Genomic DNA, 144179 nt, shown 5'->3' on the forward strand with positions numbered 1-144179 from the left:
AACCCAGAATAGCTAACAGGGAACCCTATAGTTCCCACCCACCCAGATAGTCGTAGGGGCCCACCCCGCTTCAACAACTATTCAAACCAAGGAACAACTATCTCCAGGTGGTGCATAGGCCCCGCCCTATTCTAGCTTATTCTAGCTCAATTCTAGAACTATCTAGCAACTATCGAGTGCCCCTACTATTCTATGGGGAGGAATGCCCTACAATTCCCCTAAAATTATATGGGGGGCTTTCCCTACAATTATATGGGACTGATGTGTGTGGGACAACATATAGCCTCCCACCCACCTCGGGGGGATAAAGGGGGTGCCTTGAATGAACTAATTTGAGCTCTACAATTCTACCGAGGTAGATGTCATTGCCCTACTATTCTAAGGGGGTGGGAGGGAATTCTAGTTCTGCTTTGGGCAACTATGTAAGGCATACAAATTATATGGTTAGGAAAGAAGTATTGGTTCAACAAGAGTAAGCTGCCATCTATCGTGCTAAGTCATGCATGTGGTGAATTTTCCTTAGTTAAACCGAGTCTTTGTTGCATATTCCCTTCAAGATATACTGCACGATTCACCCATAGTCTTCTATTGTAGTTACACCCATGCATGCATGCTTCCTAGAATCAAAGATGAGCTTACTCACCGAACCACAGCTAGTAGATTGGAACTATAGGTTTTTCCCGCTCCTAAAATTCTCTCTTAATTCATTAGTGGCCTACAATTCTATGGATGTGTTCATTAATAAACCTGCTAGCCCTTCCCCCTTAAAATAGTAGGGGCTTGATTGGGGCTAGCCCAGCTATCGAATTATAGAGGACTCTCCAGCCATAAAATTGTAGGGGGGGCCATATAATAGTAGGGGCCCATAGAATTTCTTCATGCCTACAATGTGGTATTTTTCTTGTCTATCTTGTTTATCTATTTCTTGAGAGATAAATGTTCTTAAATCGAGCTTCTAAATTTGTTTTTGATTTGTGCATGCAATATAGTAATTGGAAGTGAATGAATAAATGTTTGTGATTTTATAGAGTCCCTTTGAATCTAGCACCACAAATATATGAAATTATGTTGTAAAAACTCTTAATGTCAATGGTTTAATTAATCTTTTTTGTGACTAAAAACTAAAAGTGATAATATTAGTATTTCACTACCTTCTTTTGTATTCCTTGATCCATCCTTTTTTATTTATTTGCGCCTCTTTTAGGGTATGTTTAATTTAAGTAATAATCTAGTTTGAGCTAATCACCAACAGGCCTCTTGAACCAACAAACCATATTGACTAACTTAGCTTAATAACAATATTATAATAGAATCACCAAGAACTTGGAAGGTAATTTATTGAAATATTGAGAATATTTTTTAAGAGAAGGTAATTTCTACCCTACTTGTGTTGTATGTGTCAATTTGGTCATCAAAAGTAGAAAACCAAGGTTTAAGAGGGAATGTTTTCCCCACATCTAAACCCCATCATTTAGCACTCACATCCTAGCATCACTTGATTGGAAGGATGTCACAAAAAAACCATATCATAGAGATAGATTGCAATCCTATCATCAGTGAGGGGCGTCCAAGTCTCCAAAGCTTTTGGTTTAGTTACCTCCTTTATAGATCTCACTTTAGAGATTTAATTTTTATATGACAATGGTGTCACAACCCTCAATTTATGAATATTTATTTTATCTAAGTAGAATACTAAATAAAATGAAATGAAATAATCATAATTTTGATTATATTGTGATTACAAATTGCAATGCTTTTTATTAAAAAGCAACGTTGACTAGGGCGTCGACCCTTTTACATAGTCAGACACTATCAACAACACATTTAAAACAACAAACATAGTTAGAGACTATCAACAACACATTTAGAATAACAAAAACCTTAGAAACCATCAACAACCCAGACCCAACTCAAGGTGGGGTAGGGACACCCAAGCCTTGACAAGGAGGGGTCTAGGGGGCATGGAAAACTTCACCTTTGGCCTGCAACAAACAACAAACCAGACGATATTGTCATGGGACCGTCAAGAGAGTGGTCAAGCAGTAAGGTTCCCACTTGGGTACCATCAGTAGCTTCAGGAGAGTGTAATTGCAAGGTGGCAACCAACTACTGTTGAACAATAGGGGTTTGATGTAGTACAATAGCAGGCTACTGCAGAGGAGTGACATCATGAGCAAAAGTAGTAGGTGTAGAGCGGAGCTGCAAGTCAGAGGCGACAGGAGTAGAATCCAAATCAGGAGCCACATAAGTTGAATCCTCACGGATATTAGAAGAATCAACAACAACAACATCAATGGAGGGAGGCTCATCAGTCAAATCAATAGCATAAATAGTCAAGTGATCCAAGGTGGTATCCTTCCACCAAGTAGCCACCCCCTTGTAACGCGGGAGAGAGAAGTCTGACGGGTGAAACATTTTTGCAGCAAAAGGGGAGGCCCTCAAAATCGAATGGTTGGGTCCAAGGCCTATCCCCAACCATAAGGACCACATCACCGAGGAGGGGTGAGGAAACGTCAATATCCGCCAAGATGTGAGAAAAGGTGGAGTGACCCATAGAAATCGTGGCATCATCAACTATCAAGAAACGACCAATAGAGTTGTATATGGCCTCATAGCAAGATTGTTCCCAAAAGTGGAGAGGAAGGTTTGAAAGTCAAACCCAAACTGGACGCACATTGAGTAGTTTAATAAGGGGATTGAAAGAGGTAGTCCAAGGCTTAATAGAGAGGGAATGAACTCCCCAGGCCCACATCTTGCCCAAAATCTGGTCATAATCAGAAGACGCAAAAGAAGCAATGTAAAAACCTTTAGCACAGGGAAAGAGTTCAATATTTTGAGCAACTAGAAGCTTCCATGAGTTACTCACCCAAGAATGAAGATCTAGTAAAGAAGGCCAAAGCCCAGAGAATCTGCACACCAAAGCACAGCTTTGGTAAACCCAATATTGTCCAAAACACCATGTCCATAGACCACCACAAAGGAAGACATGACACAAGGAAAGAGGACGAACCCCTTTGAAAGGTTGGGCAGTAGATCTAGCCACATGAGCAAGACTACACTTCCCAGCAAAGGAAGGTCGAGGTAGAGAATTAGCATCCGCAATAGGGTTGCCATCAACATCACCCAGCCGAGAGGAATCTCCACGAGGAACATGGGGAGCGGCACCACCATCCACCTGGGGAGCATGGCACTCGGACCCAGCAGCAATGGAAACACCAGATGCAACGACCACACCATGGTCCATGGGAGGGAAAAGACCAGCGGCGCCAGGCGTAGAGATGATGCTAGAGTCCATGGTAGGAGCAGTTACAACAGAGGGTAACCTGTGTGCGGGAGAGCAGTTGCAGACGGCAACTACAGGGGAGTTTTTTGAAATTGCCTATTGAGTGGGAGCAGCAGACATGTTTCTTTTTTAATTGTGATTAAGTGTTATTAACATTACAAATTGCTAAACAAATATGGAGAGTTTATGACATTAAGAAATATTGGAACCAGATTTGGTTTGACAAATATATTCAAAATTAGCCTCTCCAGGATCTCCTCAACTCTGAAGACATCCCTATTGGGTCCTTCATTTGGAATAGTATTATCAAATCCATAAAAGCGGCCAAAGCTGGAGATGGATGGGTCCTTGGAAAAGGTGAAAAAATAAAGTTTTGGGAGGATCCTTGGATGAACAATGAACCTCTCTTTGATCAAGGCAGCAGTCAATTTATTGAGGAATGTAAAAAGATGTTTGGGCCTATGGTGTGTAACTACTGGAAGGAGAACAAATGGGTTAGGTTTGATATTGTATATGTTGGATTTTCCATGCTCCAGCAGGAGCTATTGTCCTTTTCTATTAACAAAGATTATGATGATGTTTTCCTCTAGAAAAGTAATCCAAGAGGTGACTTTACGGTTGCTTCTGCCTACAAAAACACTTTCACTCAGATCAATAACCCTATATGGGGCAAAGTTTGGAACATAATTCTTATCTCTAAAGTCAATATGTTCCTTTGGCTTGCTACTCACAATAGGATCCTTACTATTGACAACTTGGTCCGAAGAGGTTTTATGTTCCCTAACAGGTGTGAGCTATGCCAGAAAGAGGAAGAATCAGTTGATCATATGTTTTTCCATTGCTCCTTCACTTGGGAAATCTGGAGTAAATTTTGGGTGAATTGGAAAGTCGATTGGGTCATGCACAAGAGTCTCAAGGAAATTATTTGGCAATGGACCTTCAATGGACCTTCCCCACCAAATTTCCTCTTATCAAGAACCTTTGGTCCCTGATCCTCCCCATGACTTGCTGGGGAATTCGGAAAGAGAGAAATAACAGAATATTTAGGGAAGCTAAGTGCACCTCTCAGGTGGTCTTTGAAAAAGTTTGCAGGGCTATAAAAGAAAACATAAATATTCCTCACAGGAACAATAAATAATGGTTTTTTACTGATATGAATGAAATTGAAAAAGGCATCCTTACTGAATGGAATTTAATCCACAAAGTTTGTAGAACTGACAATAAGAATAGGAGAGATAATATTGTTTGGTGATTTCCTGATCATGAATGGATAAAGGTGAATTTTGATGGGGTGGCTAAAGGCAACCCTAGGAAGTCCGGTGGTGGAGGAGTCATCAAAAATGCTCAAGGTGTTTGTATTGCTGCTATTGCTTCTCCTTTTGGGGTCCAAAATAATCATGTGGCTGAAGCTCAGGCTATACTAAAAAGCCTCCAGCCTGCTTAGGGATTCAAATTTAAAAAAATTTGGCTGGAAGGGGACTCCCTCGACATCATCCAGGCTCTTAAAGGTACTAGTTCTGTATCTTGGAATATTACTAATTTAGTTGAAAGTGCTAAAAAGTTATTAAATGACTTTAGTATTCTCATAACTCACACTCTAAGAGAAGGCAATAAGGTTGTGGACCTCTTAGCTAATGAAGGGGTCAATTTAGAGGTGAAGGTTAAATATATCGGACAGACCCATTGTAAAAGGGATGTTAGAGAGCAATTACTATTTGATCGCATCAATGGGTCAATTTAAAATCATGATTATCTTTTGGGGTCCGGATATCAAAGACAAAGTTTTGGGGCAAATGAACTGTCAGTTAATGATTGCTTTTAGGCATCAATTTTATGATCATATGTGTGATGGGGATTATAATAATAAGTGTTGGTTTTGTGCGGCCATTATTATTATCTTTAAAACCACGGATGGGACTCTGTTATGTTATTCCAGAATTTTGCACGAGAACTTGTGGTTAAATCTGCAGATTGTGAGATACACCTTTGGGTACTTCGACTTGTTGTTCAATATGGGAGGTAACTTAAATAGGAATGAACCCTATGGTTGTGAAAACTGGAAGAGTGAGCGGAAAGTGTGGAGGAGGCTTCATAGATATGGATTCGCCAACTATATGGAAAAGCTGCATGGAAGCAAAAATTCGGTGTCTCGTGGCTTTGCTAGGGGCTGGAACAACAACAAAGTCACCTTGTTTGGGGAGACCTGGAATATTGATGAGGATCTGGTTGCGGAGGTCACGGGTCTTCAGAAGGAGGGCACTAAATTCTATAGAGACCGGAAGTATGTTGCTGAAGCGATTAAAAACTTCCCGAAATCTGAGGATGAGAAGGCTCGGCTTGCCAAGAAAGACAACATCTCCTACTACCTACCCCAGCAGGTAAAGTCTTTTTGGCAGAAAGTGTTAAGGGTTTTGATGGAATTCCTTACTATTTGGTAGATTTACTAAAATCTATAACTATCATTTTGCAATTCTTAATTATTTCCGCCATGGGGTTAAGATTTTCCTGCCCTTTTACTTAGCTTCTTCTCTAAATGAGAGTTTGGTTGACCACGCCAAAAAGCCCAATTCTTACCCCATAGCCCATCAAGGGCTTATTTTGCTCATTTATGAATACCTAAAGGAAAAAGCTAAGGCTAGCAAGGATGATTACCTGGTAACTAATGCACATGTTCCTGAGAGTTGTAATGATTCTGAGTTTGATGATGACCAGTCTAATGCCCCTACCCATAAAAAATGGAGAGCTGATATTGATAATGTGGAAATGGAGGTGCATTATGATTTGGAGGAGGAAAAGGGGAAGGATATTGAGACAAAAATGGAGAGTGAGAAGGAAGAGAATGCTGGAGAAGAGGAGGAAGGGAAAAAAGATTTTAATTCTGAAAACCCTCATTCTAACCCTATGGGTTTGGATAGCAGGAATGTCGCCCCGAACTCTATGGAGGAAGACAACCCTAAATCCGTGAGCACTGAGCAAGGTAGGGATTCGGTGAATACTATTTTGAATACTGCCCGAAATTGCACACTAGAGTCTTTCAATCTCCAAAAGTGGGTTATTGACAACATAACAAGCATTCAGAGCAAACAGAGGGACCTAGAAAATAAGACACAATTTGATTAAGGATACAAATTCGAGGAAAAAGAGTGAGGAGATGGAAACTAGTGAAGCTGAGGAGGAAATTGAGATGCAGGACTGGTCGGAAAAAGACCTGATAAAAGGGGATTTGAAACATCTAGAGGATGTTATCAGAATTGTAAAAGAAAAGGCTAAGGTGGATAAAGATAACATCATCACTTGGGTTGCTCAAACTGAGAAGGCTTTGAAAAGCTTCAAGAACCACAGTCTTGAGGTCTTAAGAGTTTCGTCACATAATATGAATGCCTTGGTGGATCACTTAGAGAGGAAAAATCAGGATAAGAACTTAGTAATCATTGAAGATGTACCGACCTCCAGCTCCACCCATCAAATCTCCAAGCAAAGGACTAGGCAGACCACCACTGATATGGAGACCAAAACAAAAGACATCCAACTGAAACAGGAGAGCAATGATCTAAGAGAAGCCGCTAAGGCCATGATGCTTTTGGTTCAGAACGCTGAGGAGTCTATAAAAGTTTTCATTTGAAATGCAATGCTAGGTTTTGGATGCCAATTTCTTGTTGGCTCCTTGTTGTCCTTTTGTCCTAGCTGCTGGTTTTTTTGCTGGTCTTTTGCAGCTATTTTTTCTTGGTCTTATCTTCTCTTGTTTCTTTCTTGCTCATCTTTCATGTTGTAAGCGGGTTTCGGGTCCCTTAAAACCTAATTTTCCTTAATCAAAACCATTACAAATTGCAATGCTAATAAAAACATTACAATTATGAATGAGACAACAACAATGATAATAATGAATTATTATCTTACTGGATGTGATTTAAGCCAATTTAACTACACAATATAAATTTAATAAAATAATTAATTTAATTTCATGCTATTACTGATTTTGACTCACTATGATTAATATATTTTCCTTTTTTTTCATTAATTTTTTTCATAGTTTAAACTCTATTGGAAGTAGATGAGTGGTGTCATATGGTGCACACCCATTTGTACCAAGAAGGAGAGAATGGTGTTTGTGACACTTGCATTACTTCCTTTGAATTTTTTGTCTAGATGTGAAATAGTTTTGTGAGTGAAAGACGTCAAGTTTTCACAATTCATGAATTGAGAACAACTATTTCTAGATTAGATTAGAATGTGTGCTAGTTTTTACATCAACACTTTAAATCATACTATGTGCTCCATCATCAAGATGAATGTGTTCTATCGACAAAAATCCAAACGATGAATCACAAAATGTAGTCCAAAATATTGATGTAAAAACTAACACACATTCTAATCCAAAAACAATTATTCCAATTTTATAAATTACCAATCCCTTCATCCGATTTAAACCATAGCTCATATCTCCCAATAAAAAAATCTCCAATATACAGTTGATCCTCATTTTTCTTTATCCATATCGTTCACCTTAATTGTTAACTATTTTCAATGTTGAGTGAAACCACCACTTTGTATTGCAATAAGTTAATGCCCTTGGAAACAAAACTTCTGGTCACCTTCATCTACATTGGTTTTTCTATTTCTGTGAGCTTATCATTATAGGGTGAATGAGAACTATTATCTTGCTTGATGAATCTCCATTGTTGCTGTCAAAATATGTAGATGTTTTCTCCTTGCGATTTGTCTGTCTTAACCATTTTGTGTATATACTTCAATCATTGTCGTCTATGAGAGCATATCTCTTTGAGGCATTATGTATAGCATGTGCAAAAGTTAATCAGATGTTACTTTCTACTACTAATTAGTAGTTAATTTGATAGTTATAAGTTTTACATGCAAAAATTAATGGTTTGATGTTCTTTTGTATTGATTTGATATTCAAAGGAATATAATAGTTATCTACATGATATCTATAAGTGTTGCGTATTTAATAAGTTATACATGTTATAGTGATTCAAATAACGAGCACATGAATTAATAATGAAGTATCCGAGGAAGGTAAAGATTAGAAGAATGAAATAGATTCATATTGGAAGTTTAGTTTTCAGTTTGTATATAAAGTCAAGAAAACTTCATTTGGTAATAGGTCTTTGATCTATTGGTGAAGTTGAATAATTCTAAATTAGTTCATTTATGATCAAGTCTTGTTAAATATAAGGCCCCAACATTGTAAAGGATGAGGCTGGGATCGTACCTCAAACAAATTTGACATAATAGATATCCCTTAATTATCATATTGCTAAAATATCTTTATGATCATATTCAATCCTCCATAAACAAATCATCTACCCATAATTATTAATCTATATATATGAAAAGTAATAACATCTCTTATCAAATATAATGTTAACTTGATTCCAAATGAAATGCTCATTTAAAGTGACTCTCAATGGGCTCTTGAATAATGTGATTAGAAGGTAGGATTTAAATTCTCAAAAGCCATTTAAATATTTTTATTTTTATTTTTTAAATTTAGGTTGGATAAAGTAATTTAGGTTTTGTCTTAATACAAAGATAGATTATAATCATAATTTGGTTATTATTTGCAATATAATTTAGTAAAAAGTCAATTAGGATAGTTTTGATTTATCACACTGTGTAGTAGTTATTATTTTGATATAGTAATTGTTAGGGGATTTTGTTTAGGATAATTTGGTTATTGTAGTAATCAAGTTATCATTTTAAATAATTTTGGTTATCAACTCATAAGTTGTTTTATTTTCAAAATCTTGGTTTTCATTTGTAGATATTTTCATTTTGATTTTTGTTAACATAATTATTCGTCAATAGCATTGTATGCTAATGATATCGGCTTATGTTCATAAGTAATGACTGGATATTCATGACTATCAAGTTGAAATTTCTTAATTAATGATGGACATTCAATTATGAGCTCTCATGTTGAATTTCAAATTAATCAAGAGTATGTAATTGTCGTATCTCTCACCTCATTTAATCAAAGACTTGTTGATCAAAGATGGCGTATAATCTATTTATTAAATACTTGTCAAGATACTGATTTAAATATTCTAGATATTAAAATATTGAAATTATGATAGTTAATTGTTCAACATAGCTATCAAGTTATTTTTGTATCATTTTGTATAGTTATCAAGTGTTATCATTTTGATAGTTATAGGTTTTGTTATGATTAGTTCTCAAGTTGTTATTGATAATCATGGTTATCGATTGCATAAAATTTATGGGGTCTCTTATTTTGAACTTGATCATAAGTAATCAAGATTTGTATAGATGGAATTAGCTTTGATTCTTTTTGTGAGCTAAGTAGCTGAAACAAAAAAAAATTGATGATATAATTTTGATGTAAAGAATAAAGAATATAAATTTATGGTTATAAGTTAGTATTTGAAGGATGGTTTAAGAAGTGGCATTTGATTTAACAAAATGTGTAGATTACTAATGAATATTAACTTCAAATCACTCTCAAACAATGAGAAGTTCACATAGCCTTGTCATAAAAATCTTAATTCCAATTAAATAACTAAAGTTATGAGCTATTGATTTGTCAATGTTGTAATTATCTTGATTAATTTAATTAATTATAATCAATCATGATAAAGACCAAATTCGTGTGAGTAAAATGATATTTGAACCGACTGTTTCATAGTAAACTTTGTAGGCATTGGGTATTACATCCAATATGCAAAACCAATAACCTTTTGGAATAAAAAAATTGGAAGATGTATTCTAGTTAGACAAAGAAATCTTCTCAAATTAAACTTCATCTCAAACACCCTTTAGGTGTTTGCAAGTAGATCCTTCTCTAAGTTTTCATCATTGCTTCACTTGAGTGGGTAGCAATCAACAAAAAATTGTCTTAAGAAATAGAACCTAAGAAAAGGTCATGTACCAACTTGTTTCATACACCTGATTTTCTAATATCATGATTCTACGGATACAAGATATAGAGACAATTTGAGAAATGAAGATGTTTCTAGTATTCAGATAAAAAAACATTGTTAGGTTTTTTTACCTTTCTTCCTAAAAGATAGAATTTTGAATCTAACTAGTGTAAGAACTAAAATGAGTCATCAATACTTGAAAGGATTGCTAGAGTGGATTCTTGTACTTCGTTAATTACCCAAAATTCAAGCAAACATACAAAGATCATTTTATGACCTACAAAAAAATCTAGTACAATATATTGGGAGTAGATATTTCTTTGACTCAAGCCTAGATTGGGCCCGATAAGTCAAATTCTCTAACCAAAGCTCCATTTTTAATGTTATTTGTCATTGCTTGTCCCATATTGGATAGAGAATTGGTCTGAATGGCTATGATTTATCATCGTCGCGTATGGACATGTGAACCCAATAGACAAAAAAGCCTAAATTGACTACTCATTTGTTGTCTTGTATTGAACAAGTTAACCCAGGTGGACTATGGTTAACTCATAAGTATTCAATTAAAAATATTGAATATTAAATAAGCCACAAATAATTAATCACAAAATAGAATCTTCAATGGGCCTCAATTATCGGCTTTTGATGTTCATATGACAGCATAGAATCTTATGGTTAGCTCATTGCAAGCTCTCTCTCTCTCTCTCTCTCTCTCTCTCTCTCTCTCTCTCTCTAAATGAAGTTGAATGGGCAAATTCTTAAATTGCCTCTTGTTTTCATTGCAAGCTTGTTATATTTTTTTAAGGGCTTAAGATAATAAACAATGTATGAACTACATAAACTTTAACTGAAAAAATACTCTAAATCCCACTAGTGAGACTCGTTGCATTAAGAGGATTTTTCCCATAATTTTCACACATTCAAAATCTTTGGCACCCTTTGTTTCATTGCTACTAATTCCTCAATTCTTCCCCACATTCTCTAACAGAATCACGACAAGTGCTATCAAAGAAGAAGAAAACACATCAAATTTCTAAGTGTCAGAAGAAATAGCAATTAAAATCAAATTGTTTTTGGAAGTATCAAAATTCAATCAATTATTGTGAAGTTTTATGGTTAACCCACGGGGGTTTAAATTTTTAACCCATTATTTTCTTCTTATTTTGAATAATTTTATCATCGCTTACACACTGATATAAACAATTTGCACATTCTAACTATTGGTTGATTCTTGAAGGTTGATGATTTCACGTATACCATGGGTCATTCTACCTTTGCCCGCATTTTAACCGACATTGACATCTCTAGCTCTCTCCCTAGGAATGTGGTTCTTATGGTTGGGGATAGGCCATGGACTCAATTGTTGGATTATGAGGGCCTCCCCTTCCGCTATCAGAGATGCTTTTCAATAGGTCATTTAGCTTTGGATTGTTCTCTCACGCCACAGAGGTGTTGCTACCTGGTGGAAAGACGCTACTATTGATCATTTCACTGTCAAGGCTTCTGATTCTGATGATTTTGATGACTCCTCAAAGTACGAGGATGACTCCTCTCAAGATGAGGTTGTGCCTCTTACTGTTGTTGAGGCCTCTAGTGACCCTCTCATTGCTACTAGTGTGGCCTCCTTTGGCCCCAAGGCTTCTACACTTGTTGCTCATGTTCTACAACATCAATCTGCTCTTAGTGAGTTTTCTCTTGATGTTGTTTTGCAGCAACAATTTGCTACTGTTGCAGATGGAAACTATGTGGGGATCTCCCCACATGAACATTCTTATGATGTTCCTAATAATAGTATTAGTGGACTATTGTTTGTCACAGCTGAAAAAGGTAAGTCTTCCCCCCACCCAAAACTCCTCCAAGTCAAGTTTTGGGTGTTTCTCCCCACTCTTGAGTCAGTTCATTGGGTTGTTGTTGGTTTGGCAAGCCTTTAACAGTGGCCTTCTAACTTCTTGTTAAAGACTTGCCCGACCTGAACCAATTAAATTTACAATGCATTGATTAAAAGTAAACTTTGTAAGCATTAACAAAGAATAACACTTAATATAAACAATATGCATGTTCTAACTATTGGCTGATTATTGAAGGTTGATGATTCCACGTCTACCATGGATCATTCTACCTTTGCTCGCATTTTAGCCGACATTGACATCTCTAGGCCTCTCCCTAGGGATGTGGTTCTTATGGTTGGGGATAGGCCATGGACTCAATTGTTGGATTATGAGGGCCTCCCCTTTCACTATTGAAAATGCTTCTCAACGGGTCATTTAACTTTAGATGTGATACGCTACTATTGATCATGTGACTGTCAAGGCTTCTGATTCTTATTTATTCTAATGACTCCTCAGAGGAGGAGGATGACTCCCGAGATGAGGTTGTGCCTATTACTACTATTGAGGCCTTTGTTGGCCCTCTCATTGCTACTGGTGTGGCCTCTAGCCCCGAGGCTTCTACTCTTGTTCTGCAACATCAATCTGCTTCTAGTGAGTCTGCTCTTGATGTTGTGTGAGGAGAATGACTCCTCCCAAGATGAGGTTGTTCTTCTAACTATTGTTGAGGCCTCTACTGGCCCTCTCGTTGCTACTAGTGTGGCCTCTCTAGCATCGCAGCTTCTACACCTATTGCTCTTGTTCTACAACATCGATCTGCTACTCGTGACTTTGCTCCTGATGCTATTCTACAGCAACAATTTGCTCCTTTTGTAGGCAAAAAATCTATGGGGATCTCCCCACTTGATCCTTCTTATGATGCTCCTAATAATAGCATTGCCAGCACTATTGTTTGTTGCAGGCGAAAAAGGTAAGTCTTCCCTGCCCCCTCAAACTCCTCCAAGTCAAGTTTTGGGTGTTTCTCTCCACTCTTTAGTCGGGTCTCTGGGTTGTTACTGGTATGGCAAGCCTTTAACAGTGAACTTCTGACTTCTTGTTAAAGACCTGCCCAACCTTTGTTCGTTATGGGTCAGCACCCTTGTTTTGTTGCCTTTCTTTTTTGCCGCCTACAGGTTGTTTGTATATAGGGCCAGCACCCTTGTTTTGCTGCTTATTTTAATCAAAAACAATCTGCACAAAAATTGCCTATCAACAAACGACTATCAGTAAGGTAACATCACTTTGTATTCACAAACTAGTTCGCCAAATCTAGTGAAGTGAGACATTCAAATAGACGCCCAAACCATCTTAACATTGTCTAAAATTTAACATAAACCAATGACAATTTATTAATTGCAAAACAACCAGTAATTGACATTTATCTATTTCAAGGAAAAAGTAACGTACTGTTATGAAACTTGGTAGAAGTCCCATGGAAGGGGCTCTTGCTACAATTTTTTCTTTGGGGTAGTGATCTGGTGTAATATCCCTTGGCTAATCTGACCCTGTTTTTGCTTATTTGAACACCAAGGAATATTGTCAAACATTTGGCATACAATGTTTGAAGCCGCTGTAGTGAATTCTTTCTTTGTCTTCTTTGGGTTTGTAGGCTGCAAATGAAGTTATGGAAAGCTTCTAACAATGCAAAGTTGTTATAGAAATGATATACTAGCTGTTTTAGACCTTTCCACACATATGTAATGACTGAAATTAACTAGTACAGCTAGTTGGCATTAAGACAAACACTTGTCATGCATCCCAAAGTACACCTACAGCCATTAGGCATTTAAGCAAACAATTGGCATGAAAGCTAAATGGCTGATCAATGTTGAATGTGGAATATGCAAATTATATCTCCATTAAACATATGCAACCTCCAAATATTTCATGATATAATCATAATAGAAAATGATGCAATGAAGTAATGATTTTCTAATACAATGACCATAGATAGAAAACCTGGTATTTCAATGGCTGCCTTGATATATTGGTTTGATTCTCCTCATATGCAAATCCCTTGTCACATATATATAGCTGTTCAACCTCTCTAAATCCCCTTCTATAGAACTCCAACTACTGTAGCGCACTGTTCATGCGCACTGTTCACGGCACTGTAGCGCACTATTCACGGCACTGTTCATGCGCACTGTTCACGGCACTGTATCGCACTGTTCACGGCACTGTTCATGCGCACTGTTCACGCGCACTGTTCATGCGCACTGTAGCAGCAAGAACAAACTTGCAATCTGCTCTTAAAACCTTGAATAATTTGTTGCCAAATAAGGATGATTCACAACCAACTATAAATGTTCTTCAACAATAAACTTCAAATCCTTGTAGAAAACTTCACCAATTTGCACAAATGAAAGAAAAAGAACTGAAGTATTCTTTCCCACAACTGCAATAATTCAGGTGTTATTTCACACCTTCAAAATTGCTATCAATAGGAAGTTTTCGTTTCCTATGATCAAAGAAGAAAATTGCGAAAGCCCTAGGCTCCACAATAAAAATCAATCAAAATACGATTCATCAACTGGATGCCGAGAATGAACTCCTGCCTTTCCTTTTATTCTTTCCTTAAGAGAGCTCAAACACCTTCCTGGCCAATGTGGGATAAAAGATTTATTCCCACATTAAATTATTCACTTAACGCACTTTATTATATTAAAGTGACTTTATTATTATAAAGTTACTTTAGAACTTTATAATAATATTAAAATATTAAATAAATCACTTAAGTCACTTAAACTTTAATATCTCTTGATGTACTTGTCTGATTGCTAAGCCGTCTGAGCCAGGAGTCGACTCTCCCTGTTCTCCATGTGATTGGATGCCTGTCTAAAAATAGAAACCCTGAATAGTGACTTACTATAAATAGTAAGTATGTGGAACTGAGTCTAGAAATAGCTGCAAAGGCCCAATCAAGGTTGACACTGCCAATAAGCTCTGCTCAGGTGTCTTTCTATTAATAGGAACCCTGACTCTCCCAAAATACTAACTTACTATAAATAGTCAGTGTGCCAATCTAAGTCAAAAAACCTGTGCAAAGGCCAAAACCTGAATCCAGCTGAAGAGTAATGTCTTTAATCACCAAGTAACTGCCACACGAGGCCCTCTATCAATAATTATTAGCCTACGAAGGTCAAATGATAGGCTAATTCTTACAAACTCTGATGCTTGCAAAATGGGGACATTACATCTGGATCCCAGGGGATATCCGGAGGACAAGACTCTAAACTCCAAGAATCTACATACGTTGTATGTGCAAAGCAATATTAACAATAAATTAGAGATGTTGAGCATTAATCAATGAATTGGAGAAATCAAAACTGGAACAAAGATTTTCATTTTTTAATTTTTTTGGTATGGAGGAGTCAACACTAGCTGGAAGCCTATTTTGCAAGGTCCTAATTACTCAGTCTCTACACCTCTGGCCACATGAGCTGCAGCAGTTCAAGCCAGGGATTTGAACCTGCAACCACTATCCTTGTCTGTGAACAGCTTAACTATCTGGTCTACACCTCATGGGCACTAGAAAAACAAGGTTTACTAATATGTGTTATGTACATTCCAAATCTCAAGGGAAATGTATGGTTATTTACTTTCCACTGGGTACATTTATGCTATGCCTTGAAATCTAAAGATATGGAGGTATGCATGATGTTAAAAAGCTATTAAGGCAAAAGAACCATTATGTAAATTAGAACAGTTAATCGTTCACGTGGTTTTACCTTCTGATGTCTGTGTCATTCATCAAAACGTGATAGTGAAATCTGACTTCTAAGGATCAAGGTGACAACATTGTCAATACATGGTAGTACTATGTGTTGACATTAACAAGTCAATTCTGTAGGCATCTGAAAACCTCCAAAAAACCAATTTGGGGCCGCATCTGATTTGCATGGACAGTCTCACACCAATGAAATGGTGCATGTAGAATCTATTGCAAACGGATTGCTGATCTTGGAGATCCTATGAATCTCAAAAAAATATGAGTCAATAGCACTCACCAGAGAATTATCTGAAAAAAGAACACCAGCTTGTTTTCTAATTCTAAAAATAGTTTAGCACAGGAAAACATACACTTTAAATGGGATATTTAAATCAAGATACACTAATGATTTCGTCAAATTTTGAACATATGCTGGGAATTGATTAAAAGGTGCCTGGCGTGAAAGCAAAAAGAACCAAGTGATTGCTTCAAGAAACCCGAGGCATTTATAGTTCAAAAATTACTTATTTCCAGTTTTCTAAGAGATATTTTACAATCATGCTTGACATCATATATGGATTTGAACATTAGAAAAATACCATATCCAAAATTGACATAATGAACTTGACAGAAACCAATCTGCACATAATCAACTGGCAAGACCATGTGTTATGTGACTCCCAAAATAGAAAGGTTGTCAGTGTCAACTGATCATATCAAAGATTCTGATGCCAGCTTTTTCAACTGCCATAAATTAACTTCTATTAACTGATATCTTGTGATCGAAAGTTACAGTACAATTCATGGGTTCACGCAAGTCTCACATTCAATTATCATTTCCGGATCACTTTGTTTAGAAGCATTGTTTTCAATCTTGTTTTTGAGTTTCCTGAACACAAAATGGTTAGAGTAGAATGTAGAACAAGAACGTCCAGAGCCTCAACCTTTGAAAACATTGTGTGACTTCTTTCATAATCCTGTTGGTGTCAATACACAAGAAATAATTAGATATGGGTCAAATACTTGGGAATATATACTTTAACTAGCCCCTCCCACAAATGGTTGAGCCCAACAAAAGTCTTGTTCCTCTTCTGAATTGTTTTAATGCTGTTTGTTTGTACTCAGAACATTTACAAATCTATAAAAGTTCTTGACATAAGACTCGAGAACATTTACTAGAAATCGTTATCTATAAAATCTCCTGTCCTGCAAGGAGATTTTCAACTTGTTTATTTCCAAAATGTAACCATACAAAACATCTAAAAGGCTTACATTTAATTTTTGGCTACCAATTACTGCTGGAAATTGCTGGACATAGCTATTCAAATGAAGCTTTCATTTATTATTCAATTTTCTCCTGATTTTTCACTGATTCATGTGGAACTAATAAAGCATTGGCAATTTAAATCAATCCATCATAATAGTGGACAGTTCCTAAGGGCAATTTAGTTGCAACCAGAGTATTGCACTCTCTTGTTGCGATATTAAATTTTGTAATATTCCCAGTGCATTATTGTGCTTCTTAACATGATAACAAATGTAGAAGGTTACCTTTTCTGTCAAAACAATAATAGCTTTATTTCCAAATTCGTCCTTCAAACATTGAAGCTTATTTTGTACTATATTCAAATCCTGAAATAATCCAACCAAAATAAGCTTTCAAAATAAATGAAATGCAAATGAAATGCAAATAAAATGGACAAATTATTGTAAAAATACATTTGTATACTCTCAAAGGATTTTCTTGTGACAACAGTCTGTAAGAAGACTAATTATCATTGAGTAAAACTACTTATCTACTTCCTATAAGGCTTGAATTATTAACATATTGACAAAATGAAACCATATAATGATCTATTTAGATTAACCAGAAGAAGTTTGAATCAAAGAATCCCACGTCACCTTATTTTGAAAGTTGTGGTGATCACAAAAGTCCACTCGGTCAACATGTGCTGCACCCAACTACAAAAAGTATTCAAGTCAAATTCATGACGCCCATTTTCTTGATGCAGTCATAAAGCTAAAGTATGCATTAGCTTTAACATCAAGAGGATTCAATTTTCAAGCCAATTTTTTGTTTCCGCTGTATTTAATTAGGAGATTTGCATTAACACTAACTGAATTGTGGTCCAGTAGTCCTGGTTTAGCGGTAGGGCAAAGCAATTTCTAATAATGACCCAGATCCAAAACACATGGTGCAGGCATTTTAAGGTGCAGACCACCACCATAAATGAAACGGGAAAAATCCAGGAAGAATTATATAAGGTGAATTTTAAAGCTTACCTATCAGAATGATTGCTCAACTGTAGCCAAAATTGGAAACATTGCTACCTTTTTTTAAAACTGAGTGCCTTAAGATTGAGCCATTTTTTCATACATAGATAATTTGCATCTAATTTTTAAACTAAGTCCTCTTAAGATTGAACTATTACTTGAACAATGAATAAATTGCAATTTTCGTTAATGTGCTTCATAAGAATATATATTTATAGAACCATTCAAATATTACAATATAATTTATTTGAAAACATAATAAATGATTTATTACAAAAGTAGTGGCATACAAATATTGTGAAACAAATTGAATAACAAAATTTCTTGATTGGTAATTGGTAACATATATATGATTGTATTAATGAACCACTAAAAAGTTAAAAAGGCTTATAAAATCTTCTTAAAATATTGTAAAAATAATAGTTTCAACCATTGCACCCAGGGTCCAGCAAATACCATAGCAACGGCTCACAATGTCATATGAACCTTACAAGTCTGTTTCCACTGGTGGAAGAAAATAATTTCAACTAAAGAACAGATAGGACGTATCTTGTATGTTGTGAGCTCGGTAAGATGATTGTTACCTCTTTGAAAATGTAGGATTCAACTTCTCCTATGCCTGTTTAAGTTCTAAATTTGGTTTTCTTTTTGTCCTCTTTTCACAATGTCTTAGTTTATGAACCAAACAAATGTGGGCTAGGAGGAGGGATAGCTGAATCATACTATATGTTTCAACCATTGTTTCATAAGTTCAACAAGGGGGTAAAGGTAGGTAAAGTTCAGAAATTCAAAATGGGTTTGATAGGGAAACAGGATTCCAATTTCTAGTGTCTGCTGTAATTTTAAATTTGACACTTCAGAGTTCAGACGCTATCACACAGTATTGGAAACTCACATTGGCTCTGAATTCTTCATTGTCTTGGCCTTAAAATGACAAATTAAACATGTTCAGAATCAAAAATTGCTATATGATCCAACTCATGGTTAGTAACTTAGTAACATAATTAAAGCCAACAACCTGACTGACTACCTTGACACTGCTACTACAACAACCATACATGTTATCATGATTTTCAACTATATGAGCCAACAATGAGATAGAAATTGGAAATAAGTAATAACATCCAAATACACCATGCTCATATGCATGATACATGAATATGATCTTAGTAGAAAAACTTTTCAGCATGACCAAGTCAGCTTTTGAAGGCTCCACTGGGCTGTTGCTCAATGTTTAAACATAAATCTATTATTCTTATGTTCTCGTGAAATTTAGACTACTGAAAATTAAGATTCAAATCTGATACCATTTCCATTTTATTTTCAGGAAAGCAATCATCTCATACTCGGCTACCATCAACTTAGTACTAATGCTCACTGTCAATTTGAAACCTGTAACCGAACTCCCATCAATACTGAGATATGTATCATCAAAAAAGAACAAAAGAACTCCTGATCCCTTGAGCAGCAGTGTCAGGAAAGATAAAAGACATTCCAATTTGTACTGCCTGCTGTAATTTAAAATTTGACAAATCAGACAGTATAGCGTTAGCTCTGAATTCTTCATAGTCATTGCCATAATATGACAATTTAAATATGTTTAGAATCAAAACTTGCTACAATCTAACTCAAGCTCATTAACATAATTAGAGCCAACAACTTGACCATCTCTACACTACCACTAAAATGGTCATACATGTTACCATGACAATTTAAATATGTTCAGAATCAAAACTTGCTATGATCTAACTCATGGTCATTAGCATAATTGGAACCAACAAGCTGACCATCTCCACACTACCACTACAATTGTCACACATGTTATCATGATTTTCAAACAGTATGAGCTAATGATGTGCTATGAAAAAAATTCAGAAACACTGTCCAAATCCATCATGCATATATGCACGATGCCTGAATATGATCTTAATAGAATAACTTTTCAGTATGACCTAGTCAGCTCTTGAAAGCTCCACTAGGCTGCCTCCCAATGTTTAAACATAAATCTATTATTCTTATGTTGTCATGAAATTTAGAGTGTTGAAACATGAGATTTAAATCCTTTTCTATTTCCATTTTACTTTTAGCAAAGCAATGAACCCATACTCAGCTACCATCAACTTACTACTAATGCTCACTGTCAGTTTGAAACCTGTAACCAAAACCTCATCTATACTTGAAAAAATAGAACAAATGAATTTTTGATCCCTTGAGCAGCAGATCAGGCAAAAAGACAAAAATCCTAGATCACACATCAAGGACTCTCGTCCAACAACAAAATCTCCAAAAGACTATGTCACAGTTAATTATTTTTACTTCCATAGAAATGCTCGAAAGGTTCATGTTTAGCAATATGCTAACCAAGTTTTTGGACTAAGATGTAGCAACTAAAATAGGCCATAGAAAAGAGGACATCAATTCAATAAATAAAAAAACCAACAACTTAGATGAAGAATAGAATCAGTACAATATCTATGATCAACTAACAAATTTGAGGACAATCAGCCAATGGACCAAAAGCAGATTATTAAGAGAAAAATGCCTTCATCGGTTGGGAGATGACAATCAAAGAAGGTGATCCAATCTAAATGTTGGGAAGCAAACAGAAAGTGGAGGAAACAATGTCAACAAAAAACATAGCTTAATGAAATGGTTAACTGTTGGTACATGGGCAGGACTTGTCCTCGCTGATAAGGTTAAACAGCACATCAAAATTTCAATGAAAAAAAGATGCTTTTTTTAATTTTCAATAGAAAATAAGGTCTGATATAAAACTCCAACTCGAAGAGATCTATATTACTATATAAATAAAAATACTAATTTGAGAACAAAAATAATTTCAGATATAAACCAGTAACCAAGTCAAAAGCCACTGCCTCAAGACTCATAGTATCTAAGTCTCTGTAATGATGACAGAGTTAGCAATGACATTTTTTACGGAGAAATTAATCAAATGTGACTTCATGGATTTAAAAATTACATCAGTATAACAACAGAGTAACAAGGAAATTATATCCCTAAATAGACCCAAAAAGATATCTGAGCCTGAGAAACAAGAGGCGATGACTCAACATCTTGGTGAAAAAATTTGAATTTAATCTTAACAAGTAAATCCAGCTCCTCTAAGTTGAGAGGTGAGAGGCCCTCATGAAATGTTACCTTGCATTTTGACTCCCATTAGAGTACCAAAATAATGCAGCTTTCCCTAACAACACAAGCAGAGGTTAAATTCAACTGTTGACCCTTCCTGTTAGGTAAATTTTTGTTACCCATTCAACATTGCATTAAAGAAAGAAACATCATAGACTAGATATATATAGTGACTATACAGCTATAATCCTCTAGAATTTTTATGTTCTGTCACAAATTTCCCTTTTCACATCATATGTTCTTCAGAAAATTTTGCTTGTATTTTACAGTAAACGTGCACCTCCTGCAGAGCCATCATATTAACCCCTCCACCCAAGTGTCCCCATGGAAAGGCACTTAACAAGAAGGCAGGTGAATAAGCTCATTAACCCCATTACTATTATGAAAATCTGCATATATTTCATTTTAGACATGGTAAAAGGATGCTTTCTCCGGTAACAATTTCAGGATCTCCCTTCCTCAGGCACTAGAGAAGTTTACCAATGAAAAAGTTTGTGCTTCCACCCAATAACTACAGAAATTCTAAATCCAAATTCTTCATAAGAAAATAAATTGATTTCTGCAAGGGTTTCCTGTGATAGCCATGCCTATGAAAGAATATTAAGATAGAGGAATGTAAATTTTAAATGGCAACATTTCTCTGCTGGTCCATCATATAAGAAGTTAAATAAGTTAATCTACTTTTCCAAAATGGAATTATTAGTTACTGTTTTGCTAATGATGACCGATTCACATTATTAACATTTTTTACAGGCTTTTGATGTGGAATCGATGTTCATAACAACTCAACAATAGATAACATGCCATACAAAAATAGACTAAGTGCAATTAACTTGTATTGTTCTGTATTTAATAAATGGCATACAATTTAAGCATAAAATGTATGATACTTTTGTATTCTCATCTCCTCCTCTACTGTCAAGCACAAAAGCAGAAATCAAAAACATGCTTTGGATATTTTTACCTTTTGCATGGCCAACGAAAGTGACTCAGGGCAACCAATGCCTGTAACACACAACACAACCTTATTCTGAACTGTATTCAAAGGAACCTTTGAAAATTGGCATTGCATTCTAAAAAAGTAGCATGGGACCATTTTGCTAAGAAAAATGGGGATCTTTTTCTTTAACACATCTTCCAACACAGCACTGATATATTGATGCTTTTCATTTGTAATCTGCAAAAAAAGAAAAAAATTAAGTACCATTGCAAGGAAGTCAAAATTGTTTCCATTTAGGTTCCTAATGACTTGACAAGCTACAACATAGGCAAAGGGCTACAAGAAATTGAACCTATGTGATAGGGGACCAATAGCATCACTACTCATACTCTATCTAATATAGCGAATCATGAAGCAATTGAAGTTGGATGGCATCCCCCTGTATTTTGTTTATAGAAAAGAAAAATATCAAAAGGCAGAAAACAAGAAAAAATCCACAACATAAATCCCACCCAGCAACAATATCAACAGATATCAAAGTTCAAAAATTCAGACTCCGCAAAAACTTGGGACAAAACTTAACTAGGCAAACTTTTCAAACATTAAAAATAATTTTAACTTGTAAAAGTATTCTTCAAAATTATGCATATTACTAAATTTTGAGAACATGTTATTGATTTCTTTCATATATAGATCAAAATTAGAGTTGAATACACCCATAAATCAAAAAATGAGTTTGATATCATCTTCAAGTTTCAATATAAATAAAAATTACAATGCATAATTTCAATGTGCATACTTCATATAAATAATCTAAAAATTCCTTCTATGACTAAAACTAACTAAAAGGCTATGTGGGTGTCCTCAAACTAGATGGCACTGCTACAGCTTTTTGTCAAGTAACAATATCATCCATCCTCAACAAGAGCCTCAAGCAAATAATCATGATGTGACTATGATGAACCCACCATTAAAGGCTCACATTTTGCCTCCTCATGTTGCTACACCCATTGCCCATTCCCGCTGCCTCCCTCTCCAAGTCAGCTATATCATCAACATTTAACATGGAATCCATATCCTCAACAACCCAATCTAAATATGGATCGATGTTATCAAGGTCAAGCATACTCCTAGTCCTATACCTTCTTTGCATGCAACTAAAGCTTGTACTGCACAAAGACAAGGTCATTCAAGTGTTTTTGAGTCAACATCTTGCACTTCTGTGTGTGTTTTTGAGTCACTGAATAGCCTCAAAACTCTCCAATTGTAGTCACAACTTTACGCACTACAAGGTTGGGACAAAATGTAGATGGCAAGCTTTTAAACATTAGGAGTTGCATCAAAATCTTCTCGCCACAAATTTGCAAGGACAATATTTATAACTTTGTAAGGATTTTGTTAAACTTAAAATAAACCAAAATTAAACATTGCTAAACTTTGTAAGGATTTGGAAGATGTTCATGCACAAAATGGTGCCTTCAACTTGGGTGGAAATTACACTTATGCGTGCACAAATCTGGTCTGATCTTATGTTTTGACTTGACTTAAATTCTTTCATCTTCCTTCTTGGGCGCACATAGTTCCTAGGGTTGCATGAACTTGAGATGATTATTGCACAATTTTGTAGGGCACACTATACATGAGTGCTTGCACAAGGTGATGAAGAAATCTTCTCTCCATACTTAGCCAAATTTTGCTTCTCTCCTCAGTAGGGTGTACTAAGGTGATGTTGTTGCACAACTATGTGTTGACCTCTATGCTTCATACTATATAATGCCCAAATGCAAGCCCAATGTGAGGGCGCATAATGCAAGGTAGATCGCATAGTCAAGGGCACATAGTGCATATGAGAATGCACAAATTCATACATGTTCAAGGGGGGTGAGGGGGGTGTTTGAATGTTACTAGTCAAAATTTCCATAATTTTCTCTACACCTAGGTCTCATGGTGCAAACATGAAATTCATGACCTTAAGCTTATGCTTGCAATTCCTGAAGGAACTACAAGCAAACTTACCACTTCTAGCTCGCATATCCATTCCAAACAATAAACCCTAATCAATGACAACTTTAGCAACCCTAGCAAGATTTTGCAATTTTGCAACATTGACAACTTTTCTTGCTCCATGTCAACATTAGCAACTTTGATCCTAATGCATCGTATCCCTAACAAACTAGACTAATCCCCCTCTCACTAAAAGGTTAAAGAATTAAGGAATTGATGCCAAGCTAAGACAACCCACTAGAAAACCCTAAGCTGGAAAGTGAAAAAGTGGGGGGTTCCCATTTGCAATGGGATGATGTGTAAAAATGTCACAACTGGAGACAAGGAGGATGATAACACTGAAGCACTTGTCAAGAGAACTGAAGAATTCCAAAATAGCATGATGGAATCTATGAGGGAGATGGTCCAACTCTTGAGGGAATTAAACCAGCAAAGGAGTACCAATAGGCATGCACAAGATAGGGCTGAAGAGAGTAGTTTTGATGGAGAGGATTTCATTTGGTGGTGAAAAAGCTTCAATTAACACTAGGTCTTTCAGGCCTAAATATTTGGAAAAGGAAGAGACGACTAACAAAGATGAAAAACTTGATCATGTAAATGAAATAGATAGGCTTCATAATGAATACGATGCCTTGAGAATTCCCATTCACAATGATATAACCCTCACAAAATTCTATGAGATGAAAACAACAGGTGGGCATAGGAGGTATGAAGAATGAAAAGATATTCAGCACCATTTGGGGAAGATTACTATCCCTAATTTGAATGGGACTGGTAGTGTCAAGGAGTTGTCGTATAGTGAGCTTGCAAGGAAGATGTCATACAAGGTGCAATATTGCTTGCCATATGGGGTAATTGCTTTCCACCCAAAGTGTTGTTCGTACTGTAAATGATTGTTCAATTTACAATTCAATATGCAAGATGTATTCTTAATGTATTCTCTATATCTATGAAATTTTCTATCTCTATTATGAATCTGACTATCTTCTTTATTTGACAGGTGAGAGGAGTATTTTCGATTTCAATTATCCTCTTCACAAATATCAAATGATATATATATGCAAGAGGGAGGATCAAGCGATGCCTTGACCGGTCATGTCTTATGGACATGACCGATCAAGACACTACTTGATCGCACCCCTTGGCATGTATTATCAATCGGTGTTTAACTTATTACCAGCCCGATACTAATCGGGGTTCACGTAACATTGTGTGTATGTTAAACGGTATTTACGATGGGGTTGGCATGGTATATTAACCGATGGGAATCGGTGTCTATGTTAATTGACACCAATCACTAACTAACGGTTATTCATCCCAAGCGGTGCATACTTTGCCACCCGAAAGCACTTGATAATCATTTGTCTATTTCAAGGAGCATATCCGATGTAAATTGGAATACATAGTTAACCCGAATAACCATTAGAGATCATCGATATTGATTTACTAAGTAGATTCAATATAGATAGGAATGATTATCAGATGAATAATAGCTTGATGTTTTTCTTGATGGTTTATCGATATGATAAATGATTGAATGAGAGACTTCATTTATCTCTCATTCAATCATTTATCTTACCGAAGCTATCATTCATTAACACTCCCTCTTAGCTAGGTAAGATAAATGAGAGTAGTATATCAAGCATCACAATTCAAATGATAGTTAGCATTCCTTCACACAATCTAACTTTCTAGGGAATCATATCACCTAATCACATGATATGAAGTATCACCTAAACACGTGATACAAGGTGTCAATCGCATTAATCTTGTGGTGACAGGATATCACCTTAGCATGTGATATTAGTATTGCCTAAGCACACAATACTTAAGGATAATCATATGAGAAAATATTCAATTCTCATCTTTATCCAAGTTGTGGTAGGTGCACTAACATCTCATATAAATGTTTTACCACAACACAATCATGGCTCATCCATGACACACCAGAGATCCGACATGATAACTGGTTTGGACATTATAAGATCGTCACCATATAATGTCTCCATACAAGTGTTCATTATCTTCAGAGATCGTCACCTCTTAGATATGAACTCAGGGGATAAAAATCCAAAGTGTCCTATCATGACAAAGAAGTTTACACATTAAACATCTTATTGATATGTAAATACAGATTACAAAGCAAATTACCTTTCTATCATACCTAAACCTTTTCTGAAGTGATCAACCTTCACCCTAGAAAGAGGTTTGGTCAGAATATCTGTCGTTTGATCTCTTGTACAAACATATTCTAATTGAATTACATTTCTGTCTACCATATCTCGCACATAGTGGTATGGGATCTCAATATGCTTGGATCTGTCATGGAACACTGGGTTAACTGAAAGTTTTATGCAGCTCTAATTGTCACAGTGTATAATAGTGGGTTTCATAGGTTCTCCAAACAACCCCACAATCAACTTTCTAAGCCACACTGCCTCTCGAGCAGCCATAGAAGCTGCAATGTATTCTGCCTCGGTGGAGCTTTGAGCTACAGAGGACTATTTCCTGCTGATCCAAGATATCATGGCTGAACCCAGACTGAAGCAACACCCTGAGGTGCTTTTCCTGTCAGTTACACTTCCAGCCCAATCTGAATCTGTAAATCCATGTAGGTTTATGTCAACTTTCTCATATTTGAGACCAAGGTTTAGAGTGTCTTGTAGGTATCTCATGATGTGCTTTACTGCAACTAGGTGTATCTCCTTAGGTTCACACATGAACTGGCTTAAGGCATTAACTGCATAACAAATATTTGGTCTTGTATTCACTAGGTACATCAGGGACCCAATCATCTATCTGCATTGAGTAGAGTCAGTGGGTTGTGACTCTGTTGTTGCTTCTTTAAGTTTATGTAAATTGGTTTCCATAGGAGAGGTCATGGGCCTACAGTTTAGCATTCTGAATCTCTTCAATATATCCAAGGTATACTTTCCTTGGTTTAGTATAATGTTGTCAGAATTCTACCATACTTCCAATCCTAGGAAGTAATGAAAGAGTCCTAAGTCCTTCATATCAAACTCTTTGGATAGATCTTTCTTGCATTGATCTATAAGATAATCATTTCCTGTGATTAATAACTCATCAACATTAGCATATTACCTTTATTTCTTTTGTAGTATAGATTAGGATCTGCATCATTTTTAGAGAAACCTAGTCTTGAGAGATAGTTGTCAATTCTTTCATACCAGGCCCTGGGAGCCTGTTTAAGCCCATAGAGAGCTTTCTTGAGTCTGCACACATAAGACTCTACATCATAAATTTCAAACCCTTCAGGTTGCTCTAGGTAGACTTCTTCTGAGATCTCACCATTTAGAAATGTCGTCTTAACATCCATCTGGTGTACTTTCCACCCCTTAGCTGCTGCAATGGATAGTACAACTCTTACTGATGTATATCTGGCAACAGGTGCAAAAGTTTCTTCGTAATCTATTCCTTCCCTTTGAGAGAAACCTCTAGCTACAAATCTAGCCTTGTGTTTTTCAATACTACCGTCTGCAGCATGTTTGATCTTAAAAAGCCATTTAGATGAAACAACAAATTTCTTAGTTGGCCTAGTAACAATCTCCCAAACATCATTTTTCATAATGGACTGATACTCTTCAGACATGGCATCCTTCCATACTTGATGTTCAAGAGCCTCTGATACATTGTTTGGTTCGGCTTTGGAGAGATCATTCATAAGGGCAACATAGCTAGTGAATTTGTTAGGCCTTTTGCTTTCCCTGAAGGTTCCTGAAGGAGCAACAAACTTCTGAGCTTCTGCTACAGTTTTGGTGGCCCATAGTGGTCTTTTCTTGAAATTTTCTCTAGGTGGACTTTGAGTTTCACTTATAGTTTCCTCAAGATTCTCCCTCTGAAGCTCAGGAGTAGGATCTCTATCTATGCTGGGGGTGGGGATATAGACTTCAGGGTCTAGAGAGCTTTGGGCTCTTTTGAAAGCTAAGTCTTCTTCAAAGATCACATCCCTGCTTAGTTCAATATTCTTTTGACCAGGTATATAGATCCTGTAAGCCTTGGAGGTTTCACTATATCATACAAAGATTCCCCTTTTTCCAAAAGGCTCTAATTTTAATCTTTTCTCCTTAGGTACATGAATATAAACAGGGCATCCAAATATCCTAAGGTGGCTAATATTAGGTTTTGATTTAGTAAAGACTTCCTCAGGGGTCTTATCTTCAAGATGAGAGTGGGGACATCTATTTTGAATATATACAGCAGTGCTAGTTGCTTCTGCCCAAAGATTGATATTTAGATTCTGATCAAGAATCATAGCTTTGGCAGCTTCAACAATTGTCCTATTTTTCCTTTCAGCTATCCCTTTTTGTTGAGGGTTATAAGGTATTGTTAACTCCCTCTTAATCCCTAAATTTTTACAAAATACTTTAAATAATTCTGATGTGTATTCCCCTCCATTGTCAGTTCTTAGGGTTTTCATTTTATTTCCTGAGTAGTTCTCTGTTAGTGATTTGAATTCTTTAAACCTATTAAGGATCTCTTCTGATTCTTTACATTTCAAAAAGTAGATCCAAGTTTTCCTAGAGTAGTCATCAACAAATATTACATAATACAGAAATCGCCCCAATGAAGGTACGGACATAGGTCCACATACATCAGAATGGACTAACTCTAAAATTTTACTTGTTTTCCTAGTACTATTCTCAAAAGCACCCTTAGTATTTTTACCTAGGGCACATCCTGTGCATGCCCCTGAATGATATTGCTTTAACTTAGGTAGACCTGTGACAAGGTCTCCCATTGATGATAAAGCTGTAAAATTTAGGTGGCCTAGTCTTCTATGCCAGATTTCGTTGGTATCTGTAGTCTCATGAATTAGGGCTAAGTTGGGCTCTGTACATAGCTCATACAAATAGCCTTGTCTTTGACCAATTGTTTTAGCTTTCTTGATGGATGAGTTCTTTGGCCAAGCCAATACTTTGTTGTCCATGAAGGTTACTCTATATCCATTGTCCTCCAGTGCTAATATTGAGACTAGATTTCTCTTGATGCCTGGAACATATAGCACTCCTCTAAGTTGTAATGATACACCCGACTTTAGTTTGATGGTGCAGGTTCCAACTCCTTTGACAAAGTGTGTAGAATCATCTCCGATAGTTACTTCCTCATCATTCTCCTCTTTCATGGAGTCTAGTACTTCTCTAAATCCTGTGATGTGTCTGGATGAGCCACTATCGATCACCCAGGAGTTTACTTTGTTTGATGCTTGATTTGTGAGTGTTGAATAGAGTACATACTTCTCAGAGTCCTCTTCCCTTTTGGATTTTCCTGTTTTGGCAAATGTGGCTTGTTTAGTTCTTTCTGGACATTTGGCAACATAGTGCCCAAATTTGTCACATCTGTAACACTGAATCTGAGAGAGGTACTTCTTGAAGAAGTTATTGCCGTGACGACTTTTTCTCTTCCTGAATTGCTTCTGCTTGCCTTTCTTGTTTAAGTTCGTATTTAGAACTTGAAGGTCTTCATCTATATTCTTCTGTTTGATCCCTTTCTTATTTTGCCTTGATTCCTCTTGGAGACAGTCAGCCTTTAGCCTATCGAATTTTGGGAAGTTATCCCTTGCATTGATGCCTTGGACGAATGTTTCCCATATGCTAGGCAACCCATCTAGAGGAATGAGGGTTAATTCTTTTCTTTGGATCTCATATCCAAGGGTTGCCAGTTCATCCCTTAGGGCAGATATTCGCATGAAGTAGGCATTGACTGATTCTCCTTTCATCATGGCTATGTGATTTATTTCTCTTTTTAGGGCCAAGGTTCTACTGGCATTAGATACCTCCAAAGCATCTTCAAGTGCTTTGAACATGTTGAAGGTTGTTTCATGTTTCCTTATAATGGGCATAATGTTGTTCCTTACCCCATCAACTATGACTTTGATAGCCTTATCATTTCCTTCTCTCCAAATTGCTTTGTCAAGTTCAGTCTCAGGTTCTTCAGTTTCAGTCTTTACAAATGATTCGACTTTATTTTCTTTTAGAATCATTTGAATTCTGAATTTCCATGCGGAGAAGTCATCACCTCCTCCTAGTCTGTCTTCAAATCTAATAGCGCTAGCCATTGATAGGATTGTGATGTTAAATATATGCTTGATTTGAATTTTACGTAAAATTGAATAGCCTCGGGTTCGATTTAACTTGGCTCTGATACCATGTAAATGATTGTTCAATTTACAATTCAATATGCAAGATGTATTCTTAACATATTCTCTATATCTATGAAATTTTCTATCTCTATTATGAATCTGACTATCTTCTTTATTTGACAAGTGAGAGGAGTATTTTCGATTTCAATTATCCTCTTCACAAATATCAAATGATATATATATGCAAGAGGGAGGATCAAGCAGTGCCTTGACCGGTCATGTCTTATGGACATGACCGATCAAGACACTACTTGATCGCACCCCTTGGCATGTATTATCAATCGGTGTTTAACTTATTACCAGCCCGATACTAATCGGGGTTCACGTAACATTGTGTATATGTTAAACGGTATTTACGATGGGGTTGGCGTGGTATATTAACCGATGGGAATCGGTGTCTATGTTAATTGACACCGATCACTAACTAACGGTTATACATCCCAAGCGGTGCCTACTTTGCCACCCGAAAGCACTTGATAATCATTTGTTTATTTCAAGGAACATATCCGATGTAAATCAGAATACATAGTTAACCCGAATAACCATTAGAGATCATCGATATTGATTTACTAAGTAGATTCGATATAGATAGGAATGATTATCAGATGAATAATAGCTTGATGTTTTTCTTGATGGTTTATCGATATGATAAATGATTGAATGAGAGACTTCATTTATCTCTCATTCAATCATTTATCTTACCGAAGCTATCATTCATTAACACGTACTAATGCTAGTTTATGCAATCTACGATGTCGTACGACAATATTTGACGAAGGAATCTATACGTGGTGAGATCTTAGTCATACATAGTGTGACAAGTTTTGATGTTGTATGTGGTTGCTTCCTTGCCATACGTGGGAGATGTCAAGAAAAAGCCGTACTGTTTGACAAGAATGTCGTACGTTGTTATGTTGCTATACACTGGGTTGGACACTTCAATGACATACAGAAGGGATAGGACTCATGTGTTGTACGGGTTGAGGACTCGGATGTCGTACATGGTGAATAGATTCTCGATGCCATACCAGAACCTTGCAAAGTAGTACTAAAACCACCTGTGCCAACTGCTTGCTAGGTCGTACAAGGAATAGCTAAGGGGTCCTTGCGCTTAAGTGTAAACGATGTACATGATGAAAGAACCACCATATGGGAGTAACAACCAAGTGTCATACGACTCTACTTTGTATAGGAGAAGAGAGTTGTTGTATGGGGTAATTGCTTTCCACCCAGAGTGTTGTTCGTACTAATGCTAGTTTATGCAATCTATGATGTCATACAACAATATTTGACCAAGGAATCTATACGTGGTGAGATCTTAGTCGTACATAGTGTAACAAGTTTTGATGTCGTATGTGGTTGCTTCCTTGCCATACGTGGGAGATGTCAAGAAAAAGCCATACTGTTTGACAAGAATGTCGTACGTGGTTATGTTGCTATACACTGGGTTGGACACTTCAATGACATACAGAAGGGATAGGACTCATGCGTTGTACGGGTTGAGGACTCAGATGTCATACATGGTGAATAGACTCTCGATGCCATACCAAAACCTTGCAAAGTAGTACCAAAACCACCCGTGCCAACTACTTGCCAAGTCGTACAAGGAATAGCTAAGGGGTCCTTGCGCTTAAGTGTAAATGATGTACGTGATGAAAGAACCACCATATGGGAGTAACAACCAAGTGTCATACGACTCTACTTTGTATGGGAGAAGAGAGTTGTCGTACGATGAGGGTCTGGAAATGTTGTACAATATGGTGTACCCCATAATGTAGTTGCCAAAACTTTAAAGTGTCGTACAAAGATTTTTGGATGGGCTCATGTTGCCGTACAAAATGAAGACTTGGATGCCATACTATAAAATCCTTGGAGGTCATTCCTTGAGTATTGAGTGTCATACCAATTTAATACCTCCATTTTTTATTTTGTTCTCATTAGCCAACTCCATATTTTGCCTTCTTAATTTTTCAATTTTCTTCGGTTCCCTTTTCTTTTTCCTTCCATTTTCCATCTGCATACTATCAGATGTGTCATCCATAACTTTACATGATTCCTTTTCCAAGAATTGTAGCTTCTACAAAACTACACGTTGACGGAAATACCTCATAGTCCTTCATTTGCTAATGGAATAGTCCATTCATGTAACTTGTCTCATCTTCAAAACAATCTTACAACTTGAGCACCCCTTCATCATTTGGTTCCATGCCTTTCCTTCCTTCATCCATACCTGACTCTTCGTCTTCCAAATCTGATTTGGAGGATGCCAATTCCTCACCGCTTGATTTCTCAAGTCAATGATGTACTTCCTCCCTTTACTCTCATTTGAGAGTGTGTTCTGCTTCCAATTGTGATCTGCCTTGGCAACAATCAACAATCCCCTCCCGAGTGCGTCATATGCCTTCTTTTGAAATGGGATGACTACAAAATCCAAAAGAGATTGTTGTGTCTCAATCATTACTCTTGGTGCCATCAATGTTCCCAACAACTTGATGTCATGCTAGTCAGCACCTACCAAGTCGAAGGTTGGCAGCCAAAGTGTTGGTCTCTCGAGGCATTTCCAAGTATCTTTTGGTAGAACATTTACTCCCGAGCCTCCATCGACAATGGTTTTTGTCAACCTCTTCCCCATTATTTCCATGTCAAAGATGGTCAACTTTGTCCCAATGCCCACCATCACCAACATGGGATTAATAGCCAGCTTACCTTCGAGTGGTGATTTCACTATCAAATCCTCTTGTGGCTTATATTCATTCTAGCCAACTATCTTATCACTAATAGTGTTGGTAATTGCTAGTCTCAGTTGCAGCGTAGTTTGAAGAAGGTTTGTATGACTGTCTATAGCACTTGTCGAACTATGTTCTTCTCTAATTCTAATAGCAATGGCATACTTGCAGTTCTGTTGGAGGTTATTCATTCTTTCACCATCACTTGTTCAATTTTTGCCCTGGCTTCTTGGAGTCATTCCTTCTCTGTACGAGGGTCCAGGTACACCACCTTCTTTGTCTATGCTCTCAAGATTGCCAAAACTGCCTCGTCTTGTTCCTCCAAGTCTAGCATATTAATACCCTTTTGCTTCGGGCAATTGGTGTCTTCATGGTCTCTTGGTCCACACCATTAGCACAATAATTGTATGTTATCTTTCTTATTCTGTAAGTATCTTGCAAAGTGTCCCCATTCGCTACATCATTGGCACTGTATGATAGGACATCCTCTAGAGTCATATAGTAATCGATTTCGCCCTACTTGTTGATTTCCATAACTGCCAAGTGATACATTATGTGGTTTCGATGGAGTAGACACTCCTTGCATGAAGAGTACTTGCATTGGACACTCCTTTATTGAATGACCCATCACCTGACAAATCTCACAAAACATCTTTCTAGGACAATTACCTTTTGTGTGCCCCTCAATTTTGCACTCAGTACACACTAGTTCATTAGTTTCTTTAATGCTTCCTTTCTCTACCTTCAATTCTTTCATCATTCTCATCATGTCTCATTGTAGGGCCTGAACCTTTTAGAATTCTTCATCGCTGCTCCGTCAATGCTCTCATTGACGTCAATCTTCCTTTTTCCCCGAGAAGATATTTAGGATCCACTCTCAATGTCCATCGTTTGATTATACGCATCAGTGTACAATGACGAAGGTACCACTTTCATTTTCAGCGAAGGGATCAATCCCTCAATGAACCACCTCTTCTTCAACCCGTTGGCTAGCTTGTTCTCCATCTTACTCAGCAACTCCTTGAGCCTATGATTGTAGGCCCATATGTCTCAGCAACTCTTTGGGCCTACAATTGTACGCTCATACATTCTCATGCTTCCCTTGTTTGGTATTATAGATTTCAGCAACAATTTCATTATCTCCTCATAGGAGTTTAAACTTTGCCTGGAACACCTTCATCTTTTACCAAGATTCAATGTGCTCATCTTCTAGTTCTGAGAACCACCCGATGGCTATTACCCATAATGTTGCAGGAAACGCCCTTAACCAGTAGTCTTATCTAGCTGACCGCTTGCCAACCAAATGGTTTTGCATGTCTTGCAATGCCTCATAGGATCCTCTGACCTGTTCCCTATGAACTTTGGAAGTTTCTCCCGATCCACATTCAGACTCACCGCAGGAGTCACTGTCTTTCTCGCCCACTTACTTCCTTGTGTGCCAGACCTAGGTGGACTATTTCAACTGCTACATTCTGATGATTTCCTTGCACACTAGGCCACATGCATGTCCTCTACACATCCGCCTGCAGTGTCCCCAACACTCCAAGTACTTCTAGTCTCTGACTCATTTTTGTGATCCCTCCATCCGAGGGTCTATGGTTCAAATCCTTCAATTCTCATTTCCCCTAAGATGGATAAGTGGTGGAATATGCCTTTGAGTTTAGGATTTTGCTCTTTGTACTCCTCATCTGACGTTGACTGCACAGGCAGATCGTCTAATTGTCCGACTGATTTCCCTCAAATGTTTCTCATAATCTTCTTCTTCGTTCTCTTTGTTCTACAATCCTTAAAAATCGTCTGATCACTTGGCCTTAACCACCCTATGGCCTCATCTCGCCTTTATTGGGATCTAAGGGCATGAATCACTCAAATTTGATTCAATTTTTTTTAAGGCAATGGCACCAAATGTTTGCTGTTGTATCTGATAAATTTAATACAAGAAGTAACAATAAAGATGACAATGCATACTAGATACAGGAGCAAAATATATCTTTATTCGCTTATGAAATTATTACAAAAAAGACCAGAGATCGTTAGCCAAGGATTACAATTGAGCCGACTCTATCATACTACCTTGACGGTACACAACAAAGGCCCTGATAGTTGCCAAGAGGAACACAACCATCAACCAACCGACACATATAACTACCCGAGAGTGACAACTTAATTTGGACTATTAATACATCACCGTGTTGTGACCTTTTCACACATCGCCCCATTACAAACAAGGACCCCCCTCTTTCCCACTTTTTGTGTCGTGTTAGTTTAGGGTTTTGGTAGTGTTGACGTGTATCTTGTACACCATCATACACAGAATAAAATACCAATAGGCACCTTATCCTCTCTTGAGAAAATAGTCTCTAACTGCTGAAGATTCGTGTAAAGGATCAGTTAGGTAGACTCCAAGGTTCTTTGATGTAGGGTCTCTACGTGTGGACAAGCTCCAGTGGTATGATGTGATTTGCTGGGATCACAAGGGGACTTACATGTGATGATTGAACTTCCGATATGCTTTGCTGGACACAGGCTCTTACTAACTTAGACTTGGAAAAAATGGAAAAAGGATAAGGGCGAAGAGAAGATCTAATCCTAATACTAAGAATGTAGGAGCAATGATTGATCTTTGACAAAACTCAACTAGATCTTGTTTTGACATCAATGGAACATCTACACAAGACTAGTGCGATCTTCTAAGGGAGCTTTATGATGTTCAAATCATCACCGCAGGCATAGATACCATCCAAGTTGATGCATATCAATGAAGAGGCAACAAATTGAAATTGAGCTTAAGTTGAACTATTCCAGTTGACTACACAAGGCAAGTCTGCAATCAACAAACTGCTAGTAGTATGGATATACGAATTCCACCATCAATCAATCACATTTCCTTCATTCATCTAATCATCTACCATCTAAGATTGAAGACTCAACAAGAAACCATGCAAATTGCAAGAAACGACACACTTCACCATTACTTCAATGAAAATAGAGTTTGTTTACAATCAATGGCAACAATTTCTTGCCTTGTCCTCCTATTCTACTCTAATTGCTATTCTATTTCTATCTTCTAACTATTCCAACTATCTTCTAACTCTCTAGCTATTGCTAATTAGCCTTTACAAATGAAATGCCTGGGCTTATATAGTGCCCACAATACAATTTGATGGCTTAGATCAATTCAAGATCAACGGCCAAGATTCAACAATGAAAACCCTAATTAGGGTTTGTTACAACCATTACATAACATTTAATGCTTGACCAATGATAAAATTGTATTGCTTGGACACATGTCCCCTCTAGAAAAATCGACCAATGGATAGCCGGGGTAGGTACATCGGAGTTTGTGCCACCTTCCATGAGTTAAGTACATTGAATCTGGACATGCTGAGGTGGACCACACTGACTGGAGGAGCGATGACTAGGATGCCACCTCATCTGACACTTGTAGCTTGCTAGATATTCAATTTGGATGTCGTTGAGAGGCTATCTTTAATTAACTCTTGTCCTAACTCCTTTTGTCCTTGATTTGCAAGATGATGATGTACCTCGCCTCGGAACGCTGGATTGAGAGAGGTCGCCCCTGTCCTGGCTTGATCGTCCCGGCGAAGACCGTCCTTGATCCGGCTTGATTTTCCTTGATGAGATCTCCATTTGATGCCTACACAACATTTCAAAATTAGTGACATGATTTTGCAATGAATAGCATAGATTAGATTAATTTTTAGGAAACTTCATAATAAATCCTTAAGTTATTATTTCCTAAAAAACGATTGAGCTTATTGAAATTCAAAATTTCAAAAATTCAAAATTTGAAGCTATGACGATCAAAAACTAAAACAATAAAACAAATATCGCCATACCTTAGTAGAGAGCTAACTCTAGAATGCAAAACAAGGAATTTGCCTAGGCAAAATCAAAATTAGATGGCTTCAACGTGATCTCCTTTAAATGAACGATCCCTTTATCAATTCATCACCCTTGAGGATATCTTTGACGTGGTCTTTGGCAAGTTCGCCCAACTTGAGACTAAGCTCGCACTCCTTTGATGATGTCTGCGCCCTCCTCTTGAATGACAATTTCGCACCTCCTTTGTATTCTCCAAATCGCATGCTAATGAAGGATGTTAAATGATGATTTGAAATGAATAAACCACCTTCCCTTTATAGGCGCTTACCTTCATATTGATCTTAGGCCGACTTTGGTAAATAAGACAAATTTAAAATAAACTTAAAAGGCCGACCCTTGTAAAATGAAACAAATTTTAAATCAAGCGCCCCATTTGATTTTTTATTAATTAATAATTAATTATTAAATGCCTTTATTATTTAAATTAATAAATTTCGATTTTTATAAAGGCAAAAATAATTAATAAATATCAAGCGCAAATTTTAAATGCCATTTTTAATTAAATTTGCAATCCATCGATTTTAGCATTTAAAATAAATTTAAAGAAATGTGTTTGAGCGCCAAATTTTTGAAAATGAAATAATACGTACCTCATCGCCCTGGTCCCTGACTGAGGGACAGGAGCGATCCATCAATTTGGTCTTGATCCTTGCATTTTTGACGTCCAAAATCTTGATCCTTACGTTCAAATCGGCATTTTAGCTGGGTCCTTCAAGTTTGATTGACTTGTTTGTGCGAAGGAATGTCTTTAAGATGTGATATCGCCCTGGTCCCTTGGAGAGGGACAGGAGCGATCAATGTGTTCTAGCTAGAATTTGCCACCTTTCAACCTTTATTCCTCGTTCATTATCTTTCAAATGGCGTCCTCGATCTTGCCCACCCTTGCATTGTCTTGATTTTGAAGGAGCATGAGTGTTTTAATAGAAATCGCTTTGGTCCTTGTCCAAAGGACAGGAGCGATATAAGTTCCTTAGCTCAATTGATAGCATTTGGACGTTCCAAACTTTGATATATCACCTTCAAAAGACACCTTGAACCCCTTACGACCTTGTGAAGTCTTGTCTTAACGTCATTTTTGCATAAGTTGATCAATATACCCAATATCGCTCTGGTCCCTTCCTGAGGGACAGGAGCGAAGTTCAACATTGTGAGCTTGTTCTTGTTTTCTTCAACTTGCAATTATCTTCAATGCGTGAAATGACGTCCTTTCGATTCTCTTGGTAGCTTGACACTTGCTTGTCTTTTGAAATTCATGCCTTTATGGAAATATCGCTCTGGTCCCTTCCTGAGGGACGGGAGCAATCTGGGTCTTAGAGTGTAAATCTCTTCATTGTGATGACCTTTGTAACTTTGTGCTTGATGGAGATGCTTCGAAAGGTCCTTGGCACCTTGTTCTTTGCCTTGGAGTGATTTGAATTTGAAGAAGAGGCAATATAATCATCATATCGCCCTGGTCCCTTGGAGAGGGACAGGAGCGATCTTGCTCTTGTAGGCTTCACTTGACTTCATATCCTTCAAAAATTATCTTCAACGGATTCGTGATGTACCTTTCCACTGATTCATGCCTTGAGATCGGTCGTAACTTAGCAAGAAAATCATCTACAACAAAAATCGCTCTGGTCCCTCCCTGAGGGACAGGAGCGAACTAGGACATTTGGGTCGCTTGTTGATGTTTGGCAATCTTCAATTTATCTTCAATACGTTCAACTTGCCCTCTTTCTTGCCTTCAAACATAAAACTTGCTTGATCTTTGCCGAGATCGTACCTTGTGAAGAATTTCGCTCTGGTCCTTCAGTGAGGGACAGGAGCGAATTTGACCCTCTAGGCAAAAACTTCATCATTTCATTGTTTTTGATCAAGTCTGGATGCTCTATCATGCTCATTTCGTCCTTCACCATGCCTATGATGTCTCGATTCGTCCAAACAAGGTCAGGAATGGCTCAACTAAGCATTTTCGCTCTGGTCCCTTGGTGAGGGACACGAGCGATTCGCCTTGGTCCCTTGGAGAGGGACAGGAGCGCTTTTCACTCTGGACCCTTGGAGAAGGACACGAGCGAAATTTGACTTTTCGCACTCTCTATCAGGATAATTTTTATGGAATATAACATTTAAGTATAAGTGATATACTTTAAGTTATATTCCATATATACTTTCAGGATGTTTGAGAGTGGTTTCAGACCTCCAGGAGTTATATTGCAAAATCTAGTTTTTGGAGGTTTTTTCAGTTTCCAGACTTAGTCAAATTCAGGATCAGGACATTCCAGACTTAGCCAAATTTCAGGATCAGGACCTTACTCAAGCCGAACTTGCTATCCTATGTGATCCCCTGGGCAACGTTCAAAATGCAAAGGCTAGCTAACAAAACCCTAAAAAACCTAAAGAACAAACCCTAAAAAGCAAAAAAAACATGGGTCCCCATTTGCAATGGGGCGATGTGTGAAAACGTCACAACAGGTAGTCAGGCGGCAATTTTTGAGCTTTCAATGCCCGAGTCTCAGTTTTGAAGTGATCATGCCCAATGTGCAATTAGGGTCTTGAGTTTTGAATAGGATCAAATGTTTCAAAAAATGTCAAAATTGTTAGTACGATCCTAAGTTTTGCCTAAGTCTAGGGGTTGCAACAGTTTTAAATTGAGCGTAATTATGTATGTGTTGCGAATTAGGGTTTTTTTTGTGCTAGAGCATCTAGAGACCCTTTAGGAGTTATTTTCTAGATCCTAGGAGGTAAAATTTGGTCAATTTGCACATCGTCTCGATGGACCCTTATTTTCCCCTAGTTAAAATGTTGAAAGTCTCGATGCAAAACGATGAAATTTGATAAGTTTGGGCATTTTTAGTGTGAAAATCATCATAGTCACAATGGAAAACGTTTTCCCCCTTTAAAATTAAGGCTTAAAAATGAGTTGTCCTGATGGAGGATGTTTTTCCACTGAGTTTTGAAGACATAAATGGACTTTGTCCCAATGGAGCATGATTTTCCACTACTTTTTTTGGGGGAAAAGGTTGATTTTAATGATAAAATGGTCTTTGTCCCGATGAGGTGCGTTTTTCCCCTCATGGACAAACTTTATGGGGAAAATCCTGATGGATCGGAATTCTTCACCACAGTTGTCCTGATGGACCATGTTTTTCCACCAAAGGTAAAAATGACTCAGTTAGGTGCTACAATTTGTCCAGATGAGGTTCGAATTTCCCCAGGGATGGAAAATGAAAGATGCGAAGTTAAGTGTGGACAAAATCACCTTGTCCCAATGAAGTGTGTTTTTCCCTTCGATGAATTTATGAAGTTTTAAAGTGATTTTTGTGTCCAAATGAAGTTCAAATTTCCCCTGGAGACTATTATGATGAATTTTGACAAGTTGTTTTTGAGTCCCAATGAGGTGTGTTTTTCTAGGAACTCAATTTATGGACAAGGTTGATAAAATGAATGAAAATATATTGTCTTGATGGGGGTCGTTTTTCCCCAAATGCCATATGTGATGAGTTAAGATAAAATTTAATGCAAATTTTTGACCCAATATGGATCAATTTTCCCCAGGTGGCCCAAATTTAATGCAAGTGAAAGGATTTAAATGACAAGTGTGCCTACATTTAATTATTTTTGCCTTGTTACAGTTATTTAATGATCAGCAACAATCATTTAATGACAAATATGTGATCCCAAGGCAAATCGATTTTCCACCAAGTTGTTATAAAGCAAGTTTTTTATCCCACATTGCTTGTGTAGTGAATTGTCAAGGTAAAAACATGAATAAGTATGCCCAGCCAGCATTATGATATTATTATATTGCCTTGATGTGACAGTTGGGTGTGTGATTGAAGGCAGATTGAAGACCATAGCTAGGCGATTTTGTCTAAGTGTCATTTTGATACCATTATTGGAGGGGAATTTCCAGACTTGTTGCAGATTGGGGGGCACCATTGGTGACTTTGGCGATTTTTGTGCTTGGCGCCACCATAACTGCAAACCACGATTTTGTGTGGCTGATTGCCTTAATTTTGGGGACAACTTGTGGATATTTTACTTGGCACCATTGTTGGGATTGATTGCGATTTTGTCCAGGTGTTTGTTGGGCGCTATTGTTTGAGAGTTTGGGCACCATTGTTGGGTGGGTGCCATTGCTGGTCCAGGACTGAGATATTAATTTCTAGATCTAAAGCTTCATTCCCAGCCATTGTTAGTAAAGGGCGATTCTGTTTGGGCGTCATTATTGAAGAGTTCAAGGGCATTTTTGTTGAACGCCATTGCTGGTTCAGTCTGAAGCATCATTTTCAGAACTGTTCTCAGACTGAAACTTCATTTCCAGCCACCTAGTTGTGCCCAGGCATGGCGATTTTGGAGCTTTGGAAGGCAAAATAATTCAAGAGTGAGTGTGTGCCATGGTTGTGATCATTTCCAGCCACTAATATTCAATCATTTTCTGGGTATCTTCAGACTTTTGGAGCCATTTTCAGACCTTGGAGGAGTGTATTCAGACAACCTGGGGTATATGTAATGACCCTTACTATAGAGGCCACTAATAAACCCCAAATCTGAACTGAGACAATTTGTCAAACACTTGGCATGCACTGAATTGTTTTGTTTGTGATGTAGTGTTTCAATATGATAGTTGTTTTGAGCATCAAGTACAATTGAGATAACAATACCAATATTGAAATGTAACACAATAAACAATAATGAAACTCTAAATATTTATGCAAGGACTTCAATGCTAATATATCATGAATTTCCCAAATTCTGATTGCATTGTTCAGTAGACTAATTTTCTAAAAATGTATGACTGTTACAAACTCTTACACATGAGCACTGAATTTATGACAAGAGAATGTATAAACTATCACACATGAACAATGACCTTGCAATGCACCTTCTCTACTATATCAATCCAACTACAAGATAGCAATGTCTGATTACAATGGACTGTTTTCTGAATACATATATGACTGTTACAACTGTGCACTTCTATCATAAAAATTGACAACAAAAACCATGCAATGGAACCTGGAAATCGCTCCTTGAACTCCGATTATGAAATGCTGATGAAAGGAGGACTGGACTGTCCCAAGAATGCCCTGCTGTCACTACCGTACTGTCCCTGCTGCAGGTCGTACTGTGCGGCTGCAGCACCAAATTTTGAGCTGGGATGAATTCAAAACCCTTATTTACCAAATACAAGCCCTCAAATCAACCTTCAATTGAAATCCAACATGAAATGACTGAGTACCATCTCCAATAACGCAACCCTTCAGAAGATATTTCACTTCCTCAGTTATGCTAATCTAAGGGAGTTATCGTTCCCAAATATCAATGATATTTGCAGACCTTCAAGCTCCACAAATGCTCAAGTAGATGCACTAGAGAAAATAGACTTCGATGCCAAATGAGAGACCCATGGGGTCTATTTATACACATAATAGAATCTTCTAGAAGCCTCTTAGTCTTTCTAGAAGTATCCATAACTTTCTAGAAGTACCCATAATAGAATCTTCTAGAAGCCTCTTAGTCTTTCTAGAAGTATCCATGACTTTCTAGAAGTATCCATAATAGAATCTTCTAGAAGCCTCATTGCACTTTTTAGATAAAAAGTTACTTCATAAAATAAAAAGTGCACCTCAATAACATTTTGGCCCCAAATAAAAAGTAATAATAAATATAATGTCTCCAAGAGCATAATGAGCCATCCAATCACCAAATAAACGCCAAAATGACTCTCTCATCACAACCATCTGCCTACGAGAGTCTGGAATAGGCAAATCCACGTAAAGTGTCATGTCATACTAAAGAGGGGACATGACAGTATACCTTTTGAGCCTCAAATTTATCATTTCTAAGTATACCAGGGTGTTTTCAGACTTATTCTTCATGATCAGACCTCAAATAAGTCTAAAATTCAACGTTTTAGGAGGGTTTTAGACCCCATTTTGATCAATATTTATATTGTTTTCAGAATTTATGTTGTAAATTGTTAAAATTTCTGATTTTAGACCCTTGAAATTGACAAAATCATTTGAAATCAGAACTTATGAAATTCTGAAAACAAACTATTCAAGTTATTTTCCATGTTATTGACTTCTAGATTCGTACAGGTACCATGCCTAAGTCGGGAATCACTCCAAGGAAAAATTGAGAATCATACAAGAGGGCTTCTATCCGGAGTTACTGCTGGCGTCCTGATGGAAGAAGATCACGAACACAAACATAAAATTCCTAGACATGAAGTAGATGCAACAAAGAATGTTTGGAGTGAAGAACTATCTTCCCTCAACCCTTTCGGCATCATGAAGAGTGGAATCTACCAAGCAGTTGGCTTTCCACCATCCGTACAATGCAATGAACTTGTTGTCGAGTGTGCGAAGCACTATGATCCAAGAACCAAAATGATCAAGTCACCCAAGGGGACAGTGCTTGCATACTTAGCCAAGGATGCAATCACAGAAGTGTTTGGAATCCCTAGGAGTGTGGACATGCAAGAGAGAACAAAGGATGAATACCAAGATAAGTTTTTTAGAAGGCGGATGCATGTATGACAGTTGTCAACAACAAGTGGGTCATTGAGCCAAGGCGTCACCACTCTAAGCTACCCAAGAGGCTCCGATAATCGGACTTCAAGGATGAATACAGTGATTTAGTGTTCTTGCTCAATAGACTAATGGGAACACCTCAAGGGGTGTTGTTTGAGAATTCGATGTTTTATTTTATTGAAGATATGTCAAGAGGAGTATTGATCAATTGAGCCAAAATAATAAGTGATAACCTTGACTTCCAGTTGAGAAGTTTGGAGAAAACAAAGACATTCAGCATGACGTCCTACCTTGTGTACTTGCTTGCCAGATTTGTCGTGTACAAAGGATTGATATGCGAGGGCTAAGTCGAGAATGGGCGAGGACTATATAGAGTTTATGAGTGTTACCCACAACTCCATCTGCACAAGATTGAACACTATAGAAGGGTGAACAATGCTTTCACCATGTAATGGTTGTCTAAGGAGACAACTCGGCTTATTGAGAAATATGGATCGTGGTATATACAGTTTCCTACCTTCACATACCTACGAATTCAGAGATTTAGATCCAAACCATACAAACTTCCTAGGTATCTGACAAAAAAATGATCATGCTTGAGGTAGTGAGACAGCTTTTGGAGTTTGACTTTATCCAAAAGGAGAAGCATAGAACAGGGATAACTCTCCCAATTGCACTTGGGAAGACTTTGGAGGTATGCCACACCACTGCCGCAATGAGTTCAGTTATTCAGGAACTTGAGATCTATTGCTTTGGAACTTATCAGAGCAAGGATTGATTTGATCCATTCAAAAATGTTGTGAAGATCAAAGGAGAAAAGTTTATACATAAGATTGACATTGAGGACTATTGGGCTAATCTCATGGATGAGCTCGCAATTAGGAAGAGAATGTGGTCTCGAATGTCAGTGGACTTCATGAGGAAGTGTAGTCTCTTCTCCATTCTTGATCAGGTGCATGATGATAGCAATCATACTCATCTGCAGTACAACAATGAGGTGAACAAACCTATCCCATTGCCCAATTGCACATAGCCTGAGGTGGTGGATTTGAATGTGCTTATGAGAGAAGTGAATGATTACTCCAAGGAATGGGTGGACAAGTATGTCAATAAGTTGAGAGAAATGAAGGTCACCTTTACCTATGAAAAGATGAAAGGCAAGGAGCCTTCCCTCAATGATGATGAATGGATAGTCAGTAATGTAAGGACACGTGATGAGGAGAGTCAAGCTCCCAAGAGAAGGAAGGGTATGCCCAAAGAGTCACTAGCAAAAGGCTAGGAGACTAATAGCCATCAATCAAAGAAGAAACATAAGTCTAGCACTCCTCAATCCACCATTAGTTCCTCATCAATAAAAGAGAATGATATGCCAGAGAAGGACAGAGAGTTAGAACAAGGTTCTGATACGGAAATCCTACCGGAAAATAATCAGGAGTTGCATGCTACAGCACAATCGGCACCACTGAATGAAGATGAAGAGCAGCCAGGATCTTCCACTATCTAGTTGGAGGTTAGCTTGGGCAACAATGTGGTCGATTTGACCAAGGACAAAGAGATGGATGATGATGTCATTTCAGCTTTGAGAGGGTTTGATCAAGATATGAGCCTCGAAGATGGGATGGAGATGTCTACTATTCTTGATTGGTTGCTGCAAAGCATGGAGAAGAAGAAGATGATAGAAGCACAACCTATAGAAGATATTGATGATTTCTTAGCCATGCCAGACAAAGAAAAGGAGCAGAAGAGGGCTAAGATATTTTCTAAAATTGCTAGAGATGATACAAGTGTGTATATTGCACAAGTGACTGCCCCGATGGGTGATAAGACCAAAGATGTTGTCACTCACATGGATTATCAAACCACTACGATTGACCTTGGACCTACTACGAACAAGCAGGAGTTCCAGAAACTTGATGATACGATCAAGGCAATCAGCGCATGACTGGATAGAACTATTGAGAAGAAGGAAATGCTTGAAAATGAAAACAGGAGACTCAAGGAGTACATTGAAGGGATGAATTCCCAAAGGCGTGAGGATCCTACTTTTGTCTCACCTATTGCTATTGATCGTGGGTTTCCCTTTGATTATGAGACAACGAGGAATACACATTTGGAGGTTAGAAAGTGGATTGAGGATGTTGTAAAACAAGCAAATGATTTCCTAGCTCAATTTGTCCAAGCATTTGACAAATCGTCAATGCTCATATTCAGGATACAGTATTTGGAAGGAGTTTGGGATGATTTCCAACTAGTGCAAGAGAAGACAATTCCTCGTCTCAGGGTGTTAAAGAAAATCCTGATGCCCACATTAATCCAGGAGAGAGTTGTACATGCAGGTGATGTCTATGATTTTCAGGGATGGTATTGTTCCTTGGCTATGAGGAAGTCCACTTATGATCATGCAAGACAAGATCGTGCAGAGATGGAAGGATCGATCCAAGAGATTCAATCTAGGATACTTACATCTATTGATGAGTTATTGGGGATGGATGTCCATGCTTCCAACACTTCTCACTTAGGAGAATTGAAAGAAAAGACGAAGTTTATTTACTTCAATCAGTTAGAATCTTTGAAGAAGAGTCAAATAGATGATTTGGTTTCTCTTGTGGTTCACATCAACAGTTTGCAGAAGCTTATGTCAGATTGGGAGAATGCCCTTGATTCTTTCTCAGATGTGTTGGGTGTGATTGATGCACAACCAAAGGCTTTACCCAACATTTCCATGGAGGAGCTCAACTGTCTTGGCCAGATTCTTGGAATATGCTACTAGAGAGAGGGATGCAAGCTGGAATCTTCTAGAAAATTCCCTACTTGATGACTAGGCATCATCCCATTGGGTCACCTTTTGGTGATTCCTTTTTTGATGTAAACCCTAATAAGGGCAAATTTAGGGTAGTGTTGGCATGATCTTGGCCCTTGATTCTAAATGAATCTTGGCCCTTCATTCTATTTGAAACTCTATATATACCTCATTGCCTCTCATTTGTAAGGGAGACATTTTTTAGAATTGTCATCTATATGCTGCAGATTTATATATAAATCATTGAAGTGTGGTGGTTTTGTTTAGATTTTGTATGCATTTGTGGTTCTCATTGCCTCCAAAATTTACATTACAATTTAGATTAGAATTTGTTTCAAGTATTTTAGATTGGATGAAAGAAGTGTGAATGAATTTGAATGAGACTCATATAATCCATACCACTAGCTTCTTGCTGATTGTAGGTTCGCCTTGTGTGGTCAACTAGAAATTAAAATTGAACTTAACTTCAATTATTGCACGTCCATTGGTATGCATTGCCTTGATGGTATTGATGTTGATGGTGATAATTTGAACATCTGTAACTCTACCTTAGATGATTGCACTAAGCATGTGTTGAATTGTTCTTTGATGGTGAAACCTTGCCTAATCGAATCTCATTAAGTCATTCACTACGTCTTACATTCTAGGTTTTAGATTAGAACTCCTAAACCCTTATTCCTTTTGCATTTTATTTGAAAATCCTTTGTTAGATTAGATCAAGAGCTATATTGCAAAATCCTAAGTCATTAGCAAAACCTATTCCAATCTATGATAAGATTGATAAATCTAGACAATTGTGTAAGTCCCTCTTATCATTTTATGACACCCTTGGTCCATTAGTGAGAACCGATCAGAGATATGTTTTATGGACCAGCACTGGCTTAATTGATCAAGGAGAAAACAAAGGAATCATGAAGTATGAAGTGTTGTCTTGCCGAAACTCCGGAACCCCCAGGTTCCCAAGTTCCTAAGTCCTCAACCCCGGAACTCCCAAGTTCCCAAGTTCCTAAGTCCTCCCGTCCTCAACCTCGGAACTCTGGAACTCCCAAGTTCCCAAGTTCCTAATTCCTCCCTTCCTCAACCCCGGAACCCCCAGGTTCCCAAGTTCCTAAGTCCTCAACCCCGAAACTCCGGAACTCCCAAGTTCCCAAGTTCCTAAGTCCTCCCTTACTCAACATTGGAACTCCGGAACCCCCAAGTTCCTAAGCCAGCTCCCCTCTTGACATTCAGAAAGTTCTAACCTCCATACGTGCATTGAGGTCATTCATGCAGCTGAAGTTTGTGCATCTCCTGGGTATTTCAATTGATTCTTTGTGCCATTTTGGGTGGGGAGAGAAACATCTCTTATCTTGGTGCATCACCTCCTTTCATTTTAAACATTTCTTTCTTCCTTTTTCCTCTACAAGCTGTTAGGATAGGTTTAGAAGTAAGATTTGGAGTGTTGAGTTGGTTCAACACCTGCACTTGGATTGAGAAGGAAGCCGGCCTTCTCCGGAGATTCAACCCCCTTGTGCAAGGTCCCACACTTCGGTGTTGTTTCCATGTTTCACAAGGTTGTTGAGTTGATAGCTCAGTAAGGGTGCAAACTTTTGAGATAACAGTCCCCAAGTGAAAACAGCAATTCACATCGACCAGTGAGCTACCCACATGTCAAGAACTGACCATAGAAACCTTGGAATCATCTTAGTTGATCAGATATTTAGCATCTGAGGTGATTTTGTTCAAGAGAGGGTAAAGTACTTTGGTATTTTATTCTATGTTTGACTGTGCCTAAAAAACACATCAACACACCAGATGACAAATATTATCAAACATAACAATAGGCATTGTACACAGACTACAAGTAGTTCATCAGCAAGGGCCTGGGTGCAAAAATTAGACACATTTTTCATTAAACCCAATGTTTCAAGAGGCGGCCATTAAATTTTCTACTTTACAACTTGAGAGGATAGCCCACGAATGGTGGTGTCATGGCATTATAACCCAAGGGCACAATTCTATAATTACCATGGAGGACTTTAGCTAGAGGTTGACTAAGAAATTTGATAGGAAGGATCCAAAAATTCACTTTAAGGATTTGGCACAGTTGAAGCAAGACAGCAAAGTGGAGGACTTTGTAGCAAAATTTCAAAGACTTGAAGTAATGTGTAATGTCCTCTTTTGTAAATGCCCTAGTTTTTGCCCTAAAATCACAAATTCCTTTCAAATAAGAGATGTAAGATGGTTTATAACTTTACCAATTAGATCCTGATTGAGACCCCTCAATTGTGTACGATATAAGATCAATCTTTCCTACCAAGGTTATGAACATTATCTTAATCATCATTGTAGTTTACATAATGTGCAAGTGGATTCCCTTCAAGCTTAAACCAATGACCCATCCACACTATGAAGACCACGAGAGATAATACAAGGCACCTTGAGCCTATCCATCAAGTTCAGGGACACAGAGATACATCCGTCATTCGGCCTTCCAACTTAACTTGAACGGACCACCAGGTTACTTGCTTTCCTTATATGCTCACATCTCCCCTCCATAGTGGAATGGCAGATTGGACGAAGCTTTAAAGGAAACATTATGAATTATGCATACATTCTTATTTTATTATTAATCATACTAGAAGCAATAGAATCTCTGCATACATTCCTACATCCTATCAAATGATAGCCCAATAACAAATCAGCCTATTCATATTGCTATGCATTCTACTTCATACCACAGCATTTGATAAATATGTAACTGCTGTTCAATATAAATATGCATCGTCTGAATCTGCAATGTTTATTAGATCCAATGCTTAACTTGTCTTTGATGATGATGACTTGATGGTTTTTTCAATCTAATTCGATCTCCTACTTTTATATTCTCCATGGTGGAGCAAATAGACATAACCTTTCATTTAGTTGTCCCTTGAAGGAGACACCACCCATACCTTTTTCAACAATCATGATTCTCCATAATGTAATTGCTGCTTAATATGAAATGGTAATCTATTAATAATTAATCACTTCTTTTGGTATAATAATGATCACTGCATCAATTTAATGAGTCCGATGCCTTAATATAATGATATCATTGTTGCCTTTAACTCTCTGGTCTGTACCAGTTATAGTATCCACTGTTCTTTTCCTTTGTGCCCACCTGTAGGTTCATAACAATGACTTCGATTTGGACTTAAGATCAATGTGGTAGCTTCAGACGCCCAAGATAGATGGCATCTGTGGCTAAGGAAATCGAACATTATGATAACTTTAAACCCACATTTATCTTCCATCCCAAAATTATGATTTCTTTCCAGTGTCTTGTCCCATTGAATATGGAAATGGTAGGTTTCAGATCAAGAAAATTGTGAAGTCTTACCAATAAGACAATTTTCTGAGAAACATTAATACTCAACCCTATTGGGAATAGCACAAACAGATTTGTTATTATTTTGTTTTCTTCTTGCTTAAGAATGATTGAGTCACTATTCCATATCGGGGGCATGACATAATTGTTCTTGGTGTAATTGATAGAAGACAAATGGTCCTATTTGTAGAAGGCTTAGCTGAACCTCTCAAAGAGTTAGTAAGGGCATTCAACCCAAATAAACTACAAGAAGCCATCACAAGAGCCATTAATTTGGAAGATTCAGTGGTTAAGCGCAGTTTCTATTCCAAGAAGACAGCACCTCCAATTGGTGCTACTATTATTGAATAAATTTTTGAGATCATATATTTGTGTTGTCTAAGTTGTTCATTTCTGTTTAAATAGCGTTACCAGTTGCGTGAGAAGAAGAAAGGAACCACCATGGGACACAAGGAGGATGACAACACTGAAGCATTTGTCAAGAGAACTGAAGAATTCCAAAATAGCATGATGGAGTCTATGAGGGAGATTGTCCAAATCTTGAGGGAATTAAAAAAGAAAAGGAGTACTAATAGGCCTACACAAAATAAGGCAGAAGGGAGCAGTTCTGATGGAGAGAGGATTTCATCTGGTGGTGAGAAAGCTTCAGCTAACACTAGGTCTTTCAGGCCTAAAATTTTGGAAAAGGAAGAGACAAATAACAAAGAAGATGAGAAGCTTGATCAAGTAAATGAAATGGATAGGCTTCATAATGAATACAATGGCTTAAGCATTCCAATTCGCAATGATATAACCCTCACAGAATTCTATGAGGTGAAAACAAGAGGTGGGCATAGGAGGAGGTATGAAGAACGAAAAGATATTCAGCAGCGTTTGGGGAAGATCACTATCCCCAAATTTAATGGGACTGGTAGTCATCAGCAAGGGCCTGGTTGCAAAAATTAGACACATTTTTCATTAAACCCAATGTTTGAAGAGGAAGCCATTAAATTTGCTACTTTACACCTTGAGTAGATAGCCCACAAATGGTGGTACCATGGCATGATAACCCAAGGGCATGATTTTATAATTACCATAGAGGACTTTAGCCTGAGGTTGACTGAAAGAATTGATTGGAAGGATCCAAAAATTAACTTCAGGGATTTGGCACACTTGAAGAAAGAAAGTAAAGTGGAAGATACAGCGGGTTAAGTATTGGCAAGATTTTCCCCAGAGACCATAGATGACTTGTTGGGTATTCCTGCCACTACGTCTATTGTCAAGGTTACCATGGTCAAGCATCAAGCACAATGGGACTCTAATTAGAAAACATCTTATTGATGGGTGTTTTGTGACACTCTCCAACACAAAATAAAATGCACTAGGTATTCTATCCTCTCTTGAATAAGGAAACCTCAAATGCTAAAGATATGATCAACTAAGGTAACCCCAAGGTTCCTATTGTCACGTCTTGATGCCATGGATAGTCTCAGCGAAATGATGTGATTTGTTGTTCTCACAAAGGGACTTACACTTCTACAAAGCTGGATCTTTGAACATCTGTTATGGCGGTCTAAGTGATGCTTTCCTCCTAAACTAACTCGAACTCTTCAAACAAAAGGACAAAATGATAAGGGTTAGAGAAACTAAGCTAAGAACCTAAGGGCAATGATGATAATAGATTATGTTGGAGATAAATGGATCCCATAAATCGAGCTTTGCTTCACCTTGAGGAAACAACTACACAAAACTAGTGCGATCTCCAACGGTAGTAAAAGATTTTCATATTGTAAACATCCATCCAAATACCCAATGTTGGCACAATCCAAATGAACATTCACAATTGAACTAAAATCATAACAAGTTCAAACTAACCATGCACTGCAACTTATAATCAGCAAATTAGAAATGGTATGAACCAAAAATCCATCAAATATCTTCACATTTCTCCATTAAAATCAATGAACTTTAACTAAATGTTGAGAAGTAAAAAACATACAAAATGTTGAAACTTCATACAAATGTTCATCATATCTTCAATGAGAATTATGTATTTATTCCAACATAGTCTTGACAACAATTTCTAATCTCCTCCTCTACTACTACTATTCCTGCCACTATTATGACTCTTAACCTTTACAAATGAGAAGGTGCAAGCCTTATATAGACTTCTCAATTACAAACCAAGGGCCCAAATTGATTCTAAATCAACGGCCTAGATTAAACAATAAAACCCTAAAGTGGGGTTAGTTATAACTAACACCCCATACATTTAATGCCATCCAATGAGAAAATTACAAGTCTTTGAATACACATCCTTTTAGAGAAAGGACCAATGAGAAAATAATTTGATAAATTTCATTTAATGTCTCCTACACATCCAACTCTCTCCTCTAAGGATGAGTTAGGTGTTGTGACCTAATCACACATCACCCCATTCCAAATGGGGACCCCCTACTTTTTAGGTCCTCTTGCTCTTTTGGTTTTAATTTGTTGGGTCTTTTCGCGGTAGTCTATTTGGTCTCCTTAGTTTGCAAGTGTTTTGGGGTGAATTTGATCAAGTTTGCAAGTTGTTTGAGCAAATTTGGCTAAGTCTAGAACATGTTTTGCCTATTTTAGGGTTTTGCCCTTCAAACTTAGATTTGAGGTCTTTTCCTTAGGGTTTTAGAAAAACTGAACATTGCATTGGACTCGGGACCCTTCAAAGAACCTACCAGTGGAATTCGAGCAAATTCTGAGCAACTTTCTATTTTTAGAAAGTTCCTATTTTTTAGGGATTTCACTGCCTCCCGAATTGTCTTTATTTTGCCAAAAAGTCAAAATTACTATTTTTAGCAATTTCTATTTTTAGTAAGTGTCATCATGCCCCAGTTTGCCCTAATTTTGACGTTTTGAAATACTTACTATTTTTGGTAAGCCTATTTTTGGCAGGTTCTTCATAGGCAAGGGTCCCGACACTAAAGACTGAGTATTCCTGAATATTTGTCTAAATCTGAAAAGTTTGAAAAGGCAAGTTGTTGATAAAAAATGATCAAGTGTGGAATTCCTTACTGAAGTGGAAAGCACTTAAAAAATCTCTTAAGGCATGAAAATCACTTCAATTCCAAATGTGGTGTCCAAAGTCTAGAAAAGGGCAAAATTGGCTAAGTCTACAAAAATCCAAGAGAAACCTCACCTTGGCAGTGAATGGCTCTGAAAAGTAGGTGGGCACCAAATTGGGGTCATGGAGGATTTTTCCTCCACCCCCAAAATTCCATGACTAGGTAGTTTTGGCACTCATGTCAAGGATTGGGTGCTAGATTGGGGTCATGGAGGAATTTTCCTCCATGACCAAATTTCCTTCTCCATGTCCTTTTAGCGCCCAAGCATCAAGGGGAGCACTAGAACTAGGTGGTGGAGGAATTTTCCTAACCACATTTTCCTGCACTATATGGATTCAACGCCCAGGTTAGGCAATTAGGCACCTAATTGAGGGTCAGAAGGAATTTTCCTCCTTGACCAATTTTCATTCATCATATGGTTACAACGCCCAAGTCAAGTAAGAGAATGCCAAAAAGGGGTCATTCAGGAAAAGCAACTAAAGGTGAAATTCCTCCAAAGCATGGAATTAGCACCCAAGCATCAAGGGGGGCGCTAGAACTAGGTGGTGGAGGAATTTTCCTCCGCACCCAAAATTCCTCCACTACATGCAATTAGCACCCAAATCAGAGGGGGGGCATTGGATAAGGGTAAGGAAGGAGTTTTCCTTTAGATAGATTTTCTTCCACAAGGTCAATTCCACGCCCAAGGAAGAAGTTGGAAAGAGGGGCATGGAAATTAAGTCAAGGATAAAGAGCAAAAGAAAATCCCCTCAGAGAAGAAAATCAAAAATCTTCCTCAAGCATGAAAATTCACCCAAAAGTTGGAGAAATTTCAAGCCAATGACAAAATTGGCCAAGAGAGAGTTTTCACATAACCTCACACTCTCCAAATGAGAGGAGGCAACCTTATATAGTAGTCAGGAAATTATGAACAGCCGAGATCGAACAATGATCAAGGGCTCAGATTAAAAGCTCAAAACCCTAATTAGGGTTTCCCAAAACTAACTACCCCTCAACCAATGAGAAAATTACATTTGGGACACTTGTCCTTCTTGCTAAATATGAACCAACAATGAAAATAGAAGGTTGTTGCATTGTGAAGTGTGCCCTTCTAGAAGCTTCTGGATAAGTCAGGTTCATTGAACTTGGACATGCTGACTTGGAACAATCTGATTGGTTGGAAGATGACGAGGCACCACCTCAGCGTATTGGATGTCTTCTCTGAATTCTCCAATTTGTGTGAAGAAATCGTCTAAGTATGGAAATTCGATTCTTCTTGTCACCATCTGATTCTAATTGGGAGCTTGATATTTTTTATTTCTTTAGGAGATGAAATCCTTCAAGAAGTTGTATGGATGAAATTCAAGTCTGAGGACTTTTCTTTCTTGGTGCCTTGAGATTCTTTCAGTTGCCTTGAACTTGGAGAAGAATTCCTCTATGCCTTTGCCATAATGGAGGAATTTGGAATTTCTTCCTATGAAATAGTTTTTTTCCATACTTAGCCAAATTTTGGCCATCTTTATGCTTGGACGAACCTCGCTTGTGGACTTATCTTCAATTCTAAATTTGGCTCGAAACTCCACTTGTGTTTTCTGCGATGATCCCGCCTTCAGCTGCCAATTTATGTTGCGCAGGAGGAGGGTAAAAAGCTCTAGATAACTCCTCGTGAGTATTAATTGATATGATCTGAAGTTAAGCTTTTCAAACATTCATCGCGTTCAGCCATCATCCAAAACCTGCAAAACCAAAAGAAAATTAAGTTAAAGTTCTATCTTTGAGTGTAAATTTTGAAGGTTTGATGGCAGAGTGTATATCATGACTTTCACTCTTTCTCCAATACTTAGACTTAAAATGGTGTTTCCTGACACTTGGATATTCTCGAAAAAATCAGGTTAGAAACCCAATATTCTGCTCACAAGACCCATTTTCACCTTCGAAAGAATGAGAAAGAAGGGGAAAGATGCTGCTTAAGCTAGAAAATCAGAGGTCTGTCTCAGAAAATCTGTGAATTTGTTCTTCAAACAGTCAAGAATCTTGTGTGTAAGCTTGTGAAAAATGTTAAAGATCTCAGACTTAAACTTAAAATCTCCTTCAAAATTACTTCAATCTGCGGAAAATTCTTCAAAACACTCTCAACCTGCACAAAACTTCTCAATTCGAACTTCATATGATGAAATGAGAGAATGAAAGGCATTTGTATGAAGTTCGAATTTCATAATTAGAAACACAAAGGATCTTCAAAATTTGTTTCTAATTCGCTCTTCATTCATCGAACTTGGACATGTCTTGTTTCTTTGTTGAGTTCAGTCTCTTAAGAAGGTTTCTAGTTTCATTTTCAGTTGAACTCAGTCACATGGGAAAGTCCTGATTTTGAATCAAGTCTGAGTTTACTTCCTTGAGAAAGTTTCTACTTTCAGTTTGAGTTCATGAATCAAACTCTATCTTTCTTTCTCCTTTCAAATTCGAAACTTTCTTAAAACTTTCTTCTTTCCTTTAGCAGATTTTCTTGACAGCAAGGTGAATTTTGTCAATCTTTTCCATATAAGGGCGGACTTTGTTAGATTTGTGCACCATTCTTGCTATTACTTCACACCCTAAGGCGGACTTTGACAGATTCAGGAACCAAGTAGAGGAAGGTGAGCTTTACTTGCAGCAGGGCGGACTTCTTTGACTTTAGGCACCATACTTATGTTCTTAGGCAAACTTTGTTCAACTTGGGAACCTTTCACATGGCATTTCTAAATCCCTTGGGCGGATTTCACTAACTCTTGACACCATGGCAAGGTCGAACTTCATCAACTTCATGCCACATTGATTGTTTGCTAGGTGGACTTGCTTTGAGTTAGGAACCTTTCTCATGCCATAGGACGGACTTTGTGATCATTAGGAACCTTTCATCTGCAGCATAAGGCGGACTTTGCTCTCTTCATGACTCATGGCAGACTTTACCTTGCATTGGATCCTTCAACTTTCTTCCTAAGGCAGACTTTGTTTGATGTGTGCACCTTAACCTTAACCAAATTTCTCTCTCCTCAAAGCGGATTTCCTTGGTTCTTTCCTTTCTAACGAGTCATTCTTCTTCATTTGAGCAGACTTCATTTCCAATGTGCACTTCATATGTCCTCCTCCTAGGGCGGACTTTGCTGATTTCATGCACCACTCAATGCATAGTGGGCAGACTTTACCAACTTTGTGCACCAGAACTCATTACCAACAAGGCGGACTTTGCACAACTTGTTCTCTTTGTAACCATTCCCTATGGTGGACTTGGAAAAAGTAGGAACCAAAACCATGCTACCTTCATACCCTTGGGCGGACTTCATCACTTCCTTGCTCCATGGTGAGGGCGGAGTTGGATCACCTTAGGCACCTTTCATTTGCAGCAGGGCGGACTTTATGAAGCACGTTTCTATTTACACTTAAGGTAGGGCGGACTTCAAAACCTTTCCAAACAGCTCCAAGGTGGACTTTGTTTCACCTTTCTTCATGATAGGGCGGACTTTCTCACTTCCTCACACCTCAACTCTCTACTCATGGCAGATTTTGCACAACTTGGGAACCTTATAGGGCGGACTTTGCTGAAGTTAGGCACCACAGACCTGCAGGTTAGACGGACTTTCTTGATCACTGTGAACTTTACTTGCAGCAGGGCGGGGGCGGACTTCATCCATCTCAGGCACCATCTTATACTCATCACCTTGGGCAGAGTTTGCTTATCTTATGCACCATAGATCAAGGTGGACTTCATCTCATTCAAGGCAAGGTAAGGGCGGACTTTGCTGAGGTTAGGTATCATTACTCATCACCTTGGGCAGACTTTGCTTCACCTTTCTTCATGATAGGGCGGACTTCAACCCTAGCTCGCACTTCAACTCATGATAGGGCAGACTTTTTGAAGGTCATGACTCACCTCACCTTTCCCAAGGCAGACTTGAAAAAACTTGTGTACCAACATCAAGGTGGACTTCATGAAGATCAAGAACCTCATGACCAAAACTTGAAATCTCCATAACTTGTGCAATTTTTATCAGATCGCCTTGAAATTTGAAAACCATGCCTCTCATTTATCCATCAAATTCCTCAGGATCCCTAAAATTTAGGAACTTAGCTTTTTAAAACAAAACTTGGATTTTGGAGGAATTTGTCAATCATTTCAGTGCATCTCAGCGTCAATAGTGCAAACCCTAGACCCACTTTCTAAAAATAGGAAAAAGAAAACAAGAAAAACTTTCCAAAAATAGAAAGTTGTCCAAATTAGCTCAAATCAATTGCAATCTTTGTCCTTTGGGCTTTCTAGGAACTTTGACGGTGTCTAGACTTTGTTCTACCCTTGGCTTGCACAAACTGACTCATGACTTCCAAAACTCAAACCATTCAAAACTAACAATATTGGCAATACTGATGCAAGAAGGTTGCAAGACTCTAACAAAAACCCTAGAAAGCAGGAAAAAGGGAGGGTCCCCATTTGCAATGGGGCAATGGGTGAAAAAGGTCACAACAAGACCCATGTCAGTTGCAGTACAATAACTCTCTAATTCATTATAGGAGAATAAATTTAAAATGATGCATTGGTAGAGAACTTGATTGTGAGCATGGATAGATCAAATGAAGAATGGCTATCACAAGTAGCCAAGACAGTCATCTATGAGTATCAGGATTGGTTCATCCATTTTCCAGCATTCACATATGTCAAGGTTGCAGGTTATAGTGAAAGGTCACTGATGTTGCAAAATTTATTTGAGTAACAAGAGCATTTTGATGGAAATGAAGAGGTAGTCAACCGTTATGTGCTCTATTTTCAGATCTTGACATAGAGGACGGTAATAGCCTATCGCAAATGGTCATTATTCTTGCAAATCACAGCAAGATGTAAGAAATGTTAACAAAGAGATTTCTAGTTACAATTTAAAGGAATCTAGCACTAGGTCATCATTTCACCCACGAGGCTTTACAGAAAGTATGCACTATACCTCATTTAGAGAACTTTTCTACAAATTGTGCTAATGAATCACACATTAGAGAAAGAAAATCCTGCAATTTAGCTCAATCAGATAAAAGTGTATCAATGCTCAAGTGCCTTGAGGAACTTATTAAGTGAGACAACTGACATATGACCAAAAAGATGTTGATTTTTCTGTAGCTCGAAAGGTGTGGAGTGTGTAAGTTGCTTAAGTGCAGCTCAAGTTGGATGTTCGGCATTAGCATGTTTTCTATTCTGTAAATAGAATGTTTCTTGGAGTTGTGAGGTTAACACCAAGAGCGGTTTTATGTGTGAGTTGGTCTAAGTTATGTAAGGTGGGTTTCTTTTCTCTTGTATCATGTAAGAAAAGTTCCAGTTTCTTTTCTCTTGCATCATGTGAGGAGAGTTTCTCTTCTCTTGCATGTTGATATTTCATCAAGAGGGCTATATATGTAAGATCGCTGTAGTACCTAGGATTGTATTCTTGAAGGAAAGTTTGCTCGAGGCTGAATAGAAGATTCAACATTTGCAGGTTTTTCCCCACATTGGGGTTTCCTAGGTATATTGGTGTTATTCTGTTATCGGTATTATTTTGTTCAAGTGTTTGGTTTCATGTGAATTTGCTTCCGCTGTTCATTTTGTTAATTAACCCAGAGTATTGGCTGTTACAAATCAGATAAGTAAACATTATTCTTGTTTCTGTTCTATGATATTTGTTGAGCAGTTAATCTGTAACTGAGTTATAGAAATTAACAAAAGAAATAGCAATAGCATCTCTTTCTTAATTAGAGATTGGACTAACTCATCCAACAAAGGAGCAAAAATGTAATATAGAGGAATCCAGAATACAAAAGGAAAACAATTACAATTGCTGCTTTCTTCAGCACTTCAAATCTGCCAAGTATCAAGTACCTAAGCGGCAGCTAGTGGTTCACACATAGCAGCAGCTGGGTGTAAAATATGTTCCACTCATGGCTCCACTTCCAACATACGTTTCAAATGGGTCAAAGAAAAGGCAAACAAGCAAGGTTGTTAGTGAAGCACAAGCTAACACACTACCTAAAAGGAGAATAAACATCTTGGTGAAGAAAGATATAAAATCCCCTTCACAAATGAAGTTAGCCACACCATCTGTAGGAACCCTTGAGTCAATCATTCCTAAATGTCTAGAAAATGGAAATCAAGGTCAAGTGCTACCGTTTCAGCTGGGAAAAGAACATCCCCTTCTCCTACATCTAGCCTTAGTCCCTCATCTCCCCTTCATATGGCATTTCACCCATTCCAATACCTTTTCCTCACCATTTGCTTCCATCTACATCCTCACAACCAACTACTTCCATTCCAACTACTCCCATTATTTGACCTCTATTATTGTCTTCGCCACAATATTCCCATAAAACTAAATCCATCATCATTCCCTCACGGAAGCCCACTACAGATCTATAGAAGGAGAAATGAAAGGAGAGCCAGCAACAAACTCCCCAGTGGTTATAACAAATGGTTACCAAAAAGAGGAAAATAGTGCAAACAATATCAATCAGCATTTAGCTCATTTCCTCTTTGCTCAAGGGATCTAACACCAAAAAGGCTATAGGGAAAATAATTCTGAACAAGGGTGAACAGGAAAATATCCTTGCACAAACAGCAATACCACCAACTGATAAGAATGCCCAAGAGGTGCAACCAGAAGATTACACTGTCAAAGAAACATCCTTGGGCAAAGGCACCAGCCAGTCAAATCTGAATCTTTTAGATGCCACAACAAATTCAATGAAGAATAGAATAAAAACGGACGGAAAGGACAAGGCAGAATTGAAATAACATATAAGAAAATTAGAAACTACCTACATTGAACATCTAGTCAATCCAATCTGAGGTTCATCTTCAATGCCTCCAGGCATAAAGGATTCCACATTGCCACAGCTGGACAAGATTACCACATATGGTAGAATGATGGATTCTTGGATAGGGAGGTTGCTACTAAAAGTGCTGAAGTTGATAGAAAATTCAGTGAAATGTATAATAAATTCAATACAATGAAAGAATTATTGAGCAATCAAAGAAGTAAATGGAAAGCGAATGCAACGAATGGGCAAAGATTCTTTCCTACCTAAGAGACATGGTGACTACAAGTGCATTTTGTAGGTATTATTATGTAGCCAGAATTACTCCAAATCTGTCATTTGTGATACTCTTATATGTTCTGTTTATTCAAATTCTGTGATCAAGAAGATGGAAGAGATGGAGATATAACCTGAAAGTTGTACTTGAACTGCTGTAATGTGAATTGAAGGATGCACAACACTTATTGATTTCAGTGTCATCATCCTCCTCATTGTATGCATGTTATATATGTGAATGAGGGGTTACCTAGTGAAGAGATATGTCTTCCCACGTGGGAAGACACATCTCTTCCCTATGTACCACTCACCACAGCACGTTTGACAAGCATTAAGGATCATTTACTTGACCGATTGTGAGGAGCGCGATTTATTAAGAATCGCTTAATCACAACCCGATAACATGAAATGGTGGCAAACACAATAATTCAGTTTTGATTTATTCATTATTTGTTAACGTATATAATAATAGTTAATCTACTATTATATATGTTAACTATTAGTATATACGTTAACATGTAATCAAATTTATGCATCGGAATCATGAAATTGCATGACCGATGTTACAAGAATTAACACTCCCTCTTAACTAGGAAGGGCGCATTTCATGTTAGAGAAAACATCACAATTCATCCATTGATTGTGAAGAGAAGAGATATCACACCATAGTGATATTCAAAGATATGGTTCAACAATGAATATCAAGTCTCATGATACTCACCATAACTCATAGTTATCAAGTAAGGTATGTGCATTGGCATCAAGTCACATGATGCCTACCATACTGATAATGATTCATGGCATGTCCACAAATATTATGTTCATAATATTCACCATGAAGATCTCTATCATAATTATGGTTTATTTAATGATATCTACCATAATGTCTCAGAGATATATATACTATCATGACATGTCCACAGATATCAAGTCACATGATATCCATCAAGATAGATAAATTGATAATTGTAAAATCGTCACCTTACAATATCAATTTGAAACAAGTGTTCATTATTGAAAAGTCGTCACCCTTCAATAATGTAAACAGGGGGGGGGCATGAAGTCATGGAGTCACACACATGACAAATAAAAGAGTTTACACATTAAACATCTTAAATATATTAGTATATCAGAATAAATGAGAGACTCTATCTCAAAATTAAATAACATTTTCAACCATACCAAGTTTATCTCTAAAGTGTTCAATCTTGATCCTGGAGAGAGGCTTGGTAAGAATGTCTGCAATCTGATCACCTGTACTAATATATTTCAGTCGGATCACATTCCTTTCCACCATATCTCGAACATAGTGATAAGGAATCTCAATGTGTTTAGACCTGTCATGAAATACTGGATTCATTGAAAGCTTGATGCAACTCTGATTGTCACAATAGATGACAGTAGGATTTAAGGGCTGACCAAACAATCCTACAAGCAATTTCCAGAGCCATACTGCTTCTCTTGCTCCCATGGAGGCTGCAATGTATTCAACTTCTGTAGAACTTTGAGCAACTGAAGACTGTTTTCTACATATCCATGAGATCATTCCTGATCCTAAACTGTAGCAACATCCTGATGTGCTTTTCCTGTCAACTATGCTTCCAGCCCAATCAAAGTCAGTGAATCCATGTAGGTCAAGGTCTACATGTTTATATTTCAAACCAAAACCAATAGTTCCTCGAAGATATCTCAGAATATGCTTTGCAGCAACAAAATGTATTTCCCGAGGTTCACACATGAATTGACTTAGTGCATTAACAGCATAACATATATCAGGTCTTGTGTTTACCAAATACATCAGAGATCCAATAATCTGTCTGTAGAGGGTAGGATCTACAAACTCTAATTCTGCAGCTACTTCCTTAGCTTGTGCAGATTTGTCTCCATAGGTGTGGTCATGGATCTACAATCCATCATTCCAAATCTCTTGAGTATATCAATGGTGTATTTTCCTTGATTAAGGATTATACCATCTGCCTGTTGCCAAATTTCCAATCCAAGGAAGTAGTGAAGAATTCCTAAATCTTTCATATCAAACTCAGAGGCTAATTCTTTCTTACATCGAGAAATACAATTATCCTCTCTTGTGATTAGTAGATCATCAACATAAAGAATAAGAATTAATAATTCACCATTGATTACCTTGTAGTAGAGATTTGGATCTGCTTCATTCTTGTAAAACCCTAATTCCAAGAGATAGTGATCAATTCTTTCATACCATGCTTTGGGGACCTGTTTTAGTCCATATAGAGCTTTCTTTAAGCTACAGACATGTGATTCAGCCTTATAAACCACAAAACCTTCAAGTTGCTCCAAATAAACTTCTTCTTCAATCTTACCATTCAGAAAAGCAATCTTAACATCCATTTGATGGACTTTCCATCCTTTAGATGCTGCAATAGCCAAAACTGCTCGGACAGAAGTGTATCTGGCAATAGGAGCAAATGTCTCTTCATAGTCAATACCTTCTTTCTGTGAGTTTTTTCTGGCAACGAACCTTTCTTTGTGCTTCTCAATGCTGCCATCTGCTGCATGTTTGATTTTGAAGAGCCATTTAGAAGATACCACAGATTTGCCTTTAGGCCTAGGCACAATATCTCAGACATCATTTTTCAGAATTGACTGATACTCTTCTGACATAGCATCTTTCCAAACTTGATGCTTGAGAGCATCTCCAACACAGGAAGGTTTTGCATCAATGATCTCACTCATCAAGGCAGTATAATTGGAAAATAGGTTAGGTCTCTTACTTTCTTTGAAGGTCCCCTTTGGAGCAGCATAATTTTCAGCTTCTTGAAGCATCTTTTTAGCCCAAAGTGGTCTCTTCCCAGTTTCAGGATAATGTTCTTCTAAAGGTAAGTCTTGAACTTCATGCTCAGTGTTTTCAGAGGTCTCCCTCTGAATCTCCAGGGTGGAATCCTCATCCATGCTTGTAGGAGGATCTTGGTGTTCTAATTCATTAGAGCTTTTGGACTTCCTAAATGATATGTCTTCTTCAAAGATGACATCTCTGCTTAGTTCAATTTGCCTTTGACCAAGTATGTATACTCTGTAAGCCTTAGAGGTTTCACTGTACCCAACAAATACCCCTTTCTTTCCAGAAGGTTCTAACTTTGATCTCTTTTCTTTGGGGACATGAATATAGACTGGACACCCAAAGATCCGGAGATGACTTATGTCAAGTTTGTTACCAGTAAAGGCTTCTTCAGGGGTTTTATTATCAAGAAGAGAATGAGGACATCTATTTTGAATGTACACAGCTGTCCTAGATGCTTCAGCCCAAAATGAGGTTTCTATATTTTGGTCAAACAACATAGCCCTTGCAGCTTCTACTATAGTCCTATTCTTTCTTTCAGCTACCCCATTTTGTTGTGGGTTATAAGGTACAGTTAACTCCCTCTTAATCCCAGCATTTATACAATAATTTTTAAATATATCAGAAGTGTATTCCCCCCATTGTCTGTTCTTAAGGTTATGATTTTCTTACCTGTCATGTTTTCTGCAAGAGCTTTGAATTCCTTGAATTTAGAAAGGATTTCTTCAGACTCTTTGTACCTCAGAAAATATATCCAAGTCTTCCTAGAATAATCATCTACAAATATTACATAATATAAAAATCCCCCTAAGGAGGGTATAGACATGGGTTCACATAAATCAGAATGAACTAATTCTAATACATTTTTGGATTTACTGTTGCTAGAATTGAAAGACCCTTTAGTATTCTTTCCCAAGGCACACCCCTTGCAGGCTCCTTCAAAATTTTGACTTAGCTTGGGTAAACCAATCACCATCTTCTCTATCTTAGGTAGGGCATGAAAATGAAGGTGCCCTAATCTTTTGTGCCAAAGTTCATTTGAATCTAGAGTCTCATGAGTCAAGGCTTGAGGTGGAGTGGTGCAAAGTCTGTAGAGGCTCCCTTGTCTTACTCCAATGGTGTGGGCTTTCTTGATGGTGGAGTTCTTTGGCCAAGCAAGTACCTTTCCTTTCATAAAGGTTAATCTGTAACCCTTATCTTCAAGTGCAAAAACTGAGACAAGGTTTCTCTTTATACCAGGTACAAATAGAACTCCACTCAGCTGTAGGGATATGCCTGACTTTAGGTTGATATTGCAAGTTCCTATTCCCATAACCAGATAATTTGAGTCATCACCGATTGTCACTTCTTCATTTGAATTTTCTACAAGTGTATCTAGGTGCTCACGAAATCCAATGATGTGTCGAGATGATCTGCTGTCAATCACCCATGTGTTGGAACTGGAGATGACTTGACTAGAGAGGGCTGAGTAGAAGACTAGTTTCTCAGAATCACTCCCTTTCTTAATTTCTACCATTGAAGCCTGTTGCTTGATCCTGTCTGGACACTTCATTGCATAGTGCCCATATTGGTCACATCTGAAACATTGTACTTCAGAAATGTCTCTCTTCTTCTTTCAAGACCTCTTTCCATTTGAGTCGTTGTCCCTCTTTCTCTTAAAGTTCTTCTTCTTTCCTTTCTTGTGGGAATTAGAGTTTAGAACTTGAATGTCTTCATTACCATTGTTTTGTTTTATTCCTCTTGTGACAAGCCGAGATTCCTCTTGAATGCAATCAGTTTTCAATCTATCAAACTTAGGAAATTTAGAACGAGCACTGATTCCTTGAATGAACGATTCCCATGAGGTAGGAAGTCCATTTAGGGCCATCATAGCAAGTTCTTTGTTGTCTATTAGATGTCCAATAGTGGATAGTTGATCCCTAAACTCAGTGATCCTCAAGAAATAGGATGTAATTGTCTCTCCTTTATTCATCTTTATATGGTGTAGTTGATTCTTTAAGGTGAGAGCCCTACTAGTGTTGTTGATTTCATAAATGTCAGCTAGGGCTTTGAACATCTGAAAAGCCGTCTCATATTTAGAAATAACTGGCACAATGTGGTCTCTCAATGGAATCCACAATTATCTTAAGAGCCTTCTCATTGTCCTTGCTCCACTGAATTTTCTCTGCATCATCAGAGGGTTCAGGAATTTCACTTTTGACATGGGAGTCAATTTTATTTTCTTTCAAAACAAGCATGATCTTGAATTTCCAAGATACAAAATTTGATGCTCCATCTAATCGATCTTCAAACCTAACTCCGGTTGCCATTAGGATTATAGGAATGTGATCTACTAAGGGCCGGGTGAAAGTCTATAAGATCGTTACAGAATTTAATTTGATCTTCCTTAACTTCGCTCTGATACCATGTTCTGTTTATTCAAATTTTGTGATCAAGAAGATAGAAGAGATGGAGATATAACCTGAAAGTTGTATTTGAATTGTTGTAGTGTGAATTGAAGGATGCACAACACCTATTGATTTCGGTGTCATCATCCTCCTCATTGTGTGCATGTTATATATGTGAATGAGGGGTTACGTAGTGAACAGATATGTCTTCCCACATGGGAAGACACATCTCTTCCCTATGTACCACTCACCACAGCATGTTTAACAAGCATTAAGGATCATTTACTTGACCGATCGTGAGGAGCGCGATTTATTAAGAATCGCTTAATCACAACCCGATAACATGAAACGGTGTAACCGGTGGCAAACACAATAATTCAATTTTGACTTATTCATTATTTGTTAACATATATACTAATAGTTAATCTATTATTATATATGTTAACATGTAATCAAATTTATGCATCGGAATCATGAAATTGCACGACCGACGTTACAAGAATTAACACTATAAAGACCTAAACTCTACAAGTATATTGTAACCATTGATTACTGGATAATACATTGAGATGCTTTGTAGCATGGGGATTTCCACATGTAAGTCGCTATGTTATGGTATATTGCTTTGGTGTTTATCTCCTTGTGATTGTTTGATTGATTTAATTTTTGCAAAAATCTCGTCATAGATTAGTGTAGGAAGCATATTATGCACCTCTGCTTCCTTTCAATTTTGGCACTAACCATAGACATTGTGATACCATAGAGATCATTCTAGAAATCGGAGAATTGACCAAGAAATACAACATTGAAGTAATGAAACCATGACTAGAAGAGAGAATCATAAAGAGGGTAAAGCCCAACCATATTATGCAAGTGTGAATACAAAAAACCATGCTAAGGGAGACCTCTTAAGGTTTGGGAAACAAGGAGCAGATAAACCTGAAGATGGAAATACAGAGCAGACACCAATGCTTGTTCAATCCACTATAAAGTATCATTCCAATATTTGTCAATCAATATTAATATGAGCATTCATCTAATAAACAATAAAATATATCATATAGCCAAACAAATTATTTTGGTAGTTCAATGTGTCAGAATTAGCCAAAATCAGATGCACAATATAACCTTCTACTTAGTGAAACACAAGAAACAAAAATTATATCTATCATATAATGAGAATGCGTAATGTACATAGTGATCTTGCTTATATAGGCAAGGATGAGAAGGTGAGAAGATAGTAGTAAATGGCTAGCTACCCCTCAAAATATGGAACACTTGTGAGCTCACTTGACAAGTGTGTGAGCAAGTAGCAAGCGTGTAAATAGGTGTCTCACAAAGTGAGGACACATGTCTCAACCACATGAGGTGAAACAAAACCCTAAAAGCCCCTAAGTGAAGTCTTCAACAATGTGAATAGGTCAACCTAGAAAGTGATATTAAATAAATAATTATGAAATGACTATTTACACTAACACGATGTTTTAAGGAGCCACCTTAGTATCATTGCCACACTTCTAAATGCTCCCTTTTTAAAAAGAGAAATAACATAGCCAAATCACATTGATTGAAATTAAAGTGGTTTCCCAATTTTGTAAGAATAGCAAACAATATTCAGGCACATTGAGTAAAGGCCTAGGATTGTAGATTATACATCATATTGCTCCAAAGGAACAAGGATGAGTAGGATCAAAAGTATGCTAATATTAAAACATAACAAAAAATTAAATTCTTGCTAACTTCAAATATGTACATACCAAATCTGCATGATGTAGGACTATCAAATCTGCCCACCTCAACTCTTTAAGAGATTCCCTCAAGGGGCCACGTGGAATCATGTGCCCATTGCCCCACAAGTTTATACAATTTAGCATTACAATATCCAAGTCCCTGGACAAACTCCAATGCTATCCTTCAAAAGATATAAGTCATAAGAATGTAGGTTAGAAGACCAATACATGAAAATGTACCATTTGTATTATTTAGTTTCAAATGCAAGCCTTTGAAAACACTGCAACTGTTGATTTTCATTGTAAAAACAAGCACAAGTTGGTTTGTAAGACATAGAAATAGGTTGAACCAGTCAATTTGTTGCATTATTGTTTTTGAATCATTCAATAATCAAACATAGAATGTTAGCATCATTCCAAAAATTAAAAACAAGATTAAAAAATAGGGAAAAAACCACCCAGATTTTACCCAGAAAACATTTTTGTATTCTTGAAAGAAAATATGCATGATTTTAGTGGCTCAAACTTTATAAATTTCAATATAGGTCTTATTAAGAAATAAAAAGGAAATTATATTAATGTCCACATCTGATTAAAAAATGGGTCAATCAACTCCAAGTCTCCAACATATAGCAATTTACATGGTTTATGAAAGAATAATGTAAACATTAAACATTTAGAGCTAAAGAAATCAAAAAATAATATGAGCAGGTAACCCTAAAGCAGTTAAATATAGAACCATAGAAATCAAGTACAAGAAGAAAGATCCCTAGGGCAAGAAGCACACTCAGTAAAGTAGAAAGCAAGTGAAGATCAAAGCAAAACAAAAATTCACAGCGCAGTATTATCACATATCTATGAAAAGGCTCCAGCTGGAAGAACCAACAACTCATCATCAATCAATTTAAAAGCTCCAAGGCAAGACCTGGAGATACTCTCATAGAAGAGTATCCAGCACTGAGGAGATCGTTTTAGACAACTAAACTAAGCACCCCCACTAGAACCTCTCCTAACACCCAAGGTAAATGAACCTATGGTGGTATGAAAAAAGTATTAATGTGCACTTGCCTCCATGGCCCAAAATGTATTCAAGAAAAAAACCTTTGACACTGAAACAAAGTAGACAGCCCTTTATCTAAAATGATACTGAGGTCATTGGGATGCTCTATTATCTATACATGATAAATGTTGTCTCACTTATCTATTATGTATATGCAATCCAAATTAAGTATGCATATATGATCTCTAATGCAAATAGAAAACTCGAAAGAAATAACTAGCCTAACAAATCTACGATTGTCTATAAGTATCTAAGTCTAATAACTTGAGAAATATTTACAATGTGCCCATACTATTAGGATCAAATGCAATTGAGTTTAACGCATTATCTTATAATATTGCACAATATATGCCACCCAAAGATTCTCATGGCTGCTTTCATTTATCATAGGTGACACTAAATTTTTCCAAACTTGGCTTTAAAAAAAATATTGGTTTCCCCTCAAACTGTCCCAAAGATACCTTTATATTTTAACTAAAACTTATCCCCATCTAGGGGAATGTTAGGATAACATTGGGCAAAAAGAGTTCGTTGCATTTCTTGAAGCTTTTGGCTTCAACAGAATATTCTCTTACACTTATCAAATACGCATAACTGCCTTTGTATTTAGTATCCCTGGATTAGTTGTCAAACCCTACAGTTGTTATATCTCCAGTTTCTACCATTCATTTATTTGATTTCACAACAAATGCATGTGTAAAAGAAACAATAGCATCAAAATGTAATACTATCGAATAATCTCCTTAAACAATTCAATGTTCAGCACACAACCTCAACTCAGATAAACAAGTTCAGAAGTCCTTGAATATTAACAGATTTAATGATATTCAATTAGAATTCAGTTTTCTGGCTCAACCTTAGACAAATATAAATGAAGTCTGCCTTACTGGAAAGTTAGGTGTGCACTGCCACTCACAGATTTCAAGAGAATTTGTTTAAAATTAAATTCTGTGGCAATACTTCAGGCAGTGGTGGCTAGGATAGATCCCTGTCCTTCATCTGCACTAGCACTAATACTAGGCACTTCACTGTTGTTTGCCTCATGAACTCAACTGCTCACTGAATTTACAATATAATCGTCTTAATCTTGATCCGGATCACAGGAGATTCTTGTTGTTTGGTTCTGGTCTGTTTTGTTAACCCTTGAAATGCAACCGCAATCCCAGGACATTCACATGGATCTGGATAATGCTCTTGGCCTGGAAATGAGTTTGATCTGTATGTCGCAACCTAGGTCCCTTGTATCTTGTGTGTTGAATGCCAAGATGCAAGATATGTGGGCAGTTGGAGTCAAGGACACCCAGCAATCCGAGTGCTTGGAGAGAAGACTAAGCTATTGTGATATCAAGTGTGTATTTTGGCAGAACTTCGCTTAGATTATCAAAGCAAGAGAGCCAAGAGTGAGTTTTTGCAAAAATGAGGAAGAATGAAGGGTTTTGTTGCTCAGCATGGGTGGGAGCGACCGTTTCGGACATGCACTAGCCAAGGGACACATGTCAGCAAAGGTCTGATGCGGAAAATGCTTGTTTAAATTCAAGCTACTCTCCGGACATTTTTGCGTCGTGCAGACGTCTGCGCATCGTGTTGTCATCCCACCAAGTTAACCCTAAATCTAGACCAAGGGTGGCTAACGCTACTTCATGTTTAGGATTCATGGTGTCAGAATGGTAAAATTCCAATCATGAAATCTCCTAATAAATGCACTAGGCTCAATGCAAAAGTGTAATAAATGCACTAAGTGCAATTTGCAACACTACATTTTGCCCCCACTTTAGTAGACTAATCAACTCAAGGGATCAAGTATACTAAAGTAGTTCAAATAGATATGTTCATTAAATCCGTGCAATGCATTAAATGCATTAATTACCCTAGAAAAAGGATACTGTAGAGGCTACAAAGGTCAATCAAGCAAGCACGAACGATGCCCCCAATGCTCAATGAAAAACTACAGTGTCCAACACAAAAGTTTGAGTGCTACAAAAATCAAAATTTTGTTATCACCAAAATCAAAAGAATAGATAGATTTGGATAAAATGATAATAGATAACGTAATAGAAACAAACCCCTCTTGATGGAGGCAAACCCCTATTACAAGAGATAAATTGATAAAATAAACTAAATGCACCTAGATTATAGATACATTCAGAAACTTGATAAACAAGATAGCAATAGATAAGAAAGAAGAGCGTTACACAGCTGAGATCCTTCTCTTGAGATAACATGATCATGTTTGAGACAAGACTAAGTTGTTGCAATATCGAGTGTGTATTTCGGCAAAACTTCACTTAGATTATCAAAGCAAGAGCGCCAAGAGTGAGTTCTTTCAAAAATGAGGAAGAATGAAGGGTTTTGTTGCTCAACATGGGCGGAAGCAACCGTTTTGGCCACATACAAGCCAAGGGACATGTGTCAACAAAGGTCTGATGCAATTTTAAAATTCGGGATATTCTCGAGACATCTCAACACTGCATTGTCATCCTACCAAGTCGACCCTAGATCTAGCCTGTTGTGACCCCCACTTTTTCTGCTTTCTAGGATAGTGGTAGTCTTTTTCTATTAGCCTTTTGTTTGAAGAAGTGCACTTTCTCAGGTGGCTAGGCAGTGATAGGGTTATTTCTCCCTTCTTAGGTTGGAATGAGGTCAAATTACTCTCATGGCTTAGGAGATAAATGATTTGGATGATTGCTCCATTTGATCATCATCTTTGAAGTGGCAAAAAATCTGAGATGAAATGTCAATTTGAGCATAGTACGCAAGGAAGTTTGAAGAGGCAAGTTAGTTGGATGAAATTCGACTAAGTATAGGAAACTTCCTTTGACCCCTCAAAAGTCCAAAAAACTTCCTTGCCTTCCAAGAAGTCCGAATTTCTTCCTTTGCTCTCCAAGAAGTCAACTTCCTTTGCTCTCCAAAAAGTCCGAAAAACTTCCTTTGCCTTACAAGAAGTCCGAATTTCTTCCTTTTCTCTTCAAGAAGTCAACTTCCTTTGCTCTCCAAAAAGTCCAAAAAACTTCCTTTGCCTTCCAAGAACTCCGAATTTCTTCTTTTGCTCTCCTAGAAGTCTGCAAAACTTCCTTTGCTCCCCAAGAAGTCCGAAAAATTTCCATTGCCTCCTAGAAACCATGAAATTCTTCCTATGATCATATTCAGCCACAGTAAAATAAGAGGAAATGTCAGCGCCTATCCCAAGGAGGAAGTCAATTGAAGTGAAGGTGGTGCCCAAAATTTAGTCTCCATGCAAAATGATTGATGAAAGAGCTAAGTCGGCCTCCTAGGGAATGAACAAAAGAACTTTGTACAATGTAATCAAGTCGGCTTTAAGGGAAGAGATGCACCCCTTCATTAGGCACCTATAAAGGGGCATTTTGATCATTTCATTTGATCAAAAAGAAAGAGAGACAAAACAAATTAATCCTTCATGTGCAGAGCAGCGACTTTAGTGCAGCAAATTTAACTAAAGCAAGATAGATTCATCCATTCATCTTTAGCATCAGCGAACCCTGTCTACAATCAACATCAGCAAGGAAAGCTTTCTGGACAGCGAGTTCAACCTTAACATCAGCGATCAAACACTAAATCAGACATGAAGTAAGCAGAACCAGACTTAAAGGGTAAAAGTGGACATAAAAATCAGACAGATCAGGGCATACATGGAGAAAAGTAGGTGAAATTAAGTATAAATTATATGTATTTGATGCCTTAGTGTTTGTTTTGTAGGTGATGAAGGAGGGAATCAAAAGGGTAGGTCTCATTGTTGACATCAGAACAGCATTCCAAGGAAGGTAGTTCAACATCAAGACCAAGTTCGAGTCATGCTAAGCAGAGATCAAAGCAAGCACAAGGATACCAAGGAAGTGACTACACAAGAAAGACTTCAAGATATTCAAAAGCTTTCATTACATCATGGCGACATGATGAAGTTAAGACGCCAAAATATGAAGGAGAGAGCATACAATCATCTCAAGGCAAGATAAGCAAGCAAAGATAGAGGATAGACTTGACCATGACAATGCTTCCCATCATCATCACCACGTTGAGCAAGCTTGAGATGTTGAGTATCAAGAGATATTGCTTGACGCATCAACACTTGCTTGTAATGTTGAGTATCAAATCTACCAAGTGCAAGCAAATTGAGGTGCCATCCTTGTCATCACTCAACCAATCAAAGGGTTCCATGTCAGCGTGTCTAGATGCAATGTACCTGATTCACCCATGGAGACACAAAAGTCGAGATACCTAACCTCAATTCTCATTGGTTAGAAATCAAGATGGACATGTGTTCAAATCACATGTTGGCCAGAAGGAGTTGTTGTAACAAACCCTAATTAGGGTTTTCATCTTGTAATCTTGGCCATTGATGTGGATTTGATCTTGGCGAGTCATTGTAAAGAGAGCATTATATAAGGCTCACTCTCTTCATTTGTAAAGGTTAATAGCAAGTTAATAGTTCAATAATAACAGATAGAAGCTAGAGTAGAAGTTAGATTAGAATAAGGCAAAGATTGTTGGCAAAATCTTGTTGTGAAGAGCATATGATTTCATTGAAGCTATGGTGAATTAATGTGTCATTTCAACAAGTTGCATGGTCTCAACTTCTCAATACCATTACCGGTTCAATTGACATCAATGACAACATATCATTAATGCAATCTCTATGCAAAATGCCAACAAACTCAAAATACCAACAGTTTCTACTCTTCGGCCTAAATGGTGGGAAAAGCTCATCGGTGATGTTCAAGATAATGAGCTTGTTGAGGGTAGATCATTCAAAGGCAAGAGCAAGAAGAAAACTGTCAATTTTGCTCTTGTGGCCAACATTCAGAGTGTTTATGAGCCCTAAGATTATTAAAAGGCGAAAGGTAAACCTAAATGGAAAAAGGGTATGGAATCTAAGCATCATAGTCTTTTGAAGAACAAAACTTGTGTTCTGTCAAATCTTCTATCAAGGAAGAAACCCATTGGCTACAAATGGGTCTACAAAGTGAAATACAAAGCTAATGGAACTCTTTATAAATACAAAGCTCAATTGGTGGCTAAGAGGTTCTCGTAGAGAGAAAGCATTGACTATGAAGAGACCTTTGCTCCTAAAACAAAGATGAGCACCATTTGGTTCGTACTAGCCATTGCAACACAAAATGGCTAGAAAGTCCATCAAATGGGCATGAAGAGTGCCTTCCTCAATGGTGATTTGGAAGAAGAGATATGCATGACATAGCCTCAAGGTTTCAATGTTGCAGGCAAAGAGCACCAAGTATGCAAACTAGTGAAGGCTCTTTATGGCCTAAAGCAGGCCCCCAAGACACAGTACATCAAGGTTGACAAGTATTTGGATGCATAGGGCTTTTGGAGAAGTTCTTCAGATTCCAACTTGTATGTCAAGAGCATTGGTAATGACGTCTCTTCTTGTCATCTATGTGGATGATATCATCATTACTAGTAGTGAGGCACATTTGCTTGAGCAAATCAGATTGAATTTGTGTCAGTGTTTTGATATGACTGACTTGGATCTTCTACATTAGCGTCTCGATGTAGAGGTTTGGCATACAGGTGGCAGTTGTTCGTTTCTCAATCGAAGTATTCCAGAAGTTTGTTGGATAAGTTCAGGATGGCAAAGTATAAAATCTCATCTACACCTATGGTGAAAGGGCTGAAACTATCAGCCAAATTAGACTCACCAGTGGTGAAAGGCTTAGGTAACTGGTTGGCAGCCTCATCTATCTTACAACCACTAGACCTGATCTAAGTTATGTGGTGAGTTACATCTCTCACTTCATGAAAGCCCCTAAGGAAGAACATTGGGTTGCAGCAAAGCGTGTACTGAGATATGTGAAAGGGGCACCTAACTTTGGCATTTTGTAAAGCAGAAGCAAAGATTCTCGGTTAATTGGTTTTATAGATTCAAATTGGGCAGGTTTTGTTGATGATAGAGAGTCTACTTCTGGGTATGTCTTCAATCTTGGCATGGATGCAGTCACATGGACTAGTAAGAAGCAACAAGCAGTAGCTCTTTCCTTGACAAAAACAAAGTATTGGGGAACTGTTAAAGGGCAATTTGGCTTCAGAAGATGCTTTCTAACATGAAATGTCTCAAGCAGGGCCTTCACCCTTGTTCTATGACAACCAAGGGGTGCTAAAGCTTGCCAAGAATACAGTCACGAGCGTGCAAAGCAAGTATTGTCACTTCATACAACACCTTGTTGAAGATGGATCTGTGATGTTGCAATATGTTCCAGCTGAGGATCATACTGTAGACATTCTAACCAAGTCTCTAAGACAAGACGACTTTGTAAAATTTAGGGGGCAACTTGGTGTAGTTAGTAGGATGACCATAAAGTAATATTGTAATATTGCTATAATGGTCATGTTTGTTTGTTAGTATTTAGAAACTTTCCTTTACGACTTTCATTTCTATTTTAGAAACTTTGCTTGTAATTTCTATTTAAGGAGTTTTCATCTCCTTTGTAATATATCGAATTACCCTTTCAGGAGCCTCGAGATGTTAGCAATACCCTACAGGCCGGCAGGATTAAAGGCTTTGATACCACTGTTGTATCCCTGATTTAGTTGTCTAACCTGAGGGTTGTTTACAACTTTAGTTTATGCAAGTTATTTATTTAATTTTACAACAAATGCATGCGTAAAAGAAACAATAGCATCCAAATGTAATACTAATGAATAATCTCCTTTAAACAACTCACTCTTCAACACACAGACCCAACTTAGGAAAACAGGATCAGAAGTCCTTGAATATATTAACAGATTTAATGAGGTTCAAATTAGAATTAGGTTTTTGGCCCAGGCTTAGACAAGTATAAAAGAAGTCTGCCTTACTGTAAAATTTGGTGTGCACTCGCAGATTTCAAGAGAGTCTGTTTAAATTCTGTGGCAATAATTGAGAGAGTGGCGGTTAAGATAGATTGATGTCCTTTGTCTGCACTAGCGCTAATCCTAGGCACTTCACTGTTGCTTGACCCATGAACTCAGCTGCTTAGACTGAATTTACAATATGATAGTCTTAATTTTGATCCAAATCACAAGAGATTCTTGCTGTTTGCTTCAGGACCGGTCTGTTTGTTAACTCTTGAAACACAACCACAATCCCAAGATACTCGCATGGATCTGCAAATGCTCTTGGCCTGGAAATGAGTTTGATATGTATGTGTTGTGACGTATTCACACATCACCCCATTGCAAATGGGGACCCCTACTTTTTTGCTTTCTAGGTGTTTAGGGTTTGTCTGTTAGCCTTTGCATTTTGAGTGTCGCCAGGGGATCAATAGGATGGTAGGCTTTGCTTGAGCCAGGGTGAGTCCATAGGGCCCCAGAATTAGGGTTTCTTTGAGAGTCTTCCTTAGGGCCTGGTTTTGCTCTCGTTGCTAATTGTGTCTTGCTTTGTGAGTGTGTATCGTTCTTGAAGGTCCGAGCTACGTCGAGTTGGTGAGTGATGAAGTCTGAAATGTCATCCTGATCTTCAAATGCCCTGAAATTTGACTGTCTGGAATGTCCTGATCCTGAAATTTGGCTGTCTGGAATGTCCTGATCCTGAAATTTGACTAAGTCTGGAAAACTGAAGAATCCTCCAAAAACTAGATTTTGCAATATAACTCTTGGAGGTCGGAAACCACTCTCAAACATCCTGAAAGTATATATGGAATATAACTTAAACTTATACTTAAATGTTATATTCCATAAAATGATCCTAACGGAGAGTCCAAAATGTCAAATTTCACTCCTGACCCTTCCAAAGGGTCCAAAGCGAATTTCGTTCCTGACCCTTCTAAAGGGTCCAGAGCGAAATTCTCCATAAGACATTCTACTTTGACCAAAACCTAGAACTAATGCATTCCCAGGCTTGAATGAAGGCAAAAGCACTTGTTTGAATGAAGAAATGCAAAAAAAATGAGGTCAGGATCATGGCCTAAGGTGAATTTCACTCCTGACCCTTCCAAAGGGTCCAAAGCGAAATTCTTATTTCCTCTATTTTTCTCCTTAGCTTGACCAAGTTTGTAGACCTTTGAGACATAATTGAGAAGGTTTGATGCAACTTTGCCTTGGAGAGGAGATTTTAGACCTTGGGATGATGGATTCTAGCTTGGGAGAGGGATTTCGCTCCTGACCCTTCCAAAGGGTCCAAAGCAAAAATCCTTATAACTCTCATTTTCCTTCCTTGTTTTGGATGGGAGCTGGTTTATTAGGCTTTGTGTGTGAGTCTTGATGTGTTCTTGCCTTGAGAAGTGTTTTGAAAAGTGAGGATCTTGTCCAAAATAGGAATTTTGCTCCTGACCCTTCCAAAGGGTCCAGAGCGAAATTCATCATAAACTTCATTTGCTACCTTGTTTGACCTTGAAACCTTCTTCCTCAAGTGGAAAATGATCTAAGTTTGCTTCTTGAAGTGGTTTGAAATTTGAAAAGTGAGTAATCTAGCCTAGAATGAGATTTTCGCTCCTGACCCTTCCACAGGGTCCAGAGCGAAAATCCTCCTAAGGCTCATTTCCTCCCTAGTTTGACCAAATTTTGAGTTGCAAGGCATCTTGAAGGGAAGTGTGGACATGTTTGGACTTTGGAAATGTTCGAAAGCCTTGAAAAGATGAAGGATTCTAGCCTAGAAGGTGAATTCGCTCCTGACCCTTCCAAAGGGTCCAGAGCGAAATTCCTTGCAAACCTATTCTTTTGACCTTGTTTTGGCTTAAGACCTTATCCCTTGGGTGAAGGATGATGTTTAGTTACCTCTTGAGGTGATTTTGAGTTGGAAAAAAGAAGAATCAAGCCCAAATCATGATTTTCGCCCCTGACCCTTCCAAAGGGTCCAGAGCGAAAATCCTCCTAGACCTCATTTCCTTCCCTATTTGACCAAATTGTGATGTCCAAAGCATGTTGAAAGGGGAAATGGACATGATCTTGCCTTTGAGAGTGTTTGGAAGTTGTGAAAATGAAGGATTTTAGCTTGGAAAGGAAATTTCGCCCCTGACCCTTCCAAAGGGTCCAGAGCGAAATTCCTTACAAGCATATCTTTTTGACCTTTCTTGGGCTTAAAACCTTGTTCCTAGGTCGATGAAGGATGAAATTCTACCTTGTAAAGAAGTTTCAAGTTGAAAAAATAATGATTTTTGGTCAAGAATGAAAATTTCGCTCCTGACCTTTCCAAAGGGTCCAGAGCAAATTTTCTCAAAACCTCTTTTTGCTATCAAGTTTTGCTAGATCAAGTGTGGGATAAGGTAAAATCAAGAGAAAGTTACCCCTAAGAGTGACTTTGAGTTGCTAGAAACCATGAAAGATGAAGGAATTGAGCCTAAAAATGATTTTCGCTCCTGACCCTTCCAAAGGGTCTAGAGCGAAAATCCTTAAAATCATCTTTTCTTCCAAATTTTGAGCAAAGCCAAGCTTGGACAAGCATGAGAGAAGGCATTTGGATTGCCTTATAGTGGATTTTGGTTGCCAAGAATGCAAATTTTAAAGCCTAATGAAAATTTCGCTCCTGACCCTTCCAAAGGGTCCAGAGTGAAATTTCTAAGATTCACCTTTTTCCTTGCAATTCAAGACAAGATTTTGGTTTTTATACCCCGGAGAGGAGTGAGACAAGATGTTCTATGCCTTGGAGGTGATTTGAAGTTGAAAGGATGGAAAAATAGCCCTAAAATTGGAATTTCGCTCCTGACCCTTCCAAAGGGTCCAGAGCGAAAAACACTAAAACCATCCTTTTCTTCAAATTTTGTGCTAAGTCAAGCCTGGACTAGGGTGAGAAAAGCTATTTGGAATGCCTTGGAAGGATGTTTGACCTTCAAAAACGTGAATTTTGAGCTAAAGTTGGAATTTCGCTCCTGACCCTTCCAAAGGGTCCAGGGCGAAATTCTTATAGGGTCTGTTCCTAGAGAAAATCTTGGGCAAGTTTCATGTTAATATCTTTTTGTTGATGATTTAAGTTGAAAATGCTATGTTGAAATGAATTTATCATGTGTCCTTAATCATCTTTTGGTTTGTTTTGGCAGATGAAAGAAGACCAGGCCAGGATAAGAACGACCTTCTCCAGTCCAGCATCATCAAGGACGGCCTTCTCCAGCCCAGCATCATCAAGGACGACCTCTTCCAGTCCAGCATTTGAAGGAAAGATGAAAGAAGACCAGGCCCGGATAAGGATGACCTTCTCCAATCCAGCATCATCAAGGACGGCCTTCTCCAGCCCAGCATCATCAAGGACGACCTCTTCCAGTCCAACATTTGAAGGAAAGGTACACCATCCATCCTACACATCAAAGACAAACGAGGTTAAAGCAAGGGTCCGTTGAAGAAGCCAATAGTTTCAGAAGAGTTAATTAAAGTTAGCTTCTAAACATCACCAAATTGAACATCAACCAAGTGTCGGACAAGGTGGCATCCCAGTCATCACTCATCCAGTCGGGTTGGTCCACCTCAGCGTGTCCAGATTCAATGTACCTGACTCATGGGAGATGGCACAAACTTCGATGTACCTACCTTGGTTCTCCATTGGTCGAATATTCTAGAGAAGACGTGTCCAAATAATGCAATTATTTCATTGGCCAGAATTGAGTTTGTTGTAACAAACCCTAATTAGGGTTTCATTGTAAAATCTTGGCCATTGATCTCAAATTGATCGGAGCCATCGAATTGTATTGAGAGCACTATATAAGCCCTGGCTCCTCATTTGTAAAGGCTAATAGTTAGTCATTAATAGCTAGAAGGTTAATAGTTAGTTCATAGAGGTTAGAATAGCTAATGATTAATAGCAAATAGAATAGCAGCTAGAGTAGAATAGAAAGAGAAGGCAAAGATTGTTGCCAAGATGTTGTTGTAAAAGACTTGTAAACTTCATTGAAGAAATGGTGAAATCTATGGGTCGATTCAACAATTTGCATGGTCTTTATACTTCTCAGATTTGATTTCATGTTATTAGATGAGTGGAAGAAATGTGTTTGATTGATGGTGAAATTTGTATATCCATACTACTAGCAGTTTGCTGATTGCAGACTTGCCTTGTGTAGTCAACTGGAATCATTCAACTTGAGCTTAACTTCAATTGTCGCTTCTTCATTGACATGCATCGGCCTGATGGTGTCTATGCTTATAGCGATGATCTGAACATCATAAAGCTTTCCTCCGAAGATCGCACTAACCTTATGGAGATGGTCCTGGGATGTCAAAACAAGACTTAGTTAGAATTTCATCAAAGGTCATTCATTGCTCTTACATTCTTAGTGTCAGAATTAGATCCTTCCCTCGCCCTCATCCTTTTTTCCTTTTTTCAAAAATCTAGGCTAGTGAAATCCTGTGTTCCAGCAATATTCAAAGCAAATCAGACGTTTAGGTCGTCAAGTGTAAGTCCCCTTGTGATTCCAGCAAATCACATCATACCACGAAGAGCTTATCCACACGTAGAGAACCTACATACAAGAACCTTGGAGTTACTCTGACTGATCCTTCGGCGGAATCTTCAGCAGTCAGGAACTTTGTTCAAGAGAGGATAAGGTACCTTAGATATTTTATTCTGTGTTCGCATGTGCATAAAAACACATCAACAGTATATCACAACCTAGGTCCCTTGTACCTTGTGTGTTGAATGCCAAGATGCAATCTATGTGGGCAGTTGATGCTGTCAAGGACACCCAGCAATCCCTATTGATGCTGTGGATTACTGAGTGCCTGGTGACAGATCTGCACTGACTGCAGGTTACACTCAGACCAAATGGAGTTTGCTGCCCTACATCTGACCCCTCCCAGCGGCTAGAGTATGACACTTCAGATCACAAATTTTACTGAAATATTTGATATTTTGACCTGGATGGCAAGCTGAAAATGAAGGTGTTTCACCCTTCTTCCTTCACTGCTATGCAGACCTGTAGATATGCTAACACTCATAATTAGACGCAGTGCTATCCCTTTTGCAGAAATAGCTCACAGAAAGCACCAGAGTTGGGTTTTTGTCCAACCTGGTGTTGACTACCTCTTGAGGGTTTCGTCCCAAGTGTGATAGGTGTGACTCAGTAGAATGTAAGAAAATTCCATGATAGAAAATGAAGCTTCAGCACTGCCTATATACCCTTTTAAGTAAACTTAAAATGGGCCAACCTTAAGTGAAATTGAATTTCCTTTGGCACCAAAACAAAAGTTATTATTATGATTATTATTTAAAATTATTGATTTTATTACTTAATTAATGTATTTAAATTATTAAAATTATTATTATTATAGTGTTTAAAAACACTTTTTATAATTAAAATTATGATATCATAGTGCTGGAGCATAGGGGGCATAACATTGTAATAGAAAAATCCATCATAATAATATGGATTTTGGGGCTTTAGAAGATTTGAACCCAAGGCAGACAAATATTATGTTCTTCACACTTCACAGAACAAATAAAGCAAGCGACAAATGGTTCCAGATTCCTCAAGATATCTCAAGTTATCAAAGTGTCCCTAAATAGACACACTTAGTAAAAGATTTTACTAAAGAAAATACCCCAACTTTTATCCAGATAATGGGAGCAATAAAACTAGTTACAGTGTACTCATTTTTCACTATTCCATTTCACAGTCAACCTCCAATCTATCCCATGCACAATATTGTTTCACTACACAACTATTTTCCTTTGTAGCAACAATCAACATGATAATACAATTTTTGACAGGTAAATATGTCTATCACAGCACATGTATTCAATACATTAACCTCAAGCCTTCAACTATTTTTCGTAAGGAATGTCAAACTTAGCATATAGGTATCTAAATGCAAGCTTTTGTTGTTGATTTTGCATATGATTTTGTGAGCAATTGAGAAAATATGGTTCATTGTTTACAACCTAGAGATCTTTTGTATTATCAAAGTTAGCCAACAAATTATGTCTTGTCCACTCCTTGTGGAATAGCATACGATTTTCCACCTCTCTGCTCTCGCAATCAAACTCATAAATGCACAGAAATTCAAGGGTATGAAAACTAAAAATAAACCACACAATTACAAATTACAAATAGGCTTACCTGCATGCCATCATCCAAAATTATAACTCCTATCTCATTGCCAAGTTTGTTTGCAAATGTGTCACAGTCCTTAAATAGGCAAACATTGCCTGTTGAGTCTGATTTTCTATTACATTTCATCACACCATATTGTTGAAGAAATGATGCAGCAATATTTCCCCGATTTGGACCTGAACCAATCTTGATAGCAGTATCAATTAAATGTCTTTGAAGCATCCTTGTTTCGTCTCCACCTGCATAACCCTACATGTGAAAGGAAGTGAAACGAAATTCTTTGTTGGTCATTTCCACTATGAGAAATGTCTATCCATATTCAAAATTTGTATCAAGAATCCCTAGTCAAGTATGTGATTCAATATGAAAATAGAAACAATTAGTGTCTATAGCTAAGTGACAAAAAATTAGCTTAATTAATAAAAAATGGTGAAAATGATCAAACTATGTCCACACATAATGATACATGTGCCAGAAGCAGTGAGGAAAGTTGAGGCAAAATGGGTATCACAAAGAATTCGAAATATTAGCTCATTGTTGCTTGACATTTAAACCATTCATACAAATAATGAATTGGGTTGATTTTGCCTATGAACAGAATCTCTTCACAATTCCCATTTAAGATTACAAAAGATAGTGGCTGTTTCAGTCTCACAATAGGAATCAGGATACGAAAGATATATGTCCAGCACTGCAACTAACTACTTGCAATGATTTTTTATTTGCCTACCCATTTCTTGACTTCAAATGTGAAGGAAACATATAGAAATTTGGAAAAAAACATGCTTGATATAGATATATAGCAGTTCATATTATCAACAATGATGCAATGTGACTCAAAGAAAAAATAGCAGAAAGAGATTCATTCCACCTCCCTGCCTCCTAAAAGTTGCATCCTCTAGCCAGTTCAGATGATAAATTTAAAGATTCGTCTCAACACAAAATTTCCACTTCTAGTGCTGCATTAACTATTAAGCCCTTTAATTCCACGTTAAGGATAATATTGACAGTCTAATTGTTCATCCCAACTGCCCTACTTAACTTCTTGATGTTCCTAAATAATTTATATCTTCCTCCACCTAAACGCCAATAAATAATACCCTCCAACACAAAAGACAACCCAAACTGTTTGTTCATATTGCTTGTCAATTTCCCCTGTAAGAGCACTCAAAAGTTCATTTTAAAATGTATTCGTCAATTCATTTTCATCACCCTGTCTAACAACTTGTCAAGTTATCCAACATTGTGTTTATATTATCTTTTATGAGAGCTCAATCATCTGCAAGTAGTCTCAACAGAACCTTATCATAAATGGCACAACCCATAGAAGTTAATATTAGTAAAGAGTAAATTTTCTCTGCAATTGTAAGTTTCTATATGCAAACCACCTTCCCATAAACTGTCAACCCTAATACAAGTTAAAAGCTTTGGGTCTTGAAATAAACTCTCGCATGAGATATGTTGTAGAATGCCAATGTTTAAAAAATGCTCTGCCTTGTTAACTTAGAAATTTGGAATCAAGAAAAATCCTATGACAAGACCATATGTAAGAGAATAACGATGCCACAAAGATCAGATCTAATGTACAGTTGCTTAAGTCTGTTTTTCCTTTTATTTGGAAGTTGCTTGCAATGCCTAACGAATGGGAATTCACACAAAAAAAAGGCATTCATGCACAAGAATCTCATATTTGTTTCTTTAATTATGATTTTTGCTCACACCCTGGATAAAATTGATGACCTTTAAAAAGAATTTTTAAAATATACAGCTTGCTATCATCTTTCTCATTTCTGCCATTACCAAGGAGCAATAGGAAACTTCCTTGAAAAGTTCAGTAGGGAATCAAGACAAACAAAGGAATGCTAACTATGAATGGGAGAGTCCACGACAACCTTGGAGAATTCGGAAAAGGGATGGAGAGCATTTCACAAAGACCCATATGCAGGATTGCCTAGAGGCGAACCAAGAACAAGGAGTGAAAGCCCTTGTTTTTCCTTATTCTACCACATAAAAATGTAAATTGTTATATAGAAAAAAGGCTAAAAGCATTTCTTTCCCTCTATTATTATTTAGAGAAATCACAAGGAGGTAATTTTATTTCTGTTCAGTTTTGTAGTCACTTATTAAAGAATAAATTACACTAATATATAACTCAGTGGAGTCACTATAGCTGTGCCCTTCATGTTGAAGAGATTAGATTTTTTATGGTACACCGGTTATATCTAAGACAAGTATAAAAAGAAGTTTACTTACAAAATATCAGCACTATAAACATGAAAGAGGGCAGAATAGGATGAAGCTCAAATGGGAAGAATATCTCCTTTACAAAATACAATAGCAAATCCTATTCTTCTCAACAATGCTGCTTCAGAGCACTGATGGCACAATACATAACCAACAGTTAGAACACAGCATTTTCCCACAAGGGGTCTGTTGTGAGGTATCCACACATCGCCCCATCGCAAATGGGGACCCCCCCTTTTTTCCTGCTTTCTAGGTAGTGTTTGATGTCCTTAGCTATTAGCCTTTGCATTAGGGAGGTATAGGCACTCAAAAGGCTAGGAGTCAGGTGGATAGTCTTCCATGAAGTAAGTAAGTTTGCAAAGTCTAGATATCATGAGAATTGCTAATTTGAAGGTCACTTCAAGTGCTCCTCTTAAAGGAACGAACGGACTTCATGAACACTCCTTGTGTAGCGAATTTCTTGCACTTCTCCCACAGAGCGAAAATTCACTCTAAGATCTCATTATGAGTAAGTTATCATGTATTGAAGTTGAGAAAGTAAGTTAAAGTGAGAAAAGGAGAGCTTAGTCATCCACTTCATAAGCTCAACCTCAGGAGAGACTTCACCTTCAAGGTCAGGAGAGCGAACTTCATGACTTGAGGATTTGGAGCGAACTTCATGACTTGAGGATTTGGAGCGAACTTCATGAGTTGATGATATGGAGCGAACTTCATGAGTTGATGAAATAGGGCGAACTTCATGAGTGAGCACATATGAGCGAATTTCACCTTCAAGCCTTCATGAGCAAAATGGGAAGTAGAGGAGCGAAAGATGTTTCATAGTTTTTACCTTGAATGGATTCAATTTGAAACGAATTTCATGAACTCAACAAGGGAAGCGAACTTCATGACCTGGAGATTTGGAGCGAACTTCACGAGTTGATGATTTGGAGCGAACTTCATGAGTTGATGATTTGGAGCGAACTTCATGAGTTGAGAAAATTGAGCAAACTTCATACAAGCGAACTTCAGGAGTTGAGAAAGACAAGCAAACTTAGTGAGCAAGGTGATTGAAACAAACATCATGTGCACATCACTTAGAGTGATCTTCATGCTCAAACCTACATGAGCGAATATCAACTTCATCTTCAAACCTACATGAGCAAAATTGGAAGTAGAGGAGCGAATTTCATGTTAAACTTCATATGCACACCACTTAAAGCGATCTTCACCTTCAAAGCTACATCAGCAATCTTCATGTTCAAACCTACATGAGCAAACTTCATGAACTCAATGAGATGAGCGAACTTCATACGGGGAGCTTCAAGGACGAATTTTAACTTCAGAAACCAAGGGATATGAATGAACTTCAAGAATTAATGCATATGAGCGAACTTCAAGAATTAATGCATATGAGCGAACTTCACAACTCAAGCTATATGAGCAGATTTCATGTTTTGAGAGTGAGTTTGAGGGAGAATTTCATGTGATGACCTCCAAGAGTGAACTTCATATGCAAAGGTGTTGTGACGTTTTCACACATCGCCCCATTGCAAATGGGGACCCATGTTTTTTTTGCTCGTTTTGCTCGTTTTCGCTTTGCTTTTTTAGGGTTTTGTTAGTTTGTTAGTTGTCTGGATTTAGGGTCAAGCCTTAGGGTTTTAATTATCGTCTTTTCAGGCCAGAATCCAGTCAGTTTTGGGAGCTTTTTGAATTTCCTTTTCTAGAATGCAAATTTTGAATGAAATGAATTCGCCAGAATGGTCTAATTTTCAATTGGAATGTTGATGCAGAGCTTAAATTTGTCTGAGTGTTGAAGATGAAATGTGAATTTTTGTCCAATTGAATATTTTGACCAAATTTTGACTTTTTTGAATTTTGATCCTGGGCATTGGAATTGATTTGTTTTCGCCTCGTGAAGTGTTAAAATGTGAAAAATCTTGTTATTTTGGCCTGTAGGAGCAAAATCGCTCCTGTCCCTCAGTGAAGGACGGGAGCTCATTTTCAAATATCTCATCTTCCCTGCAGAGTCTAGGCAAATTTCAAGTTGGACGTGATGGAGAACGGCGAGATCTTTCCATTGAATATAAATTGAAGATTTTCATGAGCACAGAAATGCCTCCAGGAGGAAAATCGCTCCTGTCCCTCAGTGAAGGACCGGAGCTACAATTCAAATTTCGCCTTGTCCTTGCAAGATTTCGAAAACTTAATGATTTGAGGACGTCCAAAGGAAGATGCTTTGCCAAATGAATATAATTTGAGATGCAAAAACGAAGGAGAATGACCTATATTGACCAAATCGCTCCTGTCCCTCTCCAAGGGACCAGGGCGAGGTACCTTGTAGCTCTCGTCCCTCTCCCAGGGACCAGAGCGATTTCCTTCATTATGCAAAATCCAGACAAAGGTCAAGGCAAGTTTACGTTCAAAAACAAGGAAAAACATGAGATAAATGCGTTGAATATAAATTGAAGATTTTTGGGACGTCCATAACAGTGCTAAATGCCTAAATCGCTCCTGTCCCTCAGTGAAGGACGGGAGCTACAAATCCAATTTTGCTTTGTCCTTGCAAGATTTTAACGTCTTGACGATGTGAGAAGGTCCAAAGAGGTACATTTTATCAAATGAATATAACTTGAAGTGCTGTCGGGGAGATCAACAGGGTAGCAAGTCCGGCTTGAGTAAGGTCCTGATCCTGAAATTTGGCTAAGTCTGGAATGTCTTGACCCTGAAATTTGACTAAGTCTGGAAACTGAAAAAACCTCCAAAAACTAGATTTTGCAATATAACTCCTGGAGGTCTGAAACCACTCTCAAACATCCTGAAAGTATATATGGAATATAACTTAAAGTATAAGAAAGAAGAAACATAAAGGGAAATGTCACTTATACTTAAATGTTATATTCCATTAAAATTGTCCTGATCGAGAGTGCGAAAAGTCAAATTTCGCTCGTGTCCTTCTCCAAGGGTCCAGAGCGAAAAGCGCTCCTGTCCCTCTCCAAGGGACCAAGGCGAATCGCTCGTGTCCCTTACCAAGGGTCCAGAGCGAAAATGCTTAGTTGAGCCATTCCTGACCTTGTTTGGACGAATCGAGACATCAAAGGCATGGTGAAGGACGAAATGAGCATGATAGAACATCCAGACTTGATCAAAAACAATGAAATGATGGAGTTTTGCCTAGAGGGTCAAATTCGCTCCTGTCCCTCACTGAAGGACCAGAGCGAAGTTCTTCATAAGGTACGTCCTGAACAAAGACCAAGCAAATTTTATGTTCGAAGGCAAGAAAGGAGGCATTACGAATCCGTTGAATATAATTTTCGAAGGTGATGAAGTGAAATGAGGCCCATAAGAGCAAAATCGCTCCTGTCCCTCTCCAAGGGACCAGAGCGATGAGGTACGTCCCTTTCATTTTTATAATTTTGGTGCCAAATAAACATTTCAAATTTTCCTTAAATGCTAAGTTCGATAAAATTGAAAATCTAATTTAATTAGCATTTAATATGGCGTTTGACATTTATTAATTATTTTGCCTTCATTAAAAATCGAAATTTACAAATTAAAAAACGAAAGGCATTTAATTAATTAATTAATTAATAGAAAAAATCGAATTGAAGCGCTATACTTGGAGGTCGGCCTTGCTAAATCATTTAAAAATCATTTAAAAAATTGTTTTATATCCTCAAGTCGGCCTAAGGGATGAATGCAATGCAAGCGCTATATATGGAGGGTGAAAAACAATCATTTTCACATAATCATTTTTAACCCTCTACATGCGATCTTGAGGAGAAGCGAAGATAGTGCGAAGTATTTCATGTGTGGTGCGAATTCCATCCAAGGTGGCGCTAGTCTATCAAAGGGTGGTGCGATACTTGAAGATCTATTTGAGCGAATTTGCCAAGGCATTAGAGATCACGTCCAAGACTTGAAGGGTGGCGAAGTTGATAAGAGGAACGTTCTTTTGAAGATCACATCAAGACCATCTTATTTCAAATTTTGCCTAGGCGATTTTATTCATTTTGCATTTTAGAGTTAAGCTCTCAAGTGAGGTATGGCAAGATCTCTTGTTTTAATTTCGAATTTTGATTGTCATTGCCTTAATTTTGAATTTTGGAATTTTGTTTTGCCTTAGCTCAGTCTTTTTTAGGAAATGATTAATAAAGGACTTATCATTAAGTTTCCTAAAAAATTGCTCTCTAATTTATGTTATGTATTGCAAAATCATGGTACTAATTTTGAAATGTTGTGTAGGCATCAAATGGAGATCTCTTCAAGGAAAATCAAGCCGGATCCAAGACGGTCTTCGCCGGGACGGTCTTAGCCAGGACATGGGCGACCTCTTTCAATCCAGCGTTCCAAGGCGAGGTACATCATCTTCCTGCACATCAAGGACGCAAGGAGTTAGAACAAGGGCTCGTTGAAGAAGCAAAATAGATCCAGATGAATTAATTAAAGCAAGTTTCTCAACAACATCAAGTTGAATATCTACCAAGTTCCAAGTGTCAAATGAGGTGGCGTCCTAGTCATCATTTCTCCAATCAGTGAAGTCCATCTCAGCATGTCCAGATTCAATGTACTTAACTCATGGAAGGTGGCACAAACTCCGATGTACCTACCCCGGCTATCCATTGGTCGATTTTTCTAAAAGGGACATGTGTCCAAGCAATACAATTTTATCATTGGTCAAACATTGAATGTTATGTAATGGTTGTAACAAACCCTAATTAGGGTTTTTCATTGTTGAATCTTGGCCATTGATCTTGAATTGATCTAAGCCATCAGATTGTATTGTGGGCACTATATAAGCCCAAACATTTCATTTGTAAAAGAGAATTAGAGTTAGAAAAATTAGCAATAATTAGAGAGAGATAGTTAGAAATAGTTGAAAGTAGTTAGTAGTTAGAGAGTAGAATAGGAGGACAAGGCAAGAAATTGTTGCCATTGATTGTAAACAAACTCCATTTTCATTGAAGTAATGGTGAAATATGTCGTTTTCTTGCAATTTGCATGGTTTCTTGTTGAGTCTTCAATCTTAGATGGTAGATGATTAAATGAATGGAGGGAATGTGATTGATTGATGGTGGAATTCGTACATCCATACTACTAGCAGTTTGTTGATTGCAAACTTGCCTTGTGTAGTCGACTGGAATCGTTCAGCTTAAGCTCAATTTCAATTTGTCGCCTCTTCATTGATATGCATCAACTTGGATGGTATCTATGCCTGCGGTGATGATTTGAACATCATAAAGCTTCCCTAGAAGATCGCACTAGCCTTGTGTAGATGTTCCATTGATGTCAAAACAAGACCTAGTTAGAGTTTCATCAAAAATCAAATCATTGCTCCTACATTCTTAGTATTAGGATTAGATCCTCTCTTCGCCCTTATCCTTTTTCATTTCTTCAAATCTAAGTTAGTAAGAGCCTGTGTCCAACAAAGCAGATCGGAAGTTCAATGTAAGTCCCCTTGTGATTCCAGCAAATCACATCATACCACTGGAGCTTGTCCACACGTAGAGACCCTACATCAAAGAACCTTGGAGTCTACCTAACTGATCCTTTATGCGAATCTTCAGCAGTTAGAGACTATTTTCTCAAGAGAGGATAAGATGCCTTTAGGTATTTTATTCTGTGTATGATTGTGTACAAAATACACGTCAACAAAAGGAAAGGTCATTTTGAGTGGAGAAGATAAAGGGTGAATATTCAAAGATCATTTCATGTGAAACAAAATCAAGGCGAATTTCATGAGTAGCGCTCTCAGAACAAAATTCCTTAGAGACCTCTCCTAAAGATAGTTCGTCATGTTGTCATCAATTAATGACTAAAGGCTTTAAAGTTGAGCTCATTTAATGAAACAAAATGAAGGAGAGTGAGTTTGAAGACAAGGACAACTTCATGGACATCAAAGATGGAGTAAACTTCAAGAGCTCCTCTCTATGAGCGAAAAACAACTTCAAAGTGCTGCTTCATGAAGTCGAAATCTCTCTAAATCCTCTTATCAAACCTGCAAATCACATAAAATCAAGGGGTATATCAAGTTAAGAAGAACTATCAAAGTTATATATTATGTAATTGATATCATGTTTGTTTTGTTTTGCAGATGAAAGAGGATGGTGATTGCAAAGCAAAAGGAGAAAGATTGTAAGATCTACATCATCATGCAAAGAGGAAAACTTCTCTCATAGCACCAAGGAGTCACAAAGAAGGAATTCCAAAGAAAAGAAGCAGTGGTAACATCAAGAGTTCGTTCTAAGGCACACAGATACTTCAAAACCAAGATCTATACTTTACACTTCCGTGGTTGAAGCCTTCAAAAGGATAGTTTCAGAAGAGTTAATCAAAGTTAGAAAATCATCATCATCATCGCTGAAGCTGAATAATGTTGAGTATCAAGAAATATTCCTTCATGATGATCTACCAAACCTACAAAATACAAGTTAAAGGTGGTATCCTAGTCATCATCCCAGTCACTATCTCTACCAGTCAGAGAAGGTCCACATCAACATGTCTAGATGCAACGTACCTGACTCATTCAAGATGGCACAAACTTCGAGGCACCTACCCTTATTATTTATTGGTCATGCTAAAGCATTGTAATTATTTCATTGGCCAGAATTGAGTTTGTTGTAAGAAATCCTAATTAGGGTTTTCATTGTAAAATCTCGGCCATTGATCTCAAATTGATCTAAGTCATTGAATTGTATTGAGAGCACTATAAAAGGCTCAAGCTCTTCATTTGTAAAGGTTAATAGTGCTAGAATAGAGAAAAGGTTAATAGATAATTTTAGTAGAATAGCAAGATTAGAATAAAAGTTAGACTAGATTAGGAGAAGGAAGAATTGTTGTTATGACTTGTAAATGAGATACTCTTTTCATTGAAGTTGTGGTGAAATTTGCTATTTCAACAAGCCTCATGGTTCTATTTCTCGATTGTTTTTCATGTTGATTAAATTGAATGAAGGAAATTGTTGAATGCATTTATGTAGAATCCGTTTTGTCCATACCACTAGCCTCTTACTAATTGTAAGCGTGCCTTGCGTGGTCAATTGGAGTGATATGAGCTTAAATTCAAATTGTTATGCGTCCATTGTTTATGCATTAATTTGAATGGTGAGCAATGTCTGATGGTAATGATTTGAACATCTTTGAAACATCCTTAGAAGATTGCACCGAGCTTGTGTCAAATTGTTCAGTTTGATGGCGAGACCTCGCTCGGTAGGATTCTAGTTAATCATTCAACTATCTTCTTACATTCTAGGTCTTAGAATAGACACTCTCGACCCTTTCCTTTTGCCATTTTTTTTTTAAACTCAAGCTAGTTTAGGACAAAAAAGCATCACAAGATTGCAACATCAGATGATCTAAGTTTGGCAATTCAGGCATTCGATAATTCAACGTAAGTCCCTTTGTGATACAACAATCACATCAACCAAATGAGTTTATCCACATGTCAAGACCTGACATACAAGAACCTTGGAATTGTCTCAAGTGATCCTTAAGCCAATCTTCAGCATTTGAGTAACTTTGTTCAAGAGAGGATAAGATACTTTTGGGTATTTTATTCTGTGTTCGCATGTGCATAAAAAACACATCAACAGGATCCTATATTCAATTCTGATGGAGACAAAACATTCATTTGACGTATGTTGGCAACTGCAGGACCAAAATTTTACCCAGTAAATAATATGGGCTATAATAATGATAAGAAATAGGTGTTGCAAATGATGTACACTCTTGATCAGAGTGCTCTGACTCCTACCCACTAGCACATTGCTTATGATAAGTACAATAAAACCTTTGTTCATTTACTTGCAGCAAAAATTAATACACTTTGAAGATATGTCCTTGGGCCAAATCAAATTGAAATCCAGAATGTGGATCATATGTACTAAACACGATTTGAGATATTGTGATGTCCCCTTCTAATCTGCACTACTATGTGAGTGTTCTGGAGTGTTCTGTCGGCAGTTAGGTGGGAAGTGAATACTCACTTAGCAATTAGGTAGCAATTGGTCAATCAGCATAGGAGTAGCACAGTTGGAACTGTAGTTACAGTCAGTTACTTGTTGTGACCTTTTCACACATCACCCCATTGAGGATGGGGACCCTCCCTTTTTCCTTCTTTCTAGGGTTTTTGTTAGGGGCTTGTGACCTTCATGCATCAGTATTGCCAAGTTTGTCGGTTTAGAATGGTCTAAGTTTTGAAAGTCATGAGTCAGTTTGTGCAAGCCATGGTTAGAACATAGTCTAGACACTGTCAAAGTGCCTAGAAAGACCGAAGGACGAAAATCGCAATTGATTTGAGTGGATTTGGACAACTTTCTATTTTTGGAAAGTTTTCTTTTTTGCTTTTCCCTATTTTTTAGGAAGTTTCGTTTTTGGCATTTTAAGCACAATCTCCAAAATGGCTATTTTTAGAAAGTTTTTCCTATTTTTTAGGGATGCTTGCTTTTTCTGTTTTTGGAAAGGGATCTAGGGTTTGCATTACTGACACTGAGATGCATTGAAAACAATCGTCAAATTCCTCCAAAATTCAAGTTTTGATCAAAAAAGCCAATTTCCTCGATTTTAGGGATCTTGAGGAACTCAATGGATGAAAGATGTATGAACTTCAAATTTCAAGCAAATCTAAGAAAAATTGCACAAATTATGAAGATTTTGAGTTTTGATCCCATGGTGCCTGAGTTTCTTGTAGTCCGCCCAAGAGAATAATCTGGTGCACAACCTTGGTGAAGTCTGCACGTGTATGAAGTTCCTGACTTCTATGAAGTCCACCCTTGATTGAGAATAAGGTGCATAAACTTAATGAAGTTCGCCCACCCTTGGTTCCCAACATTCACCAAGTCCGCCTAGGTGTGGGTAAGCTTGGTTATGAGATAAAGGAAGTCTGCCATCCATATGCTGGTGCATTAAGTCAACCAAGTCCGCCCAAAGGTTTAGGAAGATAGCAAACAAGTGGTGCACATTCTTCACCAAGTCTGCCCTATGGATGATAAAGAAGTTCCTAAGTATGGAGAAGTCTGCCCAACATCAGCCTACACTTGGTGCACAACCTTAATGAAGTCCGCCTTGAAGCACAACATGAAGTCAAAAGATCAACAAAGTCCGCCCTAACATGATGTATGGTGCCTAAACTCAATGAAGTCCACCCTACCTGAAGTGAAAAGAGAATGAAACTAATGAAGTCCGCCCAAGGGAGAAAACTTGCTAAGTTTGAAACAAAGGAATATTCCAAGGTGATGTCATCAAGATTTGATTCCCAAGTTCGAACTGTGACAGATTTGGAAAGTTTTAGAAAGAGAATATTGAAGATCAAGTTTGAACTACAACTGAAAATGGATTTAGAAACTTTCATCTTGAACTGAAAATTGAAAGATCAAACTTGCCAAAGAGATGACAGTTCACTAAGGTCCGATTTGGAAACTTTCTTTGAAAGATTAAAGACTGAATGTCTAAGTTCGATGAATGAAGAGTGAATTAGAAACAAATTTTGAAGATCCTTTGCGTTTCCAAATATGAAATTCGAACTCTTATACAAATACCTTATTCATTCTCTCATTTTACACATGAAGTTCAAAGTTCTAAGTATATTAAGAGCAAGTTTGAGAGTTCTTTTGCAGGTTGAAGGTTATTTTGAAGTGCTTTTTGCAGATTGAAGGTGTTTTTGAGGAAGTTTTAAGTATAAGCCTGAGTTTTCAACCTCTTGTTCACCAAGTTATACTCAGATTTTGAAAATTTATGACTGGTTGGAAGACAAAATCCATTCTGAATATAGTAGCTGAAAGTTGTGTTCTTGACAACTTCTTTTCTCATTCTTCGAAGGTGAAAGTTCATTTTGTGGGCAGAATATCAAGGTTTTAACATGGTTTTGTTCTGAAAACAAAGAGTAAATTTCACAAATTAATCTTCTTCTCCTTCTTATTTTCTGCCTTTCAAAACAAGTTGAAGTAATGTTGAATGGAGTTTCTTGGACTTAATGTTTTCAAAATCTGATCAGACCCTAAATTTCCTAAATACCATGATTGGTTTTCTTAAGATTCTCAGAATAATCAAGTTTTTTTGGCTAAGTGTTAAGAAGAAAGTGAAAACCACAAATTACTTAGCCAACAAACTCACAAACTATGCTTAAAATTATAGATTTTAATTTGAGTTGGTTTGATTGTTTTGCAGATTTTGGAACATCTCGCAGCCAGGATGAAGTTTCAGGTGGATAAAGATTCCCCTCCGGAATCTAAGATGAAGTCCAAGTAGAAGCTGGTCGAAGACACTAACTTGGGACATATAGACTTGAGGGAATTCAAGAAGTAAATGTATGGCCTCGACAACCTGATGCCTACAACAACCACCACAAAGATGATGAGAAATGGAATTGTACAAGCTGCTGGTTTCCTTCCAGCAATGCAGTGTACTGAGTTGGTGGTGGAATACTCTAAACACTACAATCCTATAAACCGAGAGATCGTAGCACCTGATGGGAGAGTCTTGGCAAACATTAGTGAGGTTGCTATCAGGGAAGCTTTCTGCATCCCTGAATATCATAACCCAGTTTACATGACCAAGGAGGAAGCAACATAGCTATATCAAGATAATGTTGAGGAATATGAGGCCAATATCAACCATTCGTGGTTGGATAAGCCAAGGAAGGGTGCTTCTAAGTTACCCAAGGATATTGTGAGAGCCTACTTCAAGGAGGATATTGGAGACCTGATAGTTTTGTTGAACAGAGTCATGGGTAGTCCACAAGGCACGCCATTTGAGCCTTGGATGTACTACTTCATCAATGAAATAATTACCGGAGTGAAGATGATTGATTGGGCAAAGATTATAAGTAATAATCTTGATGACCAGCTGAAGAACTTGGAAGAGAACAGGACATTTTATATGAGTTCTTATTTGGTATAATCTCTTGCTCGAACTTACAGATATAGAGGACTCACCTGTAGAGGAGAAGTGGGGAATAAGGAGAATCAGTTTGTTGTTCATGATTGCTACCCGCAGCTACACTTGGAGGAAAAACTTCACTTTAAGAGAGTCAACGATGCATTCATGATGCACATTACCAGGATGCTCAAAGGTGGTCTTCATCAGAGGCTCTCTCAGGAGTCTAAAGATTTGGTCAACAGATTTGGGTATTGGTACATCCAATACCCTAGATTTACTTATCTGAGAATTCAAGGATTCTCCGGACCTCCTTACAAGTTACCCATGTATCCCACCAATAGAGTAGTGTTGCTTGAAGTTATTAGGCAGCTTGAAAGCTTTATGATTGTTCAAAGAGGGAAGCAAAAGACAGGAGCGTCTTTTCCCCTCCATATTGGGAATGGATTGGAGACATGTTCATCAACACAAGCTGCCACTAGTGTCAAAAAGGAGCTTTCTTGGTACCCATTCTTTCAGTATAAGGCTAGAAGGTATTTTGACTCTTTTCACCGGATGAAAAGGGTTGATGGAGAGATGTTTGAGCATAAACCTGATCTTGCAGACTATTGGGCTAATGTAGATGATAGCTTTGAAATCAGAAGGAGATTGTGGTCCAGACTTCCCCTGAATTTGATATCAGAAGTATTTCGAGTAGCAGATCAACTTGAGGATGATCCTAAGTTTGAGCAGCCTCACTTTGATAAATTGAGAAATGAGCCCCTTGCCTTGGTTGACTGGTTAGATTTTGAGAGGTCTGATTTGAGCGACCTCATGAAACCAATGATTGAGTATTTGAAATGGTGGGCAATGGAGAAGACAAAGGGTCTTAGATCAAAAGGTGTCAAGCTCACATATAACCTCATGGGAACCAATGAATCGATGTCTTCAAACCATGGTGTTTCGTCAAGTGTTGGGTCTAGGAAAAGGAAAGAACCCACTGAAAATTCTATGAGGGGTAAAGGAAAGAAAATAGTTGGAGATGCAAGTAGAAGGTATAAATCAGATGAAGGTCATTCGACCTTAAGTGCTGCATCCGCTGCTCTAGTCAAGACTATAGTTAATGAACAGGAGATGAATACTAATATGGGAGATAATGAAGTAAGAGTTCTTTCTCCTTTAGTTGAAGAGATAATGGAAGAACCAACTCAAGAGCCAAATCCTGCCAAGGCTGTAGAAGTTGAAGAACCTGAGCCTTCGAGAGAATTCCTTGATGGCCATTGTCACTGCACCCAAGGAAACTGAAGATAAATTTGACGAGAGTGGCATGGAGTAATCAACCATTCCTGATTGGTTGAGAGAAAGAATAAAGACTAAGGCTCCTAAGGAAGCTCATTCAGAAGAGAACACGGCAGCATTCCTGGCTATGGTGAATAAACCAATTGAGATAAGACCGCCCAAGCCAGCTAAGAAGTTCTCTTTAATTCAAAGAGATAGTGCAAGATTCAGATCAGTACAGATAGTTGTACCCAAAGAAGGTAAAACTCAAGATAATATTGCTCCAGAAGATTATGAGATCACCACTATGAACCTTGGAAAGAGTACCAAACTCCAAGAAGTTCAGGAGTTTGATGTTACTTGCAATACATTGAAGGAAAGACTGGACAAAGAAGTAGAGAAAAGGAAAAGATTGGAAGGAGAGAATGAGCAGTGGAAGAAGCATGTGATACACTTGACGAAGCCACTCAATCAAGAAATACCAGTTGCTCCTCCTGCACCTCTTCCACAGGAATTCATGAGGGACTATGATGATATGAAGGCTACCTTTAGAGAAGCCAAGGAATGGACTTCTGAGGCCTTAGAACGTGCAGATGCACTTGTTGAAAATCTGGTATCAGCATATGAGTCTACCTCGTCTTTGTTGGTCAGAATTCAGGATTTGTCTGAGAATTGGGAAGAAGTCAAAGAAATTCAGAATATGGTTCTCCCACAGTTGAAGATCATCTGGGGACTTTCTCAGCGGGAGTTAGTGGATGGAGGAGTCATTCAAGTAGGAAATAGATATGACTTTAGCACTTGGTATTTTACTTTGATAACCAGGGTTGAAACCTTGAAGAAATCTGAAGCCAAGTGTTTGGAAGTCGGAAAAATTGTTAAGGATATTTAAAATAAGGTATTTCATGTGGCAGCTGAAATCTGGCAGCGAGAGGTGGCAGCGAGAGGTGGTGCGAGAAAAACATCTACGCGTCAAAAATTAAAGAGCTAGAATCCAATCAAACTTTTTTAAGGTTTCAGGAACGATTCTCAAAGGAGATTTCTCTAGAATTTCGAGTTTTCTCCTCCTTGATGAGAATTTCCTTGCACAAGCAGTTGACTGGGAATGCACACTCGCCACCTGTACTAATGATGTGGACATGGTCGACTTCCAAATTAGCAACTTGCCAAGTGTCACCATGGAGGAGGTGTGACTTCTTGTGTCCAAATACATCGAATCTACAGAAAAGGAAACTGGACACTCACCTCAATGAGAATAGCAGTTATGCCACTTGTCTCCTTCCTATTCATTTTAACTATTAGAGTTTGGAGAAACCCTAATTAGGGTTTTGAACTTTTAATATGAGCCCTTGATCATTGTTCGATCTCGACCGTTCATAATTTCTAGACTACTATATAAGGTTGCCTCCTCTCATTTGGAGAGCGTGAGGTTTTTGAAATATTGTTGCTTGAAGGTTATTTTCAGATAATATATTACATGTGTGCTTTCTCTTAAAGCTTTGTAATCCCTATTGTTTGAGTGATTAAGCAAGGTTTTCAATTTCTTCAACATGTTACTTAGAATTTTTTTACGTTGTTAGATGAATGAAAGATCCGATAAGTATTGGTTTATGGTGTATCTCCACACATACTTTTGGTGAATGGATGATTTTCATTCACTGTGCAAAGTTAGTCTAAGCTTTCATTTTGTGTATGCTTAAACTTCCGATCATAAGCACATCCCTTGAAGATTGCATCCACTTTGTGTAAGTTGTCTTAAGTGAGGCAGAACAAAGTGTGGTTTATTGAGTTCACCAAATCAATACCGTCTCTAGAATTCGTAGGATTAGAGTAGATTTCTCAACCCTTATCCCTTTTTGTCTCTTTTTTTTTTTGAAAGTCTTAAACCCCGAAAATTCCATAAAGAAAGAAAGAGAGAGAGCCTTAATTGACAAATCCATCTAAGTGCCAAAGTTGTTGACAACTCATTCAAGCGTAAGTCCCTTTGTGTATTACCAGTAAATCACAAAGCCCATTGAGCTTATCCACACATCAAGACCTGACAAAAGAAACCTTGGAATCGCCATATGATCATCTAGCAATCTTATCATAAGGGGTGATTTTTCAAGAGAGGATAAATTATCTTTGGGTACCTTATTCTAATGTTTGGTAGATGATAAAACAGACACCAACATTACTTAGGCCTGGAATAAGGAGTGTATGTGGTCAATTACATAGGACTGTAGTGTACTGAAATTAAGGTGGACATGCAGCCAGTTAACTGTTTGGAACTCCCTTAATTTAAGGATCAATTTGTCAGTTAACTGCTCAGTTTAAGGAGCTAGATTTGTCAGTTAACTTGCCCAGTTACTGCCAACATTTGAGGGATATCATGGCTTTGATTGAAGTGTGCTGGGAAAGAAGGGCTTGAGTTATATAATGTGCTGGGCAGAGGAGAAAGGATACACTTGAAACTTGATAAAATGAAAATTATTTACTTTTAGAATGTTGTGCTTCAGTAACTGTAGCTTGGAGACGAAACCATTCAGGGGCAGAGATCAGGCTTCTTGAGGATGAAAACCCTTCAGGAGCAGGTCAGCATTTAGACTGACATCTGGAATATTTGTAGTGTCTAGATCTGCATGTGAGCATGTTTGATAAGTTGTATTAGTTTGATGAATTGCTTATGTACTGTTTTAAAGAAATATACAAAAAAAATATTATTGTAATATCTATGGGTTTGTTAATTTCATTTTGTATATTTTTAGTTTGGGTGTTACAGTGGTACCAGAGTTGTAATCCTGCCACCCTATGAATCATTGACAGAATTTTGAGAATTATGACAAAAGGAAAAAGAGTAGATCATTTTCAAGATAAAATACTTAAAATTTAGAGGAGACAGGATAGGATGATTAAGCTACTAAAAAGAAAGTTGCAATTTCAGAGTAGAATGCAAAATCCAAATCCGGCTAAACGTCATAGAGAGAGAAAAGCTCAACTGCAAACAACTGACCAGCAATTAGTCCCCTGCCAAAGCCTACCAAACCCACGTTCCTACAAAAAGATAAAGAAATTAAACCTATGACAACCACGCAAATGAGGTAGACACAATCTTTGAGCAGTATCAAAGTAAAGCACAAGATTTCAAAACTATGGTCTATTTTGTTATATAATTGGAGATACTTCGCAAGAAGTCTCACAACTAGAAATGACAAAATGGTAGCCAAAAAGATAACAAAAAAAAAGGTTAACACAGAAGGTAAACAAATTGAATGCTCCTACTTTTGATGGCCGTAGAAATGAATTCTCACACCAAGAAAGGGTTTTTCTCAATGTAAAGTTTCAGTATTTGAAAGAGATATTATCGTGGTTTCTAGCAGTGTCCAAGAAAAATCTATCAAAATTTCAAACCTTGAAAAGATGATGCCATTACCATGTGAGTGTTTGGGTCTGAAGCTGATGAATTAGAACAGCAGTAGGCTATAAAAGAGTGTATTGTTGAGCATGAGCCTGAATAGCTCATGGAGGACTTCTAGGGAGTCACTATCTCATGCATTAAAATATCATAAAAATGCTAGCCTCACCTTTTATCGCAGTTAAGGAAGGATCTGAAGTTTTGTGTCTTAACTATCAGCTACAATTGGACCTAGCTTGCAACATTTGATTGCTATGGTGATCATTTGTAGAAAATAGTATAGTTGAAAAACTCGAACTCCGCAATAACTCGGCAAGCCCAAAAAAATTGAAAAAACAGGACTCAACAAAAACATGGGGAAAAACTCAGCAATAACTCGGCAAATTTATTGAACATTTGAAAATACATTATTTTTTTAAATATTCTTCAAAAACACACATATATACTGAATTTGTAAAACATATATCCAGGAAAGTCAGCAACTTTTTATGTTAAATGTGCATATATTTATTGAAATTTTAGAGAATGCAAGAAAGATATTACTTTTGAAGGCTGCATTTTGTCAATTATTTGGTAACATAATATCTCATTGAATATATATCGTGGAATGTTTGGAACAAACTACAGAATATAAAAATTTATTGAACAAATAAAACTGCCTTTAAATTTATTGTCATGCGGCATACTCATTAATTTCTTTGTCTATGATACAGAAGAGTTCAAGAGATTCAGAGAAGGCTGCCTTTTGATTAATTTTCATACTAAACTTCAATGTTCAAACAATTGCAAACTCTATTGTATATTTAATACAGTGGGATTGAAAGAAACCCACATACCATTCAAAAGTCACTATGCAATTATCATAGACAACAAACTATAGGCATAAATGTAAGTCACAAACAATGAAGCGATGAAGACCTGAATGCTGAGACCAATTTGCCTCTATCATGACCTAACTCGAGCTCAATCGTGCGCCGTGTATGCCCAAAATCATGCCTTTTGTACTTGCATCTCAAAAAGAATGAAAAACCCTGAAAAAATGCTTTTTGAATGAATACCCTAACGCAGACAAGATTAGGGACAAGTTTTCAGAATGCAAGGCACATTTTTGTGAGTTTTACCTGTAAAATCACCACACATTTTAATAAAACCCATTGCCAAGTTTTATGGCGATTTACTCACAGGTGAAAATGACCCACGAGTACTTGCAGGGTTTTTCAACCTTGGAAAATAGAATAGAAATCCCTTCTCTCAAATCCAAGATAATTGCTCTTTTTATAATGGTTTGGGATGCTGTTCTACTGGAGGAATCTACATACAGAAGATATATTTGGGAAAGACAAGAGTTACTAGGACATCCAGCACATCATTGTTAGTGGACAAGAAATTATGAGAAGGGAGGATTTGTAGTCCCTTTTAATCCAGAGCACTGTGTTAGTGTTCTGGAGTTAGGACTATGTGTTCTGCCAATAGTTAGGTAGAAAGTGAATGTTTTGTCTGCAGTTGTTTAGTAATTGGTCTGTCAACATAGGAGTAGCATAGTTGAAACTATAGTCACTTTCAATTAGTTAGAACTGGAAAAAGGAGAGTGTGTGGCCAATTAGTTAGGACTGTAATAGACTGGAATTAAGGTGGACGTGTTGCCAATTAACTGTATGGAACTGCCTTAATTTGAGGGATTCATTAGTCAGTTTGGTTTGAGTAGTTGCATTTGCCGTATCTCATGCCTTTGATTGAGGTATACTAGAAAAGGATAGCTTGAGTTATGTAATGCAATGGGCAGAGGAGAAGGGAACATTTGAATTTTGTTAAAACAAAAATCATTGTTTTTTCTGGGTTGAACATTGCGTTTCAACAACTGTTGCTTGGAGAAAAAACCTTTCAGTTGCAGAGACTAGACTTCTTGAGGACAGAAGCCCTTAAGTAGCTGATCAGTATTTTCTGTAGTATTTCTGGGCTTCTTATTTGTTTCTAGATGAAGTCTTCACAGATTTGTACATTGAAGAATTCGCGCATAAATGACTTGGACAGACCTATTTGTTACTTCTTTCAATAAAGCTAGGCTAAAGATTCGCCTTTTCACGCTCATATAAACCTTAGATATCTGATAAATAAAATATGCGAGTAAATGATCAATATATAAAAGAAACCATTTATTAACTGGTAACCTTTTGTTTTCTCTATGTGTGCAAGAAGACAATTCTTCGTAGGATTTTAAATTTGAGTAAAGCAAAATTTAACGAATGCTTTCCATTTTACAAAAAAATTCAGTATATACGTTTATGATACCTTCTCAAAAGCAATCTACAATTTTATTGAAAATCAGAGTACCAAGTGATTCTAACTTGCCCTGAATCCTATACGATTTTGCGTTAGTCCGTGAAGAAGCTCCTTTACTCTGACTATATGTTATAAAAGGGCAGTTCGCGCAGATTTTTGCAATACCACCTAAGTCTTACCCTTATGAGAATTAGAGGAGAAATCCCAGCTTCTACAAAGAGCAAAGCAAGGAACTCAGTCATGGGTGTCTTTCCATTCCCTCCCCATGTCAAATTCCCAACACTTATCACAGGCACAGCCAACCTGCCAATTTGATATGGTACCACTAACAATTTTACATTCAAAATAGTGGAGGGAAAAGCGATACAGAACAAGAAGAGCAGAGGGGCAATGGATGAATATACCTTGTGGGCTTGAATATACCCCATGTGTATAGCTTCTCCCGGAACTTAACAGCAAATGCATAGAGGTGAGATGCTGCAGATAGAAAAGGGCATAAACAACGGTGTACTGGAGATAATGCACTAACATGGTCATCTGCAGTGTAAGCAATCCGAACAACAATCCTTTTCAAGCCTTCCATTGCTGCCTTTATCTCGAAGTAAATATAGTTAATGATACAAAAGGAACGCCGGTTTCCTACCACTTTGAACTCATTGATATCCAAAGAAATATAGACCAGACCCCGACAAAGAAAAACAATTTGTTGACGCGAAGAACAGTGATTAAAGCCATTGATGCCACATTCTTGCTACATTTGTATTACAGAGCTGCTTCAATTGATAAACATTGATGACAGTATTGAAATCTAGAACTTGAGCCAAGTTATATTTCTTATTGTAATGGTGAAAATTGCTTACCCCACCTTTTTTCTTATGTATTGATTCATTTATTCATTGATAATTAGTTTATTTATTAGTTTGTTTTTTTAAATTAGATTTTTTTATATTCGATTTATTATTTTAGATATGTTATCTAGATTATTTACTCATCATTTTAGATTAGATCTAAAGATATGATATAATCTAAGTTACTTTTGTTATTTAAAATTGAATTTATTTATTTTTGAATTCATTATATATTACTAAAGAAAGAGAGTATGTTGCAATGAGTTCCATGTGTTCACATTGGGTAGTGAGAGTTGTGGACAAACCCGAACAAATAGCAAGATATATACAATAAAATTATCAGTCTAACACAAAAGGTCAAAACATTATCAAAAGTTACACGTTCTAGTTTTCACTATATATATCTATATCATAGATTCTTATTAGAGGGACGATTCTCGAGAAATGGTCTTTGGATCTCATCTCTCCAAACCACCATCTTCTTCAAGTTCAAACCTCCTTGCTTTTGATCTCATATCATCTAGAAGCTTGTCTTAGGTGAAGTTCTTGTTGTATCTTTTTTTAAATTCCAAATAGGCTTTAACAAATTTATCATCTTCCTCTTCTACATACAACCAAAATCTTGTTGTTTTGATTTTAGATTTCATTAACTCCCAAAACTTATCATTGGAGATCTCCAATGTTGAGGTACCCTACATAGCAACATTATAAAATTTGAGTTTCTTAGAGGACTCGTAAGTTTTCTCATCCCTTATAAATCGTCATTATTTCTAGCTTTCCACAAAAACCAAAGAATCTTTGTGGTTAAGATAAGCCAAAATAAATTATTTATCTTATCTAACCCTTTTACATAACAAAAAAGGATCCTATGCCATAAAAACTTGCTTCTTTTATTCCACCCATCGAGGTGAACCAAAAACAAAAGCCAAATATTGTTAACAAAGAAAATGTAGTAAATAGTCCAAAGAACCCTACAAATAGAATGGATATTAGAATTAATGTTAGAAATAAAATATTTCAAATTAATAAGCAATCTCTTTGAAAGCAACAACCATTTAAAACATGTGTTTTGGCTCTATGACAAAAGACCAATAGAGCTCAAAAACTTTTGCCCACTATACTTAGTTATAATTCATATGCTAGGGAGCTATCCAATTTCCTAGGGCTAATCTTACAAAGAGTGGAACCATCACTTCAATTCAAATTATCATAGCTTTTAGTGTTAAAACTAAGCTAAAGTGGAAACTACAAATTGTTGGCATGATTGGCATAACTAATACAGATGAAGGACGATGACTGAACCGGTAAAGGACTGTTTGTGATGACATTGTGATGAAGAGATTGAGACTACATGATTGGATGACTTTGATCCGTTATTTGTGTTGTCATTGATGGAAATTGATGTTTACTATGTTGTATTTTATTATCTTCGTCTTTTTGGTATACCAGAAATGCCTTACCAGTATTGAGGACAATGAATTGAGAATTAGGGCCTTAACTGGTAAACGAAGAGATGTTTTGATTGATTCCAGAGATTGGTGATGATTGAGGTGTTGCGGTTTGGAATGTGAGTTTGTATCATTGTAATATATATCTGACCGGAACCGCATCATGTTTTGGTTACTAGAAATCATGTTTATGATTTATGTTATATTTTTGCTAGGGTTTAAGAAGGGTTTAAGGACCGGTAATGATTTTTGGTTTGGCGGTGATCTACATCAAGTTCAAATGTTGGTGATGACGTGGCACAACCCGCATGAACTATTTGAATTATCTTTTGGTGTGATCAAGATGGAATTTCTTTGGAATGTGCAAAGTGCTTAGTGGAATGAACTAAGGGTTTGACTTTGTATCAGATCAAGTTGTTGTGATGACTTACGATCACTCAACGGTTAATATTGATTTGTAATTGATTGTAATGATCCATTTAATGATCTGTAATGAGTTGTAAAGATCTGTAATGATCTATGATGTAAGTCTTAAGGTTTTGTAACTGACTAAGTTGGAAAGGTTATTTAGGTTGGCACAGTTGATGTTTGTTGTGACGGTGGTTTTGAGAAGTGTGTGAAGTTGAACCAGAGTGTGACAGATCTGCCAGAGTGTTACAGATTTGGATCAGAAATTGGATCTGATCAAGCAAGCAATTAAGTGCTATACCCAGATCATTCACTATTCTTCCCTAGCAATTGTAGTAGCTAAATCCCTTAACCAGGTAGGTCCTAACAGGCCTTACACAGTAAATCCCTTAACCGGGTAGCTCAGCATCTGAGTGTTAAATCCTCTTGCGAGGTTGATCCTAACAGGTCATAGCTCCTAACAAGGCTCATTATCCAAATCCCTTAATCAGGTGACTCCTAACAGAGCATCATTTTAAGCTTCTAACCGTGCTTGGCTCCTAACAGGGTGCATTCTGAAAGTGCAAAATATTTGTGGGTACCAATTCCCACTATGGTTTTTCCCTATTTGGGTTTCCACGTGAAAAACATGGTGTTCATATGGTGAATGTTCTTGTGTGTTGTTATATTTATTTTTACTTAAATGCATGGTAAATGAACACTTAATGTGCAGACATGATAAATCAATTTAACAGTTGGTTATCAGTAATTATTGGTACTCGAAAAGAGTTTAATATTGGTTTTTGATTAATTTGGTGAAGTTTTATAAGGTTGAGTTTTAAGTTTGAAATTGTTGTTAATACTGATTCACTCCCCCCCCCCTCTCAGTATTAACTGAATCCTCTAAGATTAACACAAATTGTAACTTACTTTCCTTAGCAAGGAGTATGTTATCCTTTGGGTATTAGGTAGGTTGGGTCTTATTTTTTTTAATTCAATATTTTATATTATACTTTTATGACTAATTTTCTCACTAATGTGAGATAACTATGTGCATGATTATACTAATTTGTGAGCTATGTTGTTTTATTTAAAGATATTCACTCACTAATTAGAAGATGGTCTAAGAGTTAGCAAGGACCATGCTAGGATAATTGAAATAACATTTATGAAATCATTATAGAAACATTATCAAAAAAATTATCTAAGCACTACACAATGTTTTATCGTATTCATCTATGTGGACATGGAACATGGTATCCTAGTTTTGAAATTGTAATATAGGCATAGATGTCAACCTTTAATTTAGTGTATCAAAAGGTTATTGTGTTACCTTGTCCAATAAAATAGCTCATCTAGTGCAAGAGATCATCCAATGGTATTGATATGTGTGTATATTTCATGTTGAACTTATTATAATAACTTGAACACCCAAGAAAGTATGGCCTTCACACAATATTTTTAGGATTTCCAATAAAATGAGTAAATTATAACTTCAACTACATTATATAGCATGCCATACTTGCATATTATGTGCCCCAACAAATTGCCAAAAAGTGCCATGAATGTACATTTATTTAAATTGAATGTAATACTCAACTAGCTATATCTTTCAAACATCATCAAAAGCAAGTCAATATGATCATTACGATTATATAGATGGTATACACATCTAGATATAACAATAAAAACTCATGGATGAAGTACTTGATTATATTGGTAATGATCCTACAAAATATTAATGGTGTATTAGTTAACCTAAATGGCATCACATTGTAAGCAAAATTACTCCACTTAATGATATATGTCATTTTTACTTTTTCTTCTTTGATCTACGTAGAATGCTTGTTAGAATCACTCAAGGACTTAAGCTCCCATTATAACTTGCAACCAAAACTTCCTTTAACAAGAGAGAAAAAAGCAAGAGCATAGATTTTTAATAATGGATGCAAAGTGATTATATTGATACAATTGAATTACATAATGTACATGTATCTTAATCCTAGATGACATGAGACAACTAAAGATAAGAAAATGTGACATCTAAGGACTTCTAGAAAAATTCTTAGGAACTAAGTAAACCTAACATATTTTAAACGTGTATTAATAGGACATAACTAGTAACCAGTTAGATAATGTGTCTTGTTTACACTATAAAGGGGAAACCAATTAAGTAGTTCTATTCACACTAAAACCCCCCTTTAGTGCAACTTAGGGAAAGTAAACAAATTCAAATTATGCAAGATGCATGGTCCCAACTACTATGACATGTTAGGTATCCATTTATAAAAATCTCTCACAAATGGAGTCAAAAAGAAAAAAACACATGGAAAAAAATACCTCTGAAAAAAGAGAGAATGCAAGAAAACGATGATGCAAAAACGATGAAAGAAGTGTTGAATGGAGAACTCAACATAAATCCTCAAGGACTACATCCATCACAAATATAAAAAATATATCCCCCCTTAAAAGAGAAGGAATGCGATTATATATCCCCCCCATATAATCGAGTATCTCTAATGTTCAATGAAGTATTTTTGAACATGTGAATGGGGAAAAATGTTTGTGATCTTATGGAGTCAAGATCTAGATTTTATCCAATATTCTCAATAGAGTACCTGCAAAGCACACAACATGCAACACTAAAACAAACAAACATGCAAATGAACAGGAATTTCAACTCTATTGCACTCCTATCAATCAATACTTCATGCTCAAATGTTAGATGCTCTCAATAAAAGCATTTGCACAAAGAGCTATGATTGAACGAAGATTCAAAGAATGATTTTAAGCTATGCAAGACGAATGTAAGATGCAAAGATGTCAAAATGATTTAGAAAATTAAAAATGTGAGAAAGGGAGATGCAAAATGCAAGATGTTGATTAACTTACCAGGCTTAGAAATGAGGAGGGGCAAGGTATTTATAGATGTTCTCAAGGTGGAATCCAAGTTGTAGGATAAATGTGAGATAAAAGATTGGATTAGAAATGTTGATCCCACATGAATAGGTGAATGCAATAGATAGAGGTGAAATATGATAAATAAGGGATGAAATAGATATGAAAGAGATTTAAGAAATGGATGAAAAATGGATTTAATAAATAATAATGTTATTAAATGGATGAATAATAGAATATATATTGATTTTATAGAATAATGATGAAATATAATAATATTATGAATATTATAAAATAATGGATGATATGTATATTAGAATGGATCCACCTTGATGATGATTAGAAAATTAAGATTTTCATAAGAGGACACTTTTTAATGGAAATTTGTATGCGTCTATAGAACAAAAAAGAGAATTCAATGCCTATAAACAATGTGTCTCCCCTTTGGAAGAAACAAGTTTAATAGTTTATGTGAAAAAAAACTCCAACTCCAAAAACAAAGACTATGGAAGAAGCCTCTTGATGGGTGTCTCTAAGAACTAATCATGTGTATCCATGCTAGAGAATGTTGCAACAAAATTAGGTGTTATTCCAATCACTCAAGATGACATATCAAGGCTATATGGAAACTCACAAACATCAATTTCTAAGCAAAATGAAGGTGTAACAAGAATTGTGTTGTAGCTATCATCAAAGAGGAGAGATGCCCCCTTCAATGTGTTGTACAAATCTACAAGATGGGATTCACAAACAAAAAAATGATGTACCTAGTAAATATTCATCCTACAAAGTTAAAAATAAAAGATAATGATCATCTTGTTATACTAAAGTATGAGAAGCATGGCAACACTAAATATATGAATTTGTAGGAGGTGAAGGATAAAGAATCTTAGTATGAGTCTCAAGAACTCCAAGATTCAAGTGACCAAACTATAAACACCTAAAATTGTCTCACGCTTGCAAACACTAACTTTACTAATTATTCTTTTTTCTTAATTAAACAATTTTAATTAATTAAATAATTTTAATTATTTAATTAATTCAACTATATTTTTACAAATTAATATTATTCCTTCATTTCAAATTCAAATTTTGAATTTACCTCTAATTCCATAACCAAATAATCTTTAATCATTTAATTAACAAATTTCCCTTCTTATATTAATTAAATAATTTTATTATTTAATTAATTTTAATTATTCACTTTAATTAAATATTTTATTATTTAATTAAATCAATTTCTATCATTCTCCCATGATTTAATAATTACACCAAATTATTTAATTAGCTAATAATATCCTCTCAATTAAATAAATTTCTTACTTTATTTAATTTCATTTATCTCACATTTCAATTTAATTCCATTTCTATCAAGTTTCAAAAATCAAATTCCCTCCAAATTAACCAAAATACTGATTTCATCCATTCTCCTACAACACATGTCAAAAAAGACTAATTGTCACTAACTTTTAGTTCCCACTAGTGAGTCATCAATTACCTTTTCCTAACTAGTCAGTCAGTCCACTTTTTTTAAAATCAAATTTTGCAACCAACTCGTCTATCCACTAATTAAGTTAGTCAAATGAGAAAAATTATCCATCAAATTCAATCACGTTGATTAATCATCTCCCAACCAGCTTGTCTCATCAATTCTCAACTATTGATCAATTTTTTTGAACAATCAATCTTGACCATTCATCAAAATTCAAAAATAAATTCAACATCAATTCTCAATCATCGATAACCACATTCTTTGAATTCTTGTGCTAACACTCTATAGGTATTATATGACTCTCGTGGCCACTACCATGATATGTCACAAGGAGGAGAAGAGCAATGGAAGCCACTTGCTTGGGTTCAACATTTAGTTTGTGTTATTATTGATTTATGAAATGTGTTGAATTTATTAGCATGCTCTGATTATTTACAATTGGAAATTAGTAGAAGATCTAAGTTTGTGGTTTCTTTTATTGGTCTATTGCACGTTCCTCCAATTTTTTAGTCCTTACCATGTGTGTGAAAAGTGGACCTGTATCTGTAAGCGCAACACTTCAATCAAGTCATTACATGCATGGTTAGATAGATATAAATATGAATATGGAAACCATAACAAATCGACCCATTGCCTTCTAAAAGATGCGAGTATAAGATTTCTCTCAGATTTGTATAAGCAATCTAGTGACTAGACAACACCAAGACAAAAGATTTTAATCTATATGAGCATGATATTAATCCTAGATGGATGCAAGATTAATCTAACAAGATTTAAGCAACAAATGAGATATATGATCTAAATATGTATGCAATATTCTCAATGAACCTAGAGCAAAAACAATATAATAACAATATATTCTCCAGGATTTTTGAATGAGAGATGAGAGCCTGAATTTATAGAAAATTCAGAAAGAAACCAAAGACTGAGATCAAATGATGATGAGCGGTCAAGATTTTCCAAGAGGAAGCACAATCCAAGTGAATTGATGTGATTGGATGCTTTTCTCAGTTTTAAAGGAAATTGAACTAAAACAAAGATAAAATCAGGAAAAAAACTTATTTATTCTCTATTTCATTCAATTTTAATATTTAATTATTTTAATTGCTTTCTTTGAGATTATTTATCAATTTTTAATTTGTTTTTTCAAGATTATCTCCAATTGATTTCTTTTCTCAATTTTTTATTCTTTTTTGTCAATTAATTCCTTTTTTTATTTATTTCCTTTTTTGAAGATTTGTGCTCATAATTTCCAATTCCTCTTTCTTGATTTGTTTCCTTTTTTGAAGATTTATGGAAATTTTTATTTATTTTTCAAATTAATTCCTTTTTTTGATGATTTAATGGAAAATTGATATTTAATTAAATATGCAAAAGACATTTAATAAATAAATAAGATAATTGTTTAAAAATGATTTACTTGGAATGATCAATTAATTAAATAAATATTTAATAAATATTGGTTGATTAATTTTGCCATGTGACTGATGATTTTAGAAATTAATTGTGTGCTCAAGATTTATTTAATTGACTTTGGTTAGGACCTTGGTGACATTGTCGAGATTAGGGGCTCATGGTTTAGATGACCATTTTTAGGGTATTACAATTACATTTGGTGAACTTGATGTGAAAACACTTGTTTTGTAGATCTTTTCTTTTTAGTTCTCAAGTTTTGTAGATCACAATTTTCTTCGTCGCATTCATAAAATCTATGTTGCATTTACAAGTTGTGAACTGCATATGCATTCCAGGATACTGCATACACCAAGTGTAGTGTCGCATTCACCGAGAAGAATGTCACACAAGCCAAGTGAAAACCACATATGCTTGATCATCTACCACATACACATGATTTTGTATTGCATGCACTACAAGTAGGACACATTCAACTGGCAAAAGTTGGAAGGTGAAATCTTTGTGTTCTTTGTTATTTTTTGGCTCTACTTTCTATGTTCTCCTCCTCCTATATCAAGATTTTTTGTGTTACTAATCTTTTTTTTAGCATGTTGGCAAACAAGGGTTGAAGACTTGAAAACTAAAACTACTAATTTGTGTGTTGCAGGATCTTGGATAAGTCTAGTTTCTTTATATTTATTATACGTTTGTGTAGACGCTTAAATTTGGCTAATTAATTTATTCAAATTTATTCCATTTAGCCATTTAATTAATTAATCCCACACCTTCAAATTAATTAATATAATTAATTAACTCTCCCCTTCCAATCCCTTTGATTAATTAATTTAATTAATTAATTCCTCCTTTTTCTCCTTTTATTTGAATGATTTAAATTCAAATATCCTATTTAGAGCACATGGCTCATAACTTTCAACTACCTAACTAACCCCCTTCTATCCTAACCTCCAATCTAACCCTTGGGTTCTAACCAATCCTATCCCACCAAACTAACCTTATCCTAACCTCCCCTCACATGTGTGTGCACACATATTCCCATTGATTGGTTTCGAATTCAAGGTGGTTGAGCCTGTTGGCATTTGATGAACCGGTATGATGATATGATGATAATGTATGTTGTCATTGATGTCAATAAGTGCAAGTGAACCGATATGAAGAGTTGTAGTGAACTGGTGTCTGGGTTTCACTAAGTGTGACTACCGGTTGGTAGTTTCAGCTCTAGGGTTTCCAGTTTGGCAATCTAGCTTGTGCGATGCAACCGGTGACATTCTGTGATGAGCTAGCTAAGAGATGAAGATGAGATTGAGATGCCATGTCAGCTTTGTGCATGTGAAGGATTTCCTTGAGGATCTTGCATGTGAAGATTGACTGCATTAAATATCCACCTCAAAAATGAACACTCTTCTTAGCTGTATGAGAAGAAAGCATGATGGGTTACTGATTTCTATGTGCAGTGAAGAATGGACGATGCAGAATGACTTGTGATCTGTTTGAGATTTCTTCACTCTATGGAAAGTATTTGCACGGTTAGAATTTGACTGACTATAATAGTAAACCTCAAATCTTAGGGTTTAGGGTTTATGCTACCGACCTAATTGTTGTCTATAAGGTCGATGATGTTTGTTATTGTAAGTTGTTGGCAAAAGTTGTGTGTGTATCTGAGTGATGTGATACTTGCCAGGCCAGTGAGAGAAAACTACAGAGTATGATTGCAAAGTAGAGGAACTAAAAAGGATATGCCTTAGCATATAGTGTTGTTATCAGATTAAAGTTTTACCTGTTGTCTTCTAACCATTTCAACATATGGAAAATCTATTTGTCGGGTAGCTTTAACAGGCTTACTGTAAATCCTCTAACCAGGTGACTCAAGTTCATTGAGTTCTTTAAATCCTCTAGCAAGGTAACCTTTAACAAGGTTTCAACCTTTAACGGGGTATATAGCCATCCCTTAACAAGGTGATCTTTAACAAGATCGGTTCCTAGCAAAACCTTTTTGTAAAGTATTTAACCAGACTAGGCTCCTAACAGAGCGAGCTTCAAAAGAGTTCAAAACAAGCTTGTGGGTATTCATCCCCACTGTGGTTTTTCCCATTTGGGTTTCCATGTGAAAAATCTGTGTGTCATGAGCTATGCATTTTTCTTGTGATGATTAAGTATTCTTTGTTTAAGTGATTATGCATGCAGAGCTAATGGTCATGGTATTGTTGATACACCACATGCATATGTTTATGGGTGAAGTAATTATCAAATATTGAATATATTTGAATCAAACTTCTAATAGAATAATTCTACATATTCTGGATATGGCTTTTGATTTGAGTTGCTATCAATAACAACCCCAAAACATTTCTCAAGCCCTTATTTATATCAATAAAATGTCTCTTGCCAACAATCTCCCCTTTTGGCATTGATGGCAAATTGGTGAAAAATGACACTATTAAACCAAAACTGTCATATACTGGAAAATTTCAAAACTTCAAGATTCCCATAGGCTCAACGGGCTCCCTATGAGAATATACCTCATTTTTCACTCCTCTTTCTCCCCCTTTGACATCAATGGAAAAGGTAGGTAGCCGATCGAAATATTATGTACAAGAATATACACAACAACTTACAAAAGCTTGAAGATGTTTTCAAAGATAATCCTCAAGGATTGCAAGTGAGCATCCCAACCTTTCTTTAGGTTCTCCAAAATGTTGATAAGAGCACTAAAAAAGTGTGCATGCATTTCTAATCCTTTGAGATCTGAAGGAACACTTTTATCCAGTGCATTCACAGCATCTCGCTGACTGCTAAGAAGAGTGTCCAACTGGGGAGTGATTAGATTCCTTAGTTCTCCCACTCTACCAACTACTCTATATTTTTCTTGATTTAGGCTCTTGATTTTATCAAGTAGAGCCATCACCTGAGCTTCAAAATTGCTAGCAAAAATGGCCTAAGGGGCATAAGACTGAGATATACTAGCTAGTTGTCCTTCACACTCTGTGATCTTCTTATCAAGCTCTATTATGAACTTTGGCAAAAGAAGATGTGACTTATATATTTTTCCTCCTTCGTCCAATGCCTCTTGAATGTCCTTTACACTGGAAATCAAATCAGCCCTATCACCTTCAACCATTCTCAAAATTGTCCTTAAACTCATAGCATTGAATTGGCTCAGAACTTTGCCTTCAACAACTTTCTCTAAAGAGACAAAATGAGAATCCACTAACTTAAGCATACTCCTTAGCTTGTCGAAGGGTGAGTCGACTATATCTTGCTTGAACGATGGCAACATTTTCTCAAGAACACTTGTGGCCATGGATGTGAACTCTTTGTCCTCAGAGTGTGACTTCAATTAGTCTTCACTGGCTTTATCCTGGGCAAGTGTAGCAAACTTGAGTGCTTGAACAAGAGATAATGAATTAAGATTAATAGGCCCTTGGATGAGATCTATGTCACTTATTATTTGCTTTCCCTTATCAGATTCCATAGTGTCTCTTGTCACCAGAATCTGTTCATCCTTCCCTTCATCCTTCTCCTTCTCTCCCTTCTATGTATCTTGTCCCTTCTCATTAATATCAACCTCTCCAACTTTCTCCTTTGATTCAATAGTTATCACCAGAGGATTCTGATTAGCTTCACTATAGTCTGCAACCTGTTGATAGTTATCAACAATATCATTCCTAGTTGTGAATTGTTCAGTTGTCAGTTCTTCTGGTATACTTGGCTGCACATCTGGAACTTTGGTCTGCACTTTCGCAATGGAAGTATCTATGAGATTTTGCCAAGATCAAGAGGCAATGGAAAGCACAAATAAGAGAGACAAAATAAATGATAGGAATAAACTCTATTCTATCAAGATGAAAATACTGATCAACTGGATCATCAATCGTTGTTGTTTATACAATGAATATGAGCCTGCTTATATAAGCAAGGCTATATGGATATGTGAGCACACAAACATGACATGTGGCTCAATAAGAAACAAGGGTAGGTAGGAAATAGGTGTGGGTAGGTAGGAGAAACAATATAATATTCCACATGAGGTGGATCACCCACTGAATGTGGAATGTAACAACAAGATCAACACCATAAAAGGTGGAAATTCTCCTACACACACTATCCCAATGTGGCACAAACACCCAAGTGTCTCATACCCAAACTACTATGAAATGCATTATCCTAAGTAAACTTAAGTAAAGTGTAATAATATCCATGATGAATAATTATTTACACCAACACCCCCCTTAAGTGCAACTTAGGGGAATGCACTTAAGTCTACAATGCAACTAAGAAATGCAAGATGGGTCCCAGCTACGAGGCCATGTTAGGTACCCATGTACAAATGCAAATGCATGAAAACCAATGCATGGAAATCTCTCACAAAGCGGGGAAAGAGAGAAAAACCCAATGGGAAAAAACCCTCCCCCAAAAGAGAGATGAAAACTAGATACAAAGAACTCTCATAGAAGTATGTGAAGGACAAAACCCCATGTGAGGAAAAAGTCCCCCCCATATGAGAGAAGAAGAAGAGAGACTATGAAGCCCCCCCTCAATCTGGAATCTGCACCAATGATAGAAGCTCGAAGATGAATGAAGAAACTGCTCCATGAATGTCGAACAACATTCCTCCCCTTAGGAAGAAACAAAACCAAAGGTGTATCCAAAAAGTCTCCCCAACCATGAAGGGAAGATGAAGGAAAAATACTCATGATGAAAGGAATCTCTGAAAACTGCTCAAGTGTCCCCATGTTGATGCTGAAAGGTACCCCCTCCAAAGGTGGTAAATTGTGCCACACTACTGAAAAAGGAACTCTAAGATCTAGTGGAGATGAATGTAGAACAATATCCAAAGACTCATATGTCTCCTCAAAAGATAAAGAGATCTCCTCCAAGTGTTGTACAAAATTATCCACAATCATGTCAACCTCTAAAGATTGATCATGTAGAGAATGCACAAGAGGGTTAGAGTTATCCCTTGCAACAATCAAAGCTGGATCATCTTCATCAAAGAGAATATGAATGTCATGAATGGTGTCTCCCAAATCTACAATGTAGGAGTCCAAAAACAAACCTGTAATGTCTGTCAAGTAGGCATCCCAATCAATTGAAGTTGGAAGACATGAAATATCCTGCTGCACTGAATCATAAGAAGGCAAAATTGTCGCACTAGCTGCATCATCAGGTGCAATAGGTGGTGTGATATCAATAGAAGGAGATGAAATGCAAGGCTCAAGAATGGGGTCACATGTGAGAATCCCCAAGTTCAAATGCCCAAAGTTCTCCTCAAAATCTGAATCATCAACATTGGAAGAACCAACCTTATCAATAGGACCAAAATCTGAAAAAGAGTACAACTGAGATGCATGATCAACCACCCCAATCGCAATGATAGCTCCACTCTCCAAGTCTCTAATGATAACTGAATCAGGTGTGAACTCCATAGTTTTCCTAGTTGCCCCATGTGTGATTTGATAGATGGAAAGAAGATTATTTGTCAAGTGGGGTACACACAACACATCATTGAAGGAGTTATCCCCAACGGAAATAGATCCTTTCCCAATCACATCCATGTATGTATGATTTCCCATCAAAATTTGCGGCATGTGGCAAGGCTCAAATGTAGAAAACATAGACTGCGAAGATGCCATATGATGAGAAGCCTCTGAATCTAGAAGCCATCTCCCTGAATCATGACTTGTAGTAGCACAAAGAGCTTGTCCCTTTCCTTTATCTGTCCCAAAAGAGTGATCCTTTCCTTTATCCTTGGAAGAAGAAGCCAATGTAGACATTCTAGAAGGTAGGTTGATTCTATTCTTCTCAAGAAGATTCTTCAACTCATCAATATCCTTCTTATAACAATGATGTTTATCATGTCCTGACTTCTTGCAATATCCACAAAAAAGATTATCCTTATATGATTTCCTCTTAGGTGAGAATGGTGAATCACCTTGTTGTGGAGAGGAAGATTGTGCTCCATCTTGATGTGGTTTTAACTTAGGTTGCTTTTGATTCTTGCCTTTTCCTTGATTACTTTGATTCCCTTTATTAGCCACCAAATCTTGTGACTTTGAAGATTTGAGAATACCCATCATGGTCAACTTACATTGCTCAAGTATCAACATCTCCGTGAATGAATCAAATGAGGGAGAAGTGTATGAGGAACCTTGAGGTAACCTATGGGTGTGAAAGCTAGATACAAAGGCTGCATACTCTGAAGGAAGTTTGTCCAACAAGTTATAAACCAATTGAGCATCCTTTTTGTCAATTCCACAATCCTTTAGCTTTGCTCTTAGCTCAGTTCCTTTTGTGACATAATTTTGGATTGTATCAAAATCCTTGGGATCCAAAGTTGTGAGTTCACTATCAAGCTTGTAGCCCTTAATCTCATTAACTTGACCATATAATTTTTTAAAAATATCCCAAGCCTCTTTAATTGTTGTACACTTATCAATGTGAAAAATGAGGTCATCTGATACATACTTTCTAAGAGTTCCAAGTGCCATAGCATTCTTAGTAAGCCATTCAATTTGAGCATTAGGATCAACCTTAGGATCATGTGGTGCTGTAATAGTTTCATTTACATAATGAATGAGTCCTTTTTCCATGAGTTTACTCCATGCCTGAATTTTCCATGATGCATAATTATGAGGAGTTAAAAGTGGAAATTTAGGAGAACCCATAGCACCAAAATGAAAAAACACAAGATAAAGAGAGGCACAATCACACAAGACACCCCCCCAAAATACTCAATCAAGAAATCCCCCCAAAATGGTGATTTGGCACCTTATACTTAGTGCGTATACAATGGGCCACTTGCAAAACAAGGCAAAGTGGGCTTCTGATTTCAATTTACAACTTCTCAAAATGAGATCTAAGAGACTTCAACAAATACTGCTAGTGATCTAAACTGAGATCCAAGCAAAATGCGAGTACCGAATATGCCAAAAATGGCCAAATACTAAAAGTATAATTTCTACTAAAAATCACTCCAAATAGATGGCAGATTATGAAAGTAGATGAAAAAATATGTACTTTCAAAAAAAAACGGCACCTGAAAAGGAGTCCATATGAGCCCAAACGAAGCCTCCAAAGTTGTAAAAATTAGGATTTTACGATTTTCGAAAAACCTGTATCCAAAAATCAGAAAAATCTTGCACCACTGTATAGATCATGAAATTATACCCCAAAACAAAAAAAATTGCTCAAAAAAACAAGTCCAGATGAGTGAGATATCGCTATTTGAAAAATGCCTGCAAAATTATAATTTCTGGAAAATTTCCGCTGCAATGTCAAACTTCAAATGCCTCTAGATTTGGCCTCCGAAGTCCGATTTGGATGAAACAAAAGGCAAAACTAACTTTCTTGGACTTCCTCAATCCAATGGTAACCTCAGATTTGACCCATCAAGCTTCAATAATAACCTACAATAGAAATCTCGAAAATACACAACCCCAAATAGCATCAAATTTCTCTCAATTAGCAAACCAATGACACTCTAATGGCTCTGATACCATGTGAGATTTTGCCAAGATCAAGAGGCAATGGAAAGCACAAATAAGAGAGACAAAATAAATGATAGGAATAAATTGTATTCTATCAAGATGAAAATACTGATCAACTGGATCATCAATCGTTGTTGTTTATACAATGAATATGAGCCTGCTTATATAGGCAAGGCTATATGGATATGTGAGCACACAAACATGACATGTGGCTCAATAAGAAACAAGGGTAGGTAGGAAATAGGTGTGGGTAGGTAGGAGAAATAATATAATATTCCACATGAGGTGGATCACCCACTGAATGTGGAATGTAACAACACGATCAACACCATAAAAGGTGGAAATTCTCCTACACACATTATCCCAATGTGGCACAAACACCCAAGTGTCTCATACCCAAACTACTATGAAATGCATTATCCTAAGTAAACTTAAGTAAAGTGTAATAATATCCATGATGAATAATTATTTACACCAACAGTATCATCTTGTGTATGTACTTTCGGATGGGTGTCATCTTTCACCAGATTTATCTCATATTGGTTCTCAATCAAAACTTGCTTCAAAATTGCTTCAGTTTCCTGAGCTACTTCATCAATATTTCCAAACGTGATCTTATTAACTCTGATTTTTCTTCTAAATTTACCCTTTGCACTCTTGATAATTTTGTCTATTTCACCCTTAGAAATTATAGAGCACAAATTAACCAATACATACTCTTTTTTTCTCTCATCTTCTAGATTAGTCGTATGCCTTCTATGATCCAAAATTTCATATAGACCCTTTAGAATCATTGATGATAATTCTATCAAAGCTTTACTATATATATTCATATATTCTACAATGGCTTCTTTAAGTGTCCTTTTTCCATTTTCATCATAACTTTCATACCATTTAGATACATGCTTCAAATTCCATTCCTTAACAAATATAGCAATAATATAATTAAATGTGATGGGGGTCACAATAGTGTAATTACCTTGAAGTTTCCCAGTCTTTAAAACTTCATCAAGCTCATATTTTCCCTTCTTGCTCGGTTGAGATCTTTTGGATTTCCCAGCTTCAAATCTCGACTTCTTGCTAAGCTGACCTTCATCGGATAATTTGGATTGGGGCTTTGGTTGTGGAACAAGCTTTTGAGCACTAGAGGAAGGTGTTGACCTTGATTGCCTTGGCTTAGGAGGAGGAGTGTCTAGTTTGGTCTTCTTGGGTTTGGCCATGTCTTCCTCTTTCAAGATATGCTTCTCTCCGACCCTCTAGATTGCCTCCTTTGTAATTCCCATCTCTCGTGCTAGCTTCTCCACTTCCTTCTTTATTTTCCTCTATCTACCAGGTTGGGTGAATTGAGTGTGTAGGCTCAAGCTTTTATCCTTGCATGTCCCAAATCTTTCCTCAGTTACATCCACCGGTTTACTCAAAAGATGTTGAGCATACACATAAAGAGTACTACCATTAACCTCATACCCCATGGGCATGATCCACACTGTCCTTGGTTCAATAGCCTACATTAGGCATTGGTCAATTTCCACCATGAAGTATATGGAGTCTTCATACTTTTCAACTATTTCCTTAGGGATCCTTTCCCTACACTGTATCATTCCTTGAAAGGATTTGAAATAACCCTATAGGATAACTTTCTATGCTTGTGCATCTCCTAGACCATGCAAACCTTCCTTAATCTGCACCGCGACCAGCCTGTCATAGGCCCATTGAACTTTTCCTGCACCGGGGATCTCTTTCATGAAATAGAAGGATAAACAAATGATCGGGGAACCAAATTTAAATACATGCTTTTTGTCTTTCTTTATCCTCTTTAGATTACTCAAAATATCATTTAGAAGAACTCCACACAGATCATATAGCTTGTCTTCTTTTAGACGATTTGATAAGCAACATAAATTATTGTACCTGATACTGAGTTGACTCTACTAGATTGGTAGACCTTGTACCCCATCACCATGGATGCAGATCTAACATTATATTCAATAATGTCATTGATTGTCATCGATATATTATCATGTTGGGAACCAGTTGCATCTGTCATTGTCTGGTTCTTCACATTCCTTAGGGCAGGAACTTCACCGATTGCATTCAAGCATGTCACAAATTTGATTTCTTGCTTGGTGATCTTGTGCAACTTATCAAGCCACATTAAATCGTCACGAACCCTACTCAAAATGTATCTAATCCATTTGGGTTCGTAAAAAACTAGAAACTTCATAAATTGAATGAAACCCTTTTCTTGTAGAGATTTGAATTCGGGTTTGAGGTTTCCCATGTCATCCATCATGTGCTTTGTTACAATGTTAACATTTCAGCATTTCCAAGCTCCTCTATGTTGCAATGGATGTATGCCCCAATGTCTTCAACATGCAAAACACCATACAACACATACGAAAATGCTCCATTCAGATCATCTTCCATCGATTTGTATGGGCATTTCTTAAACTTAGTCCTTGTCCTATCAGTTACTTCAACAACCAATGGAGTCACCACACCGGATGATGCCATTATCGAATTCTAGGTTATGAACATAAAGTTTTTGAATTTTGAAAATACCTCTTAGTCTTCAATCGGATGCAATAAATCTTTGTTGAATCACTTCAAAGCTATGGATTTGCTTCACAATCTTTTTTTCCAAACTCTCCTGCTCTTTCGCTTCGAATGCAATGTGAGAAATGAGTGTTAAATCAACTTTTTACCAACCACATACTTAACTTTTAGGTATAATATTAATCCTAAAACTCTTCCAGATGCTCTATTTTTCTTGAATTATATTCCAAAGCATCAAATCGGCATGAAGTCTTCCAAAGATATTTCAAGATCAATTGTTCAACCATTCACACTCATCTACAACCTGCCGCAAGCAGTTTCAAATAGGGAGTTTTAAGGATCTGCATGGAAATATTCCCCCCAAGGCCAAATGTCTTAGTTACTAGATGAGGTTCCAGCATCAGAATTAGGTGCGGACCCATTCACTATATCTGGATCACCCTTTTTAACCCATTTCTTCTTGTACTACTCTTTGATCTCTTCCACCTTTTCTTTTCCTTTATCATTTGACTTGTTCTTATCTTTTAGAGCATTCTTGTTCATATTCTTGCTTCTGCAGTATTTTGCAATATGACAAGACTTGTTGCATGCATAGAAAACAACATTTCCTTGCATAGGTTTGAAGTTCATATAATTTTCTCTCATTTTGTGTTGTATAGAAATGTGTCCAAACATACCACATGCATATCATCTCCTATTCTAGAAATTATTCATCATCGTTCTACACATATTTTACTTATGACCATATTTGTTGCATTTGAAACATTGACTAGTAAAGGTAGGACCATTGTCGATCATCCTATTTGTTCATTGACTTGCCATATGGCCAAATTTATTGCAAACAAAGCATTTACCATTGAATTTATAAGCATTAGGTTGTCTTACCAGTGATCTCTTGTTCCTCTTATTGCTTTGACCAAATCCAAAACTTTCTCCTTTTTCATATCCAAGTTCTCACTTGTCATTTCCATTTTTCTGACTCTGTAGCATCTCATCTAGTTTGGTTGAGATAACCTTGAATTTTTCTTTGTACTCATTAGTAGTGGTAATTTCATCTCTCGGATTTATGATATGCCTTTCAATCTCTTGCTCATCATTCTTTGATTGCATCAATTCAAGCTTTAGTTGGTCATTTTCATAGTTTAGTTTGCAACATTCATCAGATCTATCCTTTAATGACTGAGTCAAACTTTCCTCATTCTTCTTCCTGCCTTCAATCTCCTTTGTCAACTTCATCACAATGGATTACATTTCATTTTCAAGACTGCATATCTCTAGCAAGTTATTCGCATTCATCCATCTTGTCTTGCAAGGTTTGATTGTGAATGCTTTGATCTTCTTTCTCCTTGAGCTTTTTCATCAACTCCTTTCTCTTCTCTCTGGATGTGTTCACTTGTTCTTTCAATGATTCAATTAATTATTCAACAAAACTCATATTATTTTTTAGGCTACTTGCTTCTTTTCTTATTGTATCTAAATCTTCAAGTGCCACACCGGAGTCCATTGATTCACTATTCAAGATTTGATACCAATTGTTGGAATCAATGACCACTAAGAGGGGGGGGGAGTGAATCAGTTTCCTACAAATATTAACTTTCCTGAACTGATTCTTAAGCCACCAGATACAAATGCATAAAAGTAAAGTGTATAAACTTAATGCAAACAACCATAACACTAGAATTTTTACGTGCAAACCCGGAAAGGGAAAAAAAACGATGGGATTGAGATCCACAATATTTAAATACTTTGATTAGAAGTATAATAATATTACAAAGGGGGATGCACATGCATTCAGGAACACTGCCTAGAGCTCACTGCTCAATTACCAAAGAGAGGGCTACAACCCCGGAGGACTAGCTATCCTACAAATGATTAAAATGAGAACATGAATGTCTGAACTAATGAATAACATATACAAATGCTGAAATGCAATTCTGATTAAGCACAAGGTGATTGTCTTTCATTGTTGTGGCAAGCTGCTCTATTATGTTGTTTAGTCATACATCAGAGCACAAATCCTAAGGTAGCACACATGAAAATACACTCTAATGCACATAAACTCTTTTCATAATCACATCGAACACCAAAATGATCATATAGATCATTCTTATATACATGCATCACTTGATTAGGTCACCAATATGTCGGCTTCAAAAAAATGAAACGTGTAACAAGAAGTTAGCTCAATCTTATTACAAATCGACATGTGAACTTAAAAAAATTGATCAAATTCTTCACACATGTCGGCTCAACCACCTTGAATTTGAAACTAATCATTAAAATCATCCCAAAGATTTTGCATAACACGCTACACCGAAATGACCTTGTTCATCCTAAAATACCAAATATTGGATCTTCAATCTTGTACGAGGATCAATACTAGATGCTAGGATTGCAAACTAAGATATTTCAATCATCTAATAAAATAGCTCTTTCACCACAAAGAAAGATATGCAGCCAAAATTGAGTTCTACTCAAATTACTCAAACATTGTATTCCACCTTCCAGACTTAAGCAAAATGGATATCAAACTTTCGATAGAACAATTCTACATATTTCGGATATGGCTTCTGATCTGAGTTGCCATAAATGACAACCCAAAAACATTTATCAAGCCCTTATCTCTACGGGTATAGTGTCTCTTGCCAACAAATAGTTGCGTAAGCTGAGATAGTGGTGGCTCCCATGCCATTCATTGGGAATGGAGCACCTATGATTAGCAATTGGACCATCTATTGGAACTAAGCACAAAAAATTTAGAGGATAAATAGGCACAATTTTTTATTTTTTTTTATAATCTTATCCATACCTCTTAAGTGATGTATAATTGTATATCATTGGCATAGACATAATATGTTATTAGATATACCAAAAATATGTTGAGTTAAAAGTGACTACAACTACTGGCATTCATAGATTGGTTTGTACAATATGGAACCATGTTGTGTGGATTTACTAAACTTGTAAAAATCAAAATGATGGCAAGGGGTTAAAAAATCCTATGTGATTCGAAGGAAAAAGTCTCCAATTTTGATAAATTGAAAACCAATATTAGTTTTTTTGTGCTTTTTAGACATTATGGATGATGGGTCTATGCTTTTTCCTTTTATATAGAATTTCATCAAACTTTATTTAAGAATTTCATGTTTGATGTGCTTCAAAATTTTATCATAACTAGGCTCTTTTCATTACCTAGGACACACATGAGCACTAAGATATGTTTATTTAATTAATTATGATAATAAATATAAATTCTTAAAATTATATATGGAATATGATAAGTTTAAATAGTTAGTATCATATGTAATGTTTTATATTATAACATGTTATGCAATGTATTAACCAAGATGACTGAGGTAACTCCTGTAGCCAAGATAGTGTGTGTTCCTACAACAATGGGAAATATTCTCTTTGAACAAGTCACCAGGTGGTGAAAATAACCTAAATAATTGGATAATGTTATTTACCTAAAGACCTCTTCAATGCTCAACTAACCACCTTCATTAGTTCCATTTAATGTTATGCTATATCATTGCAAGGGGATATTTACACTTTGGATATAGTTATTAAGTGTAGTCCTTTAGGACTCTAAGTTGTTGACACATTTATTAATTGTCAATAAGTCTCTTCGTAGATAAGAAGAATGACCGTCAGATAGTTATAGGATGAGTTATTAGATTGAAGACTATATATGGGTGTGGCATCCTAAATTGTACTCCCTTACAATTTTATCCTCACTTGGGACCTCACTTTGGTGTTCATCCTCTAAGGCCTTATTGAAGTCTCGATTCTGCTCACATCATGTATCAAACTCAAATTCTCACTATCCACATTTCTCTCCCCTTAATCCTGGGACCTTAATATTCAAGACCAAGGCACTATGTGCCACGGTCCTCAAGGACCAGGGTGTTGAGTGCCATGGTCCTATAAAAAAGAGCCAATTTTGGGGTCTCATAATGGTAACTCAATTTGAGCAAATACCTAGATCCCATGTCGGTCTATGTCAAAAAAAATAAAAAATTCAACTAGTATGTATAAAAGGAGGTCTACCCCTCTCATTTTGATATAGAACATTAATAAATTGAATTCAAGATCTCAATTACATCCTACATTCAAGTGAGCACACAATTAGTCTTCTTTCAAGTATTGGAGCAGATTTGAAGTCAAGATTCAAGTATTGGAGATGACATTCATGCTTTATGTTTTATGAAGACTATCTACATGAAACTCTAATTCCTTGTAAAGAAAAACAAAACTTCATTAAAAGGTATATTATTAGTGTTTCAAATATTTTCAACCTTTCCCTCAAAAGGAAAGCATTTCCATTACAATACTTCATTTAAGTTTCAATTATATTTCATGGTTAATTCCAAAGTCGGGGTTTGACCTATGGAAAACCCCTATTCCCAACCATTTTTCCCTTTTTGTTGTGTGCACGAACATTTATAGAGTTGTGTTTCAGAGGAATGATAAGATTCACAAAGACATAGGTTTTCTTTTGGATGCCAAAAATTTCAAAGGACAAGGGTGACCACCACCACAGTCTCGAAAATTCAAACCGAGCTTCTAGGAATAGATTTGAACCTTCATGCACTACTCAGATCTAGGTTTGTGGCTTTGTTTGACAATTGTAGCTCACTGTTTATGCATAATAGCTTCAATATCCACTCATTTACCCTAATTTCAACATATTTAATTAATTGAATTCAATTTAAAGAGAATTAACAACTCAATCTTGGAAACTAGGAATCTGATTAGAATCTAGATCTATCAAATTCCATCTTCCCTTAATGTAATGGCCCTTACATTTTGGTGAAACCCTGATTTTACTACATTTTGGTGAAACACTAATTTTTTCACCATTATATTTTGGTGAAACTGACGCCTTACAACTTAATTTTTTATTTAGGTTCTCAAATCTGATTGTTTATACATTTACAAATTCAAATTTACATTTGCAAGTTTAATTTTTAATTGATTTACATAAATTTAGAGGTTAAATTCAGAAAAAAAAATCTAATTTTCAATTCTAAAATTCAACCTGTTGATTGACTAATTTGGATTAATTATTTTAGATCTAATTATTTATGCAATTTCAAAATCCAATGTGCACTCATAGATCTCATTTTCAATTGAATTACATAAATTTAGAGGTTAAATTCACAAAAACCCTAATTAATAATTCTAAAATTTACTTGTGGGTTACATAATTTTATCTATCTTCATATTTGATCTTTATGACATGCTATGTTATGATTTAAAGGCATTTATCTTTCAAATTCACAAATTTCATTGCTTAATTAATTGGTTAATCAATCACTTTTACAAAATCTTGTATTGTTTAATCACAATTTGAAATTTGAAATTCAAATTTCCCTCCTTTGTACATGAGAGTTGTTACCACTAGTTCTACCTACAATATTATTGTGAGAAGAATTTGTGGAATTAAGGCTTCCCAAGGAATAATTACTAAGGATATGGAGCCTAATTTGGATAACTTATTGTAGTCACATAAATCTATCCACTTAATTAAATGAATACTTAGTATTTATTTGATTATTTAACCATCAATTAATAATTAATTAAATTAATATTTAATTAATTCATCTTAACCCTCTTCTCCTATTAATTAAATAAATTATTCAATTTATTTGATTTAATTCACTTAACCAAATTCAGCCCATTAATTAAATAAATAAATCATATTTATTTAATTAAATATTCTCTCACATTTAAATAAATTAATATTTATTTAAATCCCCCAAAATCCCACCTCTCACATTTAAATAAATTAACATTTATTTAAATCACCTTTATCCTCTACCCACTTGCATTTTCCTACAAAAGCAAGTTGCACAATTATTTTAAATAAATAATTTATTTAAATCACCTTTATCCTCCACCCACTTGTATTTTCCTACAAAAGCAAGTTGCACAACTATTTTAAATAAATTATTTATTTAAAATCCTATTTATCCTCACCCACTTGAAACCTTTAATGGTTTCCTTTAAAGTATTCAAACTTGATGGCTTTAAAATCTTCAACCTTGATGGCTTCCTTCTATAGTCTTCTTAAGACTTTAATGGTTTTCCTTAAAGTCTTCAAGCCTTTAATGGTTTCCCTCAAAGTCTTCAAGCATTTTAATGCTTTATCTTCCTTTTTCTCATTTAAATAAATTAATATTTATTTGAATATTTATCCAAATGCAAATTACACCATTTAATTGAAATAAATGATTTTATTTTAATTGAAAATACCAAAATTCCTCCCACTTGCATTTTCCTACAAAATCCACTTGCATGCCTAAACCCCTTCTAGAATTTTCTAATCACTTCTAAATAACCTAACCCCTTCTCTAAACTTTGTCACATTCCTAAGCAAAAGGGAAGTCACTTCTCAAACCCTCAAGTCTTTGATAACCATTAAAGGCTTTCAACCTTCAACCACTAAATGGCTCAAAGTCTTTGATAACCATTGAAGGCTTTCAACCTTCAACCACTTAATCCCCAAAGTCTCCAATAACCATTAATGGTTACCTCAAGCCCTCCCACATGGTTAAAATATTTGTTTTGACTCAACCTCTACCCAACCCAAAGGTCTCATCAGGCCATTAATGCTTTGACCATGATTATCTCTTAAACATTTGTACAAAGGTTTATCCTTGGATTAACTCTTAATCCAGTGGGTAATCTTAATTTGGACTTGACCCTTAGCCTCTAGATAACCATGAGGTCTTCTCAGGCCTTTAATGCCTCCAACCTCTTCTCTCAACCCAATCCTATGTTGACACTTGTCCATTTTATTGGTGCCAATTGTGCACATGGATCCCCAACTTTCAAACTTGGCCCTTGATTAAACCATTCAATCTTAACCCTTCATTTCCCCATTTCTTCTATAAATAGAACCCTTCTCCTCAAGCAAAGGGAAGCATTTAGAGTATTGTTGTTATACTGGCATTAGCATAGAGCTTTTTCATAGCATCACTATCTACTCTTGCATAGTATTTGCTTATCATATTCAACCATCTTGAATCTCCATATGGCATCCATGGCTAGTGCTAAAAGCTGAGAGCTACACTCATTTGAGACTTGGAGAGGAGAGGAACAAGGGAGGAGCAACTATGAGCATCTTGATTAGCTATTTTATTCTATGTTTATATGCTTTCTATTTCATGCTTAATATCTCTCTTGATATGCCTGTTTAGGATAATCTGTTGTTGCTAACACTAACGTTTGTTTCTTGTGCTCTTGTGTGTGTTGCCATCAAACAGATTTTCTAATCCTTTTTGCAGAGCATCACTTATTTTATAATAATGTTGGTGATTCCTCTAACCCAATAAATGATGTCACTTATCCCCATTCTTTTGCAATTCTCATGATGAGGATGAATCACTAACTAGGGTTTATGTTGTGTGAAAATATAACACGACCCATTTAGGATACGAAATGGGGACTCACCAAAATAGTTTCTCAACAAGCCTTTTAATTTGAGAGATGAAGAATACCTCCTTGCGGGAAAAAGATAATTGGGGGAATAAATAAGCAACTTGGGATAGGCGATAACGAAAGAGAAAGTTCAAGGTGCCCGATGACCCATTTCCCCCACAAAATAGTAGTCGCGGAGAATATCATATTGCAGGATGAAAATGTAGAAGCGACAAAAGTTAGAATATCTCCGCAGCTCGATGTTCCATAGAATTGAATTGTTTAACGAGAACAAGCGGAAGTGCGGGTATTAAGTAAAAGTTTGCCAAGTGCTAACCAAACCCCAAAAGAGAAGAAGTAAGATCACCCCGCAAAGGTATAATTAAGCTCAAAAGGTAATAGAAGTGGACAAAATCATCAGCAGAGAAAAGAGATAAAAGGTCATAAAATGGCACTCGTAGTGTTGAAGAGTATTATAGAGAGATTGTCGTGGTGGATTGTAGAATAATAAAGAGATCACGTAAGTACTTTCGAGGAAAAAACACGTGTCAACATCCTCAAAAGGAGGTACTCTTACCCAAGAATTTGGAAACACCATGGTGACCATTAGATATAGGTTTTTTTTGAATTCCCTCCAAATAGGTGCTTTTATCATGTCAGTAGCTGACCATGCATCGAATTAAGCGTAGGACATGATTGATTCTTAAATAGAAAGTGATAGTAGTGGCATAAATTATGCAACGGTACAATTTGCAATGTCATAAACTGCAGGTAATACATGAGTGGATACATGAGCAAGCCCACAGCATCCTGAAGGGTTGTATACTCAGACTCTTCTAGTGATTCTACCAGCGAATCAAGTAAGTACCCTAACTTAGCTTAGTGAATTCATACGAAAGGTTGTCAATTGAAGTAGAGTAAGGCTAAGAGAAAATCAAGGTTAAATTGTTCAAATGCTCAGAATATAAAATTCATAGAAATAACACAGGGAATATTAGCAGGGAGAATGAAAAACACAATAATGGGTACTAGGAAAGTCGAGCTAAAGAGGCAATTTGAGTGGAAATTTCCCCAAATAATACCCAATACCAATTTTTATTTGGATACACATCTGGGAAAGTGCAACCTAGCTGACCTCATCGACAGGATGAGATAACTAATTGATAGTTCTGATACTTAATGTAAGTACAAATCTAATAGCCAACAAGATGAGAGGGGGGGGGGGTGAATCATACAAACTTAAACTTCCATAAAAACATCAGATTCAACCTTGGTAACATATACTTCAGTAATATAACCAAAACTGCTAAACATGCAAACTCAAAAGCATATAAACATCATAAACCTCATAACACCAGATTTAACGTGGAAACCCAAATAGGGAAAAACCACTGTGGGATTTCAGACCCACTAAGAAATATACTCTTCTAGAGTATGCTCGGTTAAAAGCAAATCCTGTTAAAGATTACAAACACATTGCTAGATGTGACCTGGTTAAGGGATTTCCCTCAGATCTATTAGGATCTTCACCTTGTTAGAAGTGACCATGTTAAAGGATTTCAAACACTCAATTAGAATGTCACCTTGCTAGAGGGTTTTACAAATAAGATTGTTAAGTCCACTCGATTAAGAGATTTTCTGTCACTTCACAAAATAATAGTAATAAAAATCTATCTGCAAGTTCACATCTAAAATGCTAAAGCAGATTCTTATTTGCTCAATACAATCTAGACATAGAACTAATCTTGTCCATCTGCTGGGCTTCTATACTCTATTATTCAAACAGGTCTTCAAGCTTTTGTGCTCGGTAATCACTATGTACCATCCCTGTGCATACATTTGCCCACATGCATTGTTTATCAATAGTTCCCTATTTATAAATAATTCGCCAATCGCTTAATCTCCTTGATCACATTTCCCATGATCAATCATGGCCATCAGATCTTCAAACTTTGACTAGGTTCAATGTATCCTTCGATCTGAAAATGTTTTACCCTGCCTTGGAACTTGCATACATTTCTTGGAACTTGTGCTAGGGTATTGCGGTTCAATCTAAGCTATAGATCTTCATGCCAATTTTCCTTTGCCATAGATTCATTAACAAACTTCATGTATGACATACCAATCATTTAATCAGTTCCAGCTCATCAGCTTCCTTCATTAAATAACGCATGTAACCATTTAATGTATTATGTTATAGCTCAGTTACAACTCGGTAACAACTTAGTAAATACTAAACTTCACTTGGTAGACATTCTGCCTTCATTAACCGATAGCGATAACCTTAGGGTTTACCAACTAGGTTCCTTAGGGTTTACCGACTAGGTTCTTTGCTTGGTAACATAGTATAGCATTAACCTTACAATTTACAACATATGTACGATGTTAAAACAATCTAAACATCATGATCTCATCATTGTCTGACTCGATAATAGTTGCCCATTGAATACCTTATTTATCCCCTTATTCATCATATTCTTTCTGTGTCTTTTACCAACATCTTTATACTCTTCACATCATACTTCTCAAGATATGACAACATCATACTGAATTAGAAAACCAATTTCTTGACATCAATGACAAAATAATAATATCAAGACAGTAAACATCCCTAATCAATTATATTCATAATCATCAACAACCTTCTCAATATCCTTATTGAAATGCCAACAATCTCCCATTGTCTGTTATAATGCCAAATGCCAACACTAATTGCCACAGACGAAGTGAAGAGTATGGGGCAAAGCAGTCTGATATAGGTAGTAGGGTTCTCGGTCGCTACAGATGTACATGATTTAGTCAAGCATTGCATCCAGCATTAAAATGAGGCCTAAAGACAGGTCATTTACAATCACAGAGTATATGCAGACCTATCGCCTGGAGGTATAAAAAAATTTCCTGGGATTCCCACCCCATCAGCACAAATAAAAATAAGCAGAGCATAAGCAGAGAAGGAATTTCAGGAGTCAAGGTCAGCATGTGAGAAAATTTTACACGAAGAGTGGTACATTAAGAAACAAGGAAGAACACTAGCTAAGTTACGCACTCTGGTATTAAGGAAAGAAATGCACCCAGATGTGTACATTGGGATCAATTATCTCAATAGGATAGCTGGATTGGAAATCAGTGGCATGTTTCATGAGTGGATGTTCACTTACATCCAAAGTTTGAGGCAAAATAGGGGAACTTGTGATTGGGCTCAATTTATTAGTGACTCAATTTATCATGCCGTAGAAGAAACAACAAGAAGCTTTTACATGTCTTCATACATAGTATATGCATGCACAATAAAAAGCAAACATTCAAGGGTTGAACACTATAGGACTTCTGGGAACAGAGCTAGGCCAGAACCCATATATGTATATTTCCCATAATTAGAAAATAAAGAATCAGTGTTATATTATAAAGAAGTCAATGATTAATTCATCATAAAGCTTTCCCGAGAATTAGAGGGAAGACCTAGTGAAAGGGTGTCGGAAGAAGTAAGAAAAGTGCTATAGTGTTATGGAGGTTGGTATATACAATTTCCCACATGTTTATACTTGAGGGCACATGGGTTTTAAGGAAGGCCCTTCAAATTTCCAAGGTACCCTTCAATTTGGGCATGGTTAACTGAATTCTGCAGACAAATGGTGGAATTTTATGACACTTACCTTAGTTCTCACCGAAAATTAGGATTCAAATTCCCTGTAAAGATTGGAGAATTCAGATGTGAATCACTACAGAATGCAAAGAAGGCAGAGGAAGACCTATTAGATAGATATCTACAATATTTCCAGTACACAAGGAAGGATTATGACCCTTTGTACATGATAGAGAGGTAAATTGCTAGAAGAGTCAAACATATCCTGAACATAGAAGATTATTGGATGGATTGCAAAGATGAAATAGAAGTTAGAAAGAGAAAGTATTACCAAAGGTTAACACTGGCACATATAAAGAAGTTGGGGCCCAAAAAGATAAGGATTGAAGTAATGGTAGAGATAACTGAAGATGACGAAGAAATCCTGAGGCCGGATTATGTGGTGCACAATGTGGAGAAAAGACCGGTGATAGAGCTCGCACCAAATGAGTGGGAAATGATCTCAATGGACCAAGTAAATCAACCACTCCTAGAAGCAAGAAGGTAATGGATAGAGGTATATAAAGTAGAGCTATTGCAGAAAGGAACAAAACTCACCATAAGGGGGAAGAGGAAGAGAAAGGATACTTAAGAAAATGCAGTTTTTTTGGTTCACAAAAGGAGTATAGATATGGCCAAAATCATAGAACTGGGTACCATGGAAGTAGAAGAGCTGGAACAAGGAGGTGTCGAGGTAGTCACCACAGACATAGACTTGAATATGTTGATTAGGAGAAAAAGGAAGGAGCCTCAAGACTAGGGCAGTTTAAAATGCAAGCCTTCACACAAGGAGGAAGGGTTGAGATGTGGGAAGAAACACTTCAAGAATAGTCATTGCGGGCCATTCCCATAAACATGTTTCAATCCGTTAAATGTGTCAGACCTGAAGAAGATCCAGGATTGTATGATGAATTGAATCAAGTCCTGGAAAAACACCAAAAGGGAAACTTAGAAGAATTGCAAAAGAAGATGGAACAGAGGAAAACGCCACAAAAGCCAGCGCATGGAGTAGAGGCTTTGACTAGAAAAAGCATGATGGACCAAGTGATAAACCTAGAAGGCTCAGGAGAATCTGAAGAAGACATAGCAAGGGAAAAAGACATACAACATGGAGCAGAGGAAACTCCCATTGCAGAGCAAAGAAGAGAGGAAGAAAATCCAGCACTTCATGAGGAAAACCAAAAACAGACAGTGGAAGACAATGCAGAGATGTGAGTAGTGGAAGAAAATCAAGAACAATTAAGAGATGATAATGAAGAATTACAAGAACCCCCACACCAAGAAGCATCGACGCCCCCACACCAAGAAGAATCAAGGCATCTTGAAGTTCCACTTCAAGAAGAACGACTATCCCTGCAGAAAGAATATCCTGCTAGGGAAAGCAAATATGGAGCCCAAGAGTTAAACAAAGCATTAACTATACCTGATAGCGGGAAATAACAACAAAAAGGAGCAAAACAAGATAAAGGAGAATCCTCGTGGGTAGAAATGGGAGATAACTCCGATAAAAGAGAAGGGAGAGATCAGGGTTCAAAAGCGTTAGAAATGAACAAGGAAATGAAAAAGGAGAAAACCATTTTGGGAAAGGCCAACATAGTAAATGTAAAAGCTAGAAACATACATGATTGGTTAAAACAACCAAAAAGGCCTAGCGAGTCGATAGAAGTGATTCCATTGGATTTCAATAGCTTACTATTAGGTGGACCCCACACGAAGAAGAGAAAAGTGGTCAAAGCTTGATACATTACCCAGGTGAATCCTGAAGGAGAACGATAATTGCACATTGCAAAGCTAGTAACCAGAGAGGGTGAGGAAGAACTGACTGATCAGGAATACCAAATAACTACAATTCAATTGGGAAAACTGTCAAGAGCAGAAGCAACAAGAGTCACAAAAGAAGGAGTCACTCTGATGGAAAAGAGGATGCAAATGGATGAAAGAAATATAAAAGAGCAGAAAATGCAAATAGACCAGTTGGTAAAATTCATAAAAGAGATTACCAAAAGGAGAGAAACTCCATAGAAAATCTCGGCCCATCCAGTGCTAGTATCTCAAGAAGAAGCTGAAGCAATGGATGTGTTAAAAAGAAAGGCTGAGTTGATGGATGAGTGTACCAAGAATGTATTGGAACAGGCCAAAGCTTCGCTAAAAGTGACAATAGATAGATACACCACTTCAAGAAAATTGATCAGGAGGATTGATAGAACCCAAAACAAGCATGAGGAATTGTTGGAGCATATTAAAGTAGAAACGTCATATTTCCAGATAGAAGAGGAAATGACTATGGAGGAAATCATTAACTAGCATATATTGATTGCAGAATAATTGCCTCAAGTGAAAATCGGAACAAGAGTCAATACTTGGCAAATAAATAGTTTGTGGGAAGTAATAGAGAAGTTGCAAGAAGCAAAGAGAGACACGGTAGATGCCCATCACCAAAATGCAAAACTCATTGAAATCCTGATGGGAGGAATGGTGAAAGATATAATCGAGATGGGATAAGATGCGATATTCGAAGAATTCGAAGATGAATGGAATCGGAGAGCATCAAAGTTAGGTAGAGATGTCTATTTGTGGGTCTTAGGAGGCATAAGACAAATCCAAAGCTGGTCAAGGTAGTATGAAGACCATGTTTCCGAGGAAGATCAAAACACAGAACCGGTGTGGGTAAAATTCTGAGTGCAAGAATATAATTTGTCCGTCGTAAAGTAGTCTAAGAGTAAAAAGATGGCCCAAGTTTTGACCATCCTTCAACGGTACTGGGAGCAACACTTGGAGACGTCTGAGTAGAGAGAAAAGTCAAATGTTGACCAGGAAAAGGAATGATGTTGAGTTGTCAATATTTTATCCTTTTTCTAGAAATCTTCTATAAAGGCAAGATAATGTTCATTTGAAAATAGTTTGAGATTTGTAGACTTGTGAGAGCTCTGACAAGTTCGAGCCTCTTTTCTTGTTTCTCTTATGAAATAATTATTTCAATGGTGTTTGTTCTTTGCAAGCAATAGTGATGATAAAGTCTGAAGGACTTATAACTGATGATATGTGATTGTACTCCATTGTTTTGTATGAAGAAAAATATTAACTCTGTGCAGATTTCCGGTGTGTTATATCCCTGGCTTTGTTTAATTCAATGTTTCATTCTCGAATGACATAGTTTTATAAATAATTGAGAGAATATTTCTGGTTATTTGTAAAATTGTTGTTTATCATTACTTATTATTTCAGAAAGACATGTATTGAGATACTAGCTTAGGATATCATAATTCATTTTAGCATTTAAGTTCATTTTGTTTGTCCCCATTTCAAAGTATCCTAAAAATTGTGAAATGTAACAGAGTAATCCTCCACAAAATAAAAGAACTAGGTTATCTTAAAGGAACTAATTGGAATCCTCTCATATAAAAACAATTGATGTATGCTATTGAGAAGAACCATAGGGTCTTACAAGACGTCTCGAGCCTTGAGGTCTAGGTCCCCTAAACCTTTCAAGAACATAAACTCACGGTTGATATCAAGAGTTTATGAATGTTGAGCGAACTCAAAACTCACATCAATAGTTTCAATTGACCAATTAGACAAGATTGACAATGAATTTGAAAATCTTCAACTATGGATGAGTCAACAATACTTGGAATGTGAGGCAATCCCATTGATTGAAGGATTAAAAAGAATAGTGCAAAGAGATAGAATTGGTGTTGATTTTTTGCATGGCCTTGCTCATATTGTTGACACTAATATCATGCCTATCAAAAGTTGTGCCTAATTTTGGTTATACTCAAACCACTAGTCAATTCAATCAGTCTATTCCTGTGCCTATATCCTTTCCTAGTATGCCTACATTTACATCCTCTATCATGACTACTTCCACACAAAATGTTAATCCTACACATGTTAGTCAATGGGGCAACCTTGTTAATCAAAATTCTCTTATACCTCCTTATGTGAATCTTCCATTTGTGACCCAATCATCTCACATATCCACATATCATAGTGTTCCACCTCCTTACTCTCAACCTCAACCTACATACACAAATGTTACTCCTCCATCACAATCTAATATGTCCAATTTCAATCCACCCACCGAAGCAACCATCAATAACTTAACCCAAACTATTTCATCCTTACAACAACTGTTGGCTTCCATTACCCAATCCAAGTTTAATGTGCCAACATTAGATGTAGCGAGCCCATTATCTAATAACATTGTTCATGTTGTCCCTCCTAAACATATAGAAGTCCCTCAATTAGAGTTTTACAATGGAAAAAGTGATCCCTTGAGTCATGAAAACATTTCAAACTTTGTGTAGTGACTTTATGGCTAAAATATTTACTTAAACCTTTAGGGATAAAGCCTTGCAATGGTATTGTTATTTGCCTTAGTATTCTATTAGATCATTTCAACAATTATCTAGTGCTTTCATTCAATATTTTCACAATAATATTGGTCCTAAAAGTACTTTGACTACTTTGATTCATTGTAAGCAAGGTGTTGAAGAAAAAGTGATTGATTTTATTGTTAGATATAAACATTTGTATTCTCAAATTGCTTATCATATACCTGATCATGATATTAAAAAAAATAATTATTTCTAATTTACAAAAAGACATTAGAGATGAGCTTCTCTTTTATAAGTTTAATTCCTTTACACATTTGTGCATAGTGCTTCATAATTATTAGCTTCAACTAAGTCAATTTGAATCATCTCCTCAATGACTATGGCCAATAAGGATGAGAGTTATTAACAATATTTTATGAATTTTAAACCAAAAAAGGGATACATCAAGATTAATGAAAACATCAATACTCAAGTTGCAGCCACAACATTAAGTGTGGTCGCTTTATCCAAATACTTTAGAAAAGAATTGACTCCTCTTTTTGAGTCTTTGCATAGCATAATGACACACTTAATCAATAAAAATGTGTTGAAATTTCCTCCCATCAAGCCAATTGATACCTCAAAAACTTTGCCACCCTATCATGATCCCAAAGGATTTTGCTAATTTCATCATCAACCTAGTCATGATACTAAATAGCTAGTTTGATTGACAAAGGAAACAAATCCATAGTTCCTCCTAATAAAAACCTTCAAAACTTTACTAATCCTTTGCCTTCCCATTCTACTAATGTAGTTGAGTCCGAGCCTCTTACATATTCTCCCAATTACCTTGGTGTCGAGTCCAATAATGCGATGAATCTTGTTGACAAATCTACACCTCCTAAGGACCTATGCATTACCTTTGATCCTAGTGAAACTATTGATCCACCTGATGGCCCACTTTATATCACTACAAAGATCAAAGACAAACTCTCATGAGGGATGCTCATGGATCCAATGTGTACGGTGAATGTGATCACTAAAGAATATATTTTTACTTTACAATTGCAACAATTAACATATGATAAATCTGATGCAGTGGTCAAGGTGTATGATGGTTTCTCCTTCCCTACTATTGGCTCTATTAATCTTCCCATTGAGGTTGGTACTAAGCGATTGGATGTCATTTTTTCTATCATTCCTACGTTAGATCAATTTTGTGTGAAGTTGGGGCATCCTTTTCTCTCTTCCATGAAAGTGATCCCTTATACCATTCATACATGTTTAAAATTTCCTCATAATGGAAAAATCATAGCATGTATCAACCCATGGTGAGGCATGGATATGTCAACCTTGATAAATTTTGGCCTAAACAATTTGAGCCTCTTAAGTGTCGAAGTGATTCTCTCTTTCAATCTAATCAAAAGTGGAAGAATGAGATGATCTTATCTTTGAGTAAGCCTAGAGATCCTAGACCTATTCCTCTTCCTCATGATGGACCTAGTATCTTTCCTACACCTTCTATTTCTCCTGCATATATTGTAGTCCCACATCCTACATCTTACAAAGGGAAGCACCCAACATCTCCTATTTTTCAACCTAGTAGACCTTCTCCCATTCCTCCTCCTTTAAAGGAAGAAAAGAAGTATATGTGTTTTGATCCTAAACTTTCACAACCCTTGACTAAAACTTGTGGTGGCAAAAATGGGATCGGGTAAATTAGGCTTAATCCCACTTTCCTCCACACATTGGAATACGAAAGCTCATAAGGAAGTGGTTAAATTTGAATAACTCTTATAAAAGAGAGTCAATTAATACCCTTAGGGTTTCTATTCCTTTGCCGCTATGAAAGGGAAATGAACTAAATGTGCAACAATGATAAACTAAGCTAAAAAAGGTCTAGGAAATGACTATGTAAATTGTAATAACAGAAAGATACATAATTGAAACTGAGATACAAAGTACAAAGATAGAAAGGGAATTTTGATATGCACCTATCACAAATATCTAATCCCGATTGAGTCAAGCCAAGGCACTGGGTGCTCTGGTCCTTGTTACTGTACTAAGCTAGAAATCTGCAGTTTGCAAATTGGAGTCCTAAGAAGCCAAACTACTAAAAACTGCACAAAAATGCAAAGGATCAGGGAATTGGGTGCTCTAGTCCTGGAATAGAGAATAGGGCACTCTAGTCCCAATGATGTGGGGCCTTCCTTTGAATCTAGGACTGTGACTGTGAGTTCTGGCTTTCTGGAAGATCGCAGCTCTGTCAGATTCTTGTACCTGCACCTACAACTTGAAAAATGGTGTTTGGGTGGCTATATATGGTTTTGCCTTAGTCATACCCATTTTTTGGGTGATTTCCACCTCCACAAATAGCCAATAATATATTTAAAATGTGTGTGTGCTAGAATATTATGTGTTTACAAGATCCTAAATGAGAAAAATGCAAGAATTAGAGTTCTACCCTATGCTTTGAGTATAAATTCTAAATGAACATAATGCAAATGAGAATGGTTCAAATCACAAATGCAATAATGTATCTAAAGTAATGATATAGATTTGAAAATGAGTAATGTGGAACTCATATAAAAATATGAAAAGAACATGAAACCATATCAAACCCTAAAGGTAAGGTACAAGCCAATCAACAGTCGGTGATCTCCTATTATTCTTCAATGTCTTCAAAGCTTCAATTGATGATAAAAATGGTTTATGCAGACTTGATGAATGCTTGATTTGTTTATTTAAGACTTCTAATATCCTATACTTTCACTTCACAAGAGGCTACTTTGATTGCTTCCCAATGGATCCTTCAAATGAGGAAAGGAAAGGCTTTATATATGAAACCCTAACCTTATTTTTGTTCAAAGGCCAACCTAGAATTGAAATATTTTCACACACATTTATATTTAAACATTACAATACCACCAAAACATGATCTCGAAATTTGAAGAGAAAAAGTTGGGACCAGTATGTTGCACTCTGGTTCGACCAATTTTTTCTTAAATTTTTAGAGATGCATGATATCGTGATTACAAAGTCAATTCCAATTCAGTGTGACAATTTGAGGTGTTTAGATATGAAAATTGAGCCTTGAAGGCCGAAATTGGACTTAGTCAGGGTTTTAAAGAATTAATTAATTAAAAAGATGAAATAAAAAAGGGGCACACTTAAGATTAAGGGCCCAATTTTATGATGTGTGGAGTGATAAAAGAGGACTTTAGATTTAATTTAATTAATTAATTTAATTCTTCAAAGGAATTTAAAAATGCAAGATGCAACACACTAAAGCGAGTGCTAACCTAAGCATGAAATTGTACCACCCAATTAAGGGTGTACAATTTACGACGCTACAAAACTAAACAAAACCATTGTGCGAGAGAATGTTGATGGAGACATCATGCCAAGGCTCATGAACTTACTTCTCAACTCGTTTTATTTGCAAATACACCAAATATTGACTTAGTCCCATTTCTCCAACCTTTACCTAGCCCTAGGGAGGAAGTTCAACCTAAATCACCAAGATTAAAAATGCTTAAGAAAGATGATTGTTCATGTTCTATTTGTATTAGAGATCCTATTTTATTAATCGTGATGAAGAAATGGATGAAAATGATGTTCATGATAATAATATTGATGACAATGATTTTGATGATATGTATGAGCTTGTTGACATTGAGGATGATTTGTCTAAAAAAAATTCAAAAGCATTAATCCTTGATCCTAGTGACAAACAAAGTGACTCATTGTTAGATAATTCTCTTTGTTTGGAACTTGTAGTAGCTCCATCTATCATGCTTGAAGTTTCTCCTCTTCCAACTTGTTCACGTTCCCAAAATAATGTTCAACAAGATTGGGAGGCATATGATTTTTTTGATTAGATTCATTTGTGATATATATTATCTCTCCTATCTTTCTTGTTCATGATGTGTTTCCCCCATATGTATTTTTCTAATATGTTAGGCTCTATTTGGATGACCCTTGTCAGTCCATTGGTGAAAGCTAATAAAGAGAATAAATATGATGTGGAATTCTTCTATTTGTTGTCCCTTGTATTGTCTACTTGGGGATGATGCAAATTGTTGGGATCTATTTTAGTCTTTTCCATGTTGACACAAAAGACACATGTTCCCTTCATCCATTGTGCTTGTGGTTCCACTACCTATGGGGGATAAGGTCAATTCAATTCAAACATTTCATGATAAACATTATTTATCATAAGAACATACTGACCCCATAGTTAGTGGATCCCTTATGTGTTTCTTTGTATTTTGTGACCATTATCATTTCATTTGTCCTTTCTTGGGAGCATATCATTGTGGTAACGTGCTTGTCATTGGATGCATGAAATCTTAAAACAATTGCTCTTGATAAGACGTATGCAACCACTTTAATGTGGGGGAATACACTCCACTCAATGTTTCACTTTATGCACCCACTAGATCACATGTCTTGATAATAAAGTTACTGTACAAACTGAGTGTTTTTCTTTTTTGATTTGGCATTTTTATTTTTCATGACTCATAGTAAGTGAATCTTACTAGGTTAGCAGTCATGATTCTCTCTCTCTCTTTCTTCTCTCTTATGATTTCCCCTTTATCTTGATATTGAAGTGTTAATATCCTAAAGTCCCTTGGGAGCTTAGTGTGTCTTGATGAAATCCATTCAATGTAAACATTTGTACTTTACAATGAGTAGGCTTACTCCCATACTCCCGCTAAAGTGGGGGCTAAATTTCATGTCCTAAATTGTACTCCCTTTTAATTTTGTCCTCACTTGGGCCCTCACTTTGGCGTTCATCCTCTAATGTCTAATTGAAGCCTTGGTCATACTCACAACATGTATCAAACTCAAATTTTCTCTATCTGCATTTCTTTGGACTCTTAATTTTGGGATCCCGGTGGCCAAGTCCAAGGCACCCAGTACCATGGTCCTCTCAAAAAGGGCCCATTTTGGGGCCTCCTAATAGTAACTCAAATTGAGAAGGAACCTAGATCCTATGTTGGTCTATGTCAAAATATTAATTTGTTTTTCGACTAGCATGTAGTGTCATAAATTGTACACCCTTAATTGGGTGGAACAATTCCACGCTTAGGTTAGCACCCACCTTAGTGTGTTGCATCTTGCATTTTAAAATTATCTTTAAGGATTTAATTAATTAATTTAATTAAATCTAAAGTCCCCTCTTATCACTCCACACATCTTAAAATTGGGCCCTTAACTCTAAGTGTGCCCCTTTTTATTTATCTCTTTTAATTAATTAATTCATCAAAGCCCTAATTAAGTCCTATTTTGACCTTCAAGGCCAGACTTCACATATCTAAACATCTTAAATCATTGCACTCACTTGGCAATCAACTTATAATCACAATACCTTGCATCCTTAGAAATTTGGAAAAAAGTTGATAGGACCGGTGTGAATCATATCGATCCCAACTTTTTCTCCTCAAATTTCGGGATCATGTTTTGGTGGTATTATAATGTTTAAGTCCTTATTTTTGAGAAAACCTATCAATTCTAGGTTGGCCTTTGATAAATAACAAAGCTAGGGCTTCATATAAAAGCCTTTCCTTTCCACATTTGAAGGATCCACTCTCCAGCAATTCAAGGAGCCTCTTATGAAGTGAAATTACAGGTTATGTGAAGTCTTCAATCAGAAAATCAAGCATTCATCAAGTCTACATCAACCATTTTCATCATCAATTGAAGCTTGGAAGATATTGAAGAATAATAGGAGATCATCGACTGTTAATTGGCTTGTACCTCTCCCTTAGGGTTTGGTATAGTTTCATATTATTTTAATGTCTTCATATGAGTTTTACAACACCTATTTTCATATCTACATCATCTCTTTAGATCCATTATTGCATTTGTGATTTGAATCATTCTCATTTGCATTATGTTCATTTAGGGTTTTATGCTCATTGTTGGGAAATTATTAGATGTATGGAGAGATTTCTGTAAATATGTGCTTAAGAGATATTTGAGGATATTTGAGAGATGTGTTGTCATTGATGTCAACTTATATCTTTCTGGTCCAGTAATGCAATGAAGTTCAATGAGTTGGTTTGTTCCGTATGATGAAAATTAGAGTTTATGAATTAAAGGGTTTTTAGAGGGATGTATGTAGTTGATTCAGTTCAATTTGCAGAGGTCCGTATGAATATTTTATTGAGTTATGAAAATTTGTGTTGAGGCCATTTTTTTAGTTTAGTGGTGATAGTGTTTAATATTTTGATCTGCATTGCTCTACGTTGTAATATCTTGATCTACAAATTTGGAATTATGTTTAGGACACTGGTGTGTATCCTCAATTCAAGTGATTCATGGTTTGGAGGTCTGCAAGTGATTTTTCAAGGTTCACAATCATTGCAGTTAGTGTTCCTGAAGTCTGATATAGAGATGTTGGTGATTATAGTAAATTCTGTTGGTGCAAATGTTGCTATGGTAATTCATGATGCTTGTTGATGTTTCTAAATCGTGTGCCTTATGTGTTTTTGGTTTGCATTGATTGTTGAGATCGTAATTAATGATTTCTTTGGTTTGGTGGTGTTCTTCATGTTCTTGGCCGACCAGATGATTATAGCGTGTTGCAGATGTTCAAGGCATAATTATTGGAGGTGTTTCATGTTGAGGTGGTGATTTAGGTCCATGCTATGTCTTAGTTGACATTGTTTTGGTCCACATGTGATATTTTGTATCTGATCAACAACTATATCATTGTAATTGTTTTATGTGTGTTGAGTCAACCTTGATGATTCATCCAAGTTTGATGTCATGTATAAATAAATGTAATAATCTTGTGTGAGATATGTGCAGAGTGTGAATAATGTATTGATCTTTCAAAAGTTGAGAAAAAGTGTGAAGAAGAAGATGAAAGTTGTTATGTGCTTAACCAGAGCTGTAGTTAGACATTAAGGATGCTATTTCTCAGTTCATTATTTTCAGAAGTAATCCATGATTATTTTTAAGGTAGTGAGCCTTCCCTAGGTTGTAGCACTTTTTCATTTTGAGCAGTGAGCTCTAGGAAGTGTGTCCGAATGAATGTGCATTCCCCATTGTAATACTTCTAACAAAGTATACCTATTTTATGGGTTCATCTCCACTATAGTTTTTCCCCTAACAGGGTTTCCATGTCAAAAATATTGGTGTTATTTGTGTTTATGATGTGTTGTTGATTTATGCTTTCATGTTTAATTATTAGATATGAGAATAAGCTCAAGTTGTGTAGGTTTTTTGAGACAAATAATTCACCCCCTCCCCTCAGTCGTCTGCCCTATTTCCAAGCTATTTCATCAGTTGGTATCATAGCAGGTTCCTCTGAAGAAGTTTGACCACTTGAGATGATCCAAGATGGCAACCTACAAGAAGGATAGTTTTATATTTGATGAAACTAACTACTCTCTTTGGAAGAATCCCATGGAGTGTCACTTGAGATGCATTGATGAATCTTACTGGACAATCTTGCAAATGGTCCTTCAACTTCGGATGAGATAAAGGAAGTTGAATACAATATTAGAGCTAAGGAAGCATTGTTGAGTACTTTGACTAATTCCAAGATGACAAATATTATGGAACTAAAGGCTTCTCATCAGATTTGGAAGAAGTTGAAAAATTTGTATGAAGGTAACAGTTATGTGAATATTTCCAAGTTTCAGAGCCTTAAGGGTAAATATGAGATGAGAAAAGATGAGAAAAGATGAGAATATCACTTACTTCATGCAAAAAGTGAATGAACTCGTGTGTAATACCGGATGTGCTGGTGGAACATTGGAAGAATCTGAAGTTGTTGCTAAAGTAATCATATCCTTACCTGCATCATACAAACACAAAGTTGTTTCTATTGAGAAGATCCGAACTATGACTCATGTAACTAGGGACATGTTGATTGGTAAGCTTTTAGCCTTTCGGTTGAGTGAATTTGGATATTCTCTTCCTAAGGTAGAATGTGCACTCAAAGCTACTATTTTCAGAGAGGATAAGAAAATATAAAATCTAGGAGAAATTTATTCAAGGATGATATCCAAATATTAGAAAGAGATGAAGGAAATTGAAGAAGAAGAGCGAGAGCTTGAGGAGCTTGAAGCACTTATTGCCAAAAGGTTACCCAAAGGAGCTGGTAAGTATGAAGGAAAATTGCCTCTTAAAATGTTTTTCTTGCAATAAGATGCGTCATTTTGCCTCAAGGTGTGTGGAAAGAGTTCCTAAGAAACCTTACAAGCCTAAATATCAAAACCGATGTTGTTATGTTGCTGATGGAGGTGTGACATATGATGAATTTGATAAAGAACATTTAAGTGATAATGAATGGGTGTTTATTACTATCAAGGAAGATGATCCAATGACTATTGATTCTGCTAGCTGCATGAATGTCGAAAGAGATTTGGTTGCACAAGTTGAAGAGAAAGATGAATGGGTGATTGACAATGGATTCTCTAACCATATGACCAGTGATAAGAATAATTTTGTGAGTTTGGAAAAGTATGAAGGTGGTGCTGTTAGGTTTTGGTGATGATAAAGCTAGTATAGTCCATATCTCTAGATGATAAGCACAATATTTATGATGTCTCATATGTAGAAGGTATCAACCATAATATTTTGAGTGTTGGACAAATGGTTAACAAGGGATAAAATCTTCAATTCAAGAATGGAAAATGTAGAATCTTGGGTAGTACCAGAATTGAGATTGCATCAGGTACAAAGACAAAAGGTAATATCTTTCACTTAAATGTTGCTGGTAAAAGTTGTTTGATTTCTCAAATTGATGCAAGTTGGTTGTGGCATAGAAGGATGTGTCATGTGGATTTTGATAATATTATCAAGATAAATTCTACTGAGGGAGTGAGAGATCTTCCTAAGTTAATGAAACCTACAAACCCTATATGTAAGGAATGTCAGTTAGGGAAACAAACTAGAGCTACTTTCAAGAGTAAGAAGCATTGTTCAAATGGATTATTGGATCTTGTGCATACTAATTTATGTGGTCCTTCTAGAGTTAGAAGCCTACAGGGAGATAGATATTTCATGTTGCTGATTGATGATTATTCCAAGATGATGTGGGTTACTTTCTTGAGGGAGAAGTCTGAAGCTTTAGAGAAATTAAAGATCTTCAAAGCTATGGTTGAAACAAAAATAGGTTTGAAGCTGAAGTGTCTGAGATCTAACAGAGGTAGTGAATTCACTTCTGGTGAGTTCAATACAATTTGTGAAGAGCATGGGGTAAAGAGACAATTGTTTGCTCCTAGAACTCCTCAGCAGAATGGAGTTGTGGAAAGGAAGAACAAGACCATTTAAGAAGCTTCTAGAACCATGATGTTGGAGGGAAATGTTCTGCATGTCTACTAGAGAGAAGCTATGAGTATTATTGTTTACACTCTTAACCGAGTGCATATCAGATGTGATACCAGTAAGAATCCTTATCAATTATGGTTTGTTCATGCTCATACTGTTAAATATTTCAAACATTTTGGAAGTAAATGTTATATCAAGAGAGATAAAGATCTACAGAAGTTTGATGCTAGATGTGATGAAGGAATATGTCTTGGTTATTCTACCAAAACCAAG

At 36.7% G+C, this 144179-nt stretch overlaps 1 protein-coding gene across 2 annotated transcripts; it reads right to left on the reverse strand.

The window, feature by feature from the left end:
- Positions 1-16219: 16219 nt before the first annotated feature.
- Positions 16220-101550, reverse strand: LOC131032064 (probable tetraacyldisaccharide 4'-kinase, mitochondrial). Of its 2 annotated transcripts, XM_057962986.2 has the most exons (8): positions 101131-101550; positions 100906-101029; positions 80710-80952; positions 66688-66837; positions 22148-22360; positions 17662-17721; positions 17311-17391; positions 16220-16736 (listed from the first exon to the last, which is right to left on the reverse strand). In XM_057962986.2, exons 1-8 carry the CDS (start codon positions 101307-101309, stop codon positions 16593-16595), a joined length of 1194 nt encoding a protein of 397 aa, XP_057818969.2. In that variant the 5' UTR covers positions 101310-101550; the 3' UTR covers positions 16220-16592. The 2 variants fall into 2 exon arrangements, with proteins under 2 accessions (XP_057818969.2, XP_057818970.2); XM_057962987.2 differs by lacking the exon at positions 22148-22360.
- Between the last annotated feature and the right edge of the window lie 42629 nt (positions 101551-144179).

Source organism: Cryptomeria japonica, chromosome 4 (assembly GCF_030272615.1).
Source record: "Cryptomeria japonica chromosome 4, Sugi_1.0, whole genome shotgun sequence".
Lineage (NCBI taxonomy): Eukaryota > Viridiplantae > Streptophyta > Pinopsida > Cupressales > Cupressaceae > Cryptomeria > Cryptomeria japonica.

Coding starts and splice junctions, on each gene's coding strand:
- LOC131032064 (XM_057962986.2), bottom strand. CDS start 101,309: ATGGAAGGCTTGAAAAGGATTGTTGTTCGGATTGCTTACACTGCAGAT. Junction 66,838..80,709: donor TTTTGGATGATGGCATGCAG/GTAAGCCTATTT, acceptor TTTGAAGGATAG/CATTGGAGTTTGTCCAGGGA. Junction 22,361..66,687: donor TCCTACATCATGCAGATTTG/GTATGTACATAT, acceptor CTTTTTTTGCAG/ATTACAAATGAAAAGCATCA.